The sequence below is a fragment of the Notolabrus celidotus genome, chromosome 19 (assembly GCF_009762535.1).
Source record: "Notolabrus celidotus isolate fNotCel1 chromosome 19, fNotCel1.pri, whole genome shotgun sequence".
NCBI classification, from domain to species: domain Eukaryota; kingdom Metazoa; phylum Chordata; class Actinopteri; order Labriformes; family Labridae; genus Notolabrus; species Notolabrus celidotus.
Window position 1 is genome coordinate 13,043,469 of NC_048290.1, and position 119,345 is coordinate 13,162,813.

Consider the following 119,345-nt stretch of genomic DNA (forward strand, 5'->3'; position numbering starts at 1 on the left):
AGTTACAGAAGACATGAGCCTCAAGGGAAAATATCAAGCATGCACGCTTGGATATATTAATGGATTTGGAAACAAACCATGGGTTTCCTTTCCATATTACTTTCTCATCAGTGCAGCGTATACAGATGAGCTGCTTATTTAACATAGAAGACACAACCATTTTGGGTTAAAATACACTGAGGAGGACTGTATCCTGTGCTACACAGGCTTAAGTAACATCCAGGACAAATAAGATTGTCATGTATTAAAGGCCTGGTAAGGTTTACTCAGACAGGTTCTGAATCAATTTTTTCCTTCACAAATCTGATACCCAAAGTTGAGTACAGCTCTGTAAAGCCAGAAAACCACTATTTATTGACACTTTGACACTTTGAGGGGGCTGATACAATATCCCTGGGGAAGCATGTATGCATGTCGACTAAAAGGTTAAACAGCTGTTTTCTTGAGCTGTTGCCCTGGTTAATGGCTACTGCCATCCACTACCCGGATGTAAACAAGCACAGATGACAGATTACATCCCGAGTGTGGCACAGTTTGGCAGTATTACGATCTATAGAAATGAGATAAAGTTGTTTATACGCTGTGTCTGATTAAACTGGCATATAACCAATAAAAGCAATGTGTAACCAGCACAGGCATGTGCAGGTTTACCTGCAATGAGGGGTGGTAAAACTAGCTCTGCTAATGTTATCCATTCTCTAAAAACCAGTTTGACATAGTGAACTTGCAGACTCTGTGACTCTGTGTTAAGCTGTTTGAATACATTTAGCTCAATTCTGACTGTTTTCTCACCTTCAGATTCCCCAACCACAGGATCATTACCTTTTTCATTCTTTAGTCATGTCCTACTTACCCTACCATCTTTTTACCTTCTCTATTTTCATTTTTTGGGCCCTGTGACCCATGTCTTTCTCCATCTCCCAACCATCACAATTTTTCCCTCTGCTGCTGTCGGTCCCACATCACCACAATTCCTCTCTCTCTCTCGACCCGCAAACTATCCTGGGATCAAAATTTACGCTGACACTTTAATGAATCCAGACCCTCTTAATGCATGGGCTCACTCGTGTGGCTGAGGCCAGCTCTTTCCCACATGTGACATTTTCATGTTGAGCTTTATTGGCAGACAAGTGATAAATCACCAGGCAGGAGGAGGAAGGTGTGCGACGGCATAATGCCAGCAAGGGTCATAACTCTTTGGGGTTATTATTTAAGATTTACTACAGCCTTCTCGCTTGCTGCCTACCTCACTGGGAAGGTTTTGCGGTGAATATCGGCTTCCATCCTCTTTCCTGTGTGTGGTGATGATAACGCTAAGGTCACATCTGATCTCTGTATGCTAAGCTGTGCTGACTAGCAGAAACAAATCTGATGCAAATTTCAGGCAGAGACTCTGTTTGCACAGATCTAATAATATTCAGAGTATTTCAAGGATGCTGAGAATTGCATCCATGCCAATAACACACCTTTGGGTCTCACAGTGCTGAGGAGGTGGAAGGTGCTGTGGATTGAATTGTTATGTAAAGGCATGTCAGATCGGATTGTCTCGGCACGCTTGAATTTGTCAGACAGGACTGAGATGAAGAGGAGGCAGAGAGAGAGAGAGAGAGAGAAAGAGAAAGAGAGGGAGAAAGAGTATTGAGAGGAGGTAGACATGCACGGTTATATTTAGAGATGCTATGAGACACATAACAAACCAAGAGGAGTACGAATGTGAATAAGTAGGAGGGAGGGGAGGCGAAGGGGGAAAAAGGCAGGAGGAAATGGGTGGAGGAGGGGGTTGCGGAGAGCAAAAAGCAAGAGGGAACAACCCCTGGCAGCAGAGGAAATGTCATGGTTAGGGTTCAGTGAAGTGGTAAATCAGGAGCATCAGCGTGTCAGGGCATTTAAGGAGGAACTGGAGAGGAACTAAGAAAAGATATATGATCAGTTATTTGCCCTGTGAGCAAAAAGGTAGACTAGAAGCTATACCTGCGCTCAAACTGAGGATTTCACGACACAGTCACCTCAAAGAATAAAAAAAGCAAAGTGCAAGAGAATATTTTGTATTTGCATACAAAGATCTCAAAATCAGGAGAAACTCTACAGATGCCTGTAGAGGAATTTTTTGTTAGGTAAGCATCACGTGCAGCGAAGCATGTCCCAAACACGGGGGGATGTTTCGTTTTATTTAATGCAATAAAACCGGCAGGCACGTTAAAAAAAGCAGATGTAGGCCCATAAAAAAACCTTGTGGGCTTTAGGATGTGTATGTAAACAAAACAACATGCATAAATAAGCAATGACACAACCTAGCTTTGGAAAATTATTTGGATCCGATAAAGGTACGAGCGAGGTAAAGCAAGTTTTATTATGAAATTCTCTTTACTGCACTGGGATTTGCTATTGCTTCCACCCTGAGCAGAAAACAAAGTGTAACTTGTCTGATGAAATCTTGAACCTGATCATGCTTAACAGAAAATTAAATTACACAAACAAACATAAATTTAATCATGATTCTTAATTCCTTATCCATCCGTGGCTACACAGTGAATACAAGCATTGTTATTCCTGTCAGACTCTTGTATAATAGCAGCAAGATGTTAACGCTGGTTTGTTTGTTTATTACTGTGTACCGGCATCCAATTTGGCCAGTTACAGTCAGCCGTCATAGCGAGCCATATTTCACTAGGCTCTATAGCTGCAGTGCAAGTATTTAATAATCAGCATCCATATCTGAAAGCACAGAAGCTTCTGGAGACATCAAAATAAAGTTACAGTCCAAGGGGTAACCACCACAGCTGAGTTGTGGCAATACAAAAAGATTAACTTGCTGTACACATTTATAATCATGTCTCTTGTTCTATAACTCTCTGCCTGGACATTAAAACGGCGAGCTCTCTGGGTGTATTTAAAAATAAATTTAAGACTTACCTTTTAATCTGGCTTTTAACTTGGAGTAATTTCCCTTTAGCCCTGGACTGCATTATTTCCATTATGACTATTGTTTTCGCATCATTTTATTTATTCTATTTTATTATATCATATTTTTATTATTTGATTTTTCTGATACTTCTCTGATTAGATTTTATTGGTTTCACTTTCCTTTCCACTTTTATCTATTACTGTTGTTTTCCATCTCTCTGTTCATTTGTGAAGCACTTTGGGCTGCATTCTTGAATGTAAGAAAGGTGCTATATAAATGAAAATGAGTTGAGAGTTGAGTTGAGTATGAGGTAGCAGCTGGAGCTGTTAGCAACATTAGCCGTCAGCTTCTCTCTGCATGCACAGCTACTAAAGGTGTAGTTTCCTGAGATTTTCTGATACTTAAAAAAAAAAGTTTAACTTTTTTGCCATCAAAAAAGAACTAGGAAAGAGTCAGTGGTGAGGATAACTCCTCCAGGTGAGAGGAGGAGACCAAAACAAAGGTAAAAGGAGAAAAAAGCAACAGCTACAACCTGATGTGTAAACAGAACACAGTTTTTCTGGTATATTGCTTTTTGAAATTAAACGATAGAGTATTAAAGTTTTTTTCAGCTGTCCATCATTGCAGGTAAAAAAATTGACTGGTCAATTTTGCATGAATTTTTTTAGGCTAAAATGTTGTAAACATTACTTTGATCAAACAACCTTCGGCAAACAATTACGCAGCTTGTCACCAATAGCCATTGAATTCTATTCAAACAAATTGTCGTCAGGTCCTCTTCTACTGTTAGGAATGTTACTTACTGTTCCCTTTATAATGTTCACCCTAAAGTTATGTTTTTATTTTAAAATTAAACGCAACTTATGAGATATTTTTTAGCCATTGGAAAAATGGTTGCTATTAAGTCTTGAATGTCCATATCTGTGTTAACTATGTTTTCAACAAAATTTCAGTGTTGGAATCACTGAGTGCTCATTTGTCTATTTCAATATTTTTTTTTCAAATGGGAAAGTGAGCTTTAATTAAAAATAAAAAGAACGAAATTGTCCAAAAACAGCGTAAATGGTTGGTGCACTTCATACAAGTTTGACAATTTTTCATGCAGACCTGCAATGCATCTTCAGAATCAAGATGTATGTCATAATTATCCTGCAAAATATTGGAGGTTGGGATGTGAATACTCTGATGCTTGGACTAATCTTTGGCAGCAGATCTTCAGAATTCATATCTTGCTATTATCCCTGCAAACAGTCCATCATGCCAATATTTCAGGCTTGAGCATTACTTGCGCTGTCACACAAACATACACAAATGTTAGCTTGCAGTATCACTGGGTAGCTCATTCCTAAAGAGGACAGAGCGGCCACCCTGCTTGTGCCAGTTTCCTTGAAGCATGGCCGGATTATTTCTAACTTTCAGAGTGTGAGTGCCAGAAATGATTTGTTCCATCTGTCCTCTTTTGACCAAAATCCTCTGCCTAATATGAAATCCCTATATTTAGGCCAATGGATTGTGATAAGCATACTCTGCCAACTGTGAGCAAATTTGAGGATGTTTGAAAGAGAGCCAGAGTAAACACTGCTTTTCTTTCTTGCACGCCTTCTGCAGCCTAATTGTCTTGTTTCTCTGGCTGGTTGGTTCTTTTATGCTCCATCTTTTGTGTCCTTTTTTCCACTTTGCCACAGGATTCAGAGAGGTTAAACTCCAAAAGGTTTCTGTGTGAAATATAAGAGCCAAATTAAACAGGGGGCTTGACTGCAACACTACCTGTAAGCTTCCTTGGGATTACTCTCTGTTAGGCGGACTTGCTGCAATTCCTCTGTCCTAACTAATGTTCAAAGTGTACATCATAGTGTATTACTTATAAAACCAGGCCACTGTCAGTCCAAAGTGAACACAAAGCCAGCAGACAGAGATTTAAACAGTGGACAGAAAGTAGAAGACAGCGAAAGTTTCACTTTGAGAGTACATTAAGTTCTGTTGGGTGAAATTAAATGGAGGAGACAGAGGAAGAAGATTTATAAGCAATGAGAGAAAAGGGGATTAAATGGTAGGTAGGAGAGTGGAAGCAGGGAGATGGAGATAACTGACCTCTTAAAAGACACGTTGATGAGATAAGATAAAAGGGAAATATACTGTAGCGAGGAAAAGAGGGAGTGAGAACAAAAAAAAAGAGTCGAGCAACGACGGGCAGGATTAACAGTGCAGCATTTCCTCACACAGCAAAAATCTGTGTGTGCAAATGTGCACCTGTGCTTGTGTGCACGCATGTGTGTTTGATCGTGTGCAGGCATGCATGACAGTGCATGTGCAATTACATTTGCATCACATGTCAATGACACCATTACTATGAGATCAGGTAACTAAGATAATTAAAGGATGATTAAATAAAAAAAATATTCAAATTCCTAAAAGTGTCACCATGATGTGATAGCATATTAGATTTTTTTGGAAATGCATCAAAACTTCCCCACAATTCTTGAAAATTAAAATCCCCATGCGGCCAGAACAGCATGCGCTGGATCTTGTGGAGATATAGATCCATACAAATGGAATTCCCTCACTTAGTGCCTCCTCATCCTCCTCCTCCTCCTCAAACTTTCTGCGTACACCCCCTCCACACCACACACACACACACACACACACACACACACACACACACACAGACACACACACACACACGCACACACACACAAACACACAGTCCTGCTCATGACAAATATGCTATGAAAGCATGCTGCTGGAATCTGCAAAGCTACATCACCGACACACCAATCTAAGCTCCTCACTCTTTAAAGCTTCTCATAAAGCTGCACAATCTCGGAAAATAACTCCCACACCTGCGGTAAAGCAAATCCCAATATCCAAACACACACACACAAACACACACGACCCCATTTCGAAAGGGTTTAACACACACACACCGACACAAACACAGGCACACTTTGAGCACACAAGCACACCCCCATTGTAAGAATAAATGGTGCACACAAGCACACATAAACATCTGCCAAGAACATAAACAAAATGCATGCACGTGTGCGCACACATGCAAGGACACTCTCTTTCTCTTTCTTCTTTCACATTTTGGAATTTTTTGAGATGAAGCACAACAGTGAGTAAAAAAAATAAAAAGACACTTCACTTATGCTTTGAAATCTGTCCTCAGCTTGGGTCTTTCTCACTTGGTTATCGCTATGGTGATGCTGAGAGAAGCCTGATGGGGAGATTGCTGTACTATCTTCCATCAGGACACAGAACTGAGTCACACGTACCACATCTCCCTCTTCCTGTTTCCCCCTCAGTATTGTCTCTTCCTCCCACAAACGCTTGCTCCTCTTCTCCGCTATTCCTTCACGTCTCTTCAGCCCATTCTTCCATCCCTCTGGCGTTCATGTTTGCTTTTTTTATTTCCCACCTCTCTTGTCACTGCTGCTCGATACTGTTTCTTTTTCTCTTTTTAGAGTCCATCTGCTCCTCTCCTCCTCTCCTCTTTCCCTTTTTCCCCGCTTTCTGGTTGTGTCTTCTTCTAGCTCGCCCTTCTCTTCTTCCGTGGATTCATGCCTTTCACGTGGGAACCTTTTTATCCATCCCTCAGCTTCTCGGAGCTCTCCGCTGTGCAGTGCTTTGCTGTGCCTACCTAGCTGTCTGAGTGTTTGAGTGAAAGTGAACGGACAGGAGGGGGAGCAAGACGACAAGAGTGAGCAAACAGGCAGTTATCCTTTCAGATGGTCCTCTCAGTTCTCCTCGTCTCGTTCCTCTTCCCTCTCTCCCCATTTCTCGCTGCGTCTCTCCATTGTGACCCCCTCTCTGTGTCGCCATGCAAGCCCCCTGTATCCTTGTAAGCAAAGGGAGGGAGGGGGGGAGGAAAGTGGGATGGAGAGTAGGAGGCAGAAGGAGGAGGAGCTAGAGAGTCGGTCTAATTAAAAAGCAGAGTATGTACAGCTGCAGAGGGCAAAGAGGGAGACGGGGAGAGGAGGAGAGAAGAGGAGAGAAGGGAGCGAAGTGATCCAGGGGGCGGAACCAGGGGGAGGAAGTCAGCGGGGGGTGGAAATGAGGGGCATAAGGTGGGCTGGGGGTGGTTTGGTAGTAGTGTGAGGTGGGGAAGAGAAGGGAAAGAGCTGACAGGACACCACGGTCAGCTGGAGAGGAATGCAGAAAGGTCATGCATACAGAGCGGGAGGGAGGGAGGAAGAAGGGGGAAGACAAAGAAGGGAGAAGGAGATAGGAACAGACAGGTAGAATTATTCTACAGATATCTCCCATATGAGCAGGGGCAGAGCAGGGGAACCGTGACCAGCAGGATAATAGAGACACATGGACAATAGGCCTCTGAAGGAGGAGGCAGATCCACAGTCAGTGAAGGTTAAACCACTTCAGTGTTGTCAGGCCTCTTTGAATTAACCACCCTAAGTGTTTGCTGTTGTGCATGCAAATTAAAGGGAACAACACCAATTTATATTAGATTAATCACATCTTTTTTTCTCAGGTTCTCTTGCAGCGGAATTTTCAAGCATAGTGTACTCATTGATTTGGTCCAAACTTGAAAACTAGAGCAAATTGATTTTGTTTTTTCTCTTATTGTGATACCCTGACCTCATCATTACTGCACTGGCTGTTGCCACCTGAGGCTGCTTAGTAGAAACCACTCTACACAGAGGGGATACAAAGATAAAGGCTACACCTAAATGCCTCAAGGGATGAGACATCTCATCTGATTTTATCAGCTCTGATCACTTATCTTGTCCCATCTCCGCTCCCTCTATCAGGCTCACATTAACATTCCAGTGAATCCTATTTTTACATCTCTTAGATGTTCTGCTTTTACACATTCAGAGCCCATTTCTGGGAATCCTCGTATGAAGCATTTCAAATACAATTTCATGGAAAGAGCACAATTACTTCAATAGAATCTACAGTAATAGAGGATGAGTGAACATGCCATCTGCTGCAATACTAAGATATAATACGATATAATAAGATATGCAAATGAAATACATGGACTGTTCATATGAATAAAGACAGGCCTTTTCGATATTAAAAGCATCATGAAAAACGTTTATATATATATATTTCATGCATATAATTTATATATATGCAAATGTATCACTTGTGCACCATGTCCACAATCTTTACGTACATTACTCACATACCGGTGGCAGCTATCCAGCAACACAGAGGTTAACATAATTCTTCATTCTGCCAACAAGTCTCATATCAACTTCCTTTTGCTCAATTGCTTAATAGTATAGAGCTAATGGTGAATATTAACAATGTGAAATTAAATCACATATTAAAAATAAAAGGATCTCATGCATGAGTACATTTTAAACTTAACAAAATGATTTGTAAAAGTGTATGTTTTTACGGTGGCCCTGAAGTGCAAATCACAACTGCATATCAGGACATGACTTGTCGCTGATTGGACTGAGTGTACCTACTTCTTCTGGTGCCGTTGTGTTTTTTGATTTGCCTTTGTGTTTTCTGATTTGCCGTTGTGTTTTCTGATTTGCCGTGGTGTTTTCTGATTTGCCGTGGTGTTTTCTGATTTGTCGTAGTGTTTTCTGTTTTGCCGTTGTGATTTGCACTTCAGGGCCACCGTATGTTTTACCTTGGAAACAAACTTACATGATGAAGATCTGATGAACAACCAAAGACTGTATAAAATATGGACGTAGTATCCGTGACGTCAACCCATCTGTTTCTGAAGCGCTGTTTTGAGGCAAATCGGCAGCGGCAGCCATATTTCTGCTGTGGAGCCAGTGTGATGTCAAGAGGCGGAGTTTGAGCCTCCTAGCCAAAAGCTACAGTGTTCCCGCAGGCAGCTGTGCCTCTCATTGGAAGACTCGTAATCTCAATATCTTCGAAATTGCCGCGTTAGAAAAAAATTCACCCCGCTCACAGTGAGAGCAGATCGAGAAATGAGCTATCCAGATCACTCTCGTCTTCTGTACCAGGCTGTAAACATGTTTATTTCTGCTGTAAAGATCATCTTTTTCCCATTCATGTATATGTGACTTCCGGTACTTCCCGAGCCAGCCTCAAGCAGATCCTCGATGAACTGCAGCTTTTAGCACTTCCGCATTGGGAACAACAGGGTCTCTACTAAAAGTTAACATGACTAAAAAAGTCCAGTTAACTATGCTAGCATTTCAATTTCCAAATGGCGTTATATACCATATCTATCATCTTATCGAAAAGCACAGTGATATCAGCTATCAAGAACATAAAACATTTGGTAGTTAGCTGTTATTAACTAAAAAGTCAGGTATTTCCCTAAAGAGATGAGAGAGAGAAACAGAGAGTGAGAGATAGAGAGAGAGTATGTGTGTGTGTGTGTGAGAGAGAGAGAGAGAGAGAGAGAGAGAGAGAGAGAGAGAGAGAGAGAGAGAGAGAGCTTACCAGGCTATAGTAATGAACTAGCTAGGTAGCATATCTAAGCACAAGCAACTAAAGAGGCTTACCTTTGAAGGTAGTGGTTTCGATAGGCGGAGCAAAGACAGCTAAAATATTGGATTAGCTAGCAAACAGCAGTAGCAGCTAAAGAGTGAGCTATTTCCCTCACAGTTTTTAGAGCATCTGGGTAGTTTTTTTAGACCAAAGTGGCTACAAATAATTAATTACTCATTTCCAAATAGAAGTTGCAATAGCCTTAACATCTACATGCCTATTTAAAAAACAAGATTTTATTTTTTTGGCCATATCATTGCATTCATCATTAATCTATTGCATTTGTCTCTAAACAAATAAACATCTCTTGTGGAAACTAATCCAGTTAACTCAGAAAAAGACCCCTGAGGATCTGTACCTGCAGTAGACATATGATGGTTGACGCATTCATTGTAATGGTAGGTGAATTGGGTCCTGTGCTACACCGGGGGCTTTGTTTTGCATGATGGCAGCGATTTTGACGTCTGTGAGAGTTGAGAGACGAGTGATGTTAGAACCAGAGCCTGTTTGTGGCTGTAGGAGACTGTCAGCATGGCATAGCAGCAGATGGAGCAGCAGAGAATAATGAAAAGAAGGACAGACTCTATGAGGCTTCCAAACAGACTGAGTTACTCAGCTACAGAGAGGACCTTGAGTTTACCAAGCACAAAGACTCTCCTGCTGGCAGTGCTTATAGGTGTTTAGTTTACTGTCCATTATTTTTGATGATGTTTGAAGCTCTCCAGCATCTCAGCTGCCCTGTTGGTGATTAAAGTCAAGTTGTTTGAGGGTCCAGACATCTTCAGGGAGCTAAAAGGAGTTCTGTATAGTTTTAGAAATTTTCAGGCATAGACACAGAAGCTGTCTGCAAAATGCTTTAGAAGATGAAACAGAAACGAGTGTGTTAATAGGCCACAGTAGACTTCTTCTGTTGCTGTTGCATCTTCTAGAGAGAATGAAAAATAATACACATAGTTACCTTCCAGCAATGATATTATTACAGCTGGTATATATCATGCATTGGCTTTCTGTATACCGCTGCTGTAGAGGTAAAACCATAAACTGTATAATTAATGGACGTAGTATCGGTGACATCCCCCGTCTGTTTTTAAGCCAATCGTTGGTGGGAGCCATATTAGAAATTTTGAACACAACCTAACTTCTGTTGAGCTAGTGTGAGGTAAAGAGGCTGGCTTTGAGCCTCCTCGCCAACAGCTACAGTACTCCTGCCTTTCAGTCAAGTCAGTCATGTCCTTAAATGGGCAAAGCTCATAATCTTAATATCTTCTGAACTGTTGCGTTCTAAAAAAATTCACCCCCCCCTCGTACAGTATGTGCTGATAGAGAAGTTAGCTATTCAGACTGAAGCTGTTTTTTGAACCAGGCTGTAAACATGTCTATTATTGCTGCAAATATCGTCTTTTTTTAATTAGTGGATATGCGGTGTCCGGTGTTTCTGCAGCCAGCTTCAAGTGGACGCTCTATGAACTACACTTCAGCATGTGCTTCATATTTTGAGACCAGAGGTTTCCGCTTGCGTAGAACTCATGTATTTCCCGTTGGGTGTCACTGCTGCCATTCCTCCAACCTCCCTCATTAGCTGCCTTGAAAAAATCCGGAGCTGGATGAGCAGGAACTTCCTCAAGCTCAACAGCAAAAAAAACGAGGCCCTGCTCATTGGTCCAAATCCACCCTCACCAAATCACAACATACCGTAGCCCATCCCATCATCGTCGACGGATTCCCTGTACCCTTCTCCCTCTCATTTACACCTCATATTCAAAACATCAACCGGACTGCAGTCTTCCACCTCCGGGACATATCCAGACTCCGCCCATCACTGTCCCAATCCAGCACTGAAATCCTGGTCCACTCATTCGTCACATCCAGTATTGACTACTGCAATGCCCTCCTCACCGGACTCCCCACCAAACTCATCAATAGACTGCAAATCATTCAGAACTCGACCGCCCGGATCATCACCCACACCAAATCATCTGACCACATCCCTCCTGTTCTCATCCAACTTCACTGGCTCCCTGTACAATACCCCATCCACTACAAAAACCTTCTCCTCACCTATAAAGCTCTCCACAACCTGGCCCCCACTTACCTCCGCGACCTCCTATACGAATACACTCCCTCACGCTCCCGCCGCTCAACCTCTGCTGGACTGCCAACCATCCCACCGTCACGCATCAGCACCATGGGTGCCCGATCCCTCAGCTGCTCAGCACCCAGACTCTGGAACTCCCTCCCCCCCACACACACACATAAGACAGTCAGACTCCATGACATCATTCAAATCCCAACTCAAAACTCACCTGTTCAAACTGGCATAGTCACTCTAACTGGACTCTGCACTTCACTAGTTTTTATTTATTTTATTTATTATTTCTTGTTTGTTTTAATAATGTTTTAATGATGAATGTTTTTATTCTCTTTAAGGTGACCTTGGGTGACTTGAAAGGCACCCCCAAATAAAATGTATAATGTATTATTATTATTAAGAAGTAACCTTTTGTTAGTTAGAAAAAGTCTTTACTTAAGCGAGGATCAGAATCTTAAAATCAATGTGGTATTTTACCAGTAACCAGTGAAGCTTTTGAAGGACAGGAGTAATTTTATTAATGCCGGGGTTTTGGTGATGATGTGAAGAGCAGAACTTCTGGACCAAAGAGAAGAGAATTACAGTAAATATAAAAGTTGTAACAAAGGTGGGAAATAGAATGGCGGTACTGTTGGGTGTGAAGCAAAGGCGGAGGCGATTAATGCTATGTAGATGGAAATATGCTAATCGAGTGACATTAGTGTCATTATCAAGGACAACACCCAGACCCTTAACCTGGGGGTGGGAGAAACTTAGTATTTTTTATGTTGTAATTTCCACAAAATACATCTTTATGATGTGAAAATCATTGTGTTAGGAAAATTAACTTTCACTTTATAGTGTGATACTGTTTTTTTCCGTGTGGTAGCAATATGCCTGTGTTTCCTATGATTTCACATCTAACTCAAACTCCAAACTCCTGAGTTAAGTTCTGTATTGTTTTACCAATCCATCAACCAAGACTGCCGAGCCCAAACAGACTTTATTGGCCTTTCTATTATGTCACTCTGAGGGCAGTCTCTTTTAGTATCTAACATTGTTGCAGATTGATGTATATTGGGGTAAGTCAAAAAAATCCTGGTACCTCTCGCAGCCTCTCAGGTATATGTATGGGATCCTGAGGGTCAGGATAAGATGATGACTTGAAAATGAGAATAGACCAATCTTACAAGTGTATGATCTTATCTGTTGATTGGTTCAGATATAATTTAAATTAAGATTTTAAAACTTGTGTAAGGGGATGTAGGACACTAAAGTAACTTGGTAGTAATAATATACATATGAGTTCTAGTCACAGAAATAGTAAATTCATGGTATTCAGACTACTGTGTGTGTCTGTGTCTGTGTCTGCGTCTGTGTAGCAATTAGTGCTACGTGCCTGTGCGCATACTCCATGTTACTCCCACTTAAATCAGTGCCACACTTTCCTTGCCCCATTAAAAAAATCTGGACATACCACTGGCGGTAAACTCTTTTTATCCTACAAATCAAAAGTATAATCATATCATAGCACTCTGTCCAACTGTGATTTTGAATATTTTTCCCCTCTGTACTGCTCCCTAACTTCTTCTTTGTTTTGTTCACATAAATCAGTTATCCTCAAGGGAAGCCAAAGAATTGCAATTATTGTATATCAAAATCATCTCAAATCCAACGCACGTAACCAATCTGATCCTGTTTTTGCTGTGCCCACAGAGCCACCAAAGAACACTGGTACTTTCTGAGGCTCTCATTAATCAGCTACAATGTCTGAGTGGCTACAAAAAGTTGAATTTTAAGCAGATCTTTAATGTACACTTAGATCAAGTCATCAATCACAGCCTCATAGAAGGCTGCAGAATGGAGGACATGCCTAATGGTGATATCTTACTGTGGCCATTACCTGAAAAGGTTTCTATTATTTTGCTGTATCAGTTTCAAGCATGATGGATGGACAGAGAGGACAGTCATTTGCTGGATCTGACCTGAGTACAGCTGGCATCCTGGTCTTTGATCTGGAGCGGGTGCAGGACATTGTCAAAGACTTAAAGTCCCTTTGATGAATGAGGGAACTTTCTTGCTTTGTTTCTGGGCCGATTAATGGCTCTCTCCATCTGTCCTCCTGTCTTGAAACAAGGCTGGAGGTCAGGAGAGAAATGCTGCTTGGCAATGTAATAAATGGGTGAGACAATAGACTTGGAAAGTAGAGAGACTTTTAGCTGCAGCTATGCTCCACTAACAATGCCATGCAGCATTCTCTAGGCTTGGTATTTGAAAGTCTTTGAAAGTTATTCACGGGAAAAGTTTTGAAGGATCATAAGCTGCTGTAGTCTAATAATAAGCATGGGGGTATACAAGTAAGAGTTTCAATTTTGATGCTTGTGGATAAAAAACCCCTTCAGGATAGAATGTTTGAAGCATCCTCCACCAGGTGGCGATGTTGCTTTAATGTGTCGGGCAAAGAAACATGACAACAAACCTTTGAAGTGATTCCTGTCTAAAATGTTGTCCACGATTGTGACCCTCATTGTCTCTATGTTTGGTGGAATATTCATTCCTTGGGAAATATAAATGTAAAGCTGATAAAAAATAATTAAAAAAAAACCTGCACAAGAGTTCAGTGTGCGTCTCTCTGTGTGTGTATGTGCATCCTTTTTTGTTAGGTCTCTTTTCGCTCCTGGCAACATGAATGAAATCCAGAAGTGACTCTGAGCTCTGCTGATGTCACTGATGCTGAGAATCTTAAAGGAATTTCACAGAAATAAATGAATCATTGGCCACAGGGCTCATTGGATTCAGATGCAAAGGGAAGTGTCTGAATCACATTCTTGATCTTATTCAGTAAAATAAATGGGTTTGAATATAGCACTGCGTTAACGTTCTCCAGCTTGTATATGATACGTATGATGCTGATAAAGTGATGATGCAGCAACCGTGAACATCCTGCTCTGCTTTGATCCGTTCGATTTGATGTTTTTTAGGCAAACATCAAAGAGAATCTGTAGCCAATGTGGTCTGCCAAAGATTAAAGAAGAAGAGATTTTTTTATTTTTAAAAATATATCTTATACCTTCTAGATACTGGAAAGCACCAGCTTTTCATTGCATAAGAAACGTAAATAAAAAAAAAAAAATCATAATTTGGACACTTTACATGAACATCATTCTAGAGAGATTAAATTCTGCTTTGTATTATTAATCAGATTGCAATGTTTGAAAATGTAATATTCATGATGCTCACTTTGTTGTCTTTTGATGATTTATTTGAATGTAACTAATGTGACAGAGACTATAACCACTAACAAAAGCACCAGAAAGCCCCTGATTGTGATCAATAAAAGACAATATTAGAAATCCTTTTTGGAAAACTGCATATAAGACATACAGTATGTAAGGAAATATTTATGTATAAAAAAACTCTACTGTATTTGTAGGCGTTATCGGTAATTTCTTCAAGTTTTTAACCGTAACTGGGAAACAAAAAACACCAATACAACTCAAAGATAGTTTTTAAAAAATCAGCGGAAAACACTTAATAAATGGATAAATGATGCTAATAAGAAACAAGTCACAGTGCAAATTACAAGAACATCTACAGATTATAAAATGAACACTGAATAAAGACATAATGCATATAACAAAAATAGCATCAATACATAAAAAGAGCAAAAGAGAACCATAGTGCATTTTACAAAATTGGTTCAGCATTTCTTTAATGAACTGCACAACGATACAGTGCATATTACAGTATCACAATGTATTTTACAATAAATAAACCATAATATGAAGATGGAACTGGCAAAGATTAGTGCATATAACAGTCATTGCACCAGAACATGAAAGGGGCCACTGTTTTATAACACCAACTTCACCAGAGTATTACGAGAGTACTGCACAAAGCCACAGTGTAAATACCAACTACTGCACCACAGTATGACAAAAGCACAGTGTACATAACAATAACTGCACTTGATCACAACAAGAGCACTGCCCACAACCTCACCGGATATTACAATTAATTCACCCGATAGTGACAAGAGCACCGCACAAAACACGGTGCATATTATAAATACTTCACCAAAAAAGGAAAAGTGCACCACGTGAAACCACAATGCATATTACACTAATTTCACTGGAACAATAAAAGAGGAGCCTAGAAACCGCACTGAGTGGAGCTAATGTTATGATAAGAAATGTTTATAAACAGCATGCAGTGAACAAGCTAATGTTGGTACAAGATATATTTATGCATTACTTAACCACTTCAGTGGCTACATGAAAGGGGGTTATTGGAGAATCCATGTTTTTACTAAAATAGTTCATATCTCCAGTTTTGCATTAAATTTAACGAGTCACTCCGAGTGGCCCAAAGTTAGGAAGCCAATCTGACATTTGCTGTAATAGCGTTTGCTGGAGCTAGATCCTCTATTTGAATGAATGATTTCCGGGCAGATTACTGATTCTGCCTGGTCACTACTGAGACAGTGGCCACGATTGCATGATGTTTTTTAATTCAGAATGAATTATTCAGAATTAAATCATTCGGAATTAAAGTATTCTCCTTCGCATTTATATGGAAATAGTAATTCCGAATTGAGGTTTACATGGAAAACACGTTTAATGGTTGTTATTCAATTCTGCTGAAGGTCTGGGGGTTGGGAAGAATTCTGATTGGACAGGGGCGGGCGTGACATATTTACGTTTACCGGAAGAAAACAGACTCCAGTTCCTGCTTCTTTTATTTTCGGTTACAACATGGAAGGACCGGAGAAGGGAGGCGGAAGACCGTACTTTGGCGAATCAAAGCTGGTTAGTGCAACAGCTGCTCTACCTCAGCCTGAAATATGTGCCCGCCAGCGCGGAATATGTGTGTCATCGCGACAGGACAAGGGAACGAGCATGCGCAGAACGACCGGAATTAATTTAAAGCCGAATGAACGTATACATGATCGAGGAGTTATTCAATTCGGATTTAAAATCAGAATAAACCAGACACTTACTTCGGATTTAAGTTTAATTCGGAATGGTCATTTTCATTCAGAATTAGGTGTTTACAAGGTCATTTTTAATCTTTTTAAAGATGATTTCATTTTAATTCTAAATTAAAGAGGAATTAAAAGTCTCATGTAAACGTAGCCAGTGTCAGTGTCTGGAATCCTAATGACAAAGGAGATGTCTGAAGCATTTTTTGGTGCATTTGTTTTCTGGTTTCTTTTTGCATTTCTTTTTTTTTTCTTTTGCATTTCACTTTTTCATGTATTAGTCAAGTGGCAACCTCCAGTCGTAAAATATGAAGCCTATGGGGGAGTGCTAAAAACTGCAGTTCATCGAACGTCCGTTAGAGGCTGGCTGCAGAAACACCAGAAACCACATACACACCCATTCAAAAAAGACGATATTTGCAGCAACAGTAAACATGTTTACAGCCTAGTTCAAAAAACAGTTTAGGTATGAGTAGCTAATTTAACTATTCCTTCCCCCTGACATACCATTAATAGAAATAGAGAATCCCATGAATATTAGGCCACCTAGGTGGAAGGAGGTCAAGGCTGTAGTAACGCTCGCAAAGGCTTCTTCAGCCCCAGGGCCGAATGGAGTCCCTTATCGGGTTTATAAAAGTGAGCCGGATGTGCTAAGATTCTTGTGTAGGTTACTTAGAGTAGTATGGGATAAACAAGTCATCCCAAAAGCTTGGCGTAGCTGGGGGAATCTTAATTCCTAAGTAGAAAGAGTGCTCAGGTTTACGCCAGTTTAGGACTATATCCCTCCTTAATGTAGAAGGTAAGATTTTCTTTAGTATAGAGGCACAGTGGATAGCAAATTACTTAGAGAGGAGCAGCTTGATAAATACTTCAGTGCAGAAAGCAGGAATCCGAGGATTTGCAGGGTGCATAGAATACACCAGTTTGATGGCACCAGATTCAGGCAGCTAAGTCAGAGAAAAGAGATCTGCATGTTGTGTTTTTAGACCTGGCTAATGCATATTGCTCAGTACCACACAGTCTAATTTGGAGTGCTTTTGACTTTTTTTTTTAAGTAACAAGGAGTGGTTGTTAACCTGGTTAAGGCATATTTCCAAGATGTTAGATTTTAACTGTTTAGCCTCTCCGAGGTGTCGTGGGCCTCACTAAACAAAACATCAAGTGCCCACTTGATAACCCCAGTGAAGTGCTGGCTCTCGCTCCCCATCTGTCCTTTTTATTTCAGGCTTTGGGGGACATCAAGAGCCATGGGGTAGACTACTAAACTTATCAGTGAAGTGTGGGGTGATTTTCTTCACTGAAGCGCTCATCCTTTCTTCAGCACAAGTACCTTGTGTTTATCTCAAAAAGTGACACACACTGGGTCTCATTCATGGAACGTGAGCAGCACGAATTTGTGTGTAAACCGTGTGCAGCGAAAATTTCCGCAGATTTCCGCATTCATCAATCTTTTAGTTGCGCTGATCTCTGAGTAACTACTCACAAAATCTGAACCTGCTCCCAACTGTGTGTAGCACTTGTGTAAATGTAGGAATACACAATCTAAATACTTAAGACCTGTTCCATAATGATAAACAGAGAACACTTCACCGTCTGTGTTTTCTGGCTGATGTAGTCCTCACTCTTTCGCTGGAAAAAGTCTTTAGTTTTATCCTTATATTCCGGATGATCACATGTCACTTTAGCTTGGGATGGCTTCATAGCTTCTTATTTTAGCTAACTCGGGCTTAGCATCACTTGACGATGTGAACTGATTTAGAAATGACTCCATGCTCGCGAGGTAGTAAACAAAGCTAAGTAGTGGCAGGAACAGTTGTGAGTGAAGTGTGAATGAGTTATATTGATGTGTCTCAGTCAAATCAGTTTTGATTGGCCCAAAGCTAACTAGGGTGGGAGTACTGGGCACAATATTCTGGTTTCATTGGCGCAAATGGTCCTCATCTGTATATATGCTGTTTTTAATGACGCAGCACAATTTTATAATTTATTAGAATTTTTCATAATTATTTCACGGATCCCCACACTATGGTTCGCGGACCCCTAGGGGTTCTAGGACCCCACTTTGAGAACCACTGGTCTATGGTATTAGTGCACACACTGCTCATGTTTTTGTAATTAACTACTTTTTGAAGTTTTCCAAACCTCATTAATAGTGTGTTCTTAATAAGTACTCATTAAAGCTAATGAGGTAGTGCTACATCCATAAAAAGACACGTGAAAGGCATGTTATGAGAGCATATAAAAGTATTTTAATATTAGAACAATCACGCTTGTGAAGTTGCTGCTAAAGCTGATATCACCCCATTGACACACAATTTGTAGCCTTATTAATACGGTTTTAAGCCCAGTATTCCACTTTAACTAACACTTATATAAAAAGAAGGTTGTTATAACAGTCTTACATAACTATGTAAGATTAAATGTAGCACATGCCTTTTAAATTCTGGTTGAGCTCTTTTTACACATATTTGTTGATCTGCTGTATAAGGCTGCCACTTTTGAGCACCGTGTTGTTGTTGAGACTGTTTACTTCTCATAGCTCTCGTCTTGTTTGTTTACCTCTTGGCTCCTGACACGTGGGGAAGGGAGGGGTAGGGGGATGAAGAGAGAAGAGGAGAGAAGAGGGAGGGGAGGGGGAGGGGAGGTGGATTAGCGCAGCGTCGGTGCCCGGTGTCCTTTTTAGACCACAACAAACACCAGAGTGATTGAGAGAGAAACACAGAGGGAAGAAACCCATTTGAACCTGCTTGTTCTCCGCGGCCAGTGTCAGCATCTCTCTCTCCCTCCATCCAGCACCCGGCGTTCAGGCATGTCTCTGCCCGGCTCACAGACACCAGAGGACGGACTCTACGGTGAGTGACAGGACGCTGGGGCTTGGACCAGGCCGTAGTTTTGATGTTATCTCATGACGTTTATTTATTTGCCTTTGCAGCTATGACGTAGGAAAAACATAGCACACGTGTTGCTAATAAACAGCTGATCATTATGGCATTAAAGCTGCGCTGCGTGCGCATAGGTGGGTTTATTAACCTCACATTGCAAATGTAAACAAAGTAGGTAAACAATGTAAGCAGTGACCCCATTATTACCTCAGTATGCCCCCAGGTATGATGTGCATATAGCAGCCTATCTAACAGTGCAGACATGATGCTAACAGCATGTCAGTCTGGGAGCAGGTGTGTGAGGAAGACACACAGGGAATGAATAAGGCACAGTCAGTTTTTAGAGCTGGCATTGTTATGTCCACTGACACTGTCATTGTGTAAACGGATTCCCTGACTCACCTGTTTGTATCTCTGTAAGCCAATTAAGCAGCAGAGATTTCCTGACACTTATAGCTCCACTTTGCTGTGTGAACATTGTTTGGCACGTAGGTTGCTGGGTAAGAACATGTGGAGCAATGTTATGGCAGGACACGAAGGGACTGTACCAAAGTCCCTTTTAAGTCTCACTTTTAACTGAGTCTTATTCTTTCTAACTTTATTTATTAATTAACTACTTCAAATGTTAGTGACTTAACTGTCTTAATTTAAATTATACACATATATACTATTAACAATTGATTTTGATTTTGTATTTTATTTTCTTTAATTTATTGTGGGTTATTTCGTTGCGTATTTAGTTATAAATTAGATCTTGTCATTTTATAATTTTTAAAGATTACCTCTTAGCATTTTAGTATTTCATTATTTATTTATTATTTATTATTTATTATTTTACTGGTTTAATCTTTTAGTGTTTCTTTATGGCGCTTTGCTTGTCTTTCTGACCACTCAAAGTGCTTTTACACTACTCGTGTCGGCTAGATCGGACTCAAAATGCTAGATCGGATATCGGTGACAAAGGGCCGATATATAGTGCCGATCCATATGGCAGATCTAGTCATCTCAGTTCTATGTTTTTCTGTGTTTACAACTGTCATGTGTGTCTCCTACGTCTTCAGCGCCAGCCGGTCTGTGCATTTTTGCCCGGCGGAGCATGATGGAGGATAACTACAGAGGCCCTGCGGTTTAGGTGCATGTCGAGCTTCTTTTGTGGTTTTCAAAGTCAGAGAAGCCTGAAGTTGCCAAAACATGATACTCAGTTTTATCCTCACATTAAGGAATAGAGATTGTTAAATCAATACCGGGATCGGATTGGTTCAGTATCGGTATCAACAGATACCAAAGCCCAGGTATCGTTATCGGTATCGGGACCTAAAAAGTAGGATCGGTGCATCCCTACTCTGCACATTCACCCATTCATACCCATTCACTGATGGTAGACGCTGCAATGTAGTGAGGGACCATCAATGTTAGCTAATCTCATTCGTGCACATTCACACACCTCTGAACAACAGAGGGAGCAATTCGGGGTTCAGTGTCTTGCTCAAGGACACTTCTGCATTTGACTGCCAATGCTGGGATCGAACCACCAACCCTCTGATTGATTGATGACCGACTCTGGTCGACTTTATCTTAGTCATTTATTTTATTTCGGTGAGTGTTAACATCTTATTTTACCTCCAGTGTTTCCTCATTAAGACATAATGACAGCGTTTCCTCTGTTCGTTCAGCAACTTATTATTATTACTATTATTTATATGTCATGCTCTTAACCTTACATATGGATTGTGGGTTGGGTTTTGGGGGTTGGGGCTGGGGCTGAGGTTGGTATGGGGGTTTTCTTATTTTATTTTTATTGTATTCTATTTTAATCATTTTTTATGTACAGCTCTTTGTGTTACAATATCATTGCATGAAAAGTGCTTTACAAATAAAGTCTGATTGATTAAATGATTGATTGAAGTAGGGGATCTAGCCTAATAATGAAAAGTGATGACAGCCCAATCAATAGTGTTTTTTGTTTGATTGTTTTTGGGCAGAACTAATCTAAATATTTATCTACTTTTTTAAACTTAAAAAGATCTGTATTTGTACAATCGATCTATCTTGGTACAGATATCATTAATTAGTTTGTTTTTAAGACACTGTCTCAAAATTACCTGCAAACACTTTTCTGTACTGCAGTTGTTTTTAACTTATAAACAGACGCAGTAATACCAACATCAAATTAATAGACAAATATCTTATTTCAGATCTAACCAATCTTACTCAATGGTTGACTGCTTTTACACCCCCATTTACTTTTTTTTCTCCAGATAATTACAAAGCCCTGATTTTAAATCAAGTGGGTAAAAAGAACAATCATTTTTAAATAGTCCTAAGTGCAGGTCATTTGGCTTTTACTAAAAACATAAGAAATGTGTGAAGTGTTCTCTAAGAATTCCAACTGGTCTCTATTCTTGATAATCTATTTCAGTGGGTACTAATTGATAAGTTATTTCCAGTTCTATTCAAGGGTAGCGCAGACTTCTCCCCCCAAAATTACAAAGAGTAAGCATCATCAAACTGTCCATTGGCAAATGTTATGTCATTATTTTGAGTTGGAAGCATCAGGAGAAAACAGTGAGTGGCGTAAACCCATCTGTAGGGTGCCATTAATTCATTCAAATATAAGGAGATACAATGAGATTAGGTGATTTAAAGAGCAAAGGGCATACTAAGATGATGGAAAACGTGATTAAAATGTGACATCTGATCTTGTTTGGTTATTTTTTGAAGAACTTTACAGTCTCCTGCTTTAAAGCTTACATCTGTTGCCTTTTTTTTGTATCTGTAAATGAAGTGGGAAGCCACATGCTTCATGTACACATTGAAAAGTTGGCCTGATTCCATTCTGCCTTAGGAACACAAGTTCACCAGCTCAGTGAGATGTAGGAACACTTGGTAAATATATCTTTTATTGAAGTTTCCAGCTTTCACCCAGGATTGTTTATGCAATTGAAAGATGTAAACAAAGAAAATGCTTGGAAGTCAACAAAGATGACCATAGTGGTTAAAGGAGCTCACAAAACACACCTACCCCCTCTGCATTTCCTAAACAGAGGCTGACTCCAATATGAAAAAAAGGGATTCTGTTGTGCTGCATTTCATTGAGTCTTTTTAGCATCCAGCGCTCATCTGCATTACATAAAGCTGATTTGGCAGCGGCACAGATGAATGTATACAGGATTGCACCATAGACACTGATTTAGTGCTGCAGAATGGTGACAGATAGATAAATCAGGCAACAAGGCAGTTGTTATGTCATAACTCCCCTCTGTAAAAAATAACTAGGGCAATGGCACAGTTTTCCTGCTCTGCTCTCCCTCTCCCCCTCTCCCCATCCTCCCTCCAGCTCTGTGCACACACATGTCTCCTCTCTGCCTCCACTGCTACTTGTGTGATTACAGTGTCATAAAGTAAAGATTAGAGCAATCACATCATACTTGGTAGGCAGATGTGGTGTTGATATTTCGTAAAATGCTCTGTGTGTCACAGAGGAGTAAAGGCATGATGACAAGAGAGAAACAAGAGGAGGAAGGGAAGAGAGGAGCATGAATGGCTAATCTCTAACAGAAATAAGATCTTACGTAAGCAAGCATGCTGTCAGGCCCAGTTATCCCTGCCCTACTCTTTGGCTCATGGTGCGTGCGCGCCATACACACTAGAGTGCGTGTGTGCATGTGCAAATCTCTTCCTGATCATGTACTCAGTGAACCTGCATGTCCATTCATTCATGTAAGGTGTGTTTTTAACCCATTGATTTAGAAACACAGTGTCATTCATTGTCAGAGTGTGATAGTGTGTGTTTGTTTGTTTCTAAGCGTGCATTCATAGTCCAGTCTAGCCAGATGTCAATTCTGCATTCATCCCCTCTCAGAATATCAAATGTCAAGTCAGGACATCTGTGACGTCACCATAAGTCAACAACAACACATGCCTGTCGGCTCACACATCATTGCACAACACAGATCTAACATGGCTGATATAGTAAAAGGAGTGTGACAACGTTAGAACTGATTGTATGCGTGAAATAAGTTGCTTACCTTCGTTATTATGAACAACAGACATATAAATAAGAAACATCCATCCATTATCTTGACCGCTTATCCCGTTGGGGGTCACGGGGGGCTGGAGCCTATCCCAGCTGGCTTCGGGCGGAAGGCAGGGTACACCCTGGACGGGTCGCCAACCTATCACAGGGCTAACACAAAGAGACACACACTCACACCTACGGGCAATTTAGAGTGATCAATCAACCTGAGCATGTTTTTGGATTGTGGGAGGAAGCCGGAGTACCTGGAGAGAACCCACGCATGCACGGGGAGAACATGCAAACTCCACACAGAAAGGCACGGGTATTCGAACCAGGAACCTTCTAGCTGTGAGGCAACAGCGCTACCCACTGCACCACCGTGTAGCCCTAAATAAGAAACATGCACACCTAATTTGGTTAGTTATTGAATCAAATCTCTTCAAATCATAAAACAGAATGGCATCCAATTTTTAAAACAATGACAATGTTTTCATTGCTCAGTGTTATTTAATGTATGCCTATCATTATGATCTATTTAAAATTTGGTATACACAAGGGAGCTATTTTTGGTGTTCAAATTTCTAGGGTCATGTTATGTTACGTAAGGTAGCAGTTCTGTGGCCTGTTGCAGCAGCTCTGCATAAGTTGAATCCTAAGTAAGGGTGTTAAGTCAACCCCAATCCATACATAAATGCCCATCTCCTTTACAAAATCACACATGGCATGGCTCCCCCACCACTTAGCGATTTTGTTAGCATCCAAACTAATTCGCATCACATTACGAGAGGAGTCACAAGAGGGGACTGTGTTATTCCACTTAGAAAAAGTGCTTTTAGTCAATCAGCCTTCTCCATCAGAGCCTCACGAGAATGGAACAACATACCAACTTCTATCAGAGAGCTCAACACATACCGGTCGTTTAGTTTTCATTTGAAGCAGCGGCTCATAAGCAACCAAATCTGTCAGCACTGAACACATCTCCCCCTGCTGCTGCCACCTTGTGTCAGCCATCTGTGAATTTGTGAATTTGACATTTTGGAGTGGGTGCCATATTGAAAGTGCTAGCACAACCAAACTTTGATCTAACATAGAAACGAGGTAGAGGTGGAGCTTAGGCAGGCTTTTGTCCCATGGTAACAATTACAATGTGCCCACCTGTCATTCAACACCCTTAATTATGGAAATGTACAGTATGTATAACTCTTAGCCTTCTCTCTCTCTCTTATTCTCCTCTATCCCTCTTTAAAACCTCAACTCGGTCAAGGCAGATGGCTGTCGAACATGAGTCTGGTTCTGCTCGAGGTTTCTGCCTATTAAAAGGAACTTTTTCCTTGCTGCTGGAACAAGCTAAATACTGCAATGCTCATTGTGTATTTAGATGAGATAAGATCCTGTCAGTAAGAGGGGACTGGATCATATCCTGTCTTGATGTTGGGCCTTTGTTAATAATTTAACATGGAGTATGGTCGAGAACCGCTATGTTTGTAAAAGCGTCTTCAGATAACGTTTGTTGTGATTTGGAGTTGTACAAATTAAGATTGATTGATTGATATTATATTAATGGGTGGGGTTTTAAAAGTCAACTTCCTATATACTGTTTTCCTATTTATTAAATGAGCAACATACCAAAAACTGTTTTGTTCTTTTGAAAAATAGGATTAAAACATGTTGACTTTTGTGGTAAAAATGGGCGTTAACAGAGGATCAAATGTTTACTCATTGGCTTTTGCTGCCAGGGGGGGAGCATAGGTCATTTATGAACTTCTTCCAGCTGGTTCGGCGTTGAGCGATCTTCTCTGCTTCCTTCCAAGATGTTCCTTTCTCCTTGAGTTCTGCCTCGACAGACCTTTTCCAGCTGTTTTTGGGTCTTCCCAGCTTTCTTTTCCCCTGGGGGTTCCAGGTTAAGGCTTGCCTGGTTGTGTTGGAGGATGGTTTTCTCAAGGTGTGCCCGATCCACACCTATGCTCCCCCAAGAGCCAAAGGGTTTAAGTCAGTTAAGTCAAGTTTTGCTGCCAGCCTCAAGTGGACACTGGAGGAACTGAAGGAACTGCAGTTATTCATTAGATTTTTTTTATCACTAGAGGTTGCTGCTTGCCTTGAAGACAACTGAGGAACATTGAATCAGAATTTCAGCCACACATCCTGAGTATACTAGAAGAGAAAATGGCTGATGTGTCAATATGGTCAATGAACTGTTTAAGTGACTCAAATACTTGATACTTTTTTGCTTTTCTGATCACAACTCCTTTCGGCTCATTAAAGGCTATATACAGTTTGTGTATGGAACCCTGCTGTTGCTTGCTTCCTTGCTGATTCGCTGAGCATCATTACAAACTGCATGCTTTGTTTGATCATCAGGCTCCTGGGTCGAATTGGAGGAGCTGATCGCAGCTGTGAGCCGCAGGGAGAGTCTGACAGGGCCGCAGGACAGCATCTCCTCCGCCCTGCAGGGGGAGCTGGAGAGGATCCTTTTGGAGGCACAGCTTGAGTGTGAGAGGAGTAGAGACAGGTAAGGGTGCAGGGGTTTTTCGTTGTTAGTGTTGCTTTGTTTTGTTATGGGTTTTGGGACTTTGGCAGCACAGCAGGCTGTAAAAATAACATTCAGATAAATACGTTCTCTCCTGTGTACTGCATAGATTTGCTTGTTATTGACAATATGCATTTAATGTTAGTTTTAACAGAAATGTGGGTTTAAATAAAAAAAGTTTTTTTTTCCACAGTCCTCCACAGGCCGTGACTCCACAGTCCACCGGTTCCCCAAGAGCAACTAGTGAGCATGACAGTGACTATGTCCCCATACAGGTATTTATTTTCATAACACTGATGATTTCAGTTATTAGTATTGTCAAATCAATTTCTTGTTACTTTTGTTAAAGTACCCATGTCTGCTCAAGGAGGTTTATCTCTGCTTGTCATCCAAGACAGCATCACTTCCTGATTTCCCAAAGGGGCGGGCCGAGGGTCATAATCACAGAAAGTGAATTTGTAAATCTTGTGTTAGAGAAATTAGTGGAGTTAAAATGATTGATTAATGTGTTAACTTTGACAGCCCTAATCTTAATTAATTAATGTAATTTGGAAAACTTACAGTCCACATGTTAAAGATCCAAAAGAGAGTTGTCTGATGTGGGTGAGTATTTTAAGGCAGGTAATTAATGCTCAACTGTTTCAAAACCTTCAAAAAGATATTAAAGATACATTTCAGATTCAATTTCAGCAATCTACAGTATATGTGTTAAAGATGTTCAACCTAATGTCAATTTCTGCTGTTTGATTTTCTCCTCTGTGTTTGCTCTGCTTCCACTGTTCATCTAATTCTTTATGATATTGTAGGAGGAAGTTGAGCGACGAGGGGACACTGACTGGGTGTGGGATTGGTCCAGTAGACCTGAAAATATGCCACCAAAGTAAGATCAGCTCATTAAGAGTTACTCATTACTATTCATTGGATGTTAGTTTTCATGTGATGTAGTATTAAACCACAAATCTAGATTTTTTTTAAAAACATTTGATCAGCTTTAAGTTCATATAATTTTTTCCAAAGCAGAACAAGAGGACAGATTGAACTCTCATTTCTATGCAGTTAGAATGGAGCTAGGACTGAAGGTGATAAGCTTGGCCTAGCATAAAGTCTGGGAAAGCAGGTAGCCTTGACCTTATACAGGGGATATCAAAAGTCTACACACCCCTGTTAAAATGCCAGGTCTTGTGATGTAAAAAATTGAGACCAAGATAAATCATGTCAAAACTTTTTCCACCTTTAATGTGACCTATAACATGAACAATTCAATTGAAAAAAAAAGTCAAATATTTTAGGGGAAGAATAAAAAATACAAAAATAAAACAATGTGGTTGCATAAGTGTACACACCCTCTTATAAATGGGGTTGTGGCTGTGTTCAGAATTAACCGATCACATTCAAATTCATGACAAATAGTAGTCAGTATACACCTGTCATAATTCAAAGTGACTTTGATTAATCCCAATAAAGATCAGCTGTTCTAGGAGGATTTTACTGACATTTCCTCAGTTGCATCTTACAGCAAAAACCATGGTCCACAGAGAGCTTCCAAAGCAGCAGAGGGATCTCACTGTTGAAAACTATCAGTCAGGAGAAGGTTACAGAAAAATAACCAAGGCATTAGATATACCATGGAGCACAGTGAAGGCAGTCATCATCAAGTGGAGAAAATATGGTATAACAGTGACATTCCAGAGAACTGGACATCCCTCCAAAACTGAAGAAAAGACAAGAAGAAAACTGGTCAGGGAGGCTTCCAAGAGGCCTACAGCAACATTAAAGGAGCTGCTTTCTGACCAGTACTGGCTGTGTACTACATGTGACAACATCTCTCCTATTCTTCATATGTCTCGGCTAAGGGTAGGGTGGCAAGATGGAAGCCTTTTCTTATGAAGAAAAACATCCAAGCCCAGCAAAAAAAATTCAAAAACATACATGAAGTCTCCCAAAAGTATGTGGCAAATGTTTTATGGTCTTATGAAACCAAGGTTGAACTTTTTGGCCATAATTCCAAAAGGTATGTTAGGCATAAAAACAGCACTGCACATCACATAAAGAACACCACATAAAGAACACCATACCCACAGAGAAGCATGGTGGGGGGCAGCATCATGCTTTAGGACTGTTTTTCTTAAGCTGGAACCAGGGCCTTAGTCAAGGTGGAGGGAAGGATGAACAGTTACAAAAAACAGTCAATTTTGGCACAAAACCTCCAGGCCTCTGTTAGAAAGATGAAGATGAAGATGAATTTCATCTTTCAACATGACAATGAACCAAAGCATACATCCAAATCAACAAAAGCATGGCTTCACCGAAAGAAGATTAAAGTTTTGGAATGGCCCAGCCAGAGTCCAGACCTGAATCCATTTGAATATCTGTGGGGTGATCTGAAGAGGGCTGTGCACAGATGATGCCCTTACTATCTGATAGTTTGGAGCTTTTTTATAAAGAAGAATGGGCAAATAATGCCACGTCAAGATGTGCCATGCTAATAGACTCCTAGAGTGCTGTAATACAATCAAAAGGTGCTTCAAACAATTATTAGTTAAAGGGTGTGTACACTTATGCAACCACATTATTTTATTCTTTTATTTTTTATTCTTCCCCCTAAAAGAGTAAAAAAAAAATTCAATTGAATTGTTCATGTTATAGGTCACATTACATGTGGAAAAAGTTCTGAAATGATTTATTTTGGTCTCAATTTTTTACATCTCAAAACCTGGCATTTTAACAAGGGTGTGTAGACTTTTGATATCCACTGTAATTGTATACACAACTTTGGCTACCAGAACTCAGAAGCTCACTTTTTAATACTTTCAATGCTGAATCTATAAAATCCCTTGTATAAATACAGCAATGTTTGGTTTTGAATGGAGTTATTTGCTGCAATAATTTCAAAGCACTTCCTTTTTTTAGCATGAGGTTACCTTTACATCCAGCAACAGCATAAGAGTTTTTGTTTTTTTTGCAAAGTAAAAGTTAGTTCAGAATTCCCTATAAAAACAAATGTATCCATATTTGACTGAAAAAAACATTTGGTGTTTCTGTTTTTGATGTTAGCTGAAAGGCAAAGCCTATTTGAAAGTTTTTGTTTTCTGTCTCTTCAGTCTGACTCTGGCAGCACGTTAAAAATGCTCTTAAATTCAGTTTGCGGATTTTCCCTTTGAGTGTTGAGAAACACATGAATCACCCTCACTTTTATTTACTCTTCCACACTTGACATTTCATCTTCTTTAATACAATAACTCAGTTTGACAGGTAGCAGTTCTTAATGGCCTCAGACTGTCTTCACTACCTTTCTTGCATTCTGACTTTTCTCTCCTGTGTTCTCATTATCTCTGTTGTTGTTTTTTATTCTTTCTATCTTCACTGTATCTACATCTCTTATCTCCTGCTCCTCATCTTCCTTTCTCTCTATGTCTGTCTCTCTTTTTTCTGCAGAGAGTTTGTGTTTCAACACCCTAAACAGCAGAGCTCCCTCAGCGTTAGGAAGACAGAGGTGATGAAGAGAGGCCTCTTCTCCTCTGATGTTCTCCTCTTACTCGGTCCTACACTGCTGGCTTCACACCTGCTCACACTTGGAGTCGGGTGAGACACACACTTATACTCACATTGTCATTTTTGTTTGAACAAATGTATGTTCAACTGCTTAGTCCTTTAAGCTTTTATTTTCCATATAATCAATCAATAAATCTTTATTTGTATAGTGCCAAATCACACCAAACTTTATCTGAAGACACTTTTACAAACATAGCAGGTCTAGACCATATTCTATGTTAAATTATTAAGAAAGACCCAACTTCAAGAGAAGATACAATCCAGTCCCCTCATACTGACAGGACTCCATCTTATTTCATCATAATACACGATGAGCATCGCACCTCGCAGTATGTAATGTAGCTAGCTACAGTGACAAGGAAAAAACTTTATTTTAACAGGCAGAACCCTTGAGCATAACCAGACTCATGTTAGACAGCCATCTGCTTCGACCGAGTTAGGGTTTGAAAGAGGGATAGAGGAGAATAAGAGAGATATAAAAGTAGTTCATAGTCACAACAAAAACAGATTAACTGGAACTTGAAATTCCTTGCACTCTTGAAACATCTGGCACCTTATTTATGGAAGAGGTGGAAAAATAGAAGACTCGGATCTAGCTAGCAACTGGCAATTTTCCTGACTAACATGACAACTGGTATTGGTGCATTAATTACTGTAGCTAGCTAGGTTATATTTGCTCCAGGAGTTTGAAGATTTCCACGCTGACCTAAAAATGGCTTTAACAGTCAGCTTTTCTCACTGTTTTGTTTTTTCTGTTGTTTTGTATTTGTAAAAAAAAATCTTTAAGAATTACCTTGTCACTCTGTAAAGTCTGTAGGCCCAGCAGGAAAGCCATGCAAGAGTTCAAAACAATACAAGTATTTTAATGACTTTTTTTCCCCATATAAGCCTGTGAAACAAATCATATTTAAAGTAATATTGAGTTGAAAGAAAGAAAGGATGATTTTCTTTCCTTAACATTCTTTTCAGAGGTACGTTTTAAGGTAGCAAATGACTAAAGGAAATGTTTTAAGTTTAGGTTTTAGATTCGTTAGCCCTGGTAAGTTTCTGGGCTTTGACTTAAACTTGACATGGTTTCCAATAAGTGCAATATAAGCTCATATGAGGAGTTTTACGCTGGCTATAAAATTGACTGAAATTCTTAATTTTTTTGAAAGCAAACATGTCTTGGGAGAAGAGATAAGAGGTATCACTCTGTCAACAGGGGGTGCCAAAAAAGCTTTAAAATGATGTTTGCCATGTGATGCATACTAACCCCAAAACACTTAATATCTACTGTAAAATCATGAGTATAAGTTGCAACAGTACATGAGACTCAGCTCCCAGGGGTAAAAAGATTTAGGTTGTTCCTGCGTGGGGACCCGCAAAGCGTTCAGCAACTTGCAGTTTCTATACAGACATGTAGCTCTTTGGAGTACCATCTCTTATCACCAGCCTGCTGGCTACCTGTACAGTAGCCAAGCATAGCCAACCGTAGCACTGATAGTTGTGAGGGTCGGGAAATGTGGGGAGTAGAGAGCGAGGGGGAGACATGCAAGAGATGGTCGCGGCCGGGAATCGAACCGGCAACCCCTGCGACAAGGACTGTAGCCTCTGTATGTGGGGCGCTTAGACCGCTAGGTCACCAGCGCCCCCACTGCTTTCTTTTAATGCATGATTAGAAGCTAATGAGGGAGAAAAGTGGTGCTGCTAGGCTGGTTAGCCCAACTCAGTCGAAGCAGATCGTTGTCTAACATGAGTCTGGTCCTGCTTGAGGTTTCTGCCTGTTAAAAGGACGTTTTTCCTTGCCACTGTAACTAGCTAAATACTGCATGGTGCAATGCTCATTGTGTATTAAGATGAGTTAAGTCCTGTCAGTAAGAGGGGACTGGGTCTTATCCTGTCTTGATGTTTGGTCTTTGTTAATAATTTTAACATAGAGTACGGTCTAGACCTGCGATGTTTGTAGAACCGTCTTGAGATAACATTTGTTGTGATTTGGCACTGTACAAATAAAGATTGATTGATAAGCTTTGTTGTGTATCCAGCATACTTTGCACATTGAAGCGGTTGCTGGCTACTTTGAATCTCCAGGGTAAACTACTGTACATAACAGAATACCCCATTCTATATTTTATATAGTGTACTCATCTGTGTGTAGGATGCAGCTGAATTTATAGATGACAAAAAAAAACCACAACTGTAGATCAGCAGATACCCTTATGTATGGTACAGTAACTACCCAGTAAGATAACTTACTTAAACCAGGTGCTTAAATTCTTCAGTATTCAAATTAATTATGAACTAAAGGCATTTATTCTCAAGATGCTGAAGCTTTGTGTCTTAGGTGCCACTGACTTTCACAATAATGAACAGGACTCTTCGTCTAACACTATCCAGTTTCACTTATACAGCAATGGCTGCCTAACAGTTGTAAAACACCCCACAGTAATTGTGCCAAGAGTGAACAAGTTTATCTAGAGTTACCTGTACACATCAACCCATGGACACCATTTAAACCAGCGTTTGCCACAGAATGTACCCGTGGCTGGGGAGGTAGAGACGTAGAGGAAATATGGTTGGGAGGGGGGTGACATACGGCCAAGGGTTGTGGCTGGAAGTTGACCCAGTAATTGCTACAAGGAGGACCACAACCTCAATTTTTTTTTCAATGCTCAACATGTCAATGACCCAAGTATCGCCCATGTGTGGGAAATGCTGTTAACATTTTGAGAAATCCAAAGCTTAAAGTCAACATAAAGCAGGCTACAGTTGTTGAGCCTAATTGGAAAATTAAGGGAAGGGTATCAGCAGATGGTTATTTATGATTTCCTTCTTTTTCTTTTTCAGGATCTACATAGGAAAGCGATTGGCTGCTTCAACAACTAGCACGCTGTGAAGTTGGCAGCAGCCCACCAACCCCATTCGCTCACCATCTGACCAGTAAGGTTGCAGTCTGCCCTCTCCACTGCAACTATTTGCCTCCTTCCTTCTTCTTCACTGGGGCAACCTTAGGTTCCCGTCTGTCTGTCTGTCCCTTTGTCTCCATGTTCATCTGTCCTTCTGTCAGTCTTTGCATGTCGTAGGGCTCCGGGAGTGGAGGGATGCCAACCCATGAGTCAGACTGAGGTCACTTTTACTCTCTTGGAGAGTAACACTGATCTCAACCAGCAAAGGCAAATCAGTGAGAAGAGATTGCCCAGATACAAGAGAAAGGAGAGCAAGAGAGTTTCACCCAGATAGAACAATAAATCCTTTTGATAGGAGGGGATAAAAAAGGTTCGTTGGGAACAGTGTGTTCGGCAAAATGAAAAAGATAATATGTGGTAGCCTTTTTGCCCCAACCTTTGAAAAAGCGAAATGTCTGTCATTTGTCAAAAGTAATGACCCTCTGTACGACTGAGCTGCTAAAAGTGGTACTTGGGGTTTTGTTCTGCACTGATGGTGTATCTAATGTAGAGTTTTTTTAGTTGGCTGAGTGAATGTAGGAACAGCTCTGGTTGTGCTTTTTGTCCCATAAACCGATTAAATATTTGACCTCCGACAAAGACAATCACGATCCCATTAAACTTCACTCTTCGAAAACCTTAATGTGCCTCTTGGGTCTTTTATTTTCTCCTCCAGCTTCATCCAAGCAGCGTTTGTGCTACACATGTTCGTCTCATTTAATAAATCCTGAGAAGGAGAAACATTTCCAGCTAGCAAAGCACAAAGATTTGCTGAAGCAGGCTTGGACCTGTAACTTTTACTGTTAATGTACATTGTATTTTTAGCCTTTGGGGAAAGGTTGTCTGGATATTACTTTTAGGTATTTGTATAAAACCAAAGGGAAAGACAACCCACTGTGTTGCAAACTGCCTGCAAATGAACCAAAGCATCTGTTACACATTTATTCTCTTTTCCATCGAAGGTGAATCACTGCAAATCCCTACAATGATTTTTTTCTGATAAGCTCTTGTGTTTTTCACAAGCTGAGTTTTATTCCTAACCCCAGAGATGACTTTTACAGAAATGTTATGACATCACACCAGCTTGTCGCTTCCCATCTGCCTTTGTCATTCCTCACCTCACACAAGCCTTTCTTTTGTATTTGAGCTGCTCTGACCAGTCAACGATTTGTCTTTTTATTGCCTTCCCGTAAACCTACAAGCCGTTTCCTCTTTACATCTCATGAAAATAGCTGGTCTGGATTGAGAACCTTGAGACTGAAAAGCACAGTGACGGCTTTGCAATGCTGCCTTGAACATAAATGTGCCCATTTGTTGTCCAGCCTGGCCAAGCCCAACATGTTTATCAGCCGTTAGCGGAGTGTTTGATGTGAGGGGTCCTGCTGAGCTCGTTAAGCTACTTCTAGACAAGCTGCGCTGACGATGCAACAACAAGAGCATGAAAGCACCTGGTTCCCATTCACACAAATACACCCACATGCACACAAGCATAGCATGCCCAGTAACTGGTGCATGTTTGGCATCACTTAAACACAACAAAGAACACAAGGAGGTAGTCTGTAAGTACATGAGGCTGTCCATTCATCGCTCTAAACTTGGGTGTCAAATGTTCTTCTGGCAAATCACAATGTGTTATGTGTGATTATTTCTTAATGTCACGGTTTCAGATTTTTTTTTCCAAAAAGCAAGTATCAACTTAACTTGAACAAAAGAACAGAAGGCAAAAATTAGTCGAAATGATCACCATGTAGGTTCTATGGGGTGCCGTTTGTAAAGTTGTGCACACTGAAAATAATAGCAACAATTCTCCACATTTAGCTCCAAAACATCATAAAAACGGAGTATAAATTTCTAAAAGACAGAGCAATATTTGTGATATTCTTCACGTTTAATTTTGCCCTGAAAAATGAAGGTAAGTTACACTCGATGTTTAATCTAGATGTTACATTTTAATTTCAAATATAAATCTAAATGTTAAAAGTTCAATCTAAATGTTAAATCTAAATGTTGATTGTTAAATCTAAATGTTGATTGTTAAATCTAAATGTTAAATGTTGCTCTGTGATCCTAAATATTTAGCTAATATGCAAATTCATACTGCCTTACTACTAGTTACTACTTCATTCTGGAATAGAAGCACTGTTATATAGGACGCAGTTTGTTTTCAACTGTCCTCCTATCTAACAACTTCCATTGTGTACAAAGTCCACAATGTGCAGTTTCTATGCAGATGAGTAGCTCTTCCTACCACTTTTTTTCTATATCCCTCTAGCTACCGGTATGGTAGTTGAGCAACTAAATGTGAATATGGACAGACCATTTTGCTGAGACTCATGGCACCAACCTCTGTGTAAAAAGTACCTCTACACATGGTGACGCTGAAGAAGCGGTGATAGTAGACGGGTCCGCCTTGCTATGTATCCATTACGCTTCTCACAAAAAAGCAGTTGCTTTCTTCCTTGAGTATCATTTCATGGAATAAAATTCCATAATGTTATTAAATGCCTCTTTTTCATTTTACTCATACATGGTTGCATCGGTGTATGGAACACAACCCACTTTAGAATGACAAACATGGTAATAAAAGCGCATCTTATACACCAAATTTTAATGTAGTTTGGAAAAGTCTGCAATAAACTGTTTCTTTAAAGGTGACATATCATACAAAATCGACTGTTTAATGGTTCTCTACCTGAAATATGTTTCCCTGGCATGTCTACAAACCCCCTGAAAATGAAAAAAAATCCATTCTGCCCCTGTTCTAATTTCTCCACCTTTCTGTAAATGTGTGCTGAAACGAGCCGTTTCAGTTTTCAGTGTTTTTCACACGTCATAACGCCATCCGGTCTGTAACGGAAGTCATAGCTCGGAGCTTGTTCAGCCCATAGACTGTATAAAATACAACTCAATTCCCCCTCCTTTTTCATTACCTGCACAAATGTGTGCTAACAAGGAGCTTAGGAGAGAGGCATGCTAGTTGTAGGCTGTCTTAATAAACACAAAGGTTGGTTTTACTCCCCACGTCTGCAGATTTGAAGATCTAGTGGATGATTTTTATTTTTCATGGAAAAGTGCTAGCGCTAGTTAGCATAGCAACATAGCTACATGTTCGTAGCTGTGTCCCAAGACACACGTTGACATACTGACAAATAAAACAACAAGAAACACAAAATCTGTGACCAATCGTTCAGAAAGGTTCTGCTGCAGGCGCCTCTCCGCCAGGATCAGATTCTGGATCAAATTCAGAGGGTTGAAGTAACGCAGGTCTGTGAGCAGCCGTGTATATTCAGCCAACATGTAAACATTAGATCAACGTGCTGGACAGCCGAGGGCACATCCACTTCCTGAGGGGGCGTTGTCAGAGAACTCATTCTCATTTAAAGGCACAGACACAGAAAACAGCCTGTTCTAAGCAGGGCTGAAAAAGAGGGGTTTACAGGCATGCAAAAATCTGATATTAAAGTGTTTTTTTGAGCAATAAACTTTAAAGACATGTTTTGGGGACCTCTTAGACCAATATATTTTGATCAAAAAGGGCATAATATGTCACCTTGAAAGCTGTGACACTCATTCTGTTACCACCTGTTTTCACCATGTGGAGTCTCCAATCCTGCCAGGTAACAGTACAATAGTTGAGGTATCAATAGTTGTGGGGTACAGACCCACAGCACACAACCCCTCTGCAGGGATTTGCGGCATCCACCTCTACTGACCAGCTCTTAGTTATGCTGCTATAGGCTTAGACTGCCGGGGGGAACTGGCTCACTGACATACTAGGATCCTATCTTACCCCCCAATCCCCACACACTTACTTTAAATCACCCTGTCCGATTAAAATACTAACCATAGACCTTTCTGGAGTCCCTGAGCTCCCTTGTCTCGTAGGTTCCTCTGAATCTTTGTCGTAGACGGCCTGCTGCTGTGAACGTTCCAGACTGCAGCTGCTATGGACGTGTCGGACTCCAGCAGCAACAGCTACTACTACTACTACTACTACTATCCAACTCATCGCTATCATCTCTCTCTCTCTCTCTCTCTCTCTCTCTCTCTCTCTCTCATTCAGATGTGTGTCTAACATGAGTCAAGGTTTCTGCCTATTAAAAGGATGTTTTTCCTTGCCACTTTAACTAGCTAAATACTGTGAGGTGCAATGCTCATGGTGGATTAAGATGAGATAAGATCGAGTCCTGTCAGTAAGAGGGGACTGGATTGTTTCCTGTCTTGACGTTGGGTTTTTGTTAATAATTTAACAGAGTACGGTCTAGACCTGCTTTGTTGGTAAAAGCGTCTTGAGATAACGTATGTTGTGATTTGGCGCTATACAAATAAAGATTGATTCATTGATTAATTTTAAACATTTGGAATAAGATGTTTTTTTCCCACACAAAGATTGGATCGTAAGCAAGGCGGTCCTGACAGCTAACTTCTGCACAGCAGGAGCTTTCCTCACTTTTTAAAAGGGTTTTTTCACATTAGCTTAAATTTGCTTGGGTTAGCTAATGTTACTGGTTCTTGGTAGCAAAAAAACAAAGAGAACAGAATGAGGCACTTACTACACAGCCTGGTGATACTTAGTCTCAGAGTGATAGTAAAACAGCTGGCATCATGACAGCACAAAAGTAAGCTGATCATTTTTCATCAAGATTGTGACTGCTCTAGACTTGAGGGATTTTTTCTTCTTTTTTGGACTTAAACCAATCCAATACTATGTTTTCACCATTAGACCAAAGGAACTAAAGCAGATAATCTAGCCTAACTGTATGCTTGTTCACAACCAGTCTAAGTGTTATTTTGCCCCTACAGGGCTTTGTGACTGTTCCTGCTTTCATAAGTAAATAAGTGAAATAACAGGAACAGCTCTGAAAAGAGGACCAGAGCTATCCTTTAAGCTGTGAATGCAGCCTGTGGATTGTCCTAGATTCAACCCCCCACTAGGACCATTTATCCTCAGCTTGGGGCAAACAGGCAGTCACAGCTGGGACAGGCCATTGTAAATCACAGTGTTCCTACACGGTTATATCCTCCGTTTGCTGTGAACTTCTGTGACTTTTCTCAGCAGGGGACTGTGTTAAGATCTGTCCACCATGTAATATGTTTCCTGAAAAGGGTAAGATTCAGTAACACGCCACATGTGATTTTTCCCATCATATGACTTTCAATATGCAGTGAAAAAAAAGAGCATGAGAGATTCATGTTATGAAAGATTATCTAAATCCTCTCTTCATGCTTTGATTCTTGTATCTATTGGAGGTGGAGGAGACAGACGCTGAGATACAATGTGGAAGAAATCTAGTCATTTCCTGGGCTGAACTGCAGAGATTGGACATCTGTCTCTCTGGGAAAAGCATTATCTTCCCGCGCCTATACTACGAGACAGGAAATATAGAGTCTAGTTTCAAAGGGTTTGGATGCAACAAAGAAATTCAGTTTAATTGGCACCAAGTCTGTGCCTTAGCATTCATACAAGGTCACTAATTTGAAGCCTCCGTCTCAAGTAACTTCACTTTACCACATGTGGCCCACTTCCCTCTCATGAACCTCTTATTATAAGGAATTGTAGCTTTTAATTCGACAGAACTGAATGACGTACTCCCTCTCAAATATCAGACAAACACTTTGCTTACCAAACCAGCACACTCCTACGCAACTTTTTGGTCCTAGTGTGTGGGTTTTAATAGTTGTGCTGATGCACAATAAATACATTCATCTCTTTTATTAGATTTTTGTTAGGGAGAGGTTGCTTTTTCTCTCTACATGTGATTCAAATTTGAGTGAAGTAGAAAGAAACCCCTGGAAGAAACATACAGTTCTTAAACTCTATGCCAATCTTTACAATTTGACTGTGTCTGAATAAATGACCCTGTGTGCTCTCGCACTATGTGCTGTTTCCCACCGTATGGCGGACCCTTCCAGCCCAGACACGCTCGCTCTCAATGTGCCAGAACTATGAGTGATTAATGAGAGCACCTGGAGTAAGACTCAATGGAGAACAATGCCGTGCTGTTCGTGCTGTGTAAACAAGCTGCTCACTGTAGTGTAGGTGTGTTTTGTCCTCACGTCCTGAAGAAGTTGTTTGATGATGTTTTCGCTACAAAGAAGCCTTTCTGAACATGACGAGAGGGATAAAGCATATAAGAGGGTTTTTTTTTTTCCTTTTACTTGAAAGTGCGTTTAGGTTTAAGACAGAGAAGAGAGAACAAGAATAAAGCTGCCATGCTTCATTATAACTGCCTGTCAGCTAAAACATCATCCAGACTCCAACCCAAACACGCACCTTTTGAACTTCAGAGCTTTGGGTGGGTGTGTCTGACAACTTTTGTGACTTTCCAAAACTAACAATCCAGCATTAATGCCCACTTCACTGAAGGAACTTATCTTTAAACGTATCCCTCTAGCTCTCTTTCCCACAATAATTACACAATTATTTTTGTAGCTACTGATGTGAAAAAACATGTCCCACTTTGACCGAAGTGCACATTCACAAAAGCTATTAACATTTTTATACTCCTACCTAACTTAGCTCTGAAAGTCTACAGCCCAGTTTAAAGGCAGCTCTTGGTCATGTGATGAGTCACACTCAAAGTGCAAGTACCTTAGCGAAACATTTCAGCCCACTTTTATTTGCTTTACACAAATCCACCATTCACAGTTTAGCCCATGACTCCTGTGACTGCACGAGAAGAAGAAGAAGTGTTTTGGGGGAATGTGCCGAAACCCAAATTTCTGCTAATGGATTAGCTGTGGGTATAAGTGTGTGAATAATTTTGGTCAGATCATGATGAGTGTCTCCTGATGGCAGCCTCAGCCCTCAGGAGCAGGTGTGAATGGAAAGGACATGATTTTTACATTTTTCTGAATGGTGAAAAAATAAGGATGTGTAAGTTTGGTTGACGATTAAACCAATTGTCACCCTTGCTATTTGGCAACAGAATTACTATTTAGGTGAACAAATTATATACTTTTTGGTAGACGTAGGCCCAAAATGCTTGTTACAGAGCTCACAGTGCCCCATTACCCCTATAGAACCCTAGGCTCCCAGATTTCAGGCCAGCTTGTTGTACCTAAAGTCTCTAAACGGTAATACATATTGTATATTTTCGAATACTGCTACTGAAGATGAGAATAAAACATTTTTTTCTGTTAGCAAGAGAAAATCAATGTTGAGACCTCAGGGTAAAAGGTATGTAATTCTGCCTTTAGTTTCTCAAGACTGCCAGATAAATTAAGATGTTATCACAACAAAGCCAGCTTTGAAAATGAAATATTCCGCTTGTGATCATGAGATTAGAACAGAGAACAAACAAGGCAGTACTGGTTGGTTGGTTAACCAAGAGTTGAAAGGGGAAGGCAATATTGTCATGACTAAAGTCTCTAAAAGTAGTATGGGAGGTAGAGCCTTCAGTTCTCAGGCCCTTTCCTTTTGAATCCTCTACCATTCAGGGTCCAGGAGGAAGACCCCATCTCTACTCTTAGAGTAGGCTTAAAACTTTCCTTTTTGATAAAGCTTATAGTTAGAGCTGGCTCAGGCTTGGACCAGCTGCTATAGGCTTAGACTGTCAGGGGAACTGTGACACTGACACAATGGGATCTTACTTTAACTCCCCCTGTCTCATTAAAGTTACTAGCCATAGACCTTTCTGGAGTCTATGCACTCTATTGTCTTGTAGGTTCCTATGAGTCGCTGCCGTAGACGGCTTGCTGCTATGGACGTTTCAGACTCCAGCTGCTATATGGACATGCTTGACTCCAGCAGTGACAGCTACTACTACTACTATTACTATCCATCTCAATACTATCATTGCTCTCTCTCCCTCTCTGATTCTCCTCTATCCCTCTTTCCAACCCCAACTCGTTTGATGCAGATGGCTGTCTAACATGAGTCTGGTTCTGCTCGAGGTTTCTACCTGTTGAAGGGAAGTTTTTCCTTGCCACTGTAACTAGCTAAATACTGCAAGGTGCAATGCTCATAGTGGATTAAGATGAGATTTGGGTCTTTGTCCATAATCTAACACAGAGTATGGTCTAGACCTGCTATGTTTGTAAAAGCATCTTGAGATGGCTTTTTGTATTGATTTGACGCTATACAAATAACGATTGATTGATTGTCATAAGCTGTAGCACTACTGTCTTCCACTAACCAGGTCTGAAGCTGGGATTAATGGCTACTGTCATTATGCTATAATACTTAAGTATGTGGTCAAAACAAGCACAGGTGACATGGCACAATTTGGCAGTACTTTGTTCCAGAAGATAGTGATATTGTTTACCCGCTGACTGTGATCCTGTTTCCCTGGCTCAATTGTGCTTATATATGAGGGGGTACAAATGTCTGTGCCAAATATGGAGGGAATCAATCAAAAACATTTCACACCTTTTTTTTCTAGGAAAACTTATCAGTAGTTTTTGAAAAAATAAAACATGTATTTCACTCAATCATGGAGGTATTGTTCTATAATTGCCATCCCTAAAGTTACACAGCGTTGGAGATTAAACATGAAAAGGTCAGAAGAATTGGTAATGGTAGAATTTGAGGTGTTCGTGAGAGAAACAATGAGATTTACAGAGCTGTGTGGTTGACTTGGTATTAAGTATCCTTGGTGATGATTTTCAGCTCTCCCCATCTACAGTATGAGGTGTACGTGAAACACATACCGAGACAGAGTGAGTGAGCCTGAACGCATCCAGCTGGTAAGAGTGACTGAAAGAGCAGCTGGATAGTCTGAGACTGAACTCAACATTTACACATGGTAAAACCATTAAACACAATTTCTAGCGTTGGCTTTGAGGGGGTCACATGAAGTACCCTTGCATAACACCAAGGAAATCAGTGAGACACCGACCACATTGTTGTTTTTGAAACATTATGTTCCAGATCGCACTGAGAATATTCTGGGTAAACCTTTGTCCACTGGTCATCAATCTTCAAGAGCAAGAGCAATGTTTTTCCAAGCATTCAGGTTTATGTTACAGTGTCCACATTGAGATAGAGTGAATGATTTTACAGAGTGATGTGAAGGCGGAGATTCAGTAAAGTGAATGGAATTGAAAAAAATAAAGCAATGGTCTTCTCTGTATACTGCAATTTTCAAAAGTGAGAGAAATTTTATTCTTAATCTCTTTTTACATAACTCAGACAAATAGTTTGAACTGGTGTGACTTTTTGCATCTATTTGGGGCAAAAACCTCAGGGCAAAAGACTCAATCACTATCGACAATTGTAATGAGCAGTGCTGCATTTTCAAAGAATTCTCTTCCATTTAACCGAGAATACGTTTTCTGATTAATTTCCAATCTCTAACATTTGATGTTTAAATTTTATTCATGCCCTCTCTATCGTTTGACGATTCCAGGAAACTGGACAGATAAATCCACCGTGACACACCAATTTGACTCATGAGTTCGCAGTCTAAATAAGCTTCAGGATGTGGGTCCATTTATTAAACTGCCTCTGCCTTGAGTTCAGACTTACAGTCTGTCTAATACCAAAAAATTCAGGCAATTTAATGCTGTAATTTGGGGTTTGGAGCAAGTCCTCTAGACTACACATGGTAGAGGTTCTGAAAGATGCTTCGGATTTAATGAGGTGACGGATGAGACCCCTCTGACTTGCTGACTGGCTGCTGTTACGTAACGTCATCAGGTAAGACAGTGCAGTGCTTGTAAGACGTTGCATCCCACAGTGTAATGAGCACTTTAGCACGCAGCACAGGGGCGAGGAGACTTCTGGTCATCACTGGCTGTGGTTAGCTGTGTTGTAAAAGTGTGTTCATTCATTAAACATGACGGGACGGATGTAAGTCGCCATGAAAGAAGTTCTTGTAGAGAGGAACTCAGAAGGCATTCGTTTCTTTAATGCTGTGATTCTTTTCACAGAAAAAAAAATCCCTAGTGATGCCTGTATGCATTAATGGTTATGAATTATATGAACAATATTGCAATGAAAAAGACTGTGATTATAAGTGCCATGTCTTTATGTCAGTGTATTTATGTATGGGAGCCTACAATGGCAATACATTTTTTTTTAGATCCCTGCTATCTGGAGAGGGGAATAAAATGTTTCTGTTACATAGAGAAAACCAATGTTGATACCTCAGGGTAAAATGTACATAAATCTGCCTTAAGTTTCTTAAGAATGCCAGATAAATTAATTTGTTACTACAAGAAAAACTGTTTTGAAAATGAAATATTCCGCTTTTGATCTTGAGATTAGAACAAGGAGCAAACAAGGCAGTACTGGTAGGTTGGTTAACCAAGAGTTGAATGAAAGGGGGAAGGCAGTATTGTTGTACCTAAAGTCTCTAAAAGTAGTATGGGAGGTAGAGCCTTCAGTTCTCAGGCCCTTCTCCTTTGGAATCATGTACCTGTCAGGGTCCAGGAGGCAGACAACCTCTCTTCTCTTAAGATTAGGCTTAAAAATGTCCTTTTTGATAAAGCTTATAGTTAGAGCTGGCTCAGGCTTGGACCAGCTCTTAGTTTTGCTGCTATAGGCTTAGACTGTCGGGGGAACTGGCAAACTGACACACTTGAATCCTATCCCCTCCCCCCATCACTTACTTTAACTCTCCCTGTCCCATTAAAGTTACTAACCATAGACCTTTATGGTTTTGCGCTATACAAATAAAGATTGATTGATTGATTGATTGAAATATAACAATCAAAATAGAAAATATGAAAAGCAAAGTAAGTACAGTACACTACATAGTCTCATAGTAAATATTGAGCCCCTTTCACACATGCACTCCTTTTCTATAATTTTTTAGCTTGGCCCTGTAAATGTCTCAAAGTTGATTCTTTGTACATGTCCCTCAAAGCATTACATCTTGCCAGTCAAACAAGCGGATGCCAAGTCTTGGGAGTCAAGAAGCTACTGCTGAAGCCACCTTAAATGTGTATGATATACTGTTGAAGAAACAGGGACCTACACTTTGATGACAGTTTTTTAATTGTTATCATTGCTATGTATCAACAGGCGTATAGGTAGACATCTTTGCTGTTCTCGTCTTGAAAACGATTCTCTTCAGCTTTTGATGTTTTATTCATCCCGTTACGTGTCTCTCTTCAATCATCACACCATTCATATAAAAGGTCATTACCCCACTCTTTTACATGCAGTGAATTTTACTACTGCAAGGGTACTTGCAGAAAGAAAATGTGAAAAAGTTTTCAGGAGTTTTTTGCCTTCGTGCATACACCTACATGAACGTTTCTGCACAACACACCATTGACAAAAGATTTCAGAATGCTTCTCAAACATTTCTACTCTAATGCAGTTCAGTTGATATTAGAAAATGTGCTTAAAATTAGACAAATATTGTGTTTGAGTCGAACAAAGTCTGGATTCTTACTATAAAACAGCAAAAACATTGATGATTAAAGTTTTTATTGTGTGTGAAACAGATCGGAAGTAACAATAAAATGCATGCAAGTTTCTACTTCTCTTCTGTCTTGGATTGCAGTAAAACGTCTTTTACATTGTTATTTTATTTATGTACCACATGCTTCCTATTATTCACCTTTAATTACACTTGTTTCTGGCCAAGTTGTGTTATTTCCTTTTTGGTTCAAAGATCTTTAAAAATGCTAATTGTCAGACCTCCCAGGTGAAGACAAAAAGCCCTTTTAGTAATGCTTTTTGCATGAAACCACTGCTTTAGGTCATTGGTAACAGTACATATTTGGTCTAATTGTGGTTACAGCTACGCTATAATCTTTGGTGTCTGCTGGCAACTAAACATGTGGAGAGAGGCAGAGTTACGAGTGTGAATATTCGAGACCCTGGATTTTCTCTTGTTGGTATTACGAACAAAAATAGTCAGGAGATGTTGTCAGACACATTTGGGGTTTGGTTTATCTCCGAGCCAGAGGCAGCCTTCACTGTCTGACCTCATCCACCACATCATGATGTGACTCAAGCCTAGATCCTGCAGCAGACTTTATGTGGTCTGCTGAGCTAAGGATCACACCGGTCGACCATGAATAGAGGTCTGTGAAGGGTTTCTGTAATCCAGAATCCACACGCCAGTAGAAGCTTATATCCCCTGGCCTGATGTTGAGGTTCAGGTCAGTACACAATATCAGCCCAGCGCAGCCGTATAAAAGCTAACCACAACCAAACACCTGTGGTACACATAAGGAAACTGTGACTCATTTGTTGCTTCCTGTTGCCATAGCTGTGTGTTTGTCCTTTTTTAGGCAAGACCATCAACTTGCAGCCACTGAGACTCCGCTTTTAATTAACTAACTGAGGAGGCAAATGTCGTTATTGCAGATTCAGTATTTTGTTTTCAATGCTAGTCACTCGCAATGGAATAAGGCTCAGTTGGCTACAATAAAGGGAAAAACAAACATCATTAAGACTTGAGCCTTCTGTCTCGTCTCCACGAAATGTGATGAATGCGCCTGGTACCAGACATGCTGACTACCTGAGGCTGTTTGAACCAGCAGCCTGGTTGAAGCTCTACTGGCAAATTCACATGGCTTAAGGTGTGGGCCTCAGGAGCAACTATCTCTGAATTTGCCCCTAGAATTACAGGGGGACACAAGGGCACTTAGGAAAGGTGTCACATGTGACCCCCTTGGAAGGACAATCTCCTTGAATTACAAAGAGTGTGAAAAAAAAATACTCAAAGTCTGATTGCTTGAGGCTGGAGATGCTTTTTTCCTACATCACAAATTTAATCCAAGCATGAACTCAAATGTGAGGAAATATTCTGGGCTTAGGTTGAGTTAAAACATGATTGCAAACATGGTTCAGAAGCTGCTTTTGTACAGTGAATTTGTGTATGAGCCTGTGGGAATTGGTAGCAGCCAGAAGGAGCCAATGCAAAGAGTTCTCCCAGGTCACTCCTTCTCTGCATGGGGCCGTCTAAGGAAGGTTTTAAAAGCAGGTTCTGGTCCTAATGCTCCTCCCTCTAAAAGACTCCTGTGATCCTCACATTCACACACACACACACTCTTACACATATGAACAGACAGCAGCTTCTTGTTAGGCTCATCATGACAATCTTTTCTCACTTCTGATTCAAAAAGAGGGCTGGAACACGAACACACCACCCACAGCAGGTGCAAACATACGGGGAAACCGCCACTGTCACAAACTAATAAGTCAAAACAGATAGAGTGCTGATCTGGGACCAGTTGGAAGGACAAAATGTGTGTTTGGACAGCCCTGATTCTGGCCTGGCAGCTGCTATTGAAACTGTGCTTACACGTGGAAGCCCAGGCTTTAGGTAAGTGTTACTTTCGAGTTTTTAATTAGCTTTTAATAGAAATGATGTAATGGTATTTTAAAGTGAACAGTCATCTTGCAGTTGCAACAGCTGTGTTTGGATTAAAGTTTTAAGATTAAATTTTAATTTACACACTAAAAGAACGATGTCTTTGATATTATTCGAATGGTGTATTTTACTGACATCCTGGCTATGATGTAATCCTCCATTTTTATTATGTGTCAAAAAAGATTTAATGGCTCCACCACTGGGTATTTCGACACACCATGTATGAGTTCAATGCATAATGGATAAAGCAGAGACCGTGAAAGAGAATATCATATGCGAACCCAAAGAACACAGAGGATTAGACATGGCGTGTGATATTCACTGAGGTATGAATAAAATGCTAAATATCCCCGCCAGTTGTAGGAGAGATGAAGCAGTTGAACGCAGGCAGACAAAGAAAATTAATAAAGTAGACAGAGTTTAAAGCCCACAGTCTCTCTGTTGAAGGAAAGTCACCCTGCTTTTCATATCTCTCCTGCCAGATCTGCTTGATTACTCCAGCTCGGAGGGTTCAACTTTCTGGCTCAAATTAATTCAAACAAAGTCCCAGCTAGGTCACACACATGGGAATAATCAGGGATGATCTGGGCCCAATATTGAACTTTAAGTCCCACAGACTCTCGTCTTTCTCTCTGACAGTCACACACAAGCTTGTTCAAGGTTACACACAAACCCGAGCTGCAGAGGACTTGTTGAAGCATTTATGTTTGTGGTTTATCAGCTTCTAACATCCTGTGATGGATGGCATAGCTTTCATGGACCCATTAATCCCTACAATCTTTTGGCACTAGCCTCCTGATGTTATGTATAAAACAAGTCCAGATTAATGGGGTTCATCATCTATCATGACTTTGCAAATGGCTTATTGTCTGCATGACTGTGTTCAAAAGGAGGGAGGCCAATTTAAAGCTGCGGTAAGTAAGATTTTAGTAGCACAAAACATCCATTAGAACTCTGCAAAGGGTTATTGATCAATAATAATGTCTCTGGGATGACTTCACCGGGAGTTGAAATTACTGGAATTCAGGTTTTACTTGGCCAAAAGGACTCCCGGCCCAGGGACAAGGCATATATCCAAAGTGGCTATAATCGATAATTTTTATAATAACTATGTATGAAATGATGTGAAAATTTGAAAGGAGCCATTTATATTGATGAACCTACATAGAATTATTTCCTGAACCCAAAGTTCCCCTACGATTTATTGGGTTTTAAAGCAAGTGTTGACTCATTCTTTCGCAGGCAGACCAACAACATTACTGTTCTCTTTCAAAGCTCTAACAGCTTAGTTTTTAGCTTAAGTAGGCAGCTGTTTTCTTTAAGAAAATAAAAACACCATACAGCAGACAGATACATTTAACGTCTAACTTTTAGCCATAATGGAATATTTAAAGATAGATGTGCCACTCAGGAGTTGGAGGGGACCAAAAACAGAGCTTTAAATAAGATATTTCAAAATCAGTTTTTTCTTCAAGTTAACAAATCTAATACCTTGACCTAAGCTTCGGCAAAAACCAAGAATTCTGATACTGATGTGATGGAAGAAATACAATTACATGTGTTGCCCAAGCATAGCACCTTAAAACAAGCATTTACCACTAGCTGCAGCTTAGCTACTCCTGATGTCCTTTGTTCACCCAAGGAATGCCAGAGAACCCCTGATTTTAACATCGGATTTATAGGTTTTTTTACCTGTTTTATCACCTGAACATTCAACAATTTCATCACACCTTATGTAAGAAAGTAAGAAAACAACAGCTGCACACAACTTGCACTGCACCATACAGCAGACTGATACACTTAATAACTAAGTTTTAGCCATAATGGAATTTTTAAAGATAGATGTGCCGCTCAGGAGTTGGAGGGGACCAAAAACAGAGCTTTAAATAAGATGCTTTAAAATCTGTTTTTTCTTCGAGTTAACAAATCTAATACCTTAACCTGTGTTTTGGCAAAAACCAAGAATTCTGATGTGATGGAAGAAATAAAAGTATATGTGTTGCCCAAGCGTAGCACCTTAAAACAAGCATTTAACACTAGCTGCAGCGAGCTACTCCTGATGTTCTTTGTTAACAAAAGAATGCGAGAAAAACCCTGATTTTAACATCTGATTTATTTTGAGTTTTTACCTGATTTACTATCTGAACATTCAACAATCTCATAACACCTTATGCCTTACGCTGGACTTCCACCAGCCCTGTGTCCAGTCCGTCTCCATCCACTGCAGTCCGGCTGCTTTCCCGAGTACATTTTATTCAACACAACAAAACTCCCTTTGGGTGTTTTTTCTGCCAGCTCAACCAGACACAGTCTATATAACTTTACCTCCATTCTTAAGATGAAAATACCATAGACTGTATAATTAATGGACGTAGTATCCGTGATGACACCCATCTGTTTCTTAAGCGCTGTTTTGAAGCCAATTGTCAGCGAGAGCCATATTGGAAATGCAGGGCTCAACGGCTGTTTACGAAACCGCCTACTATACTAGCAGTACGTACTGAATTGGCCAAAATTCAGTATGTAGTATGCAGTATGTGAACAAGAGCAAAATCTGCAGTATTCCAAAACTACCAGGATGTCTAGTGGTTCAGGAAAATTTCACAGCATGCATCGGACCAGTCTGCCTCGTGTACTGTTTCCCATAATGCACAGCGCTCGTTCCTCTTTTTCTTTTTCCTTCTTTTTTGACCGGAGGAAATCCGTTTTTTGGGTGCTGTGAAAGTTATTGAATTACATATAAACCACTTCCTAACTTTTAAAATCATAAGTTATGCTAAATAAACATTTTATCTATCAGCTTCGCCGTTGTTTACTTCCGCTTTCCGGAAGTAACTGCAGTTTTTAACACTTCTGCATTGGCTTCAATTCTCACGCCCAGAGGTTGCCGCTTGGAAAATACACATCATCTGTGTGGGCAGTAGAGCATGATCGCATTATGACAGTAGCCATTAATTGAAGCTGCGACCCCAGCTAGTGGTTGTTGCCTGTATTGCAACTTAGACAAATCATTTGACAAGTATTTCAGGCTTATGTTAAAGAAGTTGATCATTTGTTAAGCTAACTATTAATTATCATGATGACTAGCAAGGTGATGACGTTTAATCTGTAGTTGACTTAACACGCACATCCCTAGTATAATTATGCTACCTTGGACACTTTTCCTGATACTACATTGGAACAAATCTAGCTAATAGAAAGTGAATATTTAACTTACCGTCACCCGGGGCGGCAGAAAAATGGTTCCAAATGAACCAGATTGCCTGGTTAGTACAGAGGATATAAATAATGTGTTCTCAAAAAGTTCCCCACATTAGAGAAAAAGGTGATGTCAATGTTGTATTTTCAGCTTCCTGTTAATAGTTCATGAAATATAATGGCTCTCTTCTTCCCTCAGGCCAGTTACACATGGTTGCTGAATAAGACATAGATAGATAGATAGATAGATAGATAGATAGATAGATAGATAGATAGATAGATAGATAGATAGATAGATAGATAGATAGATAGATAGATAGACAGACAGACAGACAGATAGACAGACAGACAGACAGACAGACAGACAGACAGACAGACAGACAGACAGACAGACAGACAGACAGACAGACAGACAGACAGACAGACAGACCTTTATAGTCCAAGGAAAATTATTGCAACAGCCTTTACAAGCAATGCATGGAAAACATAAATAATAAACACCCACCCAACCTCACAACCATTGGTGCACATCACCCCACACATCTCACATAAACCCACATATATACACACGGGACTTGTGTTTATGTTCATTACATTCTGATGTTGGTAATGTTATTCCTCCATCATTACCAATGGCTGACTGGGTTCCTCAAACCATAATACTGCCATAAATCAAAGCTTTCAACAGATGTGAAGTATGTGTTAAGCAGTAAAATGAAGAATTGCATCCATTTGTTGTCTTTAGAGGGATCTGTAACTGTGATGTATTTATATGCTGGTGTTAAAGAGAGGACAAGACATTAGATTGCTTTATGGCTTTGAGCTGAACTAGTTTTATGAAGCTTGAAATTTGGGGTTAATCAAGGGGTGAAATGAGGCACTTTCTCAGGATCTCTGGTGTAAGACGACCCTTACCCCCTCTGGGCCCTCTGTCGAGAAGATTTATGAACAGCAGCAGGACTATGTGCTTTTAAGTGTGCGTCTTTGTGTGTTTATCTGTAGTTTTTCAGAAACTCTAAAAGCATTGAGGTTTATTTGTTCTCCTGCTGTGTGTACATTTTTAAGATTGGTTAATAATTTGGATCAAATGATGTAAAACACACCTATATGTTTATGAAGGATTCATCAGGTTATCCTGGCACCCATGAGAAAAAAGACTTGTCTGATTTTAGCTGAAAACAATATTAACAACACCATGTGAACAGGCTCTTTGAGTGGCTTAGTCACATTTAACTGCACACATTTTTAAATCCCCCGTGTTATCCTAAAATACAGCATGTGCCGGACAAAAAAAGGAGGGACCCAGGCAGAAGGGAGAGATTAAAGTAAAAGAAAAAAAAGGAGGGGGGGGAGATCTCATCTGGGGATCAAGCTTCACAATCTTGGCTGACAACGGACAATTTCTGCTAGCATTTGGGAGCAATTTTGCTCTCACATGACAGTGGACCTCGCTGACTGCTTTCAGGCTGCTTGTGCATTCATGATGTGAGCAGATGGCAGACTAGAGATTCACTGCACATCCTCTCGTAGCCTTTCCAGCTCCCAAGTCACTTTATTAAAAAGAGTCTAACCATAAGCAAAGCGTACGCTGTCTCTCTGGCGTTTTACTTCCACTAAGCGGCATGTCAGGAGTTATGTCTAAATTCTGCCGGTAAGAGCTAACTGTGGGTGAGAAATGGAGCTCACGTGTGTTTCATTGTCTTTCATTGTTGGAGCTAACAAATAAATTATAAAAGCATACACCTTACAACTAGTATGTTTGCTTCAATATCCACAATGTTGTGCTTTTTTTGAGTCTGCCAAGATTTGTGCTGCAGGAGCAACAATCCCCGGGTCAATATCATCATCTTGTTCTTGTTGACTCAGTGTGTGTTTACTTTGGGATCTAAGCATGGCTTCGGGTTGTAAATATTCATATCTCGCCATCAGTTTCTCACGTGTCTGTTCAATTTCTCTCTTTCCCATAACTATCACCAGTCTATGATCTCCTCACATCGCCTGATTGCCTGCCAGACCTACTGCAGGGGGGTCTGGCTGAGCAAGGCGTGAACGAGGCTTTCATCCTCACCTCCTTCAAGTTGCAGCCCAAGACTGGGACCACCGTGTTTGGCCTCTACAACCCCAGGGACAACAGCAAGTACTTTGAGTTCACTGTGATGGGGAAACTCAACAGAGGTAGGAAAACATGAAAGAGGTGCTATTGCAGTTTAAAGCTGCTCTGATAAATATTATGTGTTAACATGGGGTTAGAGGACTCAGTTTAAAATAAAAGGGGTCAAGTAAAAGCATAAAACCACAGAGATACACACTTAGCAGAGCCAGACTCATGTTAGACAACCATCTGCCTTGACCAAGTTGGGGTTGGAAAGAGGGATAGAGGAGAATAAGAGAGAGAGATGATAGTGATGAGACGGATAGTAGTAGTTGTAGTAGTAGCTGTTGCTGCTGGAGTCCGGCACGTCCATAGCAGCTGGACATCTAAGGCAACGACTCAGGGGAACATACGAGACAAGGAAGCTCAGGGACTCCAGATAGGTCGATGGTTAGTAACTTTAATGGGGCAGGGAGAGTTAAAGTAAGTGATGGAGGGGGGGAATAGGATCCCAGCGTGTCAGTGTGCTAGTTCCCCCCCGGCAGTCTAAGCCTATAGCAGCATAAGAGCTGGTCCAAGCCTGAGCCAGTTCTAACTATAAGCTTTATCAAAAAGGAAAGTTTTAAGCCTAATCTTAAGAGTAGAGAGGAAAAGCTTCCTTTTAACAGGCAGAAATCTTAAGCAGAACCAGACTCATGTTAGACAGCCATCTGCCTCGACTGAGTTGGGGTTGAAAAGTAGAGAGGGTGTCTGCCTTCCTGACCCTGATTGGTAGCTGATTCCAAAGGAGAGGAGCCTGATAACTGAAGGTTCTACCTCCCATACTACTTTTACAGATTTTAGGTACGACATGCAGGCCTGCATGATGGGAGCGTAGCGTTCTAGAGGGGTAATTAGGCACTACAAGCTCTATTTGTAGCCCTATGTAGTGACTTTTGCCCCCAACAATGGCAGGGATTTAATTTAGTTAATGTCACTCACAGCTTTGGAAACTTAAATTTAAAGCACACTAACAGCAAGATCTTTTAAATACTACACATGAAAACATCTAACCCTAACTCTTCAAAGGTTGAAAAAGATTTGTTGGGTACCATTTCGAATCAAATTTGCTCCAGTAGCCTCCGGGTAGGCTCCTTACTCTTAGAAAATATTTCCTGTGATTTTCTTTTAATGTTCTGTTTTCTCAGCCCGTAAATTTCTCACCTAGTTAACTATGGAGTTAAATAGGCTCAACATGTTGTGCATGCTATTATGCAGGTCCGGTTTCAGGGAAAACATGTCTTTTGAGATTAAGGTTCCTTGGTTGGAGCATGGTCTTTTTTATCTGTCTTACAAAAAGAGGTCAGAGTTTGGGTGTGTTGGTGGGATCAGCACAAGACAAAATATTTGAACTGCTTTGAACCTTATTGTGTTTGGTTGAATGCATTAAGATATAAACAATTATCTCACAGCCCCACCAAGCTGCAGCACATCCCAGCAGAACTGCCAGTGCAGCTTTAGACTTGTTGTAATTTAGATTAATCAACCTTTTACAGTGAATGCTCCCTCTAAATCCCTCTCCTCTGTTATCTCCCCTTCACTACCATCGCTTCCTCTCTCCCGTCTTTGTCCTCTCAAAGCTGTGTTACGATACCTGCGGAGTGACAAGAGGATGAGCTCAGTAACCTTCAACAACCTGGTGTTGGCAGACGGCCAAATACACCGACTGTTGTTCCACCTGAAGGGGCTACAGCAGCAGGGGCCAGGAGGGGTGGAGCTGCATCTGGACTGCAGGCTGGTAGAGACGGTCAGGGATCTCCCAGCTGCCTTCCAGGGTTTACCAGCAGGTTACGGTACAGTGGAGCTGAAGATCATGCAGGCAAGAGATCAGGTAAACCAACTCTGAAAGTATTCCAGCTCCTTCAGGAAGTTACCGTGTTTAAACTGCAACTATCAACTCAAAATCAACTAATCCATGCACATACTTGTTTTGGTGCAATCATGGCAACTTTTCTACTAATTTGGTCAAAGAACCTAGGTGACCAACATCATTATCATCATCACATTTATCGTTTTAGGTCTGCAGTGTAGTACAAAACATCAAACAGTTTTAGCTGTACCTCAAATATTTTTTTTAATCCTGCATGCCAAAGACCTCTTTGTGCTTGTGAACTGAAGCTATCGTGATCACCTCTTTTTCAAAAAGGATCTAATCAGGCCTATAAAAGACAATTGAATACTCAATGCCCTTTCCAATTATTTATCCATTGTTTGGGTTGAAAACTGCTATAAGGAAGTGATGCTTTGAGTTCAGTTGGATGCTCAATCAAGGGCTGTGTCCTAACTATCTGAGAAGGTGGACAGCACAACTTCTCCCCAAAGTGATGTCAAAACCATAGACTGTACAAATAATGGACCTAGAATCCGTTATGTCACCCATCTGTTTCTGAACAGCTGTTTTGAAGCTAATTGTCGGCGGGAGCCATATTGGAAATGCTGAACTCAACGTAACTGCTGTCGATCTAGTTTGAGGTAAAGAGGCGGGCATTGAGCCTCTTAGTTAACAGCTACAGTATTCCCGCCTGTCAATCATGTGAGATATGCCTCTAATAATGAGAAACTCATAATATTAATATCTTGCCGCTTTAGGTTAGCTGTTCAGACTTAACACATTTTTTTTGTACCAGGCTGTAAACAAGTTTATTAGGGGTGTCCCGATAGAACTTTTTCACTTCCGATACGATACCGATATTGCAGCCTTGAGTTTTGGCTGATATCAATATCGGTCCGATCCGATATCAGAACGAATCATACATACTTTTAATACTTATTCTGTAGTATGGAATGTTAGAAAAGCCTTGATCAAGGGATATTACTCAAACAGAGAACAATAAATAAAACACTTTGGTGTAATATCTTAAGTTAAATGATTCAGCCTCTCACTGCTAAAAAGTAAAAAGAAAGAATTCTTGATATGAAGATATTTTGATTCTCTTGATTCAAATAAAAATGCCATGGACACAATATAAGGGCTGTATTGCACTTTTACAACAGTCCCGGAATGCACCTCGCAGCGAAAGAGGCACTTGACAGACAGTCAGTTCACGGCACTCTGAAATGCATCTGCATCTTTGATGACAAGGAGTTGATCCAAACTTACTAAATGTGTCTGATGTTTCACCAAACTGCATTAAATCAAGCTCTAGACGCCGAGCTTTTTACAGTGAGAGCGGCAAACACGTCAAACGGCAAATATTAAACAGACGTCCCCCGGGTGTGTCTTTGTCACTAACGCACACCAGGGGTAAAAATCATCAATGAAGATGAGACAGATGCATGGAGGTGGGGAGAGCTGGTTCATAAAGCACACCTGCTGCAGGTAGAGACCAAGCTAACACTGCGCCCCTCAGATAATAACTCCACGCCTGCTCTCCAGTAATGTAAAGGATTGTTCTTACGTTCAACAGTGGACTCACAGACGTAGCTTGCGAAAACTCTCATACTGTTTTTTGTGATGTTGCTTCAAATGTGAGGTTGGTCGTATTAAACTTCCCCGGTTCTGTGCCACCATGGGAAACTTGTGCATGACAAGTTTTGCACTCAGCTGCAACGTCTTTTTCGGACTTAAACGAAAAATACTGCCACATGGCCGACATCACTCCTACTCATAGCACACCTGTTGTTGTGATCATGTGGGCTCTGCATGCTGGACCCGGGCACTGCTGGATAGAAGTGCTGGAGCGGAGTCTGGAATGGACTGCTTATATCGTAGTGCTTATATTGGAGATTTTAGATGCAGGCCGATAAAATCCGATACTGGATTTTTTGCTGTTATCAGACCGATATCCGATCAATATCGGATCGGGACACCCCGAAAGTTTATTGCTGCTGTAAGGATTGTCTTTCTTGAATTTGTGTGTATGTGGTTTCTGGTACTGCAGTTTTTAACACTTCTGCATTGACTTCAATTCTTGCAACTGAAGCTGCACCAGTCAGAATGTTTTTGAACATTACTAGCTCAGCATGTCAGAGTCCATCATGGCAGTATTTGGCTTCACTATTTGTGCAATGGTGGCAGATGGAAGCATGTCATCCATATTTACAGCTGTATATACAGTATATGGTCCTAACTTTACATCAACCAGAGGTTTCGTGATTGATGTGTGGCAGTGCTGATACATTGTAGAGTGAGAGAGTAATTCTTCTTGTTGTCTTTAATTAGTCTCTTATTAAGGCTGAACAACTAAAGAAAAACCTTTGTTTTTTAAAACCAAATTACTTGGTGTCAAAATAGATAATGTACTGTATTGGTCTGACCAGATTAATTATATTGTTTACAAGATGGGAAAAGGAATTGCTATTTCAAGGAAATATTCTGGATCTGTTCCTTCATTTGTCCTGTCAGATTTCGTTGGGTCATTGTTCTATCACACATTGAGTACTGTCGGCTTATCTCGTCAAGTGCTGCTGAAAAACATAAAAAAAACCTTCAAATTGTACAGAGTAGAGCTGCTAGATTGTCTTCACGTCTTCTCTCATGTATTCAAACTGTTATATAGACTAACACACCAAAATTCTTTTGTGAGAAACTAAAATATTCAGGTTTAATCATGGGCATACAACAAATCAAGTGAACACTGGTTTTCTCCTAACACCAAGTCCAAGAACTAATTGTATGTTGAGAACTGATCTTTTCAGAGGTCTCTCTGCCTGGAATAGTCTACTTATTGCTTATTTGCTAAGATACTTCATCTATTTTGCATTTTCACTTCAGATTTTTATAGTTGGCTGCGATTGCATTTTTGTTTTATGGATACCGTGTGATTTTCAATTATTGTTTTTCTTATTTTTGTTTTGTTGTGTGGACCCCAAGAAGACTAGCAACTATAATGTGGAAGCTAATCGGGACCCTAATAAAGAATAAAAAATAAAGACCCTCTTATTACCCTGGTTCTGCCTGAGGTTTCTGCCTGTTAAAGGAAGTTTTTCCTCGCCACTCTAACTGGCTAAATATTGCGATGTGCAATGCTCATGATGGATTAAGGTGGAGTAAGACTGAGTCTTATCCTGTCTTGAAGTTGGGTCTCTGTTCATAATTTGACATAGAGTGGTCTAGACCTCCGATGTTTGTAAAAGTGCCTTGAAATAACGTTTGTTGTGATTTGAAGCTATACAAATAAAGATTGATTGATTGATTGATTGATTGATTGATTGATTGATTGATTGATTGATTGATTGATTGATTGATTGATTGACTGATTATATCGCTTTGACTACAATGTTCAAGAGTAACCTGCGCTTCAAACTCTAATTAATTTGTGCCTGTTATTTTGACTGCTCTGAAGCTTAAATAAGATAAATTAGATAACCCTAACCCTTAGATGAATACTTTACAGCATGTTTTCTTAGAACCTTTGTAAAAAAAAAAATTTAAAAAAAAAGAGAGAGAGATTTTGATAACATTTCACTTGGCACAGTAACCAAGGTTGCATGTACTTTGCAAAATGTAACTTGCACATCAACATTTTTTAAAAGATGTGGTGAAATTACTCAGTTTTTGCTGAAACATTCCTTGAAAAGCCTGCAAAAATCCTAGAGTTACTCAATAATATATGTCTGTTTCTAATGGATTACGTTACCAAACAGCTTAGTGATCCTCTTGTTTTATCTTAACAGGAGAGTTTAGACGAGCTCAAGCTGGTGGTTGGGGACTCGTTTGAGAATGTTGCTTCAATACAAGACTGCCACTTCCAACAAAGAGACTCCGTCCAGAGTCTGGGTAAGTGTCCTTCAGTGGAAGTTAACACCCACATAGACGGCCAAATGTTTCCTGGGACAACAATCCCGGCAGTAAGAAAACAACAGTCATTGTTTGTCAGAGTGACTTGAGAGCAGTTTCAGAGAATCCCCCACCCCTGCTTCAGTCAAGAAAAATAACAGTCCCTTTCTCTTAGGGGTCAACACAAAGCAGCTGTCCAATCAAATGCTGGAGTTAACTAAGGTGATAAATGAGCTGAAAGATGTCCTCATTCAGCAGGTAACTATTTCTAACAGTCCCTCTGAGGCCACTTAATCCCGCTTCTTCCCCTCCTGACCTCCCTGACAGCTTGCCTGACTGCATATAAACTTGTTTATGTTTGACCTTTTTTCAGGTCAAAGAGACCTCGTTTCTCAGAAACACCATCTCAGAGTGTCAGGCCTGTGGTAAGATGACGTCATTGCTACTTTTGGTTTGTTTCACAAAAAAATAAATTGACAAATGTTGAACTAAATGTGCTTTGCTTTGTTGTTTAAAGGTCTGGGTGGCACTGAAGTGGTAAAACCTAGGTGTACCTCAGGTGTGTGTTTCCGTGATGATATGTGCATTGAGACAGGGGATGGTGTGGAGTGTGGACCGTGTCCTGATGGCTACACCGGGGATGGTTTCAACTGTGATGATGTGGACGAAGTAAGGTTCAGTGTGTGTGTGTGTGTGTGTGTGTGTGTGTGTGTGTGTGTGTGTGAAAAAATCCACTTCTACTCTTCTTTGACCCAACATCAGTTCATAACCTGAACAGTACAGATAGTGTGGGTTGCCACATGATTAATTTTTAAAGTAATTCATTTTGGTACTAACGGCGCCTCATACAAATTCACGCTGCCGCCCAGCGGAAGTACAAAAATAAAAGCTTCATAAAGCGATACAGATATCCCAAAAGGATAGAAAGGCAGTTTGGAGGCCATAAAGAGATTTCACAATGCTCAGAGACAGAACTGACCCAGTGAATGGTATGGACAAGCTAAATGCTATTGCTAAGTCTGTATTGCTTTATAAAGCTTTCACTTGAGTGAGACTAATATGAGAATTTGCATATTAGCTAAATATTAAGGACTGCTGAGCAACATTTATCATTTAGATTTCACATTTAACATTTATATTTAACGTTTAGATGCATATTTAAAATGTATAATTTTATATAACATTTAGATATAAAATGTAACATTTATATTTATATTTAACATTTAGATGTATATTTAAAATGTATAATTTTATATAACATTAAGATATAAAATTTAACATTTATATTTATATTTAACATTTAGATGTATATTTAAAATGTATAATTTTATATAACATTAAGATATAAAATTTAACATTTTTATTTGTATTTTACATTTATATTTGTATTTAACATTTATATTTGTATTTAACATTTATATTTATATTTAGCATTTGGATTTAACAGTGATTGTCACTTAGATATATTTTTCACAAAAAAATTAAATGTGAAGAAGATAACAGATATTGCTCTAAATGTGATAAAAAGTTGAGTAAAAAAAAATCCCAATTTTTTATGATGTTTTGAATGTTGAATGTTGAGAATTGTTGCTGTTATTTTCAGTGTGCACAACTTTACAAATGGCACCCCATAGTCTGGGAGTCTCTAAAGTGAAAAGTGCTGTTTGAAAGCACAGTGGTGTCATTATTTTCCATGACAGAAAGTAGGAAGATGCTGCAGTGGCTTAACTATGGTGTGCTTAACGGGACAAAAGTACCAGATTTAAAGAAGACATCATGAGTTAACTGACACTGACTGTGCCAATTAAAACTATTGGTACATTTGTACTAAAAGTTGGCTTGTAAAGATAAAAAATCACTTGTACTGATGCATATATCCAGATCAAACATGTTCATATTCTGGATTTAGATCAAAATTTAAATGTTGAAACTAACAGCTTGTTAAATCCACCCAAGCCTCCAGTGTAAACAGCAAGGCTGCCTCAAGGGCATCTTTTGGCAGCAGCAGACACCTTGCATGAGTTTGGCTCACAAACAAGTATAAAAGAGATTTACTGTATTACAGTTCTTTGACGTTAGAAACCCATGAAAATCGAGTAATAAATATATTGATCAATGAGCAAAGTTGTTGTGTGGGTCCATCAGCCAACATTTGCTGAATTCCTCTAATATTGTGCCAAAAGAGGACATACAGCTATGTAATTGGTGGTTGCATAATATGCAAATGTGTTCATTCCCCATGAGGTGAGTTTGAGCCTGAGGCTGTTGCTCTCATGAGAAAAAAGTTTGTCTATTTCCACACAGACATTCTGCCACTGTGTAGACAAATCAGTGAACTGGGAATGCAGTTGGTATTGTTTATATTGGATGGGCTTATTAAAAGTATTTAATAAGCACAGTGAGGTAACCGGAAATGAGGACAGGCAGAGGAGAAATAACATGCAACATAGATTTCAGGCAAATAATCATATGCACTATGATCTTTAGATGCAATTATTTTTCTTAAGGACCATTTGTGAAGAAAACAAAAGCATGCAGATTGACCAGATATTTACATCTCATGTCAGATGTATAAATCCAAGGATTCAATTGTGTAAAAATCTTTTAATCTCACAGGAGAAGTAGGTTGATGATTGCATAATCACAATGCTGCATTTATAATCTGTTACTTTAGTTTGTCTTGCCTAAATCTGCTCTGCTTGAACAGCCTTAGTTAAAACTCTTTAATGTTGTAAAAGTGACAACTATTACTGAAGGAAATTTAAAGTTGACATTTTGTGAAAGACTTGACTAGTTATTTGTGCCAATCTCAGAAGCCATCACCAGCTGACGACTATATGCATACCGATAATACAGATGTAGCCCTCAGTTAGTTTTAAACCACTTTATGTCTGCAAAATGATTGCTATCACTTTTTTGGTTTATTCCATCCTCTAGAGTAGCACCTATTCAGATATTTCTTGTATGTTTCAGTTCAACAGTAGATAGTAAATTACACAGAGGCGTTACTTTGACTTACTTCAGCTCTAAGCCTTCCCCCCCAAAAAAATCTATTTTCTTGGGATTTCCTTGCAATTAATGAGTTTCAGCTGAAACACCATGCCAATTTGTGAGAAGGGAAAACGTAAGCATTGTCAAGTCTACCCGCATTGGGTGAAGAAAACTACTTCTAAAATGCTTGTTTTCTGAATAGAGGTAACATCGATTCTTTCTGATACATTCCAGGATATTGGTAAATCCAAAGGGTGTTTGGCTTTTGCAACAACAGCCTACTTTCACTCTATACTGTGACACTGAGCTACATATTAATAAACTAACTATACCCAAGACGTAAGAGCCTTAACGGGCTTCATGTGCTCCTTTCTGCAGTGCCGGTTTAACCCCTGCTTCCCTGGAGTGAAGTGTGTGAATACAGCCCCTGGGTACCGCTGTGACGCCTGTCCGCTGGGCTACACTGGCCTGGCAGTGGAAGGTGTGGGCATCTTGTTTGCCCAGACCAACAAGCAGGTGAGTGGAGAGTGGGCAAAAAACTTTGACTTTAAATCTATATGTCAAACATTACCATCTTTATAACAAGAGTTCCCCATGTGAGAAAGCAACAAGACATTACAAGGTGAATCTTGAGATTACAGCTTTCGAATTTCTGTGGATTTATTTTGTACATTAAATTTTAGTGGGGTGGTGGTGGGGTGGGGGAGGGGCAAGAGAGAGAAGGTTATAATGCAGGGAGCAATGCAAGTTCCGCTCCTGTAAGCTTTTATGTTTATGTTAGGAAGCTCTGGATACGCCCCTGCCCCTAGGCCGCTGTGTTCTCCGTCTCCAAGCGGGTTCTCCGCATCCATCACGGCCTGGATCATTTCTCGTGCACGCTGCTTTATTCCCACATCCAAGTAATGATCTTTATAACATGGATCAAGTACAGTCGCGATGAAGTGCAGAGGATCCGAATAGATCTCGGTGAAACGTGTGCTGACAGACTCTAAGAGTGTACTTTTCATTGTTTTCACTTCGTGGTCCGTTCATCCTCTTTGCTTAGAAGACGCTTTAGTGCTGCAATTAAAGGAATAACGTCTGCTACAGATGCATCAGAGGAGTTGATCTCTTTAGTTAGCTGCTCAAAGGGGGCAAGAAGAGAGGGAATATTCTCTATTAAGACCCACTGGTCAGTGGTGATTCTAGATCAATTTTACTGGGGGGGCCAGGCTGGGGCCAAAGGTGTTGTCAGAGGGACACATTCAACCCTGACAAAAGAGACTGAGAAGGGCGAGGACCGACTGAGAACAAACTGGCCCCTGTTGGCCCCTCCCCAGAACCGCCACTGCCACTGGTGTGAAGTGAATGTCGTGGGGAACTCATGATCTGCGCTGCAGGACTCGCTTTTGCACAAAGCAATCCAGACACGGTTTTTGCTTGCGTCATCACAACATTCTGTTTCAGTCGAAAACCGAAAATGCGCTTTTGGGCCATTTTCGGCTGAAATTTTTCAGTGGCCGAACTTTCGGTGCATCCCTATTAATCAGGCATAATATCATTATATTGTTTGGAAGTTGCCTCGCAATTACCACCTTTATGATTCAGTCATTAAAACTTACCAACAATACTGCACATTTTGTTATCTTACCGAAATCCTCAACAGCACTTATTCTGCCTAAAATTAGATGAACTGATACGCAAAACTTAAAAAAGCTGCTGTGAGGAACTTTTGTTTTGTATTGATTCTGACGCCCCCTTGTGGACAAAGTGATACCTCTTATCTCTTATCCTATACATACAAAAGGAGTGTTTTCAACAAAAACCTCATCCTGTTGTCTTCCAACAGTCAACTTTATCAGGGAATGAGATTATTTTCCATGAAAACAGTCAAATAAAGGCTTTTTCTGGAGCGAGATGTCCGTCATCTGGTCTGACACCTACTCCCTCAGGGCGCATTCAGGCACTCAAAATGACAACGGAGAAGGTGTTTGCTATTGAAGGTCTCAAAGAGGCACCGGTATCATTTTCAGTCTGTTTCTCAGCCAGTTCCAAACTCCTCACAGGGTCTTTAAGTAGGATCAGTATACTGAAGTAAAGCACATGTAATCTGTACTTTATGAAGACACATATTAACTATTGTGTTTTTTTTACATCAAATAGAAAGAAAGTGAATTCATTTGTTCTCATTTTCACAACTACTTTGTTCGAGGACTACTGTTTACAGTTTTCTTGTTGTTAAATTCAGGTCTGTGATGATGTGGATGAATGCAAAGGACCCGACAACGGAGGCTGCACCGCAAACTCAGTTTGTCACAACTCTGTGGTAAGATTATTGTTATTCTGAAAAATCTGAAAACTATAAAGGGCTTGGGTAGAACAATTATTTTATTTATGTGTCTTACTACTAGCTGTCCAAAGAAAAAACAGATGTGTTCATTCCTGCACAGGGCTCTTACCAATGCGGCACCTGTAAGACAGGTTTCACAGGAGATCAAATGAAGGGCTGCAAGCCAGAGATCAGCTGCGGGAGCAGCCTGACCAACCCCTGTGATGTCAACGCACTGTGCTCTGTAGAGAGGGACGGGTCTATCACTTGTCAGGTGGGATTTTTTGAGCAAATATTTTTATACCTACAAACACACAAATTCCACATAATCAGAATTTTAGGTGATTTCTTCATAAGAGTTTTATTTGTTCTTTCAGTGTGGAATCGGCTGGGCAGGAAATGGAAACCTGTGCGGAAAAGATACCGACATTGATGGTTACCCGGATGAGAAACTCAAATGCAAAGATCCAAGCTGTAAAAAGGTAACAAATCTGTAAAATTGTTCAAATAGCAACAGAGTTATGACTGGTGGAGCCTTTTATCCAATTATTTAACTATGACATCTCCTTACAGGACAACTGCATCTTTGTCCCCAACTCCGGTCAAGAGGACACTGACAGAGACGGCAAAGGTGATGCCTGTGATGAGGATGCAGATGGTGATGGTATTCTGAATGAACAGGTTGGTGGGAATTTTTTAATCAAGTGATCATCATTATCAAATTTTGGAAAATTTGAAGCTTGTGAAAATTATAGATAGCAATATAGTGTAAAATATTCTTTGTTTCATTTATGTATTTATTTTATTTATAATAAATAATCTATTTATTCTAAATGTATTTCATGAATAAGCTCGTCCTCAAGGAACCATACATAGATAACAACATTTGTATAGCTAACGCTAACGCTTCAGTAGCGTAGCTAATGGTAACATTTGTGTAGCGCAGCTAACGCTAAAGTTCATGTAACCACTTTAAAACAAAAAAACTACACTGTACTGGTGTGACATTCAGAAGTCTGATTAAAGTCTAAAATGAATGAAACTGAAATATTTAAAAAATATATATAAGTTTGGAACATAAAGACTTATTTTTTCACTGTTTTGGATACTTAAGAATGGCCACTTACCATTCTGTATCAGCATAATCACTACAACAAGTTATATCAACTGCCATTATGGGCATCAAAACCTGCCTCAGAAACCCATGGGTGGCCTCACTGAAACTTGGTCCGAGCTTTACAGTCTATGGTTTACACCCTTTGGTTTTTGTATGCATTGAAAATAATATATAATGTGCTTATATATGAGCTTCATACTTTTATAATTGGATAATGCTTTGCTTTTTTACATTTGAACAGAGCAATACTAATTATTCCCCTTGTTTCCAGTCTTTCTGCTAAGCTATGCTAACTTGCTGTTTCTTCCATTTTCATATAACTGTTATATTAATCTTGTCATCTTGCTCATCATGAAATGTTTAAATTCATTATACATTCATTTTCTCTCTATTGATTAACTAATTATTTTACCTTCCTGCTTGCAAGGACGTTTGCATAGATAACCAGAAGATGAAGACAAAAGCTTATACACTCAGAGAGACACTAATACTGTGAATATTTTCTGTCTGTCTCAGGACAACTGCTGGTTGAAGCCCAACGTGGATCAGAGGAACAGTGACAAGGACAGCCATGGCGATGCCTGTGACAACTGTCGCGTGGTGGAGAACCCTGACCAGAGGGACACCGACAGTGACGGCAAAGGGGACGCCTGCGATGACGACATGGATAATGATGGTATGGAGAGAAATTACATCACTAACACTGACGTTAATGCTTATATAACCAGGATCACTGAAGGCATTCACTGTTATAATTTATTAGTCTGTTCTCTGTTCACACTTCCTCTCAGCATTAAATAATACAATACACACTCACATAGACGTAGTTCTCCCAAACATGCTGTAGAAATATATTACTATGTAGACGCAAAAAATATTTTAAAACCAGCTTAGGTATGAGTAACAGCACTGCAGAAAAAAAAGAAAAAAAAGTTGAGGCCAACAGCAGTCTGACCCTGGAGTTAGCACAAGCTTTGATCATCCAGCAGCATGATTACACCTCAAAAAGCCCCACAGGAGAGAAGATAGCTTTTCCTTATCGCTGCCGCTTGACCTTTATTCATTTGTGGTGCTGCTGCTGCCTCCATGCGATGAATGGAAAAAGCATCTGAACTCAAAATGGTGTTCACCAAATAGGAAGTGCAACAGTGCAACCAAGAGGGGAAAGTAGAAATTACAAGCCAGGTAATTATTCAAGGTTACACTGTAATGTATCAATGTAGCAATGCATTTCTTAATTAAATATTAATTGCTCAGTGTGAGAGTTTTTGAAAAAAATATATGGAAAGAGTGATTGTCTTACCTGCTCTAGTAAATAACTTTAACTGATTAAATCCACGCAATGGTCATTCCCTTTTGGCGACAACTGCACATAGTAATTAAGTAGTTATTCTTATTTTCATTATTAGCAATCTGAGATGATTCACCTATTAACTGACAGGTCTATGTAAAAAAAAAAACATTTTATTTTTCTTTATCAGACCAAAAGCCAAAAATTCACATCCCATAAGATACAGAAAATTGTATAAAATCATCACAACAAAAAAGCTGAAACAAAAAAAATAGGTTGGTAAGTATTAAGACTGTAAAAGAGCATATTTGAAAATAGTCACATTTTGATTCTAGACACTTACTGACTGACCCTGCCCGAGCCAACGTATAAAATTAGTATGCATTTTCTTACATTAAATATCCTCTTTATTTAAAATGAATTTACCCAGAGTGCTAAACAACACTGACAGATACCTCTTGCTTATTGGCGAGCAGGCCTGAAGAACTTCCTGGACAACTGCCAGCTAGTCAAGAACCCAGACCAGCAGGACCGTGACGGAGATGGAGTTGGAGATGCCTGTGACAGCTGCCCCGACATCCCCAACCCAAACCAGGTCAGTTTGAGCCAGAGAGCTGTGGTTAGAATTAGCCCAATAGTGTTGGTGTTTTTTTTTATTTCCAGTAAAACTTTCTCTTAAGTAAGTTTTTTAATATAGGGGTCTGTGTTCTTCATGTGTGAGAAATTGGTGCTTTAAGTGAACTCTGTGCTTTTGTTTCAGTCTGATATTGACAATGACCTGGTTGGAGACTCTTGTGACACAAACCAAGACAGGTAAAAATAGCAATTTCTCTAAACCCCCCCACCCTCACCCCACTAAAACTACGACCATAGGTTTTGATTGCGTCATGTCATCATGTCATATCCCCATGCAGTGATGGCGATGGTCACCAGGATACCAAGGATAACTGCCCGCACGTTATCAATAGCTCCCAGCTGGACACTGACAAAGATGGAATGGGTGACGAGTGTGATGATGATGATGACAACGATGGCATCCCTGACACCCTGCCACCGGGACCAGACAACTGCAGACTGGTACCAAACACAGACCAGACTGACGACAACAGTGAGTATGCAAAATCAAATCAGTTTTAATCAAAGTTTAGACGGCAGTTCTCCGTCTGAAAACCTGCTCAATGTGCTACATGCTTGTTTTTTAATGTACATGTCCATATTCTCACTGAACTTTTTCTTGCTGATCTTTCCATGCAATTCCAGGACCAAGTTGGGCATGTGGCTTGTATTTATTGGCATAAGCTAATAATAGCAATAATTGGAGCCCTAAATTAGTAAACACTGTGTAAGACATGTACTGATTTCACAAACTGAGAAACCCAAGGATAGTATAACATGTTTCATGTCAAGAACCACCAATTTTGAGACCTTAAAGGTGACATATTGTGCTCTTTTTGAGAAATGAGAATGAGCTCTCTGACCACACACCCTAAGGAAGTGGATGTGGCCTCGGCTCTCCAGCATGTTGATCTAATGTTTACATGTTGGCTGAATATACACGGCTGCTCACAGACCCGTGTTACTTCAACCCTCTGAATTTGATCCAGAATCTGATCCTGATGGAGAGGCTCCTGCAGCAGGACCTTTCTGAACGATTGGTCTCAGATTTAGTGTTTCTTGTTGTTTTATTTGTCAGTATGACGTGTGTCTTGGTACACAGCTACGAACATGTAGCTATGTGGCTATGCTAACTAGCGCTAGCACTTATCCATGAAAAATAAAAATCATCCACTAGATCTTCAAATCTGCAGTTGTGGGGAGTAAAACCGCCCTTTGTGTTTATTAAGACAGCCTACAACTAGCATGCCTCCCTCCTAAGCTCCTTGTTAGCACACATGTGTGCAGGTAATGAAAAACGGAGGAGGAGTTGAGTTGTATTTTATACAGTCTATGGTCTGAACAAGCTCCAAGCTCTGACTTCCGTTACAGACCGGATGGCGTTATGACGTAGGAAAAACACTGAAAACTGAAACGGCTCGTTTCAGCACACATTTACAGAAGGGTGGAGAAATCAGAACAGGGGCAGAATGGATTTTTTTCATTTTCGGGGGGTTTGTAGACATGCCAGGGACAAATATTTCAGGTGGAGAACCATTAAAAAGTTGATTTTTCATGATATGTCACCTTAGAGTCTAGCTGTAAAATGGCTGTAGTAGCTGTAGTTCATACATAGTATTAGTGTATCGACCCTTCAAAGTGGATCCCCATCTTATGAGACTTATTCTCAACTTCTAATGACATTATTTTGGCGAAGTTACCAAGCAGCATGAAAATTTCAGATTCTTGAAAAGCATTCACAAAACAGGATGCAGAAAAGGGTAGACTTCAAAACAGCCCATCAGCAAACAGCCTTATTCTTTATCTAAAATGTGAATCGCACCTTAAGAAAGGACTTTTCTTTTACACTTTGGCAGCATATTTTGGCTAATTTGTATTCAGACCTTGCAGCTCTGCAGCTTCTCAAAAAGAGACATCAATTTCCTTTGGAGGCCCGCCTTTGTGACATTTTTGTTGAAGCTGGTTTCAAATCTCCGAGTCGTGACGAGGTAGAAAACACATTGGTTTTAAAAGCTATGAAAGGACAGAATTACTTTGCATACTGATGAAATGCTGCCTACACTTGTGATCATGATACAGAAATCCACCGCCTTATTGACCGTAAGACAGTCTAAATCCTATATAGATCTAAATGTAAGTCTTGTGTGTCTCAGATGATGGAGTTGGAGATGTTTGTGAGTCCGACTTTGACCAGGACAAAGTGATCGACAGGATTGACAACTGCCCTGAGAACGCTGAGGTTACCTTGACTGACTTCAGGGCCTACCAGACGGTGGTGCTAGATCCTGAGGGTGATGCACAGATTGACCCAAACTGGGTTGTTTTGAATCAGGTGAGATTACAGAGAACTTCCACGCAAGTATATACTGCATTTTCCCTATGAATCGAGATTACACGTGTCAGTATTACCACTCCAAATGGTTGATAACTTTGTTTTGTAGGTTAAACATGCAGTAGGGGAGAATGGGGTTGGTTGTCACACTTTTTACTGTTTTGATGATTGCTCATCATGAAAACATCCTTTAATGGTCATTCCTACATTAAATTGAAGTGTAAGGTGTTGGCTTGAAATGTGTATCCCTCTCATTTTCCAACTCATTGTAACGAAGAGGCAATTAACTATCAAAGACACTCTGACACATTGTGACAACCAACCCCATCACGGGGATGGTTGTCACACACTATGGGGTTGGTTGTCACAATGGTATTTTAATGGGAAAAATCTTTTAAAAAAGGCAAGAAGGCAGAACTGAATTTGAAAGTTTAATTGCACTGACAAGTGATAGGCCTCCATAACTTAATGCATTTTAACAAAAAGTGAGCAAGGACCATGAACAGGAAACACATCTTTAGGCCAGCCTATATAACAACATAAAGAACAAAACAAGTAGGCCGAACAATAATGGCCTCCTCAACTAGGCTACATGCAGTCACTGTCTGAGTTACAGTGATGGCAAATGTAGGGTCTGCTCACTCCAACTAATTTCACCATGCATGGTTTTGCCAACATAGGGGTTGGTTGTTACATGTGACAACCAACCCCAAAGAGAATGTGACGACCAACCCCAACTGGAATTTTTTGCTAGCATCAAGGCTAACAACCATCTAACAACGACTTAGCTAGCTAATAAAAATCTAAACTATAGCTTTCCCCTCACACTTTGTAAGAGTAACACTTGTTTTATTATAAACCCAGAGTTTAAAATACTGAGGAGCTGAGTATTTACAATTTGACATGAAAAACACAAAAGTCCTCTCACCTCAAGTTCAGCTGTCTTACTCCAGAGAAGACTATGTAGGTGAGCTCTGATCCCAATTCTGGAAATGTCCATACCCCAATTTGAGAGACAGTGCAATCTGGTGGCAAGATATAACGAGTGTGCCAACCAAGCCGTGTGACAACCAACCCCGTTCCCCCCTACCTACTTTAGAAGTGATGACATGTTAATGCTGTGTTAACAACTCGATTGCAATTTGGGGTGTCAAAGTACACATACCTCATCTGCTACTTTCTCTCTTTCCTGTACAGGGAATGGAAATTGTTCAGACCATGAACAGTGACCCTGGACTTGCTGTTGGTAAGATATTCATCATCTTGGTTGAATGTCAATAATATGCAAAAAGTCCAAAAAAGAAAACCCACACTTAAAATAGCATATTGATCTAACAAACACTTTCTGTGTTCAGGTTATACTGCTTTCAGTGGCGTGGACTTTGAGGGCACATTCCACGTGAATACAGTGACGGACGATGACTATGCCGGTTTCATCTTTGGCTACCAAGACTCATCTTCCTTCTATGTGGTGATGTGGAAACAGACTGAGCAGACCTACTGGCAGGCGACACCCTTCAGAGCTGTGGCCGAGCCCGGCATCCAGCTTAAGGTGAAGAAACAAATCATGTCATAAATCCCCAGAAGTGGAAGACAAACTATTTTTATCACTTGACATATTTTCCACTTTTCTGCCTCTTGGTTGTCTGCTTCCACATCCCACATCCCTCACTTCTCTCTGCGTCTGACTGTTTGTCAGGCTGTGAAGTCTAGATCAGGCCCTGGGGAGCACTTGAGAAACTCGCTCTGGCACACAGGAGACACCAATGATCAGGTGCGTCTGCTGTGGAAGGACCCCAGAAATGTAGGCTGGAAGGACAAGGTGTCCTACCGATGGTACCTGCAGCACCGCCCACAAGTTGGATACATCAGGTACAGCATAATGTTGTAGATACTTGTTTAGCGATTGATGAAGGTAGTTTTTAACATTTTGGAACCTACTATCAATCATTTTCTAGCTCAGCTTAGCCCAAACAATATTAACAAGGACAAAAAAAAATTTTCTCACTGAAGGTAACAAGTCTCTTCCTTTCATTTAGAAGAATATTTGTGATCATTTTCACATTATATTTTTTGTGACAAATATATCTAAGCTTAAATCACTGTTAAATCCAAATGCTGAATCTAAATGTTAAATCTAAATGTTGATTGTTAAATCTAAATCTAAAAAATGATGTTACAGACAAGCTAAATTGGTACTGCTAAGTCTGTATCACTTTATGAAGGTTTTTGTTTAGTACAACCCCGTTCCTCCCTACTTTTGATCAAAATTGTTTATCTCGTGTATCTAATGTACATGTTTGAATTTGTAAGGTTAGACTTAGTACAGAGCTACACTAGTTGTTTCTCCCAGTTTCCACTCAGTATGCTGAGTTATGCTAACTTTCTTCTGGCTCCCATCTATATAATTATAGTAAAATGTGAATGGGTTTCTTTCATGAAATGGTCAGTACAACACTTATCAATAGAACAATCAAGAAAGACTTAAATAAAACAGTGAATCGCCTCTTCTGTTTTTAGGGCACGGTTTTACGAGGGAACTGAGCTGGTAGCAGACTCCGGAGTGATTATTGACACAACTATGAGAGGAGGACGACTCGGTGTGTTCTGCTTCTCTCAAGAAAACATCATCTGGTCAAATTTGAAATACCGCTGCAATGGTAAGGAAAGCCTTCATCCAAAATCCACTTAGTCCAGTAAGGACTTGGAAGCTCATGATTCTATTTTCTTTGTTTCCTTTAAAACTATAACTGCCTGAAAAATGAGACAGTATTAGAATATATATTGTATCATTTTTACTTAATAACAAGACTACAGCTGTTAATAAGCTTGGCCTTTTTTTAGTTTTGGATTCTATCTCCTGATACTCTCTCTTACTACTTCCACAGACACTATCCCAGAGGATTTCCAGGAATTCAGCAATTAGTACGCCGTCAGCTCACTCTGAAGATGACCCCAGAACTCTAAATAATGCTGTGTGCGGTTGTGCAAGTGTATGTGTGCGAGTGCCAGTTTGATTGTCTATCTTTGATTGATGTGTACAGTTTCTGTGCATTTATGAACACAATTTTTGTACTGTATGTGCCTATTATCATGTCTGTTATTTTCCCAACCAATGCAACACAATACAGAAGTATAGCCATGTGTTAAAGAAATAACTTGAAGAATACTTTAACACATGGCTAATAAATGTATGGACTTCATTGCATATAGTTCGAGAACAGCAGCCCATCTACCATTGCATATTAAAGTGTTTTAGCAACCATTTGCAACATGGTTTTAAGAGTACTTTCAAGAATATATTCAAAGAGCTGGAGGAGGAGCCGAGTCTGCTTTGGATCAACCTCATCCTGACATTTTCTACATTTTGATCACGCACAGGTTGTATTTGTTGTTATACTTTTACTCCTTTTTTGGGAGAAGTTGAACAGACTGCCTTGTCTCACTTACTGTAGATGATTAATTTAAAGCTCACTGCAGCTTTGTTTTCTCTTTACATAATTTGTCCTTAAGATATTGATCGTTTTATATTGATGTAGTCATGAATCTGGTTAAATAAAGGGCTTCACAATATACTGAAATTCCTGTTAATGTTGATTATTAATGTGACCGTCAGTGCTTTTCATTATTCCATTTCTCTCCTTTACTGTTCCCAGGTTATGATGTGATTGTTACATAATCCACTGATTGCTGTAATGCTAAAATAACCTACCTTCCCTGAGAAATTGGCACGTATTATTTTGGCTCATAGGCTGTCTCAGAAACAAAGGGAGCTGTTCTGCTTGAGCAGGAAATACTTTACCTAATAAGCACATTCCTCTACCTGATTAGCTGAAATGAATAGAGAGAGACGTTGGTCTTTAGTTAGGGCAAGGTCCTCCGGAAAAGAGACAATGAGGGGTGGTTTTTTGGAGCTTCGGAAAGAGGCTAGTGAACAACATGTAGATTCCTTTATATCTGGATGTTTGATTAGGAATGCATACCTTCATTTAATTGAAAGAGCTGTGGTTGATCTCCAACTCAGAGAGGTAATGTAAATACCCATTTTAATATTTTAACTGTTATATTGTGAGAAGTTAAAGGTAGGCAGTGAGGCTTACCATAATCTGCTTTGTGTTCAGTCTAAAGTAAGATCCCCTTAACAGTATTTATTGTATTATATATATTTAATGGGAAGCTTGACATGTTGCTGTCTCTTATCAGCCTTGAACCCAGAGTTTGGCTGGGTTTTGAAAAACTTGATTTGCATAGAAGCTTACGATTATCTTCAACACCGTGAGACAAAAGAAACTCCCAGGGGCCTCCTTTTTATGCTCCAACAAACGAAACAAAACAACAACAATCAAGTGATCCAGATTTTCAAAGGCAAACAATATGACGGTTTAGAGATAACAGCGTCATGGTTTGAACTAGCTCTGAGCACATACATAGTTAGATAACAGTTTATACCAGAGGTTATTCATTGTTGTATATTTGTTCGCACCTTCAATCCCCCAAAACTTTCTGCAGAATTGGGATCAGTAGGTTTTATTTTTGTTGATTCTTATGAAGTGCTGTAGCATGGAAGAAAAGAGGCAACCAACAGAGCTGGGAGATCAAGAGGTTCAGCGCTCACTGAACAACATAAACACAGCCAGGCTTTCATGCAGAGAACTGGGGCTGGGTATGTTGACGCTAACAGTGGGAAGCTCTTTGGGAAATCTGCTTTGATCACTGCTACAAACAATTTTATAAAAAAAGAAAATGAAAAATGATGAGGCAAAGTGACAGTACTGTTCATATTTTTGCTCACACTGTGAAGGCACTGCTTTCCACCTCAGGGAGCAAAGGGAATCAGGTTCATGCTGATTTAATTTGTGTGCACTGAGGCGACAACTTGTGCGTAACTTGTGAGTAGCAGGGGAAAGCTGGATGTTAACATATCGCCATCTAAAAAGTTTAACACATTTCATCTGGCCTTCCATCAACCGGCTTCAACAGACTTTCCCTTCCTTCCCCATCACCTAACTTCCCCACTTTTCCTCATGACTAGCCATGATACAATCAAGACTTCAGCTGCTACCGACATGCAGGACTCCAGAGGCAAAACGCTACTACAACTACTACTACTATCCGTCTCATCACTAGTGCTGGGCGATATTGAAAATTATATCATCACGATCAAATATTTCAAATCAGTCGATATGGACAATTATCACAATACATATCAAATCAGTATTTCAGTTAAATGTAAAGTCAGATTTTTCGTCTTGAGTGAAAGTTGAAGAAACCAGACAGTTTGTTAGCCTAGTTCTGGATTTAGTTTACTGAAAAACTTGTTGAATCCATCATCTGTGACAGTGCTAACAGGAAGCAGGTATTTTGTGTAAAATGAGATTTTTGCAAAGTTTTAGTTTGTAGATTCTTATTTTTCTCAGATTGAGGTCATTTCCATTATTTTATTTAAATTTACAACAAATATATATTAAATTGTGTACTGTATATTGTTTTGAGTTGTGCTCTCCTCTTTTAAGATTATTAAGGGTTACAGGCAGAGTGATATTGTTTCCCACAGTGCAGGGACAGTGGTGGTTCTAGATCAATTTTACTGGGGGGGCCAGGCTGGGGCCAAGGGTGTTGTCAGAGGGACACATTCAACCCTGACAAAAGAGACTGAGAAGGGCGAGGATCGGCTGAGAACAAACTGGCAAAACATCATGTGTTCCGCCTGTAACATCGGCACGATACCGGAGCTTTTTTTATTGTATAATATTATTTTGGTGTGGAGGGGGGGGGGGCACAAGGGGGTCCAGGGTCCGTTTTACAGGGGCACTGGCCCCTGTTGGCCCCTACCCAGAACCGCCACTGTGCAGTGAATGTATCACGGTCGTTCGGTGTTCACTTGTCCTACGGTCGCGGTGGACATTAAACGTGTTAGAAATCCACAGCAGATGTTGTCTCAGTGCTCTTCCTTTACCCACATCCTGAAAGTATATTTAATCAAGTGTATTAAGTTGATAGTTACCCCAGAGTCAGCACAGTGTCAGACTAACGACTCTGCTTTGAGCTGGTAAGTTTGGAGTCTTCTTCAGTGTTGCTGTCGCTCATTTCAGCTGTGTTGACATTCCACTCAGAACGTCTTTAAGCCCCGCCTACCTCTCATCCCTCGACATGATTGGCTGTTCAATGCTGTCTTCTTCTCCTGTCTAATGTTGGGTGGCAACTCGTGTTTAAGGTTCATTAGCACCCCTTCCGTTCTAAGTGGAACATTGGTTATATTTATATCGAGAAAAATTATACCACCATAATAATCGATATCGAATAATCGCCCAGCACTACTCATCACTATCATCATTCTCTCTTTCTCTTATTCTCCTCTATCCCTCTTTCCAACCCCAACTCAGTCGAGGCAGATGGCTGTCTAACATGAGTCTGCTTCTGCTCGAGGTTTCTGCCTGTTCAAAGGACGTTTTCCTTGCCACTGTAACTAGCTAAACACTGCGAGGTGCAATGCTCATGGTGGATTAAGATGAGATAAGATCGAGTCCTGTCAGTTAGAGGGGACTGGATCGTATCCTGTCTTGATGTTGGGTTTTTGTTAATTTAACATAGAGTATGGTCTGGACCTGCTATGTTTTTAAAAGCGTCTTGAGATAACGTTTGTTGTGATTTGGCGCTGTACAAATAAAGATTGATTGATTTACACTTCTCCCTATAAGTCGTTTGTTCATTCCCAGGTACCAGGCATCGGTACCGTATCAGTTCAAATTTGAAAAGTACCCATCCCTATGCACCATGTTATAATGCTGATGAGCTCTGCTATAAAAATAACTTGATAACTTTCTCAGATGCACAAGAGAATAACCTGTGTGCACAACATAAAATTAGCAACTTTACAGGTCTTCAGGGGCTCCATAGCACTCATTTCTAATTGCAAAAACTACATTTCTGGTTAAGTATTTTGTAGTAAATTGTGGTTCATCAAGTGATACCATTAGATGAAAAGTTAATGTGTTATGGAATGTGTAAAAAGCCCACCCTGTAGGGAACACCAATTAAATTTAATAGCATCCAGTCAACATTTGAAGGTGTTCGACTCAAAATCTACTCATGTCAGGGGATCCCTAATGATATGAATCATTAATGTGTGCCAATTGATGCCAATTTGCTTATTAAATATTGCAGGTTTTTCCTGATTAAGTGTAAATGTTGTCCTTCTTGATTAGATTCTTATTCTGAACATCATGGATATGCATTTAATGTCCAATTCAAAACTTCTGATATGTTTAAGTTTGAACCAAAGCGGTGGGCCAATGAGCTGAGCTGCAAATGATAGTTTGGCTAACAGTATATAGGAATGGTCACAAAAAATGTTGACTTAATATATTACAAGTGAGTTGAATAATTTACTTGAAACCTGTTTTGCTTGATTTGTTACACCACATGCTGTACTAAAATAACAACTGTGATACACTCCAATGACAGCATGGACAACAACAACAAGCCTTCACATGAAGAAGCCCCAGCTCTCCTCAGGGCTATTGGGCTTGTCACAGGAGACATGAAACTCTGCAAAGAATGGGTGAAAAGTAGGTGGTGTCTTATTCATTAAGTGACATGTCAGTTATGATTAAACTTTGCTAAAACTGTGTCAGCATTTCAGTAGTATAGATGACACTAGCTAATCAAACTTCATATACTTTCATTGTTTGGCAGGACAGGTTTTGCCTATCCAACTGCTGGACAGGATTTTTCGAGGGGTGGCCCAGGTCATGTTCGTCAACAACCCTCTCAGTGGGCTCCTCATTACAGCTGGCCTCTTCCTGCAGAACCCCTGGTGGGCTCTGAATGGTCTGCTGGGGACACTTAGCTCCACTGTGTCTGCCATGTTACTGGGACAAAACAGGTCTAATGATGAATACCTATTCTTATTTGACTTTTTTATAGAAAATGAAAAAATCCTCCTCCTAATGTGAATCCATTAGCCCAGTCTCTCCCACTTATTTTCCCTGGGGCTTCACTTTCTTTAGGTTTCACACTAAGTCATTTTCAGTTTGCTCCACATTTAATTGGGTTTTGCACTCATGTTGGCTACATCTGTCACATTCACATCAGGGAAGCCATATCAGTGGGTTTGCATGGCTACAACGGAACATTGGTTGGCATGCTGATGGCGGTTTTCTCTGCCAAAGGAAGCTGGTATTGGTGGCTCTTACTACCAAATATCTTCATGTCCATGCTGTGGTAAGAGTTAGCTTGATTATCATCTAATTAATTTAATGGCACAAAATTGTGGAGGCTCAAGCGGGGGCAGATAAACAAACAATTTTATCCATTCTTTATACTTTTGTTCCCTGACTTTTTAGTATGAAATGACTAAAAAAATAGAGCTTTGCGGCTAAAACATATGGAGAAATCCAAAGCTTGCTGGATGTGCTCAATTATGACTGGAAAATCCCTGGTTAAATATCTAATTTAGCAAATGGCTAATGTCATTGAACAGCAGAGAAACTGCACAGTACATTTTTACAATGAGCCCCACCCTTGATTTGAGCATTAACAATCTAGGCAGGGTTATAATGTCCTCATGTTCATGGAAGCTGGTCGATAATGTCTCCATAAAAGTTTCCCTTTCCCTGCAATCAGTAATCCATTTCCTGCTCCTGTTTACAGCCCGGTGGTCTCCAGTGCTTTGTCCTCAGTTGCCAGCAAATGGGACCTCCCAATATTCACCCTTCCCTTTAATATTCTGGTGTGTGTACATATTGCAGCAACAGGGACCAATCACCTCTACTTCCCAGAGGTACAGTACAGCCCTACTACACAGTTTATTATGAATTTGTAAATGAAACTCACTTCCATGCAATTTCAGGTGGATTTCCAGCCAAATCACAAACTATATCCTTCTCATGATTCCACCCAAAGCCTCAATATCTCTCAGGTAAAACATAAATGTTTAGGGAAATCTCAACACAATCTAAGTAATTATTCTGGCTATATTACACATGTTATCTTTATACATATACATATATATATATACAATGTTTGCTATTTGTTTGAATGTTAAGTAAAATGCAGTCTTTGCAGCTCTTCCTGTCAGTGCCAGTTGGTGTTGGCCAGGTGTATGGCTGCGACAGTCCTTGGACGGGAGGGCTCATCCTTCTGGCCTTGCTGCTTTCCTCACCAGCTATCTGTTTCCACGCCCTGTTGGGTTCAGCTGCTGGCATGCTGTCTGGTAAAAAGACATTGCATAGAGATATGCAAATATGGTTCCAATGAGAATTTAAGCTCTTTAAAGGGAACCATGGCATTATTGTGAATGAACCTTTCCATGTTGCATTCTTACATAATGCTGTATAGGCTGTGTATAGTGAGCCAGTTTTAAAAGTCTGACATTTTTGCAGTTGTTTCCTCTTAAAGTTTTCAGGGGGATTTTAGCTCTCCTTGTGTGTGTGTTGCAGGACTTGCTCTGGCAGCTCCTCATACGGACATATATTCAGGGCTGTGGGGATATAACAGCGCTCTTTCCTGCATTGCCATTGGAGGTGTCTTTTATGTCTTAACATGGCAAACCCATATTCTAGCTGTAACATGTGGTAAGACTGACAAACATAATGATCGGCATCCTCCTTCACTTCAAATATAATTCATTAAAAACTAAAAAATACATGTTTTTTTCCAGCTCTTTTCTGCGCATACATGACTGCAGCAATCTCCAAACTGATGTCTGTGGTGAGTCAGAAACTTTGCTTCAGATTCAAACTCTAAAACGTCATATGAACACTCAGATGTCTCTCAGATCATATGTCACGCTCTCCTCTCCTTTGACATCCCTTTTCAGCTTGCATTACCGGCATGCACGTGGCCTTTCTGCCTGTCGACTCTCATCTTCCTCCTCATTTCCTCTGAGATCCGAGCCATCTGCAGACTGCCTCTGTCTGTGGTCTCCTACCCCGAGGAAAATCGGCGCTACCAGAGACGATTAGAGGCATCAGAGAAAGCTCAGCAGAGTCAGCAGAGTGGCGGCCAAGAGGAGGCCCAGAAGAAGGAGAATGGAGGGATGAGTGTCCAGTTGGAGGTGGAGAAGGGCTGCAGTGAGTGAATATGATGCCATGGAAATGCTCCTTATTTCTACCTTTGTGGATGTTAAAGTCTTGTGAATGAAGGAATAATATGGGTTTATACTGTTTTGGCATTTTCTCTGTTATATAACAGTATGTGTTATATAAAATGACTGGCACTGCAACAAAGAAATGTCAAATATTTATTATGCAACATAGCTGATATGAACAGCAGAGGGCAGCAGTTTCCTACAAAAGATAAAGCCATAGTTGTTGCATGTAAATATTATCATACAGAAAAAACAACTCAGGATATTTGAATGTAGGGACATAATTATATAAACCAACAATACAGATCATTTTTAATGTAGTCTTGTGATGTAACAGACATTTGAGATTTGGTGGTTGCTGTGAGAAAATTTTAAATGCAGTACAGCATTTCATCCGTGCAGACACTGAGCTGTAAGGGAGATTTTATAAAGTGCTCCCCGAGCAGAAACACCATCTTCTCTGCCAGGCACAATCCATCATTGCCTTCTGTGCTCCAATCTGTCCTATTGTTTCCTCTAATCATTTCTGTTTATCACCCCCTGGTTTCTTGTGGTGCCTCTTTCTCAGTTTGACATGTTTTTGTAAACCCCCCTTTTGCTTATCTTCCTCACTTCTTCTCTTAAGGACAACCTGTCTCCTGTTCTCTCAAGAAGGGAGATTCAGATCCCTGTGAAAATACAAAACTGAGACATCAGCTGATAATCATATAGAGCTCTGTCTGGGTCTCTGTCTGCATTTATATTAACACTTATAAAATAGTTTGTCATTATTACCATCTGGCTGTCTCTGTATCTAGAGCACAGAGGCACATGGCTGCAGTCTAGCCAGTGCTACACATAACAGTCACACTCCCAGACATGTGTGGGTGCTGCGATACATCGGGGGAGAGGGTGCTAGACGAGGGCAGGGGAAAAGTAGAAAATGAGACAACTCATTTTGTTGCCTGGCAATGATATATGCCTTGGAATGACTGATTTATTGAAGTCTATTTTGTTGTTTTTTTCTCTGTCCCCCCCAAAAAACCCAGTTTTAACCGATATTCAAATAGAAGAACAGGCGAAAACTTCTCCAATTTCCCCACTGTTATATTTTCTTATCAAATCCAGTGCGTAGGTCAAAGTGGCCTTACTCAGTGGGTTTTTCAGTGGCCTTTCACACAGCGTTGATTCATCTGTCAACCTTTGAAGGACAGGATAAGTGTCAGCAGTGGGATGATGTGAGATGTGGTTGATGTCACTTCCCCCGTGTCAGTGCTGTTAGCTCACTGTGGTGTGATTCACCTTCCTGAGTCCCCTACAGGAAGCACCCACTGTTCCCACAAAACATAACAGAGGGGATAGAGGGATGGGGGATGAACCTGCAAACCTGCATACATGCAGAGAAAAAACAAAGCATGTGGCTGTGTACCTGCTGTTTGACTCCTCCAGTGTATGCCAGATAAGAATAGCAAGTCTCATACAGCAACATAGACTACTGTATTTTGTAACTGCACAAAGCAAGGTTGTCTATGAGGAGAAGGAAGATACCACCAGAGTAAACATAGCTGATCTGAGGGTTAACAAGTAAATGGATCTGTACTTTTGCATATCAAAGATACAGAAAGATCTGATTTGTCATACAGTCAATATAATATCATCGGCATTCAGTGTAATTTCATAAATTCCAAATGAATACCAGTCATTCTACATAAACATGGCAGATTTGGCAATTCAGTAGATTCAGAGTTAGCTGCTTTTCTCAGAAAGATATTTTTAGACATTTACACAAATGTGTTGACAGATTTGTCATTGTCTTACACAACATGTGTCTGTAGCAAGCGGCAAACTCCGGTCTCAAACGATGAAGCCAATGCGGAAGTGATATAAACTGCAATACATCGAAAATCCGCTTGAGACTGGCTGCAGAAACACCGGAAACCACATAGATATGAATGGGAAAAAGACGATCTTTGCAGCATTAATAAACATGTTTACAGCCTGGTTCAAAAAACGGCTTGGCCCTACAACGCTAATCTCTCTAATGGCACACACTGTGCAGGGGGTGAATTTTTTTCTAACGTGATGGTTAAGAAGATATTAAGATTATGAGTTTTGCCCAAATAAGGACATGACTGACGTGACTCCCGGTCGGGAACACACAGCCATTGGCTAAGAGACTCACACTACGTCACACTCTGCCTAGTTGAGTTCCGCATTACCAATATGGCTGCTGCCGTCGATTTGCTTCAAAACAGCTCTCAGGAACAGATGGGTGACGTCACGGATACTACGTCCATATTTTTTACAGTCTATGGTCTGTAGCCTAATCTGTTGCACAATCAAGATTGCAAATGCAGGGTTATGTATCAGCGCACCTTCAGGAGTGTAATGATTCACCGATCTGAATCAGTTATCAATCTTGGCGTTAAAAATTCAAGTGCTCCAGTCCATGACACTGTTTCTGCAGACCGTGACATTTTTGCGACGTGATTTATTGAATTTTGAAAGATTCCATGTCTGTTCACTTCTGTTTGTGTGTACGCTCCACTTGCGAAAACAAACCGGCTTCCTGGTGTCAAAGTTAAGTGCTGAAAAAACCACAAGTAGAGCGTACACCTAAACCGAGATGAATGCTCTGGTCAGAGTCTTTTAAAATGAGCTAAATTACCTGGTAGGACTGAACTAGTCTGCAGAAACTGTAGCCTAGCTTGCTGCTGTTTCTCCTGCAGTTTCTCATTACAGGTGCCGAGCTGAGCGGCATCAGTTATGGCTAGTACAATACTAGTGACATAAAGCTCACACAACCCCACTTCAAAAACACTGAAATATCCATTTATTCTCAGAAAGGAAATCCTGAGAAGAGCAGATGGGGATTCATTCTATTAGACGCTCCTCTGTCCAAGCTGAGGGAACAGAACAACAATAAAAGTCCACACGTCTTTGAGCGAACATTTCATTAACGATAAATTGAAGTAAACACAGAGTACTTTCATTAGTATATGTTCAGTTAATGAAGTACTCCTGACACGGTCGGTGTGCGTGGATCGATATAAACCATTCCAATGCTAACTTGTTGTCACCACTAGCTAACCAGCTAAAGCTAGCTTAATAATAACTGTGTTTTCACAGCCGGACACTTTTATCCTGACAGTCTGGTGATAATTTGTTATTAGATTAGTTAAGGAGAAGGTTAATATTTAGTGTCAAGGCTTGAGAGTGAACTTTTGGGAGGGAGATATGGTTTTACACGTCTATATGAATGGAAGCCGTCATGTTACTACAGTCTTTTTGCCATCCAGGCTGCTGCTGTGGTCACGTGACTGAAAACTATGAATTAGTAGTCTGAGCCTTCACTTTATAAGATATGTCTAGGGAGATTGTTTTTAGGAGCCTGATCATTGATATTAAGCATGTTAAACATGTACCCGTATTCAATACTATCCGTTATATGCATTTTGTTGCTGTGGAAAACATACTTTAGGGGAAGAACAATGTATTTGGCATTGTTTTTGACTGAAGAAAACTCAATTTTTTTTTGTTATTTATTAATCGATAATTGATCGTTAACATTTCCAAAGATTGATCACGGAAAATAATTCAAATTTACATCCCTAGCTTGGTGACATAGTATACATATTAAATCTGAGTTACAAGATACCAAGCAGATGGAATGTTTTTCAAATAAGAGCAAAGTTAAGTAACTGTGCAATTTGTTTTTGACCGTTGCTGAGAAATCATGAGGATAATTGTTTTTATTACAAATGAAACAGCATTGTGCTTCAATCTACTGTGAGAGAATGAGCACTGTCATACAGTGTTAGTGTCCATCTTTTAGTGTTTATTTGGCTCTATATTTTATTGCTCGGAAAAAGAAAATACTTTGTTTTAAGTGCTAGCAGAATAATTAGTCCTTGGAGGTAGTTGTGCAGAGAAGCCAAGATATCTGTGTTATAACAAATTTTCATATTTCTCACTCAACTACCTGTCAGAGTGGGACAACTGGGCATGAGAGTGTGATTAGGATTTCAGTTAATAATTGTTTCAGTTTTTAAAGTACTTCTGGTCTTTTGGAGAAGATATTTAAATGATGACATTTTATTTTGGAAGACAAATTGTTTTTCAAATTTTACTCAGTTATTGAGTAAAAAAAAAAATGCTTAAGACAATAAACCCTAATCCATTCATATGAAATCTTAGCAAAGTATTTAAATTGTCCTTGAATCGGATCTCAGCCATCAAGATAATCTGATTGGATCAACTAGGGAGGGAAATATTTACAAACCAAATAAGCTTGTACTGAATGATATAAACATGCGAATACCCAATGAAAAATTGTCATAGATGCACACCAAAGTTTCAACTTCACATAAAACAATAGGATCAAAGGTCTTTAGTTGATTCAATTTATGGACATTTTATAGATCACAAGTATCACAAGTGGGTGTCCTGATGTTGGATTTTTAAGGGTCTTACCTTGCCTGTTTATGGATATACCTACCTCAAACATCTGTTGTATAATGGATATTGACTGTATCACCAGCCCAAATGTATCAACACCTTGGAAAGTATTATATTTTTGTAATATATTCCAGTGAAAAGAGATACAAAAGGGTACAGAAGCTCTATTTTTTTTCAAATAGGTGTCATGTAACGAACGACCAAAGGTGGTGGAAATGAGATCATATGCATAACCCCCATTATTGTTAGTTTTAGCTGTAATGGATAGCTTTACTGCATTGTATAAAGTTAACCATGGTGAATTCCTGTGTGTTAATCAATTAGCTTAAAAACATGTGCATTTTCAGCTCTTCCTTTGCACTAACACTGTTTCAGGCTTCTGCTTACAACTGTACATTAATGTCATTAATGTACGAACCTGATATGAACATTTTCTTTATATTTTGGCAAACTAATAAATAATTTAGCTATTGCATCTGACCTATTGAGTTTGCTCTATCACAAACAGTTGCTGAGATACTAGTTGTATTACTTTTACTTGTATTTAAACCTGTAATGAATCTGTTTTTACTCATGTATTTTAGTATGCTCATACCAAATTCTAACAAGATTCTATAAATATGTATATTATTATGTATTTCACTGCATTTGGTCTGGTTTGAGGTTATACACAATTGACTTTCAATTATCTTTGATAAGAATGAGAAATAAATAAAAACGTCCATTCTGTTGATAAAAGTGTGTTGTTCTATAGGTATCTAAAGTTTTGAATTTGTTTGGCAGCTCCTGTAAAATAAATGTATGAATTTTATAGATAGAAAAAATGGATCGATTCAAACGGAGGTATAACTCATCCTGTAGATATGATCATATGACCTTATACTGCACACACTGACTCTCAGCACAGAGCGCCTAACAACAGATTTTACATTAAATAAAAGCAATTTGAAAAAGGAGAAAATTGTAATGGTTGCAACTCATTTGAAACAATAATTATTATTACTAATTATAATTAATATATTAAAACCCATCAAAATACCAGTGTAAAATCACACCCAAAGGTCACCACACTAAATTTGGTGGATTTTCAAAATAAAAGACGTCTGTAATATGAAAATGTGCAACATCCGGGGGATTGTACAGTTTTTATCTCTGGGGGGGATACGTCTCATTCCCCCCTCTGGTAATATTAAATGTATTTCCTACCACCAGCAGATGGTGCCAACCGACCCGTCTCCTGACAAGTGAACAAATATAAATATAAACGATATAGTTTAGGCTACGTTTTAAGTTTACTAGCAACATAATGCGAGATGTCTACTGACATCAAACGGCAACAAAGCATTTCCTAATTTCTTTGCAGCAAAAACTGAACCGAAAAAGTCAAGAACAGATTATGTGAGGGATAATGACATCCAGCTGCCAGCATCTCTGGAGATTCCACAGGTGGAAGATGCAGCTTTATGTTCACCTATGCCTCCGCCCTCCTCTCCCTACTGCCAAAGCTTGGTGGTAGGAGGTTGCGTCGAGCCTCTGATCGATGGAGAGAGGAACGCGCATTGATCCAACTTATATTAACGGGAGGATGGCTAAAACTGCGAAAAAGTTGAATACAAAGTTATTGTAATGCCTTAACTTGTTTCAGTATGTCTTCAGAACTGTTAAACTTCAACAGCGTTTACTAGAAACTTAATTAAATCACACTTGAGGGTTGTGGGGAAGAAAGACCACTTGACAACTTCTGCTGTGCGTCGTGATCAAGCGGCAAACTCTGGTCTCAAACGATGAAGCCAATGCGGAAGTGATATAAACTGCAATACATCGAAAATCCGCTTGAGGCTGGCTGCAGAAACACCGGAAACCACATAGATATGAATGGGAAAAAGACGATCTTTGCAGCATTAATAAACATGTTTACAGCCTGGTTCAAAAAACGGCTTGGCCCTACAACGCTAATCTCTCTAATGGCACACACTGTACGGGGGTGAATTTTTTTCTAACGTGACGGTTAAGAAGATATTAAGATTATGAGTTTTGCCCAAATAAGGACATGACTGACGTGACTCCCGGTCGGGAACACACAGCCATTGGCTAAGAGACTCACACTACGTCACACTCTGCCTAGTTGAGTTCCGCATTAGCAATATGGCTGCCGCCGTCGATTTGCTTCAAAACAGCTCTCAGGAACAGATGGGTGACGTCACGGATACTACGTCCATATTTTATACAGTCTATGGTCGTGATGCCTTTAATGACCCATCAGCAACAGCACATCGAACTCACCTTCACTTCCACTCAAAACCATGTCACCCTGAGCAACCTTAAAGAGGCAGTGCAATATATGAAATATACATATTTTGAACTTCACTAAAGAACTCAATGATACAAATACAATTACAATTAAATAAGGACTATTTGGTGAGAAATTGTATTTTACACTGGCATGGCTCTTGTTAGAATAGTTTAGGGTTGCATGTTCTAAAGTTGTTAATAATTCTAAATGTTATAACTAATGTTAGATACTTTAAGTTCATTATTCTAAGATTAACACAATTATTAATATCATATGAATATAATTTTGTGATAACTGATTACTTATGTGAATACATTAACTAATTAAAATACATAATGGCTACATTTTAATGTGTTGGAGAGAGGTTGTTTCAGAAAAAGGAATATTTGTTGTTTTGTTTGCAAGTTTACCAAAATTCTGTTGTTTTTTTTCCACAAATTGCACCCTGCTTACAACTCAGGGACACCAAGACAACCAGCACAGGCTCACATATTCACAAACATATCTCGCAACAAGTCCAAACACGTGACAGACCATCACTTTAATTCAGCTATATTAATGTAATATACTGTCACTAACTTAGCTTACCTGTATCACGTGGAGTCCCTCGTCAGCAGCCTCCTCGAGCTCCTTCTTGTTGCACATCTGTCCAAACTTGTCGTTATCCTCTTCATCAGGTGTTAGGGGACTAGTAAAGACTCATGCTGAAGATAGGAAACTTTGCTCGTTGCATTAACGTCACCAACGGTACAACGGCATACACTTTAAAATGATACATGTCGAATTAATTTGTATCTCAGTCATAGATCTCAGTTAACTCCACTCCAGGTTTGATTATTTCCCGCTTGACCTCTGACATCAGACATCACATGGACAGTAGTGATGGGAAGTTCGGCTCTTTTCAGAGAGTCGACTCTTTTGACTCGGCTCCCACAGAAGAGCCGACTCTTTCGACTCCCGAACGGCTCTTCATTTAGGATCTTTTGTAGCTGTATATTTTACCTAAAAGGTGACATATTATGCTCTATTTCATCAAAATATATTGGTCTAAGAGGTCCCAAAACATGTCTTTAAAGTTTATTGCTCAAAAAAACACTTTAAAATCAGATTTTGGCATGCCTGTAAATCCCTCTTTTTCAGCCCTGCTCAGAACAGGCTGTTTTCTGTGTCTGTGCCTTTAAATGAGAATGAGTTCTCTGACCAAGCCCCCTCAGAAAGTGGATGTGGCCTCGGCTCTGTTGGCTGTATATTCACGGCTGCTCACAGACCCACGTTACTTCAGCCCTCTGAATTTGATCCAGAATTTGATCCTGACGGAGAGGCGCCTGCAGCAGGACCTTTCTGAACGATTGGTCACAGATTTAGTGTTTCTTGTTGTTTTATTTGTCAGCATGTCAATGTGTGTCTTGGTACACAGCTACTAACATGTAGCTATGTGGCTATGCTAACTAGTGCTAGCACTTTTCCATGAAAAATAAAAATCATCCACTAGATCTTCAAATCTGCAGACGTGGGGAGTAAAACCGACCTTTGTGTTTATTAAGACAGCCTACAACTAGCATGCCTCCCTCCTAAGCTCCTTTTTAGCACATGTGTGCAGGTAATGAAAAACGGAGGATGAGTTGAGTTGTATTTTATACAGTCTATGGGCTGAACAAGCTCCGAGCTCTGACTCCGTGACAGACCGGATGTCGTTGTGACGTATGAAAAACACTGAAAACTGAAACGGCTCGTTTCCAGGATTTTTTTCATTTTCAGGGGGGTTCGTAGACATGCCAGGGACACATATTTCAGGTAGAGAACCATTGAAAAGTCGATTTTGCATGATAGGTCACCTTTAACTTTGCAAAAACTAATGGTTTGTGTCAGTGTTGTCTTCGTAAACAATGACAATGACGAAATTATTTCACTGACGCCCCTTTTTTTCATTACGATTACGAGACGGTGACGAGCTAAACATAACTCTTTGATGACTAAACATGACAAGACGTGTGTGAGTTTTCATTGACGAGGTGAGACTGGACAAAAGTGTTAGTGAGTGGTCTGTTAGACGTTCAAAATGCATGACATTTCTGTCTATTGTGCGAGTAATCTGTCAAAAGCAAAAAGTATCAGTAATGCTGCTGCATCCTATCCTGGTTTGGTCACGCCCACCACTGGGCATGCAGCGCACATTGAGAGCTAAGCAGCAAAAGGAAAAATCATGGTGCCATCTCTCTCTCACGATGCGAGCCAGCTCTTCTGATTCACTATAAAGCATCGGCTCCCAGAGCTGCAGCTTTTGATCATGACACATCACGAATGGACAGATCTATTTGAGAAAAAGGGGGGCCAAAGGTCAGTACCATGCACCATTGATCATAGGTGTTGTGTTTTCTTTAAAACATATAAGAAGACATGGGCTTCGAACAAGGACTTTTAATGTCCCTTGTAAATAGCTTTTAAACAACATCACAGCATTGCAGGTATCTTCTTCTACCACTATATCTTAGTGTAACCATAGCAATATAAATGTACTTACAAGGTTATGGTATCTAGCATGACACCTAGTGGCTAGAAGTAATAATGACTCTTATCACTACAATAGGTAGCCTATAGGTGGCCTAATGTGGGATATGTGGCCCCTGGTGAAATGGGCTATTCATTAAGTTGGCTTGCAGGGCAATTATTTTCTACATATTCTACATTCCCAAAGCAGGTGGCAGCATTTTAATCCTGCAATTTCACCAAATTGCCACATTGTTAGTCTGAGCCTCACAATGGAATATGTTACCTGGGAACAGAATTGAATATTCTCCATATTCATGGAGGCCATCAAGTAGCCTTGGGTGATGTATTAAATGCAACTTTTTTGGTTACAAAAAGAGAAGTATAAACTATAACAATGAAAATAATCAACAAATCATTAATCAAATAATCAATCTTTATTTGCGTAGCGCCAAATCACAACAAACGTTATCTCAACACGCTTTTACAAATATAGCAGGAACAGACCATGCTCTATGTTAAATTATTAACAAAGACCCAACACCAAGACAGGATAGGAGCCAGTCCCCTCTAGATGAACGGAACTCAGTCTTATCTCATCTTGATCCACCATGAGCATTGCACCTCCCAGTATTTAGCAAGTTACAGCGGCAAGGAACAACTTCCTTTTAACGAGCAGAAACCTCAAGCAGAACCAGACTCATGTTAGACAGCCATCTGCTTTGACCACGTTGGGGTTGGAAAGAGGCACAGAGGAGAATAAGAGAGAGAGAGCAATGATAGTGATGAGACTGATAGTGGTAGTAGTAGTAGTAGTAGTAGAAGTATAAGCTGTTGCCGCTGGAGTCTGGAACATCCACAGCAGCAGGCCATCTACGGCTGCGACTCAGCGGAACATACAAGACAATGTAAAATATTCCAATAGTCACCAACAGTTTTTTAATAATCAATCAAAACTACAGGAGAAATGTTCATGATTACACAATAAAAATTCATATCTTTGGACAAAAGTTTACAAACATTGGATGAAGAATTAATACAGTACAATACAATACTTAATACTGTGTGGTTTTTAACTCATAATTAAATTTTCCCATCTCATTTGTACAATTTGATATCCCACTTTTATCCAAAAGTAGTAATAGTTTGTCTCATAGCAATGACTTAGATCTTCAAATTTTCATGACTTTTCCCATTCTTATAACTGATAGAGGTGATGTCTTTATTATTACACTTACATTCAAGTCTATGCTTTCAATTATTTCCTTAAAATGGCAGATATGGGCCTCCATTGTGTTTACAAATTGCACAGAACTTTAACTTGTGCTTAAAAGTTGTTAAAATATTTAATTTTGGAGTAAAATGGTGAACCAAAGAGCCTCCCACATTACTACCACATTACCCCCATTACTATAATCACTAAAAAATGTGTGTATTAAAAACAGGGGGAGTCTGCTTGGAGGGACCTCCAATTTTTCAAAAATTGGAGTAACAGAAAGGTTCTTCCTGAAGAAAATTCTTGTTTTTAGATGTTAACTCATTTCTGTTCCTTTACATAAAAACTGGCATGTACTGTATGTATACCATTGCAGGTGAACATCCCTATGTTTGACATGAACATGGATTACTCCATGTTCATGAAGTGGATCGATGGTGGATGTTTAATCCATCTACAGAGCATGTGATAACATTAAAGGCTACATGCAGGCTGTCTGTCTTCTCACCATTTGACAACTTGGCCCTTTAATTAGCATTCTCATCTCTGAGACTGACAGTTACTTTGTCTCTGTATCTGTGAGAGAGACGGCTTGAATGTGTGAAAACCTGTCCATACACAGAGTCAGACTGTTCCTGTGGGTAGGAAGAATGAGCACAGTGTAAGAGGCTGCTCTGATTCACTCTCTCCAGCTCAGTCTGTGAATAGAATGTAAGAGCTGCGATCTGGCGCATCATGATTCCTGGCTCGACATGTTTCAAACCATATATGTCCGCTGTTTCCTGTGAGACGAAAGGAGAATCCTCAGGATATTCCATCCTCCATTGGATGTTCGAAGCATTGCAGCAGAGGAAGTGTTGCCATGTATGTAGGATCTCTGTGACACCGATTTCCGTTTCCATTGCTTCACTGCATGCTGCTCAGGCAACGCAGTGTTGTAATCTTGTAGTATGATCTGTAAATAGATAGGGTGACTCTTTGTCAATGGGAGTAAAAGCAGCTTTGGAGGACATTTACAGAATTTAATAAAAACAGAGTGACTACCATGTCGTAATTATTCTTTATACTAGTAGGATTATGTTGGTTTGAATGATATTTCTGGAATCTTCTGTAATTATCACACTTCCCTGAGCGGGGGGCCTGCATTTAAACTGTTAGGAGGAGATGATGTTAGAAAAAGCAGAGAGTCATATGTGTCATCTTTATCTGCAACTATATGTTAGTTGTCTGATTGTTTTGGGAGAGAAGGGGTGGGTCTACATTTTTTTACTTTCACTCCCCTCATTTTCTGAATCCAGAAATAGAGCCTCGATGTTGTACGCCAACGCAGTCCAGTGAAGATTCCGTTTTTACCCACAAGTGTCTCAAACAGACTGACAGTGCAATTGGGGCCAGGACGGGGGCTATATTTTTATAGTGAAAATATACAAAGAATATATTCCCCTAAGAAAAAAATAGAAGCACCGGCCAACATTACTCTATTTTGACAGATTCTACATAAAACTGAAGAATCTGTAGGCACAGGACCAGATTTTGGTATCAGAATTGTTCTGGTTTCCATTTGTTGTACGAGGGATATTGTGCATCATCGTATCAGCAGGAATTGACAGTATGCGAGACAGCAGTGTATGTGGGTAACTAAAGTGGAGGAACACAATCCATAATCCAATCTCAGAACTATTCAAAAATCAGCAATGTGGCCTTACTTAATAAATAAACTATAGATATAAATATTAGCATAAAGGTCTAGCTAACAACCCATACTTAAAACCAATTTTTAAAATATTCACAATTTTTTAAATCTCAAATTGCCGGTCAAACTGTAAACAAATGCAATATAATGGTTATTTACTACTACCGGTTGGTCACTCCTGAAGCCACTTAAAAGTTGGCCTTTCCTCCCAGAGATTTTAGCCTCAACAAACATTACAAGATCAGGACTATATAACCCAAAAGAAGCTGCATATATCAACCAAAATCATCTCATTCTTTCCATCTCCTTCTGAGCATGTGTATGTCAGAGAAACCGTCTTTCAAAAGCAGAATTAACAGGCACAGAAGAGGTAGAATACAGTACATAGCCAACTTACTGACTGTGGATGCCAAAAACACAAAGACAAACCAGATGTGACCAAATTCCCTCCAGGCATTGAGGACATTTCTACAGCCACCAAAGTGAGATTACCATGACCTTTGACCTCTGATTATCAATCAATTAATCAATCTTTATTAGTATAGCGCCAAATCACAACCAAACGTTGTCTCAAGGCGCTTTTACAAGCATAGCAGGTCTAGACAATACTCTTTGTTAAATGAATAACAAAGACCCAACATCAAGACCAGATACGATCCAGTCCCCTCTTACTGACAGGACTCGATCTTATCTCATCTTAATCCACCATGACCATTGCACCTTGCAGTATTTAGCTAGTTACAGTGGCAAGGAAAAATGTCCTTTTAACAGGCAGAAACCTCGAGCAGAACCAGACTCATGTTAGACAGCCATCTGCCTCGACCAAGTTGGGGTTGGAAAGAGGGATTGAGGAAAATGAGAGAGAGTGTGATGATAATGAGACGGATTGTAGTAGTAGCTGTTGCCACTGGAGTCCAGCACGTCCATATCAGCTGGAGTCTGGAATGTCCACAGCAGCAGGATGTCTACAACAGCTAATGGGCTAATGGCTAGGCTAAGCTACGAGTAGTTGGAATCACCACTAAAGAGCTTTTCTTAATACTTGATCATGTTACTAACCCTACATCTTTCTGGAGTCCCTGAGCTCCTTTGTCTCGTAGGTTTCCCTGAGTTGCTGCCGTGAATGCCCTGCTGCTGTGGACATTCCAGACTTCAGCTGCTACAGACGTGCCAGACTCTAGTGGCTACAGCAACTACTACAACTACCAATCTCATGACTATCATCGCTCTCTGTCCCTCTCTTATTCTCCTCTATCCCTCTTTCCAACACCAACTCGGTCGAGGCAGATGGCTGTCTAACATGAGGCTGGTTCTGCTCGAGGTTTCTGCTCGTTAAAAGGAAGTTTTTATCTTTGTCGCTGTAACTCGCTAAATACTACAAGGTGCAATGCTCATGGATTGTATCAGGTCTTGATGTTGGTTCTTTGTTAGAAATTCGAAATAGAGTACAGTCTAGACCTGCTATGTTTGTAAAAGCGTCTTGAGATAACACTTGATGTGATTTAGCGCTATACAAATTAAGATAGATTGATTGATTGATTGATTGATTGATTGATTGATTGATTGATTGATTGATTGATTGATTGATTGATTGGTTGGTTGGTTGGTTGGTTGGTTGATTGGTTGATTGGTTGATTGGTTGATTGGTTGATTGATCATAGCAGTAAAGTTTTGTGTATCTTTTTTGTAAAAGAGAGATTATCTTGAATGATCTGCAGACACAATCGCTGATTCCAGCCCTAATGTTTGATTTGGGCTTTGTAAAAACATTTGATCCACTGACACACTTACTTTAATAGAGAGCAGATTGATGATGGTTAAAGGTCTTTTTTGCAGTAAGTTGAAATAAAGAATGAATTTAACCAAGCTCACTACTGCAATAGTTTTTGAACAGTTTCTTACTATTATGGTTATAAAGTCAGATTCTGAAAACATTAGTTCCTGTTTCTGGCAAGACAATTTGCATCCTTCTGTCGCTTCCTTTTGAGGTGATACTTTCAATTTTCACCAGAGAAGAATATTTTAACACTTCCTAAACAGCACAAGATTTTTTTTTTAACACATTTGGTTACATAACTTCAAGGCAAGTTGCCCTTTTCTTTCACACAGCTGTTTGCTGTGGGTTATTAAGTGGCTCATTTGCATTGCTTTGCAGTTACTGTCAGAGGCACAATATGCAGTGGCAATGCAGGACTGCGGGGGAGGACACATTTAAATGAACACCTGCACAGTCTCAAAGAGACCGGAATCATTAAAATAAATACTGCCTCCGTAAAACTGGGTGACCTTTGCTGTGAAAAATCCATTAGCAGAATAATTTGGAACCAGGGTAATTTCAGCTACAGGAAATAAACCAGGACACATTTGGAGTGCAGGTCAAGGCATTCAGAAGGTTGGAATTTGTCCTACTTTCCTTTTATGTTATTTTCAATTTTACAGCACATTTTCTTTATCCACAACCACTAGATATATTTCAGGAGTTTGAAATAAATGCAATTCAAACCAACACCACTGCAACTTCACTGCTGGTGGTATGTACTGTATGTACTGATATGTTATTCACTGGCACCTTGTACAAAGGGTACTGAAGTGTAAGACTTAATGTTCCTGTGAGGAGACTTGTGGTTATGAAACAGACTGAAATTGATATTGATGCCTTATATGATTTACAAAAAGTGACCATCAGGAATTAGATCCACTGGTTTTAGGTATTTTTTAACAATGTCTGTCGCTTCTACTCTGGAGTCTGTGACTTTGTTTGCAATTTCTCTCAAATAGATTCACAGTGAGTGACTTGTGTGACAGTTCAAAGTCAGCAGAATTGTCAGAAAATATAAAATACCCAAGATAAGAAGTACTGCATTGTCCACAGGGGCTGACAAAATCAATCCAAAATTAAAGTTAGCTTCAGATACAGTTTGGAGTGTTTCCATTACATGTTACTTTTTTACTTCAAGTAATTTCCATTTAATTTACCTGACATATAACTATAAACTTTTCAGCATAACATTTTCAATTTCAAAGAATTTATAACCCAGATTCCTGAAAAGTTGTGATAATCTGAAAAATAATGTTAAAAACGGATTTCTATAGTTTGTCAATCATTTAAACCATATACTTAATTGAAACTAGTGTAGAGGCAACAAATTAGATTGAAATTGGAACATTTTATTGCTCTAGATATAAAATTGAATTAATATAAATGAAAAAAATTTGCTCATATTAAGTTAAATGCCAGTTGGAACTGGAAAACACCTGAAGGAACATCTCCCAGCTGATAAGGTATATTTGCAACAGGTGTTAACATGACCAGGTATCAAAAGGGCATTTCAGAAAGGACAAGTCTCTCAGAAGTAAAGACGGGAAGAGGTTTACCACTCTGTGAGAGACTGTGTTAGCAAATAGTTTATCAATTTCAGAGCGTATTTTCTCAGCACACAACTGCAAAGAATTTGGGGATTTCATCAACTACAGTATATTACATCATAAAAATATTCAGATTTCTGAATATTATATACAGAAAACAGATTCTAACAATAATGAAAAACAGTGTTGGATGAATGTGATGTTCAGAACGCATAGGCAGCACTGCATTAAAAACTGACTCTGTAATAGAAATCACTGCATGGGCTCTAAATCACTTCCAAAAACGATTGTCTGTGATCACATTTTACACCGATGCCCCTGCGTCCACAAATGCAGGTTAAATCTGTACCATGCAAAGTGGAAACCATATATAAATATGATCCAGAAATGGTGGTGACTTCTCTGGCCTGAGCCCATTTAAGATGGACCGAGGTGAAGCGGAGAGCTGTCCTGTGGTATTATGAATCAAAATGTGACACTCTTATTGGAAATCATGGAAATCCTCTCTAAATAGGAGAGGGACCATATATTTTTCAGGAAAGATCTTGCATATTTCACCAAGACATTGCCATACCACATTCTGCACATATCACAATAGCATGGCTCCACAGTAAAGGAACCCAGGTGTTAAACAGCCCTGCCTGCGGTCCTGACTTGACACTCAATAAAAAACATTCAGAGCATTGTGAAACCAAGAATACAACAAAGGAGAACCTGAACTGCCAAATTTAATATTTAGATTTAACAATCCAAAATTAGATTCAACATTTAGATTTAATATTGAGATTTAGATTTAATATTTAGATTTAACATTTATATTTAGCATCTGGGTTTACCAGGGATTTTAATTTAAATATATTTGTCAAAACAAAAATAAATAAAAATTGCTCTAAATGTGATTTTAAAAAGTTACTTTGAAAAATTCACTCTACGTTTTTATGACGTTTTGGAGCTAAATGTGGAGAAATGTTGCTGTTTTTTTCTATGTGCACCACTTTACATATGGTGCCCCCTTAAAAATGAGCATACATATATTTTTTGTTTCAACATTGGATATGTGTCTTTGTCTTCTGTTTATGTTAACATTTTATAGTGTCCTCGTCTTTCTGGAATCTGGGTTGTATTTTAAGATTTTGAAATATTCTGCATTTCTTACAAATAACAAAGTTGCCAGGTTTTTTTTTTTTTGGTTTTTTTTTGCACAATGAGTATTTTTACTCTTTGTTGAAATCCCTTCTGGGGTTTTGTATGAGTAAGATTTTGAATGCACGATTTGCTTTTATTAAGGCTAAATAAAGTATGTGAATACTTACACCTCTACTGATGCTATTTTCGAGATGGGTTCAAGACTGTACAGACTGTATTATGCAAACACCCATCGATCCTTATAGCCTTACCTGCTCCCTCAAATGTCTGGCTGTGTAACTTAGGGACAAGAGTACCACTGCAGAGCAGGTTGCTAAAAATAGCTGTTCTGAATTGACCCTGTTGAAGCAGGAAAAAAAAAGGTTGGACAAGTCCACTCATCCACAGAAAGGTATACTGTGTTATTATCTAAGCCTCTCATGTTTAAATAAACAGACAGTCACTTGAGGACAGGAGCCCCTTCACTGCATAAGTATCTGTCTAGAGGTTGTCTAGGCAGCCAGCTGGATCTTTTTTAACAACATGTCTGGATGTTCTGTTCTGTTCTGTTCTGTTCTGTCTGTCTGTAACGAAAAAAAAAAAACACTCTGCTTCTGTGTCGTGACTGTCTGCTAGGCTCTGCCTTCAAGAACTCCGGAAACCTGCCTCGAGATGGAGAAGGAGGCTGCAACATCCGCGTGATCATCACCAGTGCACCAATGGAACAGAAGTGAGAACACCGGCATCCCCTGTCGCGCGTGAGGAAATAGGCGGGCCCGGGGAAAGCTCGCTCACGCTGCGTGGGTGGGTGAGCGGATAGTAGAGGAGCTGCCGCGGCGGTATTTAACAGAGAGCCGACGAGAGCTTAAGCAGGACGGAGCCGACAGACCAGCGCTTAAAGCAAGAGCCATTTCAGCACCAGCGCGACTGGACAGCGACACGTAGCCCAAACAAAAACAGCAACCTTCAACTTTAAACAGCAATCATGGTTCTTATCTGGACTCAGTTCGGTGTGAAGCACAAAAATGTCAATGTCAAGTGCAAAGTGCGAGTTATGCACAGGGGTGACAGTTCCGGATCATCTTCATCAGCGGTAAGTACAAGTTTTATTTCAGCTTTTCAACCTTTTCAACCTGTTAAAGCTGCTGTGAGGAACTTTTGATTTATATCAGTTTTGGCGCCCCATTTTGGACAAAGTGATACCTCTTATCTCTTGTTCTGCACATGCAAAAGTAGTGTTTTCAACAAAAACCTCACCCTGCTGTCTTTTAACAGCCAGATGTATCACTCAATTTGATTATTTGCCATGAAAACAACTGAAAAAGGGTGTTTCTAAAGCCAAATGTCAATCATGTGGTCTGACAGCTACCCCCTCTGAGTGGTTTAAGGCATTAAAAATTACAACAGAGCAGGTATCAGTGTTGTTGTTTATGGTTTTGTTTGCTTTTGAAGGTCATAAAGAGGCATCAATGTTGGTTTCAGTGTGTAGCTCAGCTGGTGAAAAACTCCTCATAGTGCCTTTAAACGACCATTTGAACATTACATTAGATTATGGACACATTGAACTTGCTACTATAATAAGTTACAACTTAATGTATTTTCTATAAGTAAAAAAATGGCAAATATTGCAGTCATCTATTATTGACTCATATCTGCTGCTATGAATTCATCCATATGCAAGATGCACATTCAGCCAATCGCTGCAGAGAATCTCTGTCATTGGGGGAAGTTTTATTCCCCCTCACGATTCCCCCACACACCACTTCCCCCCACCCTCACACACACAATCCTCTCTCACGTTGTGTTGTGCACCCGCTTATAAATTCAATGCATGGTTTTGCAGCAGCACACAGATAAGGGTGTTCCCACAGAGAGTTCCCCTGCTGGGGGTTAAATTTATTCATATTAATAGAAACCTTGAAGCACTGTGTAGAGGATGTATATAAACCATGCAGTCTGTTTGGATGAGGGTTGAATAGTAGGCTTTTTGCAGCCTTTAACACTAGCTGATATGAGATCTAGGACATATTGAAAGAAAACACACATATTCACTAATGCACAAATGAAAAGCAAAATGGTCTAATGCCTGACTCTTCTTGTCTTTAACAGGAAGGTACCAAATCCGAGCAGGACACACCTTGCCTGGCAATCAAACCAACAGGCAAAGACTTCTACAAGGTCCTGGGTGTCTCCCCTGATTCCAATGAGGACGAGATCAAGAAAGCCTACAGGAAGATGGCTCTCAAGTTCCACCCTGACAAGAACAGTGACGCCGACGCAGAGGACAAGTTCAAAGAGATCGCAGAAGCCTATGAAGTCCTGACTGACCCCAAGAAAAGAAGCATCTATGACCAGTTTGGGGAAGAAGGTGAGTTAAACAGCTGAAATAGTAGCTGCCAGAAGGCTAATCACTGTAGCTTAGGCTGTTGCATTAACTATTCATGTCTTCATCAAGGCTAAATGCTGATGCGCAGTGGGAGGATAACTAAAACTCTACCACTCCTATTAAATCAGCTATGTTTGGCACAAACAGCTGTGAGGCTGCTGAATTATTCAGGGTGCCATGAAAGAGTTTTCCTCAAAACTCCTTAACAGCCTATCCTAATTAAACTCTCTAGAAACACATGAATAAGGCAGATTTTTAAGAATTTAACTCAACCTCTTCTGTTTCATTTCATTTTTAGGCCTTAAAAGCGGCATGTCATTGGCAAACCAAGGCAACGCTTTTCGCAATACCTTCCACGGTGACCCCCACGCCACCTTCTCCTCCTTCTTCCATGGCTCCGACCATTTTGACATCTTCTTCGGCCCTGATGGGGACAGTGAGGAGGACCTTTTCAACCCCTTCAGACGCTTCCCCTTTAGCCACGTGGGTGGCAATGCCGGCTGCGAAGGCGGGCTAAGGAGAGGTCAGCGCCGGCTGCAGGGCAAAGAGGTGGTCCACGACTTGCCAGTGACCCTGGAGGAGGTGATGCAAGGCTGCACCAAGCATGTGAAGATCACCCGACGTCGCCTTAACTCTGACGGGCGTAGCATGCGATCAGAAGACAAAGTACTGAATGTGGTGGTGAAGAAAGGCTGGAAGGCCGGGACCAAGATCACCTTCCCAAGGGAGGGAGACGAGACACCCAACAGCACCCCTGCAGACATAACCTTCATCCTCAGGGACAAGGAGCACACTCAGTACAAGAGGGAGGGCTCCAACATCGTCTACACAGCCAAGATTACCCTTAAAGAGGTGAGTTTGGGGCATTTACATCAAGTTTGAAGGTCAGTCAGGGTTAGGTTTGACCCCCACAGAGGCCATCAGTCCTGACAACATGAGTGATTCATTATGAAACATGGGGCTGCTCTATAAGTAGAAATACTATGTCATTCGCCAGCTGATCACACCTACACAGAAAAAGGCTCTGATCCAACCACCACTTCCAGTCCTTTACATAACTGTGGAGTGATGCATTCTCTGGCAAAACAAAGAAAATCCATTTCAGTGAGGCGTCAATAAGACATAGCCGGAAGGTTCTATCTCAGCCGAACTCAGGGAGGGTTCAGACTTCTAATGCAGCTCTAGGGCAGAACACATTGTTCAGTTTGGGGTAAAAAAGCCCCCAGTTTTCATTAGCCTGACAGACCCCCACTAACAGAACAGCAGCGGCAGCCTGCCAACGCCTTGGTTACCTCATCAGCCCCTGCAGAGAGCGATGGAGCAGGAGCTAAATTTAGCAACAGCTCCAACTGCCCCCATGAATCTCACTTCACTCTCCCTCTCAGTCACTATGTGTGCTGCAGACTCCTCTGCCTTAACAAGGCAGGCAGGCAGGCAGGCAGAGAGGCAGCTTTTTTGGCTCACTGTGTTGCTGGCTCTCACTTCAGCCATCCCACACACAGATTAGCAGGGCAGCAGTCACAGGGACTGGCATTTCAAAGAGCTCCTCCATCTTCCTGCGGCTCCTTTCAGTCACTGAAGCACTTAACTCCCACACACAGGCAGGAAATAGAGCAACGATTATAACATCTGTAACACCGGTTTGTTGCATAACAGAAAAATGGTTGTGCTTTTCAAAAGGCAGACGCTCCATATTTATCAGTTACACAACTTAACACATTTCAAGACCTGGCATTTAATAGATTTGTTGTATTGTTCCAAATGTACTCAAGCTCAGTCAGACCACTCAGGATGCATTATGAAACTGTTTCTAAATATAACTGTTCTACAAAACTCAATGTCCATTTTTTTTCCCTCTCCAGGCTCTCTGTGGCTGCACTGTTAACGTCCCAACACTTGACAACCGAATGATGCCTCTTCCATGCAGCGATGTCATCAAACCTGGTGCAGTACGGCGGCTCAGGGGTGAAGGTCTACCAATGCCCAAAAGCCCATCCCAGAGGGGCGACTTGATGGTGGAGTTCCAGGTGCTCTTCCCTGACAGGATCCCGCCACAGTCCCGTGAGATCATCAAGCACAGCCTAGGCCAGTGCTAGCCTGCTTTACCTACTGACGCAGCTTCACCTAGCGTGTATGTTGTTATCAATTCACAAACACAGCCTTGCCCGAGGTGCTAATATCACAACCAATCACAACCTCCAATTGTGTTTGGAAAAGGCAGGCAGTGCATTAGTGAGTTGTAGTTCAGAGAGAAGACTTTCTGCTCGGCACATTGCACAACAGTTACGATGCCGAATGAAAGGAGAGTTCAGTACTGATGAATGGGGTCTTTGGTATCTGAGGGCATCCATTGACTCTACAGCCTTTTGCTTGAATAAAAAGCTAATCTGTACTGTTATACTTGCAAACCTTTAGCAGGATATCAGTGTGATATTCAAGTCTGTATAGACTTCCTTAAACCTGAACGGTAGAAAAAAATGTGAAAAAAATCCTTTTTACTATAGTTATATGGTGTTCATATGACTGATTTTTGCATTGAATTATTACAATAGCAAAATGTACTTGTGTGCAAAGATCTACTTTGTGTACAAAATTCAAACAAATTGTCTCTAAGAGAGATTCATTTGTCAAATGTTCTATTGAATTATTTGAAAATGTTTGTACATAGTCTGAGCAGTGATGTAGTAATTCCTGATAGAGACAAGTTTGAAAGCATGAAAATAAAGAAAAAAATTGAATATAACTTCTTCTCTTTACTGTTCATTGTAACCAGAAATATATACATATTTTGCAACACTGGGTACTTGTCAAAGCACATCACCATCGTCTTCTGAAAACGTGAATAAGTGGACAATAAAGTCCTCAACAAAACAAAAAGAGGAAACTGGAGTCCTCAAAAAACAAATGAGTGGACTATCAAAGTCCTCTGAAGTGGAAACTTTCTCTCTCTCTCTCTCTCTCTCTCTCTCTCTCTCTCTCTCTCTCTCTCTCTCTCTCTCTTTTTTATATTCCCCTCTATCCCTCTTTCCAACCCCAATTCAGTCGAAGCAGATGGCTGTCGAAAATTAGTCTGGTTCTGCTCAAGGTTTCTGCCTGTTAAAAGAATGTTTTTTCTTGCCGCTGTAACAAGCTAAATACTACGAGGTTAAATGCTCATGGTGGATTAAGATGAGATAAGATTGAGTCCTGTCAGTACAAGCAGACTGGATCATATCCCGTCTTGATGTTGGGTCTTTGTTAATAATTTAACATGGAGTCCAGTCTAGACCTAGCGTCTTGAGATAACGTTTGTTGTGATTTGTCGCTATACAAATGAAGATTGATTGATTGATTGATTGATTGAATAGTACTGAGAAGCACAAGAAGTTGACAACAACATACTCAAACAACAAAACGGGACAATAATAGTACTCAAAATCAATATATGTGTACTACAAAGTCCCCAAAACAAATTTAAGTTTATTGTTTCGGAGGAGAGGTGATGTGTCTTCAAGAGTTTCTATCAAGTCCAGTTGTCTATTCGGGTCAAGCCTTGATTTACCATGACCTGGATGACTGAGAACCTAGACACAAGTGTACTACAAAAGCAAGATAAGTGGACTACAAAATACACAAAAGCTAAATAAGTGGACTATAAAAGCACTCAGCAGCTAGTTAAGTGAACCATAAAGCTCCCAAAAACCAAAACAAGTATATTTTAACAAGCTATTTTTTTCTGAGGGGGTTGGAGGACATGTCTGGAATGAAAAGAACTCAGGTTTGTTATGATAGAGCTGGAAGCCAAGCTGATGCCATCTAGGGCAGTTATATCATTGCAAAACATGTCTCTGAGGTATTCAGGGCACAATAACTCCAGTTTTGACTGAAGCAGAACATTTCTATCATCCAGGTATTTATGTCCTTATGGCATGTTTTTTAGCTCAGTTAAAATCGGTGCTTTCATCTTGCTTCATTTTACTGAGTATTGTGTAACAATAAAAATGCATGAAGTGATCCTGATCATATTACCTTCGGAAAGCAAGAAAGCGAAAAGAAGCTATGAAAATTGTGGAACTCAGTTCAGATTCATAGAGATATAATGTCTACATGTACAAACTAAGATGGATTCAATCAGATGTATGTTGAAATCCTATCTATAAGATCCAATCTATAAGACTTTAAACACTGGGTCTCTATGAAAACCAAAGTAAGTAAGGGAGCACTGTCTTCTAAAAGCTTTTAAAGTGGACTACAAAAGTACTTAGCTAACATTGAATTTTATTACAAAAGTCTAAGCAAAGAGAAATTCTCTGCATAATATAGGCTGCACCAAACCCTTTGAGTGGACTATAAAAATACTACATAAATTGTATTCAAAAGTCCTCAGCAAGCCCTATAAATGGACTAAAAAAATACATATAAAACTATATAAGGTGGAATACAAAATATCAGGCATTATATTAAGCCACCAACAACCACGCAGTGGAAACCGAGCAGGTCTACACAATGGAACAGATGACTTCAAGTCTAAAACTGAAGATGGACATTTTTACTCAAAGATAGAAGTGCTTTCAAATGTATTTATTATTGGATATATAATCATGCGATATATAAGATGTAGCTGAGCTCTGCATAGAGCGTTGTTGTATGGTTGGCCAAGACCTCTGCCGAAAATGCCTGTCAATGGGTTGTTTTATTTTTATTCTTACTATTTTATTATATATATATATATATATATATATATATATATATATATATTCATTAAATATATTCAGACTTCATTCCATATATTCAGACTTTTATTCCATATATTCAGACTTCATTCCATAAATTATTTCCTGAACGGCTTGCCATATATATATAAATAAACACACATATATACATATATACATATATTTATTTACTCTACATAGCTGTTAAGTAATTTGGAAATTGTGTCAAGCTGTGAAAAATCTAAATAAACAGTTGTAATTTTATATTAATATATATGTATATTTAATATTATATTATATTGTATATATTTTATGTATCAGGTATTATAGTCCACAAAAAATATTGTTTAGCATTAAACCATCACTGGAGAAAGCTGCAGTGATGCAGGAGTGTGACCAGCTGCTGCCATCTAGCGGTCACTGCACGCCGTAGCATTTTGCACTTAATTGGACGCACCTGTTGATCCGTAATCCTCGTGGCTGCCTTTCACATCAAGCCTTTGCTTAGTAAACACCGACAGTCTGCAATGATGAAGCCAAAATTGTTAAAAGACAACATTACCATTTGGAGGCTGTTTACATTTGAGAGGCAGGCTGGCATGCTGGCTTTAGGTGGAAAAGAGACACTCAAACAACGTAGTCCACATTGATTGACACAGCAGCCCACCTGTGCATTCAGACATCATCGCGAATCCTCAGTTGAGATCAGCTATTCTCCAAAAAGCATCCTTTATGTCCTATGGGATGAAATGTCGCAGATAAGTCAGACCACAGCATCAAATCTGAATGAAGGTTACCCTGTGACTAATCTGACTTTAGTGGTGCTTTTGCTCATACCCTGTGTGGTTATTCTGCTCCTGCTGAACTGTCTGTTTCTGGGCTACAAGTTACTGATCCTGTCAAAGAAAAACGGCAGACAAACTAGAGAGGACAAAGAGATGCTACTGCAGTCCAACCTTAACCTGCACAGAGTCGGGAGACCATCCGATTCGGTTTTTACACCTCTACAGGATGGGAGGAGAGCGTATATGTCTCTATCGGAGCCCGTCCTGCCCCATCCTGTCACCTCATCCCGGGCATCATCTAGGGAGAGAGCGAGCAGGATGGATCATAGGATCCGGCTTCTGAGGCCAGACGGTGCCACAGGGTCAGGGTCTCTGAGGGCGCCGAGCACCATCCGGGCCACCTCCTCTGCGGCTGGTTACACCCCAAGAATGAACCTGGCCTCTGGCTCACGGATTTACAGCGTCAGTAAAGCGGGCTGGTGTAAAAGTGCTCCACTTTTAGCACAGTCCAGTGATTCAGAGGCTGAGACCAGAGTGAACCTGGTCCCACCAAACTCTCCTATGGTAAGTGGTCAAATAGGCCAACTCTTGTTAAGGTCATTGTGAAGTTACAGTAGAATGTGATCCTATTTAGACAAAGCATTAGCAGGTTCAATTTTAATATTTACTGAACAGCATGGCCACATGAAGCTTTTTGGGTGTCCAAGGGCAAAGCCAGTCCTCCTTGAACACCAGTCACACTTCATCATTTAAATATGAACCAGGGGTGGTTTATTTATGTCCACAGTTTTCCTGTGTGGCACTGTGGTTTAATTTAATCATAAAAAGAAAAATCAATCAATCAATCTTTATTTGTATAGTGCCAAATCACAAAAAATGTTATCTCAAGACACTTTTACAAACAGAGCAAGTGTAGACCATACTCTATGTTAAAAAGACCCAACACCAAGACAGGATAAGATCCAGTCCCAGCTTACTTACTGGACTCCATCTGAGTCCACCATGAGCAGTGGACCACGCAGTATTTAACTAGTAACAGGAGCAGGGAAGAACTTCCTTTTAACTGGCAGAAACCTTGAGCAGAACCAGACTCATGTCAGACAGCCATCTGCTTCGACTGAGTTGGGGTTGGAAAGAGGGATAGAGGGGAATAATAGAGAGAGAGAGAGAGAGAGAGAGAGAGAGAGAGAGAGAGAGAGAGAGAGAGAGAGAGAGAGAGAGAGAGATGATAGTGATGAGACAAGTAGTAGTAGTAGTAATGATAGCTGTTGGAGTCCAGCACATCCCAGTTGGCTACATGACACGAGTAAACCTACAAGACAATGGAGCTCAGAAGGGTCTATGGTTAGTAACTTTAAATGGAACAGGGAGAGTTGGGATCGAGGGGTGAGATAGGATCCAAGTGTGTCAGTGTGCCAGCTCTCCTGACAGTCTTATGGGTTGTTAACACCAAACATGAATAAAATCATTTGTGCGAATGAATTACATGTAAAGTCAATGTAGAGACACGAATAGACACGAGTAGTGGTCTGGCGTAGCGAATTGGGCGAATGATTTGCGAGAGTTGAAATATCTGAACTCCAGCGAATCCATGGCGCCGCGATAGCTGAACAGCGCGCAGATCAACCCGTGACGGGTGGGAACCCCTCCCCTCTCCCTCTTGCGAAAATTCGCTGAAAACTCGTGGACATGCAATTTTGACACGCAAATTGAGCAAATCATTCGTGTGAATAGCGCAAGTAAACACAAACCATTCTCACATGTGTATTCGAGCGGTCGTTCGCCTGGTGTGAACTTGACATAAGTGCTGGTCAAAGCCATAGACTGTAGAACAAATGGACAGCGTTGCTCTGCCTTTTCCTGTTGTACGGCTTTGAAGCCAAAAAAACCCCAGTTCGAATGCGCAGCCATTTTGCAGCCAGACTCTGCGCAGTATAGAATTTCTGTGTTGCTACGGTAATTTCGGTGTTGCCACGGTAACGAGCTCCGCCCTACAGCGTACCGTCCCGAGGTCTTACGGAGTTTCCTCTCTATGGCAGCTGTCAATCAAGTTGTTGTTAAAATGCTTTTTTGCACCTGTTGTTATGCACACCACAACATGTTTTTCCAGCTTTAAACTAAATTACACAGCTGTTCAGTAAAGAGACACACCAAATCTTGTGTTAGTATTAAAGCATTTAATGGGTTGTAAAATATGATATCTTCTGTTTAAAATTACCCCTTAACTTTGGAAAGAGAATTTAGATAGTTGACAATTGACAATTAAAATGAATAATGAAAAAGGAAGTTTTCTTAAAAATACCTCTGTGTAACAGCTGTAAGCTTTTGTATGGTTGAAAAATCCAGTTCAGTGAACATGGAAACAAAACAGTTTGTGATTTTTTAAATGTTACCTGTGCAGAAATTGTATCAAAAGCAGTAGAAATATCTTAGTTTATTCTGGAACAATGTTAAAAAGAAAAGAATATCATTTTAAATTGTCAAGACCCTCTTTAACTAATTTGTCTCCCTGTAATTGTTTTTGTTCAGTATTTAAATAAGTTACATCTTGGTGTATAAGTAAGCTTCAGTGTCATGTATACGGTATCTTTATTTCTTGATAAATCTTCCCAGAAAACAAAAGTACTTGCTTCTACGTGCTTCCTCATATTTTTTAAAGGAGCTCTGCTCATTCTTAGGCTTACATGTCAGTCATCATCTTTTTGAAGGGTGCATTTCTGAATGTTGTGCTCTTCTATTTCAGTTCCCATGTGCTTCCTGTCACTGCTTTTATCCTACTCAGCTTATGTATTCAAAACAAACAGGAACTCTTAGCTTCTATGTGCCAACACTACAGGACATTCAAAGAAAAAATAATGCCCATTGAAGACTGATGTATGAAGCATAAAGTTATCTTTAATCCTGATGACAAGTATGAAATGTAGAACACGCACATTTTCTTTTGCAGCAGGAGACAGAACACGAAGGGCACATTCGCCGTAGCAGATCTTATGATATGCTGACAGCTGTGAGTCCAGGTGTTGCAGTTCATGTGTTTGACAAAGTGGATATGGAGTTTGAATGCACCAACCAACCCTTAGAGACGTCCTGCCTGAACACATCAGCAGTGGGTCCTGGACTGGACAGTGACTTTGGAGCCAGTGCAGGTATGATTGAGTCTGCTTCAGCTGCACTGTGATCAATACGGCTGTCATAAATAACTAATGTTACTGCAGCAGCAAACTGGAAAAATATGAAAACACAGAGTCTCTTTGGTGAAGAATATTGAGGGTTTTGCGGCAGTTTAATGTCGTATTAAGTGTTTTAAGCAAATGAAGGCTTATTTTGCAAAGATCTTGGTCTTTTTATGAAAAATCAATGATATTGTATCTATCTGTGCATAACCTGAGCCCTATTCTAAGTTCAACTCATGCGTATTATATTTCTAAGGCAAAGTGTACACATTTTGTAATGTCATTATTTCAGCATGTATCTAAATGTTAAATGAGGCATCTTTTTTTTTTTTTGAATATATTTTTGGCCCTTTTGCCTTTATTTGATAGGACAGCTTAAGAGAGACAGGAAATGTAGGGAGTAGAGAGCGGGGAAAGACATGCAGGAAATAGTTGACCGGCCAGTAATCGAGCCGGCGACCCCTGCGACGAGGACTGTAGCCTCTGTATGTGGGACGCTTAGACCTCTAGGCCACCAGCGCCCCAAATGAGGCATCTAAACAAATATGAGAGGGTACACAAGCTAGACTATGGAAGCCTTCTGCAGTCATGAAGCCATACATTTTTATTTTTTTTTACAAACAGGATTCAACAAATCATGGCAGGATTTGGAATACAAAATAAATATAATAATTCTAACTGCAAGAACAAAATGCAACGCAGAAGATTAAAAAGAAAAAACGCAAATTGAACAGAAAAAAAGTGTGGGATAGTAGACCAATAAATCATTGTTAAAGAAGTTTTTTAAAAAATACATAAATAAATAAAAAAACATAAAAATAGATACGAAAATAAAGAATTAAAGGACAATATAAAGGTTTTAAGAAGACGACAACATCACATTCGAGAAAATAGAACATGGAAAAGGATAAATTAGGAACATTGAGATAATAAATGAAAAAAGAAATAATAAAACAATAAATAATCAAATACAATTTAAACAATGAATTAGTTGGGTAAAAACAAAAAAACAAAGAAATAAAGAGCTAAAAGGATGAAATCACATAAAAGCAAGTCTGTAAAAATGGGTCTTAAGAAGATATTTAAAGGATGTCACTGCAAGCCTTATCTCCTCAGGGAGGTCGTTCCAAAGTCGAGAGGCTCTGAAGGAGAAGATGCCATTCCCTTTGGGTTTGAGCCTCTCGACTTTGGAACGACCAAAAGTGCCCCATCCGAGGGTCTAAAGCCACAAGATGGCTCGTATGGTGTTAGCATTTCTGCAATGTAGATCGGGGCAAGACCCAGACAAGCTTTAAAAGTTGTCATTAAAAGCTTAAAGTTTTAGATGATCAAAATTTGATCCTCAGAGTCTCAGAAGCCCAAAGCGAATCAGCTTAACTTAGCTCATTAGTGAGGGCAATTACAACATAGCATTTCATAGTGTGATCTATCACAGTGCCCAGCCACCATATTGTTTTCTAGGTTGCCAGAACATTCTAAAATGATCCTGTTATCATGAGAAAACAAGATTTGTAATCTCAGTGAGTGGATGAATTAATGTATTGTGATGAGAAACCAGTGTTGTTATCCCAAGATAATCAACCAATCTTTATTTGTATAGTGTCAAATCACAACAAACATTATCTCAAGATGCTTTTACAAACGTAGCAGGTCTAGACCATACTCTATGTAAAATGATTAACAAAGACTCAACATCAAGACAGGATAAGATCCAGTCCCCTCTTACTGACAGGACTCCATCTTATCTCATCTTAGTCCATCATGGTTATTGAACCATGCATGTTTAGCTAGTAACAGCAGCAAGGAAAAACTTCCTTTTAACAGGTAGAAACCTTGAGCATAAACAGACTCATGTTAGACAGCCATCTGCCTCGACTAAGTAGGGGTTGGAAAGATGGATAGAGGAGAATAAGAGAAAGAGAGTGATGATAGTGATGAGATGGATAGTAGTAGTAGTAGCTGTTGCCGCTTGAGTCTGGAACGTCCACAGCAGCAGGCCGTCTACAGCAGCGACTTAGAGAAACCCAGAAGTGTGTTGTGTTAAGTGTGTGTAACTATTCCCCTCTGAATTCTTCTCAGGTGTGTCCCTACGGATTCTGTCTGCAGACAGTGATGGTCTGTCTAACGGTGTTCTATCTTCAGCCTTGGAGTGGGATTATTATGACCCATGCTACGTCAAACAGAATAATTTACCCAAACACAAACACCACAGACCAGTGATTCACACTAAACAGTACTGGGTCTGATTTGCCCACACTTTCAGTGTTTGAAGTAGTTTTAGCGTTTATTTATTTTATATCCTATTTATTTTAATCTAAAAGCTTATATGTGTTCTATTGTTTGTAAAGAGTTAATTTATTAAATTAGTTTCACTGTTAATCACTTTGACTTCACAAATGAACACCGCTTCTTTGACGTAGAATGCACTGAGTTTGATCATAGTTTAATATTTTTCACTAAACACACATTCACCAACGTTATTGTGGCATATTGAATATGTGCTTCTTCACCTATTGTTATAGTTATAATCACAGTTATAGATTTCAGGAGCAAACAATCACACTAACATTTCTGTTCAATAATTTTGTTATATATTTTGAATCACTGAACAATAAAGATATATTTAGAGTTTAGTCAGGTGTTTGGTCCTTTTTTTCTTTACAAAATTGCAGCTGAAGAATTTTTAAATAGAAGGGATGAAATTTGATGTTATTTAGTGCATTACAATCTAGAATATAACTTAAAATCCTTCTTCTGACCTACAAAGCTCTCAATGGTCAGGCACCTTTGTATCTTAAAGAGCTCATAGTGCCTTATTACCCCTCTAGAAAGCTACGCTTCCAGCATTCAGGCCTCCTTTTCGTACCTAAAGTCTCTAAAAGTAGTATGGGAGGTAGGACCCTCAGTTATCAGGCCCCTCTCCTTTGGAATCATCTACCAATCAGGGTCCAAGAGACAGACACCGTCTCTGCTTTTCAGATTAGGCTTAAAACTTTCCTTTTTGATAAAGCTTATAGTTAGAGCTGGCTCAGGCTTTGACCAACTCTTAGTTATGCTGCTATAGGCTTAGACTGCTGGGGGAACTGACACACTGGGATCTTAGCAAAACCTTTAGCAGAACAGCATCTATTGCATTCAGAAGACACTGAAGGAAAGATGTGATGTAGTTTTATCTTTGAAAAGTGCAGTCTGTGCATCACCTTGAACTGGATTAATCTGTAGCCTGAGTTGATAGAACAACAATGAATCCGTGGCATTGCTTCTTCCCAAAACTCTGCAGATCTGCTCCAGGTTTCTGCCTATTAGAAGGACGTATTTCCTTGCCGCTGTAACTAGTTAAATACTGCGAGGTGCAATGATCATGGTGGATTAAGATGAGATAAGACAGTCCCGTCAGTAAGAGGGGACTGGATTTTATCCAGTTTTGATGTTGGGTCTTTGTTTATAATTTAACAGAGTATGGTCTAGACCTGCTATGTTTGTAATTGTCTTGACATAACACTTGTTGTGATTTAGCGCTATACAAATTAAGATTGATTGACTGATAAAGACAGCTTCAAAGGATTTTTCTGATTCAGTTTTGTGTAGTTCTCTACCAGCAGAATGCAGCAGTGTGGTTGTGGTTAGTGTTTCAAATAAAATCTCACCATCAGGCTTGCATTTAAGATTTTATCCTGCAGTTCAGGAAAATTGGCACAGATTTCACTTTTATTTGATTTGGTTAATGTGATCAGTCAAAACTGTAGCTTATGGCATGTGTGAATCCATTACTGTACACTGTTAGGGAGAGAAATGACGAGGCAATACATTTAACTTGTTTCTTTATTTTCTGTCAGGAGATATATGTACATTTAAGTTCAAGTGCTGCTTGAGTTCCTTTTAAAGTCCATAGAAAGTTTTGTTTAATTGACGTTGCACTATGCAAACATGACAACAACCACGCCAACAGGAGTTCACTTTACTCAAAGCTGGAGAGGAAAGTCAATACAATCTGCTTCAGCTTAGCATCAGATGCTTCAGAGATTTGACCATCGGCCCTGCAGGAAGAAAATTGGAAATAGCTCAGAAACACATACAAGGAGGACATGACTTAAATTGATTAAACGTGAACTTTTCTATAAAGCAGCCAATTGTTTTGAGGACTCAAACCACTTATTTATTACCAGTCCCTCCAGGATTTCACCGGATTTATTTGTGATTGTTGCGGCCCAAAAACCCTGAATTTGCGACGGCTTTTTAAAAAAATTGCGGTGAAAGTTCCAGGTTTTTTTTTTTGGCTTTTTTCCCCAATAACATCTCAGGGGAAAGTAAATATGCTAAATTACAGTTGTTTTTAGAAAACATTCTTGATGTGACCACTGACTGTATTTTGATTCTCTTGATTCACAGTAAAATGCCATGAAAGGACTGTATTGCACATTTACGACGGTCCCTGAATGCACCTCGCAGTGACTGATGCACAGTCGGTTCATGGCACTCTGAAATTAATCTGCATCTTTGACGACAAGGAGTTGATCAAAACTTACTGAATGTGTCTGATGTATCACCAAACTGGATTAAATCAAGCTGTAGATGCAGAGCTTTTTACGGTAACCACTGCAACAATCAACATCAAACATCAAATAGTAAACAGATGTCCCCGGTTGTGTCCACTAACACACACCGGGGGTAAAAATAATCAACGAAGATGAGACAGATGCATGGAGGCGGGGAGAGCTGGTTCATAAAGCACACCTGCTGCAGGTAGAGACCAAGCTAACACTGTGCCCCTCAATCTATAAATAATAACGTTGTCATCATCACTTGTCCTGCCTGCTGTCCCCTCTTTTAACCCGTTCTCTGTGTTCTCACATTTATTTTCCAAGGAAGTCAAATTGATGACAAAACCGATGACGTACAGGGGCTGAGATTAAGGTAATTGTTCAAATTTGCGGGAAAGTTGCGGTGATTGTAAAAAATTGCAGGGCCGCGAAAAAAATCACGCTGATTGGTTGAATATGCATTGATAGTTGCGATCGCGAAATCGCAACTTCCTGGAGGGACTGTATTACACATCACATTCATACAGTGATGGCAGAGGCTGCTAAAGCACCCATCACTATTAACTAATCCCATTCAAAAGCCTAAGTGCAGAAAGGGTATTTGACTCACCTAATGGCAGCCAGCAGGTCTTGGTGCTGGCTCAGGATGTGCTGCAGGAACGCCTTCTCAAACTTTGTGATCTTGCTAGGCTCCATTTTGTCCAGGTGTCCTCTCACACCAGCATAGATAACTGTGACCTGTTCTTCAATAGCCATGGGAGCTAAAGAAAGAAGGTATACAGACTTAAAACCATCAGACGCTTGTAAAAAGGACACTGTTTCTGAAAGGAGAAGCTTAATTAAAGAATTCGTAAATACTCACAGTACTGTCCCTGTTTAAGAAGCTCAGTGAGACGAACACCACGGTTCAGCAGCTGCTGAGTGGCAGCGTCCAGATCTGAGCCGAACTGAGCAAAGGCAGCCACCTCACGGTACTGGGCAAGCTCCAGCTTCATGGTACCAGCAACCTGGTGATGTATAGAAGTCATTAAGACTTATTCAAATATATTCACTGTGCAAGAAAACGGGGGTTGCAAGGAAGGTTTACCTGCTTCATGGCCCTGGTCTGGGCAGCAGATCCAACACGTGACACAGACAGACCCACATTAATGGCTGGGCGGATACCTTTGTAGAACAGCTCAGTCTCCAAAAAGATCTAAGTGGGTGAGAAAAACAGATTGAGTGACACGTTCAGGGTTGTATTTTATAAGCAATGAAGCAAGTCACACCTCACCTGTCCGTCTGTGATAGAAATGACATTGGTAGGAATGTAGGCTGACACATCTCCAGCCTGTGTCTCGATAACAGGAAGAGCTGTGAGGGAGCCGCCGCCGAAGTTGTCGTTCATCTTGGCAGCTCTCTCCAGCAGACGGGAATGCAAGTAGAAGACATCTCCTGGGTAGGCCTCACGACCAGGGGGACGACGCAGCAGAAGGGACATCTGACGGTAGGCCACAGCCTGCAGAAAGATTACACACTAGGTTTATGTGCGAACAACAATTTCAGTTGCAACTAATTCGAATTGTTGTCTAATGGGACCATATTTTTCTTTTAGACGTTTCCACTATTCATCCCCGGGCTCTAAGTATCGTGTCAAACTCCCTGAATGCCCTGCCATCCCCTGAACACATACAAGTAAAATCGGACCTGCTTGGACAGATCGTCATAGATGATGAGGGCGTGCTTGCCGTTGTCCCTGAAGTACTCTCCCATGGAGCAGCCAGAGTATGGAGCCAGGTACTGCAGTGGGGCAGCATCGGAGGCAGTGGCAGACACAACGATGGTGTACTTCATGGCGTCTGCATCGGTCAGCCTCTTTACCAGCTGAGCCACGGTGGATCTCTTCTGGCCAATGGCAACGTAGATGCAGTACAGCTTCTTCTTCTCGTCTGTGCCTTCGTTGAAGCGCTTCTGGTTAATGATGGTGTCAATGGCAATGGCAGTTTTGCTGCAATCAAAAATTAAAAGACTTAACACTATATACAAACAGATCCAGGTTGTACAAAAATGACCTAAATCTTGTGCGATGGAGCTGCATCTTCTCATGTTTAATTCAGAAAACATTTATTACAACACTTTTGTGGGTTGCTTTCTTTGGTTTTCTTTTTTTTCCGATTTGAAATGTATTAGTTTTTACAAACATTCAATTTAAGACCCTCCAATAACTACAAAATAAATAAAAAATAATAATAATCTAAAGTTAAAAAAATGTAGATTCAAGAAGTAATTCATAAAAATAATCCCAAAACAAACATAAAATTGACAGATTATTTACAGCAAGAAACAGTGTGAACATAACTAGTCTGATGAGAGAAAAACATCCTACACATGCCTATTCACACATATTTACAGAGGAGGATTAGGGCAACTGGAAAAAATAAATGAAGTGCAATACATTTACTTTTTATTATTCTGAATTTAATCTCAGAATAATAAAAAGTGTATGTATTGCACTTACATTTTTTTTTTTCAGTGTCCCTAATCCTCTTGCGAAGACTCTATTTACCCATTCACTCCAATTCAGCAAAGTTTTACCGGTAGACCAGGACTATACCATATGCTAGAAATCATGTTCAGAAAGGGGTCAAAACTAAGGATCTTTGCTTTTTTTATCCAAACTCTCTTCAGGCATTAGAGTAGAGGATTAGATTGAGCACTAAGGAGGAAGAGAGGCAGATAAATTGGAAGACAGCGGATGTATAGGGCAAGCATGGGCTTCTACACTGAATTTGGGGTGCTCAGGAGGAAGAAACCACTGCATCAAATGTCATAGGCAAAGGGCATAATGGCATAACATGAGGTTGGGTACCCTTAGAACTCCCTGATTTACCCGACTTTGTAGCTTTTCAGTCGCGTTCTAGCTTGTTTAGCATTCCAGAGGCCACAAAGTTGATTAAACCTATTAAAAATGTTCTATTTCTTTTTTCAAGTAAGACTTTAAAAATGCTCTGATCCAAAAAACTGCAGTAACTTTGTGCAAAGAAAACACAATGTATATGGCTTAAACCAGCATTTATTTACCACGATTTCATGCAATATTGATTTTGTATCCCACCCCTTATCAGCTCTTGCTCTTCCACTGCTTTAACAGTATTTCAAAGACACCAGAAGCAACATCAAGCGCAGCTGTGTTCAGCTATTCACTTTGAGCCGAGTCCTCTCACCCTGTCTGTCTGTCCCCGATGATGAGCTCCCGCTGCCCGCGACCAATGGGGACCAAACTGTCCACGGCTTTGATGCCAGTCTGCATCGGCTCCCTCACAGAGATGCGGGGGATGATGCCAGGGGCCTTCAGACCCACACGCCTGCGGATCTGGGAGCCCAGAGGGCCCTTTGAGGAAAATCAGAACTCAAAGATCAGACGCTATAATCAATTTGGCAACAGATAGTTTGATCAAAAAGGCGTCATATTGTAAAACATCTTCAACTTTCATTTAATATCATAACCAGAATAACAAATTTATGGAAGGAAGACAAAAAATTGCAAAATCAAGACCTAAACTATTCCAGAGTCTGCCATTAGGGGACTCTTATACTGTCAACACTTAAAAGCAAATCATAATGAGCCTCATTTTTTAGGTTGCATCCTTCTCAAGGGTTTTCATCTTCCAATTATTTTTTCCTATCCTCTCCTTCTTCCTTTTAATTAGAAGTTAAATCTATTTTATTGTACTAATCAATTTTTAAACTGTTAGACTATAAGTAACACGATTTTTTAAATCTTATTAATGTTTTTATTATAATATACCTTTCCATCGATAGCATTTCCAAGAGCATCCACAACACGGCCCAAGAGCTCCTCACCGACGGGCACGTCCACGATAGCTCCAGTTCTCTTGACAATGTCGCCTTCCTTGATCAGCTTGTCATTACCAAACACCACAACACCAACATTGTCGGGCTCCAAGTTCAGAGACATACCCTAGAAAAGAAAGTGTACAAAGAATAGTATTATTTCACTGTGTCAATCACTGCATTCTATTAATTAATGTGTGGATGTTTGAAACCTGGAGGTACTGATTTAGAGAAGCCATTACAATTTCAACAAAGTAAGTTGGCATAGGCTTTTTGCATCATTTATGGATAAACTTTGTACAGCCAGGGAATTACTTTGGTAGCAACAAAGTAGCAGTGGTCATGTCTGACTTAAAGCAAGAGATCAGAAAGTAGAGAGTATTGATATTCACCATTTATCATTTGAACTATGTATTTAGAGGCTGGTGAAGTGAACACAAAACTAGCATTGGAATTCGGGTCGTCCTGATCCGATATTGATATCGGATATCGGTCCGATATCAGCAAAAATCCAGTATCAGATTTTATCGGCCTGCATCTAAAATCTCCAATAAAAGCACTCCGATATAAGCAGTCCATTCCAGACTCCGCTCCAGCACTTCTATCCAGCAGCGCCCAGATCCAGCATGCAGAGCCCACTTGATCACAACAACAGCATGTGCTATGAGTAGGAGTGATGTCGGCCGTGTGGCAGTATTTTTCGTTTCAGTCCGATAAAGACGTTGCAGCTGAGTGCAAAACTTGTCATGCACAAGTTTCCCGTGGTGGCACAGAACCAGGGAAATTTAATACGACCAACCTCAATGCACATTTGAAGCAGCATCACAAAAAACAGCATGAGAATTTCCGCAAGCTACCTCTGTGAGTCTACTATTGAACGTAAGAACAATCCTTTACATTACTGCAGAGCAGTGTTACTTTCGTTCACGAAAATTATGACGATACAACTCATACCTTCATGACGAAAACGAGACTATTACGAGCTAAAGTGCATCACTGATAATAAAAACTCTGTGAACTTATGTTTAATTTTCGTTAACAAGACGATGACGAGATTAAAACTGTAATGGCGACTCAAAGTTACATTGTGGAGGAGGTGCGCACTGGCTTCTGCGTAGGTAGTAGGGCTGAACGATTTTGGAAAATAATCTAATTGCAATATTTTCCTTAACCTTGCGATTGCGATTTAATATGCAATTATTTTTAGGGTCCTCTTATCGTGTATTTTTCAACAAACACAAGCAATGAATCAATCTGTATTATAATAAACAATACTAGATTTATTATACACAAACTGTTCTTTCTTATAGGCTAGGCTTATGTTAAGATAAAGGCAAATAAAGCATGAATTCATATGAAAGACGGTTTATTTATCTACTTGAATTACAGTTGTAAACTTACTAAATACTTGACTTGCAGCCTTGCTGAGTGACAGGTCTCTTTTTTTCTCCGCTGCTGGACTGATTGTGACCCGGTTGCGCTCCTGACTGACACCTGACCACGTAAACATGCTATTTTTTCTCAATAAGAACCAGTAGACAGAAAACTGGACACTGAGTCTGAAATATGATCCTGTTCAGTTGTCCTGTTGCAGTAAATCCACATGTTGTCTGGGTCTTCACTGACTCTGCGTCTGCGGAGATTATTTATAAGCCTGCTACACATGTTGATATTCAGTGTGTTGATTATTTTGTACGCCTCAAAATGATTGGTTCTTCTGCTGAGGCCATTTTTAAAGATTTCAACAACAAAACAACAAATCTAAACTAAGCGTGGCTGAAGTTGTTTTCTTCATCCCACACTCACACGTGTCTCGTTCTTCAGAGATTTTTGGCCGTCAGCAAATCAGCTGAAAGGTGCATTATGGCCACCTACTGCATGCATGTCACGTAAGGTGCGTCTGTGTACATGGAACTTTTTTTTTTTTTTTTTTTTTTTTTAATCGCAGCCTTTGCGATTTGAAAATTGCATTCCATTACATTGCGATGTTGGTTTGAATTCAATTAATCGTTCAGCCCTAGTAGGTAGGCTTTAAAGTTAGATCTTTACAGGGGGATACCTGAACAGTACCAGGAACTATCTACAACTTTAGCCAAAGAACTAGGGGAAAGAAAATGTAAATAAAATAGGAAAACAAAAATCAACAGCGATTTGATTAAAGTCAATTAAATATGTACTATGCATGGGAATTGAGGCATAAGGTTAACATCATAAGGATTACCTTCAGACCAGAGGAGAACTCCACCATCTCCTCAGCCTGTACATTCCTCAGACCGTACACTCTGGCAATGCCATCACCAATGGACAGCACACGACCGGTTTCCTCAAGGTCAGCAGTGGTGTCAGCTCCCATAATCTTTTCCTCCAGAATGGATGAAACCTCGGCGGTTCCTTAGGTACATGCAACATGTTAAAGGAGAGGTCAATAAATAAACATCTTTGTATACCTTATTGAACAAATCAGTTTTACTACACAGACCTGTTTTCTGCAGCCATGGTCGGGTGGTGTGAAGGTTCTTGGCTCCTACACAAGCTGCTGCAACGTTCTTCGATACCTTTGAGACAATGGGAACAAATTACAGAAATCAATTTATTCCAGGATCCGAAACACAACACATAGACATAACCATCAAGAAAAAATAACTCTGGTCTTGTTTACTTTTATTAATCATGAAGGGGCATCACTATTAATTTATTTTCATGTCTTTATCAGCCAATAACTCACAGGCGCATTAACGATTACCAACCAAAAGATCAACTATGATCAATTAGTCCATGTCTGCAACAAAACTTGAGTTCTCTTTCAAAGTAAAGGGCACCAGGTCAAGCAATCTGAAGACTCACAGGACAGTCCTTACCTATGATAATTTCTAGCTTGAACAGTGCATTAGTCTAATGTCACCATATATCCATGCACATGATAGAAATGTTAACCATTATAAAAGGTATTTACAGTAAAGTACAGCATGCTAAGTGGGAGAAACCTGACCTTCAGTGCCTAACTACATTCGTCTTTCCTGCACTTTAGCTTAGTCATACACGTTGACCATGCATTACCAACACAGTACGAGGTTATGTGATTAATATTATAGTCTAGACGCTCCTAATTATTTCAGTGATGTCGTATGGGCGGCTTGCTTCTGTGTCAGCTCTAAATGTCAACTGGTGAAACTACTATTGTGAAGGGCCCGGTGTCCTCCTATGCAAAGACTTGTGCATGCACAACAACGCCATGCTTTTTAGTAAAGGCAAAGTCAGTTTGGTGAAAAGTCGACACAAAATTATTGAATAAGTATTTTAAGTAGCTTACGAATCCAGCCCGTCGAGGTAGACTCCGGGCGAGAGCCGCTGCAACACGAACTGACAGCATGTCGATGTTCTGTGGGTGTGTGTCCTGCTCCAGAGAGGAGAGAGAAGGATGGCGGACACGGCGACGAGCTGCAGAGAGGTCACAACGACCCGGAAGTACTTCAAAATAATCTTCTTTAATCGTTTTTTCTTGTTTAAAAATCAATCAATAAATAGAACCTCTGTTGATAAACTGTATATTTTCAAAGGGTAAGTGTTATTTCAATTTAATTTTTTTTATGATCACCCAATAATGTTTTAGGCTGACAATGGCACGATGTTATGGAAAACGAAATAATTGGATTGATAAATTAAATTAATGATTACCAATCTATATATCAATCAATCAATCAATCAATCAATCAATCAATCAATCAATCAATCAATCAATCAATCACTCAAATCAAGCATCTCTTTACAGTTAATCGTCCTTTGTCCCACACAACATATCAAAAACATGAACAACAATAAATGGTGGAAGTATGAGGGAAATACTTGAACAAGTTCAAATTTTGACTTTAAAGTTTGTGTCAGAATTCTGAGTTTAAAGCCAGAATTTTGACTTTAATCTTAGAGTTTTGTAGAAATTGTTGCTATGTTCTGAAGCAAATAGAAAAGTAGGCAGAAATTAGTAAAAGACACAAGCTAAGAACAGACACTCCAAATGATTACCTAAATACAGTGGTGGACAAAGTACACAGCTTCATTACTTAAGTCAAAGTATAGATACTCCAGGTCAAATATTACTCCAATACAAGTGAAAGTTGTTCAGTCAGATTATTACTTGAGTTAAAGTACTGGAGTACTTGCTTTCAAAAATACTAAAGTATTCAAAGTATTTCTTAAAAAATCTCAAAACATTGTATTCTCACAAAGAATGAGTGCAGTAAAGAATACATAGTAGATTATGATTATTTAGAAACCATTACTTGAAATCTCTAAAACTATACCATGGAAAAAAACAGCAACAAAGTTTCTCCAAGCACAGACAGCTTAGTTTGAAATGTTCATCTGGATTTGAATAAATATTATGTAGCTCAACACACTTTCTCAGGTTGGACAGTGAATTTTTGTATGTTTGAGCCGAGTGGGAAACAAGGAGAACATTTCAAATGATACTTATCATTCTTCATTTCAAAAACCTCAAACACGGGCTGAAGATATGGAAATTGGTGCCCAGGTGGAGAATTATAGCCATCATTCCCACATCTAAATGAACTCTGAGTTAAATTTGCTCTGTGTTTAAGAAAGAAAGGTACTTTAGGGGGGAAATTAATTTTTTCACTCGTGCTATTTTTTTTTGGACATGCTACACACACAGTATATAAATACAATCATGCAGTGAACATGCACAGGGAGAGATGTCAGAGTGAGGATGCTGCCATCAACCAGCACACCCCAAATTCGGTGCCTTGCTCAAGGGCACCTCGGCAGTGCCCAGGCAAGTGAACCAGCACCCCTCCAGCCACCAGTCCACTTGCCAAACTTTGTCCATACTGGGACTCGAACCAGCAACCCTTCGGTTCCTAAGCCAAGTCCCTATGGACTGACCCCACGTTTTTGCTCCACGTTCAACTGTGGAGACGCATGATATAAAGGTATGGCTAAACCACTGAGACAAACAGAATTACTCAAACACATTTTACTGTCTTAGGAATCAGATTTCAGAAAAAGAGAATGCAATGCATGAGCTGACTTCAAAGCAAAAGTAGTGAGTGACTAGAGCATTGATAGAAAAGTAGTGGAGTAAAAAGTACAATAATTGTCTTCTAAATGTAGTGGAGTAAAATGTTCCTCGTGTGTTTCATACAAGAACCGGCCGGAGAGCTTTCTGTTTTATGCCCCTAGGCTGTGGAACTCTCTGCTTCTGGACATCAGAACAGTGAGCTCTCTGGGTGTTTTTAAAAGTAAACTTAAGACTTACCTTTTTAATCTAGATTTTAATTTGGAGTAGTTTATTTTAGCCCTGGACAGCATTATTATTATTTTTATTATTTTAATCATTATTATCTAAACCATTGTTTTAACATGTATTTATTTATCTTATTTATTTCTTGTGTTCATCTGATCTTGTTAACTTTAAACTTTTCTTTCCACTCTTACTTATTTTATTAACTTTACTATTAAATACAGTACTTAAGTAAATTTACTCTGTTACTGTCCACCCCTGCCTAAATGATATAAAAAAAGTACTATTAAAAATACAAAAGCCTTAGGACAGGGGTGTCCAAAGTGCGGCCCGGGGGCCAATCGCGGCCCAAGGTCCATTTATTTACGGCCCCAAGCTTCCATCTTAAAATGTGTTATTTCTAGCACATAAATTAATCACATTCTGTATCATCTGTACATTTGCTGTTTCTTTCAAGCGCACACAAAACTAAAGTCAATCCAGAAACGTCTCAAAAAGCTTCATGGACCACTCGTATAAAGCCAAAGCACTGGGAATTCTGCAAGACAGCAATAAAGAAGAAACACAAGAACTCTTAAAGTTGACAGGTTTTCAAATTAATTTTTTTATCACAATGTGAGAATAACAATAAAAGTTCAGAAGACACAAAAGAGGACACAAGATAAGATCAAAATTATGAAAT

The 119,345-nt window shown here is 39.9% G+C and overlaps 6 protein-coding genes and 1 long non-coding RNA gene across 7 annotated transcripts; 5 read left to right on the plus strand and 2 right to left on the minus strand.

Moving 5' to 3' along the window:
* The first annotated feature begins 19,014 nt into the window (after positions 1-19,014).
* On the plus strand, positions 19,015-32,953 carry zgc:73226 (uncharacterized protein LOC402792 homolog). Its single transcript, XM_034710273.1, has 6 exons — positions 19,015-19,256; positions 25,663-25,813; positions 26,025-26,106; positions 26,638-26,711; positions 29,267-29,413; positions 32,213-32,953. Exons 1-6 carry the CDS (start codon positions 19,214-19,216, stop codon positions 32,259-32,261), a joined length of 546 nt encoding a protein of 181 aa, XP_034566164.1. The 5' UTR covers positions 19,015-19,213; the 3' UTR covers positions 32,262-32,953.
* A 17,963-nt stretch (positions 32,954-50,916) lies between these two features.
* On the plus strand, positions 50,917-70,870 carry thbs4b (thrombospondin 4b). Its single transcript, XM_034710272.1, has 21 exons — positions 50,917-50,960; positions 52,497-52,747; positions 56,533-56,635; positions 56,811-56,893; positions 57,009-57,060; positions 57,153-57,304; positions 60,005-60,142; positions 61,854-61,931; positions 62,056-62,208; positions 62,312-62,416; positions 62,508-62,615; positions 63,568-63,727; positions 64,819-64,937; positions 65,103-65,155; positions 65,257-65,450; positions 67,111-67,289; positions 68,487-68,535; positions 68,645-68,841; positions 68,989-69,161; positions 69,810-69,949; positions 70,178-70,870. The coding sequence occupies exons 1-21, from the start codon at positions 50,942-50,944 to the stop codon at positions 70,213-70,215; spliced, it is 2,544 nt and encodes an 847-aa protein (XP_034566163.1). The 5' UTR covers positions 50,917-50,941; the 3' UTR covers positions 70,216-70,870.
* Positions 70,871-74,754: 3,884 nt separating this feature from the next.
* On the plus strand, positions 74,755-77,517 carry LOC117831474 (urea transporter 2-like). Its single transcript, XM_034710182.1, has 9 exons — positions 74,755-74,857; positions 74,985-75,174; positions 75,384-75,512; positions 75,942-76,071; positions 76,141-76,209; positions 76,356-76,503; positions 76,814-76,864; positions 76,951-77,000; positions 77,110-77,517. The coding sequence occupies exons 1-9, from the start codon at positions 74,755-74,757 to the stop codon at positions 77,368-77,370; spliced, it is 1,131 nt and encodes a 376-aa protein (XP_034566073.1). The 3' UTR covers positions 77,371-77,517.
* A 9,977-nt stretch (positions 77,518-87,494) lies between these two features.
* Positions 87,495-102,325, minus strand: LOC117831125. The gene is made up of 3 exons (XR_004634914.1): positions 101,741-102,325; positions 101,531-101,595; positions 87,495-88,767 (listed from the first exon to the last, which is right to left on the minus strand). It is a non-coding gene; the product is annotated as an uncharacterized LOC117831125 (long non-coding RNA).
* Positions 94,623-99,125, plus strand: zgc:122979 (uncharacterized protein LOC641576 homolog). Its single transcript, XM_034709649.1, has 4 exons — positions 94,623-95,089; positions 96,106-96,364; positions 96,681-97,234; positions 98,245-99,125. Exons 1-4 carry the CDS (start codon positions 94,982-94,984, stop codon positions 98,476-98,478), a joined length of 1,155 nt encoding a protein of 384 aa, XP_034565540.1. The 5' UTR covers positions 94,623-94,981; the 3' UTR covers positions 98,479-99,125.
* Positions 101,521-107,664, plus strand: hwa (huluwa). Its single transcript, XM_034709650.1, has 3 exons — positions 101,521-102,422; positions 104,806-105,004; positions 107,111-107,664. Exons 1-3 carry the CDS (start codon positions 101,823-101,825, stop codon positions 107,275-107,277), a joined length of 966 nt encoding a protein of 321 aa, XP_034565541.1. The 5' UTR covers positions 101,521-101,822; the 3' UTR covers positions 107,278-107,664.
* A 1,171-nt stretch (positions 107,665-108,835) lies between these two features.
* atp5fa1 (ATP synthase F1 subunit alpha) lies at positions 108,836-116,864 on the minus strand. Its single transcript, XM_034709431.1, has 11 exons — positions 116,717-116,864; positions 115,886-115,961; positions 115,628-115,797; positions 113,360-113,533; positions 112,776-112,942; positions 111,259-111,559; positions 110,846-111,070; positions 110,660-110,767; positions 110,435-110,579; positions 110,183-110,333; positions 108,836-109,068 (listed from the first exon to the last, which is right to left on the minus strand). The coding sequence occupies exons 1-11, from the start codon at positions 116,774-116,776 to the stop codon at positions 108,990-108,992; spliced, it is 1,656 nt and encodes a 551-aa protein (XP_034565322.1). The 5' UTR covers positions 116,777-116,864; the 3' UTR covers positions 108,836-108,989.
* Between the last annotated feature and the right edge of the window lie 2,481 nt (positions 116,865-119,345).

Coding starts and splice junctions, on each gene's coding strand:
- hwa (XM_034709650.1), top strand. CDS start 101,823: ATGTCGCAGATAAGTCAGACCACAGCATCAAATCTGAATGAAGGTTAC. Junction 102,423..104,805: donor TCCCACCAAACTCTCCTATG/GTAAGTGGTCAA, acceptor TTTCTTTTGCAG/CAGGAGACAGAACACGAAGG. Junction 105,005..107,110: donor TGACTTTGGAGCCAGTGCAG/GTATGATTGAGT, acceptor AATTCTTCTCAG/GTGTGTCCCTACGGATTCTG.
- zgc:122979 (XM_034709649.1), top strand. CDS start 94,982: ATGGTTCTTATCTGGACTCAGTTCGGTGTGAAGCACAAAAATGTCAAT. Junction 95,090..96,105: donor CCGGATCATCTTCATCAGCG/GTAAGTACAAGT, acceptor TGTCTTTAACAG/GAAGGTACCAAATCCGAGCA. Junction 96,365..96,680: donor TGACCAGTTTGGGGAAGAAG/GTGAGTTAAACA, acceptor TTTCATTTTTAG/GCCTTAAAAGCGGCATGTCA.
- thbs4b (XM_034710272.1), top strand. Junction 62,616..63,567: donor ATGGTATTCTGAATGAACAG/GTTGGTGGGAAT, acceptor TGTCTGTCTCAG/GACAACTGCTGGTTGAAGCC. Junction 69,162..69,809: donor CCACAAGTTGGATACATCAG/GTACAGCATAAT, acceptor TTCTGTTTTTAG/GGCACGGTTTTACGAGGGAA.
- atp5fa1 (XM_034709431.1), bottom strand. CDS start 116,776: ATGCTGTCAGTTCGTGTTGCAGCGGCTCTCGCCCGGAGTCTACCTCGA. Junction 112,943..113,359: donor GAAATGCTATCGATGGAAAG/GTATATTATAAT, acceptor TTTTCCTCAAAG/GGCCCTCTGGGCTCCCAGAT. Junction 111,071..111,258: donor ATGACGATCTGTCCAAGCAG/GTCCGATTTTAC, acceptor ATCTTTCTGCAG/GCTGTGGCCTACCGTCAGAT.
- zgc:73226 (XM_034710273.1), top strand. CDS start 19,214: ATGTCTCTGCCCGGCTCACAGACACCAGAGGACGGACTCTACG. Junction 26,107..26,637: donor GTGACTATGTCCCCATACAG/GTATTTATTTTC, acceptor ATGATATTGTAG/GAGGAAGTTGAGCGACGAGG. Junction 26,712..29,266: donor CCTGAAAATATGCCACCAAA/GTAAGATCAGCT, acceptor TTTTTTCTGCAG/AGAGTTTGTGTTTCAACACC.
- LOC117831474 (XM_034710182.1), top strand. CDS start 74,755: ATGGACAACAACAACAAGCCTTCACATGAAGAAGCCCCAGCTCTCCTC. Junction 76,072..76,140: donor ATCACCTCTACTTCCCAGAG/GTACAGTACAGC, acceptor ATGCAATTTCAG/GTGGATTTCCAGCCAAATCA. Junction 76,504..76,813: donor AGCTGCTGGCATGCTGTCTG/GTAAAAAGACAT, acceptor TTGCCATTGGAG/GTGTCTTTTATGTCTTAACA.